This window comes from Cnephaeus nilssonii (assembly GCF_951640355.1).
Source record: "Cnephaeus nilssonii genome assembly, chromosome: 1".
In the NCBI taxonomy this organism is placed as follows: Eukaryota; Metazoa; Chordata; class Mammalia; order Chiroptera; family Vespertilionidae; genus Cnephaeus; species Cnephaeus nilssonii.
This window is the reverse complement of record NC_137072.1, coordinates 36783502-36927680: the sequence shown is the minus strand read 5'-3', so window position 1 is coordinate 36927680 and position 144179 is coordinate 36783502. Positions and strand designations below refer to the sequence as shown.

The window sequence follows — 144179 nt, the reverse complement described above, 5'->3', positions numbered from 1 at the left end:
GATTATGTTGTTGCTGACATATTTGAAGGGCCAACAAAGTGCCAGAGAAAATAGTGTCTAACCTAAATTATAAATCATCTATGTAAGTTTGCTTTTCTGGCAAAAAGATGCATCTAATATGATATTAAATAAATAATGAGAAGTACTTATCTTTGCGGTCACACTGGATCTTATGTGTTAAGACTGAGCCAATGCCATTCTGAATGTCCACAGGTGCACTTGCATTGCAGACACTGTTAAAATTAACCTAACCTAGAACTTACCTGTAGACACATTTAATTATGCATTACCTTTCATCTTGCTATTTTTTAAGCCTTGTAGCTGCAAATCCGACATGGCCACAATCCAGTAGTTTGTGCTTCTGTGTCCTGACGGCATGAGTAATGTAAAAACTCACTGGAGATTTATAATTTCATTCAGACAGGTTTGGTTAATATTCCGTACAGGCCATACCCATTTATTAATATGTCATAAGGTCTCCTTAAGAAATAATATTTCTCATCAATTTAATGTGACAAAACCTGCAGTTCCATAGTTTCATATTATCCCTAACCTGATTATATCACACATGTCTAATGAACAAAGACTAATAATACAATTAGCTGCTGTCCTGTTGCATTTGAGAAACTGCCCATATTACCTTACCCTTAAAAGCTTCCCTCAGAATCATAGTGACAGCCCTCTGTGTTAGAATGGGACATTACTTTTGAATCATATTTTTAAAAATTAAAAGTTCCCTTAATTTACAGGTGAGTTTTACTTTTAACTGCATCCAACTATGTAAACATTGCTTCCCTCCACGCAGCTCTGGTGTAAAGACTGGGGCTGTGGAACGCCCCCTGTAAAGCAGTTGCCTCTCAGATTACAATACACTGATTAACAGGGACAAGGCTGTGCCTGGGAATGTCTCCTTTCACCACAAAGTTTCTACTCTTTGTTCTTCCAGTCAAATTTTTCTATCTTTTCCAAGACTACAGTCCACCTACAGGGCTTGTGATTATGACTGCACTTTGGGAAGCGAAAGGTATGAAACAGCAGCTTCAGTCCTATGATCAGCACGATTAAGAAGTTTTTTACGGTACATTTAAAGAGACATTTTACTAAATGCCAATGTATTCAGAATAAAACTTACAATTTTGCTGAACAAAAGTATTATTTTTAATGAATAGAATGATTTTGGTTTAAATAGTGAGATCCTTTATTTTTTTTTAACTTTTGAATATTGAGTTCCTTCAATTTTAGTTAATTGGATATGAGAACTAGAGAAGAAAATATTTGACATTCAGAAAGCTAAGAGCTTTTAGCCTTTTTAAAATTTTACTAAAAAAAAAAACAAGAAGGAAAAACATTGGAATATAGGTCAAAAGTACTGTTTCATTGCACTATGACCCCACTTGTCATAATTATATAGGATGTCCTAAGTATTGTGAGATGAAACACTCTGCCATGTCATTGCTTACACACTTAAAACGTGTGAGTGGAACATGTAGCCCAGTGCTTGGCAGAGTAACTGGTTGGTATATTTATTTCCTGGTCCACCTCCAATGTTTTTAAGTTATTTTTTTAATGTAGACTCCAAAGCCAAAAGAATGATTTCAATACTGTCAATGTTTGGACTTTTCCACACAGGTGGACTAGGGCTGGCTCTAGCCTGGAAACACCCCAAACCTCAATGGAAAAGGGGTGAGCCAGGCCCTGCTGAGGCTAAGGGTGCTGAGGTGCTATTTCCGCTGCTCAATGGCAAGGAGTGTCCCCAACCCTGTCCAGGGGAGAAACCTGTGTCTCAATGAAAAACAGCGAGCGCAGAGAAACCAAGCAGGAGAAATAAGGAGATGCACTTTCCTTCCTCCCAGATACTTTATTCATCCAGTTTCTGGTTTACTGTTGCTGCCCAAACCTTTTATTCATATGAGACGCATTGCACCACAAGAAAAATGTATCCTATATTTTGGGAAAAGGGATAAATATAAAATATCAATAAATAATTTTGCTTCTTAGCTAAAAATGAGGCACTTACATTTTATACAAAGTGCCTTATCTACAATATGTGAATTATTGCAAATAGGAATGTAGCATAGCTTATATTTATGATGAAGAAAATTATGCGTTGGAATTATATTAACGAGAGAAATATTTTATTTTTCAAAGGAAGTTTTTTAAACACTATTTTTTAATCCTCTTTAAAGTGACATTATTATTATTCCTTGTTGCCGTTATATGGCTGCAAACATGGAATGTCTTGTCAGAAACCCGCTTCTGTTTGTCCCTAAGTTCCTGTGCATGTGACACCGCTCCTGAGGCTCAGTGAGCAAGTGGAGAGCGCAAAGGGCAGGATACAAGCAGGGCAAGGACTTTAACAGGGAGCCCAATAAATTATCTTCTCTTGATCCCAACAAATGGTCATCATTGATGCCACATTCCTAGCATTCCAGTGCAACTGACAAAGCTGCAACCCTTAAGCTGCTGCTGTCTGTTCTTAAATGCAGGGCTGTTTTCCAGACAGCCGCTTTCTTAACCTTCAAGACCATTCCACATCGGTCTGAGAGCAAAATACTTATATTGTGGCCACGGCTGTTGTCTTGACATGTGGGAATGTTCCACCCAAAGAGACAAAAATGTGTTCAAGATAAGAGATTTGTTTACAAGGACTTAAAAACCATGTGGTAATTTAGGAAAGTCTTTTTGACCTTCTGTGTTCTTCCACTTCGCAATTCCCTTAGAAGTTGTGTAGTTGACTGGGCTCAGGGTGTTGCATGTCTGAAGGCCAACTCCTTGGACTGTGGATCTCAGGATCTCTTTAGTTGGGCAAAATCTTCTAATCCACATCACGAACAGGAAGGGTAATGCGTGACTGCTGAATCCCCACTACTGTCACCTGCAAAAGCAGTGTCACCAGAACACTCCACACCAGTCTGCTAATGTCTTCACTCACATTAAATAGAGACTTGGGTCTCAGTTTGATTGCTTGACAGTCATTCTTCCAAGTTGCCTCAGCCAGCCTGTAACACGTCCCCAGAGCATCTGTCTTCCCTTTCCTGACAGCATGTCATGTCAACACACTATCAGGAACCATCACCAATCAGGCACAGAAATAATAATAATAATAATTATAATTATAATGTTGCATTTTACCCTTCTTTCTGCATCATCCAGGTAGAAGCATATGGTAGTTTCAAGGAGACTTTACTCTATAGGAAGAAAGTATATTATTAAGCAGCAGCTAAAAATAAAAAATTGTGTCCATCTTCACATGAAGCATGTGGTCTAAGATAGAATTTTCAACTTCAGTAAAGACAATTACCTGTTTAAAAATGACAATTGTGAGTCCCTTCGTGAGGCAGAAAAGAGTGATGAGAGATGACATCATCAAAGTTCTTAGAGATAAAATAAATGACTGGAAGATTATTAAAGATTTTATAGCATCAATGACCTAATAAAAAAGCCTATTGGTGAGCTTTGCCAGTTTTGCCTGTTTTCATTCTCAGAGAAAGTGGTTAGATTGATTCTCAATAGTTAAATATTTCCATTTGACTAGAAAACTTAGGTGCACACCAAATCTATTGAGTATTTCTTAGGTTCTGAAAGTATATCTACACATAGAGATATGTTCATTAGAGCCTCAAAAAATAAAACCAGAAAATACACATAGTTATATCATAATGATTTCAAATTTAAAAATAAAATTAAATCAATGTTTTGATATTAAAATAATAAGCAATTATTCTAACCTTATTCTGGTTACAATTGCATTATATAGGAAAGCATACTTTAGTTAAAAAAAGAATTTTCCTGTGTTGTGATATGTTAGCAGTCAATTCTAGCAAAATATGTCATATTAAATTTATATTTAAATATATTTACATATTTTGTACATATAAAATTATTATAACAAGTAAAATACAATTTAGAGAAAAATTCTAATACAGATTAAGAAAAAAACTAATTTTAAATAAAGCATTTTAAAGAAAGCATTTAATACACTACAAAGCATTTTTATCTGTCCATTAAGGTTTTTACTGAGAAACAATTATTGTTCAAAGTACAGAAAAGCAACACATGCCTCTCCAATTTTAGTATTCCAGGATATTTCCTGTTTGCTTATTCCAATTTTTTAAAACAAATCAACTTATTTTGAAGAGATGTAAATCTTAATTTCTTGGCAATTATTACTTCCTAGAGGCCCAGTGCGCAAAATTCATGCGTGGGAGTGGGGGTGTCCCTCAGCCTGGCCTGCACCCTCTCCAATCCAGGACTGCCTGCTCCTAACCGCTCGCCTGCCTGCCTGCCTGATTGCCCCTAACTGCTTCTGCCTGACAACCTGATCATCCCCTAACCACTCCCTTGCCAACCTGATCACCCACTAACTGCTCCCCTGCTGGCCTGATTGCCCCCAACTGCCCTCCCCTGCTGGCCTGATCTCACCCCCAACCGCCCTCCCTTGCCACCCTGATGGCTCCCAACTTCCCTCCCCTTCTAGCCTGGTCGCCCCCAACTGCCCTCCCCTGCTGGCCTGTTTGTCTCCCAACTGCCCTCCCCTGCTGGCCTGATCACCCACAACTGCCCTCCCCTGCGGGCCATCTTGTGGTGGCCATCTTGTGACAATGTCACCAGAGGGCATTGCGCGATGCCACCTAGGCTTTTATTGTATAGAATAAAGTTTTTGTAAAAATAACAATACATGGAATTTCTTTAAAGAATATTTTATTTAAATTTTTCATTTCTTGATTTAGAGAGAGGAGAGAGAGAGAGAGAGAGAGAGAGAGAGAGAGAGAGAGAGAGACATCATATTGCTGTTTCACTGATTTATGCATTCATGGGTTGCTTTAAGCATGAGCCCTGACTGAGGATCAAACCCACAACCTTGGCATGTTGGGACAATATTCCACCAACTGAGCTACCCAGCCAGGGCAGTACATGGAATTTCTTAATATTTATGCCTAATACATAGCAACATATAAATACATTATTTACTTTACTTTGTGACAAACTTCTGAGGTGTTGATGAAATTAATATGATTGTATCAGGCCACAGATACTAAATGCCTACTAGATGTCAAGAAACTTATGTGTATCATCCACACCTCAAGTCTAGTTATAAGTGGTAGGTCCCACTTATAACAAGAAGACATGAAAGCTGAGAAAAAGTAAAGACAGTTCCCAGATGACAGGACTAGTAATTGGTGTGCTTTTCCAAAAAGAGAGGTCAAGCAGTGACTGGAGAACATGATGCATGAAATGAGAATAAAGAAGAGGCCACTTCAGATAGAAAAAATGGGAATCTGGAATTTTCATTAAGTAGAACAGGAGATTAGACCTGTTCTATAGCTTTTTACATTTAAATAAATGTACCAACAGAGACATGCACCTTTTAGCATCCTATATAATAAAGAGGTAATATGCAAATTGACCATCACTCCAACACACAAGATGGCTGCCCCATGTGGTCAAAGATGGCCACCCCCATGTGGATACAACATGGCCGCCACAAGATGGCCGGCAGGGTAGGGCAATTGGGAGGGACCAGGCCTGCAAGGGAGGGCAGTTGGGGGCAACCAGGCCTGCCAGGGAGGGCAGTTGGGGGTGACCAGGCTGGCAAGAGAGGTCAGTTAGGGGTGACCGGGCCAGCAGGGAAGGGCCCTGCAGGAGGATAGTTAGGGGTGACCAGGCCTGCAGGAGAGGGCAGTTAGGAGTGACCAGGCTGGCAGAGGAGAGCAATTAGGGCAATCGGGCCAGCAGGTGAATGCAGTTAGGGGCAACCAGGCTGGCAAGGAAGGGAACTTAGGGGTGACCGGGCTAGCAGGGGAGGGCAGTTGGGGGCAACCAGACCTGCAGGGGAGGGCAATGGAGGTGATTGGGCCATCAGGGGAGCAGTTAGGCGTTGATCAGGCTGGGAGGGGAGTGGTTAGGGGGTGATCAGAAAGGCAGGCAGGTGAGCGGTTGGGAGCCAGCAGTCCTGGGTTGTGAGAGGGATGTCCCAGATTGGAGAGGGTGCAGGCTGGGCTGAGGGACTCCCCCATGAACGAATTTCGTACACTGGAACTCTAGTAGTAATATAAAGTGAAAATTTTGAATAATCATAGGTAGAACAGGCTACCTGAAATGTGTTTGGAATTATTTTTAAAATAAATATGTGTCAACTAAGCTGGCAAACTACTAAATACTGCACAGCCTCAGTTTCAACTATAATATAAGAATAACACTGAGCTTTCAGGTTTGATAACATAATTTATAAAGCTCATGTATAAAATTGTAATAGATCCTATATTGGCATTTACTGTGTTCTTTGCCAGTATCTAATGATAAATAAATTCTATTAGCCTTATCCTCATGGAGGTAAACTTTTAGTGAACTAAATGTTATAATGTATTTAAGGAAGAATTGATCTAAAACAAACAACCAAATAAATATGTAATTGGAAATGTGATTAGTGAAATAAAGAAAAATTACAAGAAGTCATGGTAGAGAAACATACCATTATGCTTCTTTGACTACATGACATCTGAAATGAGATATGAGGAATAAAATAATTAAAATGAAAAGACGAAAGGATGAAATAAAGCCAGGCAAACATGAGTGTTTCCCAAACATAAGCCCCAGGATGGAACACACCACATGATGGTTGATGTGACTCAAGTGCAGCAGGAGGGGGAGGAAGAATGTGGGGAGAGATGACCCAAAGAGAGAGAGGGTGGTTAGTTCATGAGGCTTTGAGGTTATGGCCAAGGCTGTAATCATTAGGTATACTGAGAAAGCATTGAAGAAAAATGGAGTGGAGAAAACTGGTCAGAATTCAATTTCTAAAAAATAACTCTCATTACACTAATAGGAATGATTGTCAAGTTACTCGAAGTAGTTATGTAGAGACCACGTAGAGAAGTCCAGTGGGATATGATGGTAGCTTGGACAATAGCTGGGGTAGGAAGATGAACAGAAGTGAAATGATCTGAGGGATGGTTAAGAGATTAAAGACCAGGTTGCATATAAGGATAAAAAGAGGATAATATTGAGGGTGACTCCAAGTTGTCAGACCTGGGCAACAAGACGAAAGGTCTGTTATTGATAGAGACAGGGGATACAGGGACATTCAAAAGTGATTGCATTTTAAGACCTCTGTGTGGAAGGAGAGCATGCACTCAAGCTTGGATAATTGGATTTGACAAGTTTTGGATGTGAAATGAAGATGATACAAGGCAGTAGGTTAAAAAACATGGAATTTAGAGTTCATACATGAGGTGGGATATACTTTTGAAGTTATTAGTGGGTCATAGTTATTAGTGGATAATAATGACATGGCTGAAGGTAAATTGCATATTGAGAAAAAATATAAAAAGAGAAGATGGTCAAGGGTTGAGTCTTGAACACTAGCTTTTCAGGACTAGAGGATGTCATGGTGTCATGAAGTCAAATGAAACAGGAGCTCAAGAAGGAGGGGGAGTGGTGAAGAGTCAAATACATCAATGATACCTAGAGGAGAAGCAAATGAGGACTTAAAATAATTGTTTTAATTTAACAACATAGAAGTTGTTTTACATTGTGATGGTATTAAAAATAATATTTTACATGGAATTTCATTTAAGGGCACTCTAAAACTGGAACACTTGAAGATTCAGAATCTAAAAATAATGATTACTTTCCATAATCATATGCTTATTATACACATCTACAGAGCCATAATGGAAAAGAAAAGTCATTATCTAGGGAATTAATTTAGAAACCATCTACTAATAGGGAAGAGGTAAAGTTTCAGAAAGGATTAGTATGCACCTTAACCTCAAAACACATACAGCAATAGGCTTTTGAATGGGATTAGAAATGTGTCACATTTAATATAGGTTGGACACACAAATCACATTGCCTTGTTATCACTCATTAAATTTCTAGACATTAATAACTTAAAAGATGTATGATGAAATATCTTCTTGTTACAAATTTGAGCAAATCATTAGATAAAATGTTAGTCATAAGAGCTGTTTATAAAACTGTGCTCCATGGAACTTCTGTCTTAGAACCACTCCAAGTGCTGGTGGAAAAGGTAGATTTCTGGGCTCTCCATCTGACCCAATAGAAATCAGTTCTCAAGTGAGATGAATTCTATCCTCATCATCTGTGGAGGGTTTGTTTGGCAGTGACCTTCACATGAAGGGTGTGGGCAAAGACCAGGATATGCGGTGTAGGCGGGGCCCTTCCCCCTTCCCCCACATTGTGGAAGTGAAAAGGGCTCACTCTGGAGTACAGACACCCACACCAGGAGCACTTCTTCACCCCAGTATGTTGTTTTCTTTGGTTACTGACTTTAATTTTTAGAATGAGGGTGCTACCACTTGTTCTGGCTTCTGCATCCTTCTCCAGCTTCCGTTCTCTGCAAAACTCCTGCTCTGGTTCATCCGTTAACATACTCCCATTCTCTTATGATGTGCTAGATATTTGTCAAAATCTCCAATAAACTGACACCTCTCTGGGCATTCTCATAATTTAATGATCACATCAAATACACTTGTTAAGGGAGAGGAGGTACCAGTGGGAAAGCTTTTGCTCTACTGTTTATAAATTTTCTTCAAAATGTTTGAATGTATCCATCGTATGCAACAAAAAATTAGCATGGGTGTCTAATTTTTTAGAAATATCAAAAGTGCTGTGTTAGTCAGGATCCTCTAGACTCTAGAGTCTAGAGAAATAGAACCAATAGGACATATATAGAAAAATAGAAAAAGATTTGTTATGAGGGGTTGGCTTATGTGATCATGGAGGCTGAGAGGTCTTTTGATCTACCAGTCTACAAGCTGGAGACTCAGGGAACTGGTGGTGTAGTTCTGGTCCAAAACCCCCATGGCTTGAGAGCCAAGGTGCTGGTGGTATAAGTCCTTCTCCAAGGGCAAAAGAAGACCTTCTTTCCAGTTCCAGTAGTCAGGCAGAAAGAGCAATTTTACCTTTCTTCAGTTTTTTTTTGTTCTGTTCACGCGCCCAAGGGATTGGATGAGGGCTCCCACACAGGGGAGAATGATTGTCTTTACTCAGTCTACCAATTCAAATGTTAATCTCATCTGGAAACAGACACACCCAGAAATACTATTTAGCTAAATATCTGGGCACCCCCAGCTCAGACAAGGTAACACATAAAATTAACCATCACATTCTTACAATCTAGATGTCCAAGTATGCAAAGAAAAGATCAAATAAAGCCCAGGTAGAAGAATAATTCTGGGAAAAGGCAACAGGTGGCTTTAGAATCTCATTGAAGGAGAAAAAGCAATCTTATATTCCTGAATTGAATTGTTTTAAATGCTCAGAGCTCCTGAAAACACTACACCAAGCATGTCAAACTCGCCGCCCGCAGGCCGCATGCGGCCCACAATGAATATATTTGCAGCTCAGCCAATATAACGGTATATGAGAAACGTTTTAATAAAAATTTCATAACTTAATTTTTACAATATCCTGTTATACATAATTATTAATAATGAACTACAATGTTTGCTAATGACTCATTACTGTAATCACGTTGCATTCATTTCCCTTACACGCCTTACATGCATGAGCACCTTTCTCTCCACTAATACTAGCAGCAGCAAACATGTTAGCAGCAGATTGCCACGTCATTAGTCTTGGACTGACTAGTTTGGTGTGTGCAACAGGAAATATTTCGCTTTCGGAGAACAAGAAAAATAGGTTTATTTGCATTATGCTTATTAATTTGTGCAGTTATTCAGTGTCTGGTAAATTAATGTTCAAGAAAAAATATTAATTTTTATTAAAATGTTCTGTTATTTTATGTAAATGATTACTCATTTATTTTAGCCCTTTGTATTCAGCATGTCTCTATCGAAATAAACCAATTTTCAAGTTTCTATGAAAACTGAAGCTTTTTGTTTTTTGCGGCCTACATAAACTTAAACCTTATTTATTTGGCCCATGTTGGCCTTTGAGTTTGACATGCTTGCACTACACCTTGTCTGGTTTTTAACTATTGCAGATAATGCCATTCAGACATTACGCAGTTAATACCAGAATGTCTGATTTAATGAAACACTTTTGGGGTACAAATTCGAATCATAAATGACACAGAAATGAAATAAAGAATAAGAGAAGTTAAACTGGATACAGTTAGAGGCATTTCCATTAACCACACCTACAGTATACTTGTTCATAAATTATTTTTTACAAGAGATCAAAGTTAATATCAAACACTTGCCATATATCATTGCAATCATTATATTTGCATAAAAGCCTGATTCAATTGAGTGTTAGGTAAAGTTATTTTGCAATGTGAGTTCAGGAAAATTCAATGATTCTTTTTTCAATTTCATTTCAATACCTCAACTTAAAGAACTCACTTTTGTGTTTTGCTGGATCAGACAGAATTCAACTTGAAAATTACAGGTAAAATGCTGGTGTTCAGAGCGAGCAGACAAGAAAAGTGGTACCCTAGAGTGCCTAGTTTCTACTTGTATTACTCTCTGAGGATATCACACATTCCATGCTCAGTTAATTTGTCTGACATTCTTAACCTTAGATTCCTGTGGAGCCAATAGATGCACAGCTGATCCAGCTTCAAAGACTCTCAAACTGTATGTAATTTTATGTAGAATTTTCTGGGTTTTACATTTATCACTAGAGTCTGCAAGGAGTCTTACCCCAGACAGGTTTAAGATCTATTATGGTAAAAATTAGGAGGGAAATGAGTGAAAATATTTAAAAGGGTAGAAAGGGTTTTTTTTCTTTTAATCAGCTGTCATTCTCAGGTACCCACAGCACACAGCCAGGGCCACCACAGAACATGAGAGGTAAAGTCAGAACCGACCATCATGGAGCTGCTCAGCAGAGAGCCCTAGTTGAAAAAGTATTTTGGACTATAACCCTCAGTAAGAAACACCTGTAATACTGCAGTGTGGTACCACTCAAGTACAACTGAAACTGTAATTTCACTAATTAAAATCCAACTTTACTCTGCAAATACACATTATTTGCTACTTTGCCTTATTTAATTATTTTCACCAGAGAAGTTGATTATATCATTTGGGTGTTGTCTTACAATTTGGATTTGGGCTGACAGTTAGATAAACCTTATCTCAGAGCATCTCAGAGTCTGATAATTCTTCTTTGGAACCAGCCTGAGCAATTGTGTTAGCCTTAAAAATGCAAGTCAAACCCTGGAAGAAGTAGGTTGGCACTGGGTGGCATGGAACACCCTACCTAACAGATTACTGTGCCCAATCCAATCAAAACAAAGGCCAGAAGGACAGAAAATGTTAGGCCAGAAGGACAGAAAATGTTAGGGCTGCATCTCCCAATAAGCAGCATAGTTTGATCCTGGTTCATGCTTGTAGCCTGTGGGTTCTGTTAGTGTCTTACTTTATGGGATTCCCTGGTTTTCTTCCATCTGTACAGCATCTCACTGCCTAGGCCCGTGGTCGCCAAACTGCGGCTCGCGAGCCACATGCGGTTCTTTGGCCCCTTGAGTGAGGCTCTTCCACAAAATACCATGGCCTGGGCGAGTCTATTTTGAAGAAGCGGCGTTAGAAGAAGTTTAAGTTTAAAAAATTTGGCTCTCAAAAGAAATTTCAATCATTGTACTGTTGATATTTGGCTCTGTTGACTAATGAGTTTGCTGACCACTGGCCTAGGCGACAAATATGTTCTATTGTGGAGTAAATGCATATGTAGCTAGCCACTGGGGATGGTGATGGAATGTCTGGTCTGTCAAGACAGCTTAGTTTCCTGTGAACAGGTATCTATATATTTAAAGAGCCAGGGTCCATCACATCCACAATGACTGAAGGCTTAACCTAAATGCCCAGGTTGCCTGGCAGCAAGCTCTGGTGGGTGGGGACTTGCAGCAGCAGGGATGGAGTCGGGGGAGGTGGGGCTGGCACTCACACTCACTCACAACCACACACACGCACAGACACACCCAGTGCCCACCAGCTCACAGTCTTTTCTCCCTTTCTTTCCCTCCCTCCCAGCTCACTCTCAGAGCCTCTCTCAGAATGAGGCCCCAGGGCAGGGAGAGGGTGGAACTGTCCCCACTGGCCCTCTGCCCTCCCAGCCAGGAAAGAGGAAGAGGGAGAGAGGGAGGCAGGGAAGCCTGGAGGACTGCTGAGAAAGACAAAGAGAGACAGAGACTGGGAGAGACTGGGATGGAGAGATGGAAACAAAATAGCAATATTAAAATATTTCCTCTAATTAATTCCCTTTTAATGTGCACAAATTTTGTGCACCGGGCCACTAGTATATTTATGTTTCTCTAGGACAGTGGTTCTCAACCTTTCTAATGCCACAACCCTTTAATACAGTTCCTCATGTTGTGGTGACCCCAACCATAAAATTACTTTTGTTGCTACTTCATAACTGTAATTTTGCTACTGTTATGAATCGTAATGTAAATATCTGTGTTTTCCGATGGTCTTAGGCAACTCTGCTAGTGGTTCTTTACCTGTGGGTCACGACCCACAGGTTGAGAACCGCTGCTGTAGAGCCTAAGACCATCGGAACTGTATTAAAGTGTCACAGCATTAGAAAGTTTGAGAACCACTGCTCTAGGAGATCATCAAGTTGACGAATAGGTTATTGATTGATGGCTTAAGGAGTGAGTGCCATATTTGACTAAATCAAAATAGTCATGGATTATAAGACACATATTAATTTCACATGTTCTGATGTTAAAATACACTGAGTGTGCAGATTATTATGATCTCTGAACGCATAATAATCTGGCCACTCAGTGTATATCCTATATAATAAAAGGCTAATGTGCAAATTGTCCACTTGACCAGAAGTTCAACCAGCAGGCAGGCCGGCCAACTGCCCATGTCCCTCCCCTGGCCAGGCTGGCCGGACCCCACCCATGCATGAATTCATGGACCGGGCATCTAATATATATATATATATATATATATATATATATATATATATATATATATATATACACACACACACACACACACACACACACACACACACACACACATATACTGAGTGGCCAGATTATTATGTGTTCAGAGATCATAATAATCTGGCCACTCAGTGTATGTGTATATTTGAACTGATGTTGAGAAATCGAAACACAAGAAACTCATTCAGCAAAAGGACAAACTAGCTTGCTGATCTCAAAACATGAATGAGAAGAAGTACCTTATTTCTGAGGTTGAGTCACCCCGCTCCCCTGCAGTGGTTCAACCTATGGTACTATACCTAGGAGCCCACCACCTTATCACTTTTTTGCCGATTTTCACCAGCACCTCCCCAACTCTGGGCGGAGCATGGCTCGTGCCAACTACAGACAGGAAACTCAAACACAGGCTTCCAGTTTTCTGAAACACAGTGTCTGCTGCATATACCAGATGTGTGAGCATGCTTTTCCAAATTTCTCTACAAAGGTGTTGTCTTAGAATTATTTTTGATTAAAAAAAAAAAAGTGTTCTTTATCTATTCAGAAAACACATACTAAGCACCTACTGAATATAAGGTACTGTGGGGGACATGGAGACAAAGAGGTGACTGGAGTTCAAGGACTCCCTTCAGTCCCAAAGGCCTAAAAATGGCCCTTCTTTCACCCTCACAAGAGAACTCAGAAATGTGAACAAAAGCGTGTTTCTAACTCTTCAAAGTGTAAAGCAAATCTACTGACAGGAAGATCTCAATACACTCTGAGAACAGGGAATATGTCATTTTCCTCTCACGTATCAGGGACTCACACTCCTTGTGACTAGCTGTTCCCCATGCCCATCACCTGAAGGGTTGGTTTAGCCACATATTGCCTGATAACTCCTGGGATGTCTGATTCAGTAGGTTTAGGGTGGGGCCAGATAATCTGCATTTCTGACAAGTTATCTTGCTTAAATTGCTTGTCCAGAGAATCCTACCTTGAGAACCATGATCCTCAGGCATTTTAATCATTTGCAGAATTAATATTGGCTCTCCACAATCTCTAGGCTCCAAATACTGGGTCTGTGGCCTCATCCATACCTGTAATTCTGGTTCTGTACAGAAGAATGCATTCTGATGAACAGCTAGAAGTAGCCTTCACGGGCCTGGCACTAGTAGGTTACAGGATGCCAAAAGCCAGGGGTGATATTGTGATTTATAAGAAAAACTATATATTTGTTCTTCATCCCCTTTTCTGGCACAGAGCTCTTAAAACCCTGGGAACTCACTAAATGAAAAGAGCTATAAAGGTATCTTTGTTTTGTGGATGAGAAGACTTTAGAAAGCACCTAAAGATCGGGGTTGGTTGCCAGGAGAACCAACCATGTGATTAGAGAATTGGAACTTTCAGTCTCATCCGCTTATCTCTGGAGAGGGCAGAGGGCCTGAGGTAGAATCAATAGCCAATCGTCAATGATTTAATCAATTGTGCCCATGTAATGAAACCTCCATAAAACCCCAAAAGGATGGGGTTCAGACAGCCTCCAGGTGGGTGAACATGCGGAGATTTTAACAGAGTGGACCTAGTGTGGGGGAGGGCTGGGATGGAAGCTACACACCCCTTTCCCATGCCTCACTTTGTGCATCTTTCCATCCAACTGTTCCTGAGTTATATTCTTTTATAATAAACTGGTGACCCAGTAAATAAATTGTTTCTCTGAGGTCTGTGAAGGCTCTAGAAAATTAACCCCAGGAGAGGGTTGTTGAAACCTCTAATCTATAGTCCACCACAGAGTTGCACATTGGAATGGGGTGATAGAAACGCTTTACTAGGGGGACTCATTCCTCTAAAGCAGAGGCTTGCAAACTGCAGCCTGTGGGCCAAGTCTACCCACATTGTTTCTGTAAGTAATTAAGTAGTTTTATTGGAATGCAGCCACTCTCATTCACTTACATGTTGTCTATATTGCTTTCACATTACAGGAACAGAGTCCAGTGGTTGTAGCTGAGACAGGTTGACCCAGAAAACTGAAAATATTTACTACTAGAGGCTCAGTGCACAAAATTCATGCATGGGTGGGGTCCCTAGACCTGGCTGGTGATCAGGGCTGATCAGGTTCCCCGCCTCCCTGCCTCCCCCCTTCCTCCTTCCCTCATCGCCCATGTCTGCCACCACCCATTCCTGGTTTTCCATCCCAGCCCAGGGGGAGGAGCCATGGGAGGTTGGCCGGCTGCCCCCACCCCCAATCGGGGTGGGGATGCTGATCAAGGGCTGAGCCAGCCAGAGGGGAGGGGATGCTGGAGGTTGGGGGTGCTGATCGGGGCCCCGATCGGGCTGGTTGGCTGCTGCAGTGTGTGTCACAGCGACCGGTCGTTCTGGTCATTCTGGTTGTTTGGTCATCCCAATTGCTTGGCTTTTATATATATAGACTAGAGGCCCAGTGCATAAAATTCATGCATGTGGGGGGGGGGGCGGGGGGGGACGGTGTCCCTCAGCTCACCCTGCACCCTTTCCAATCTGGGACCCCTTGGGGGATGTCCAACTGCTGGTTTAGGCAGGGATTGGGCCTAAACCGGCAGTTGGACATCCTTCTCACAATCTGGGACTGCTGGCTCCTAACTGCTCTCCTGCCTGCCTGCCTGATTGTCCTTAACTGCTTCTGCCTGCCAGCCTGATTGCCCCCTAACCGCTCCCCTGCTGGCCTGATTAACTCCTAACTGCTCCCCTGCTGGCCTGATTGACTCCTAACTGCTCCCCTGCTGGCCCGATCACCTGCAACTGCCCTGCCCTGCCAGCCCAATCACGCCTAATTGCCCTCCCATGCTGGCCTGTTCTCCCCCAACTGCCCTCCCCACCAGCCCAATGGCCCCCTACTGCTCTCCTCTGCCAGCCATCTTGTGGTGTCCATCTTGTGACGGCCATCTTGTAGTGGCCATCTTGTGATGACATGAGGGTGTCCATCTTGTGGCTGCCACTTAGGCTTTTATTATATAGAATAGATGGGCGCTTTAAGGAAAATGTGTGTGCCTGCTCTGTGCAGCTGGATTCCTGAAACAGGTTGTGTTCTCTGTCAACATCAGTTAAACCCTTTGTCCATATTCATTGGTGCATTTCTGATTATCACCATCATCATGTTGATTGATGACTTTCCAGTGAGAGGAGTTCTCCCTCAGGAGCTGTGTCTGGCATTGCTTAGAATACGCAGGTTATTGTTATTGTTGATTGGAGTTAGAGATTGAAATATGGCTATTTTGAAAAATTGATTGAAGTTACTTTTAAAAATTAGGCCAGAAAAAACTTAGATACTAAATTTTTAAGTTGAATTACCACTTTCCTTGCTCAAAGACTATTAACCATCCCCACTCATTATCAGAGTACACAAAGACATTCCTAGTACTCACATACAACAGACTTCAGCCTTATTATAAGCCCTGAAGGTTTTACTGTTTAATACTATAGATTAGACAAAGCTGATGACAGGTATCTATACAGAAGGCTTCTGATGGGTCTTTGGGCAGAACTCACAATAAAGTCAATATATATTTCTATCCTCATGGCCAGTTCCTAGTATGAACTAGGTTATTCCAGCATTCCAGGAATCTAAGCTTTCCTTTGAGTACACTTGGGCTCATCCACCTCACCACAGTGGTGACTTTGGAAATGTTGCCACACTGCACTCTGCCCTCTTCCCTTTACCTCCCTCAGAGACAGTCCTGCCCAAAGACTCACCCTATGGATATGGAATCTAGTCTGTGGCTAGGCTGCGGGAGGGGAGGGCAAGAGAATCTGAGTGAGGAATACCAGCTCCAGACCCAATGCAGGGTGCTTTTTATGGTTTTGTTTCTGCTGACTTTATCTTCCTGGTACTTACTACAGGTAAATATATCATGAGGATCACATAATTATGAACCCTTTATTCCTCTAGTTCTTACATTGTGAGGTGTGTGTTCTTTTCTATTCAGTCTTATGAAGATATCTACTCAGGAGTCTCAACATTTGTCCAGAAATGAAGAGTGGGGAGCAATTGCCCTCAGTCTTGAGTGCAGGCATCTGGGCCACGATGCTGCTGCTGTTCCCAGCTCCCTATTCCTGAGGAAGCAGATGGAAAGAGAGGTGTCTAAGAGCAAGTAACTGGTGGCAGGCAGTGCTAACGTCCTGCCAGTTCTCTGTCCGTCCTTCCCGGTGTTTTCCTTTCCACAGTGTGCTGATTGTGCATTGCCTCTGCCATCGTGGATGTCACATAGTTTTTATTTTATTTTATTTTTTTTATTTTATTGATTTTTTTACAGAGAGGAAGGGAGAGGGATAGAGAGTTAGAAACATCGATGAGAGAGAAACATCAATCAGCTGCCTCCTGCACACCCCCTACAGGGGATGTGCCCGCAACCAACGTACATGCCCTTGACCAGAATCGAACCTGGGACCCTTCAGTCCGCAGGCCGACGCGCTATCCACTGAGCCAAACCAGTCAGGGCGTCACATAGTTTTTTATATTACTCCAGGATAACATCGTCTAACTTTTAAATGGTAGTCCAAATGCGATAGGAATTAAATGAGAATTACGAATACACATTTTCTTAGATCTAGGGAAATAGGACATCGTTATTATAACGATGTGCTATAGGCAAGACGGGTGTCACAGAGTTCCATGGAGAACATAATGAGTTGTGTCTGTATTTTTATCCATTCTGCAAAAATTAATTTCATATTGTTACAATACATAAATGTACCTCAAAGTACATATCATCCATTAGTCGTTTATGTTCTTTGCCTCTTATAAAATAGCAGACATGCATTTTCCTTTTATCCTAATGCAAGCTGGCTAGAGAATGAGTTCTCAGATAGAAACGGCTGCTCTGCAGGTTAACAGAAAAATGCCACTATCACAGGTGTAAATTAGTTTGCACACATTTGTATTAGTTAGAGGGGGCTTTTGTGGGCAGCTTTATATCATAAATGCCAAATTAACTACTGTAGATATGTTACTGATCATTATTCTTATTTTATACTAATAGATGTTCATAAAAATCACTCGACCCAGTGATTTAAAAATAGATACACTTAAAATCTCAGAAACCTGAATAAGACAGAGGAAGATTGGGTGGCAAAATACTATTTAATGCTTGGAGTTGTTTATAGAATAGTAAAATCAAGTTACAGTTTTGTTTTTAAAATTAAAGTAATTAATTACTTTATCTTGGTGCTTATACTTATCTGAGTCCTATATGTTCTAATAGAGAAAAAGGTATTGTCAGAGTCTGAGCTTAAGAATCTTGAATGAATCTTCCCATATCTATGTCCTATATTTTCATAGAAAGTATAGGCTTAACCAGTGGTATTTTCAAATGCTTTCACACGAATGTTCAATTGTGCATTACATGATGCTTAATGGATATTTAATGAATGTGCATTGGTAATGAAAACAACTCCAAGCATTAAATAGCCTTTTTGCCACCTAATCTTCCTCTGTCTTATGGAGATTTCTGAGGTTTTAAGTGTATATATTTCTTCTGCATGGTCTTTAATTCAAAATGTGTTATGTGAAATTTATTCCAAATGTATTCAGATAATGATTATTGAGTACTGTGAAGGTCCATTGTAAATTGCTTTCTGTGCTATACATTCAGTTTTTCACCAAGTTAGATCATACCTCTCTATCTAGTGATATAGGATAGAATTCTCTCTTTAGATAACGTAACTATCACCTTAAGAATCCACGGGTTATGATTACAAACAAAATGCCACTCTTTGAAAATTTCTGGAATTTGACATTATATAGTTGAATTTAGACTTTTAACTAAGTTGTCAGAATCATCTATCACAGTGATTGGCAAACTCATTAGTCAACAGAGCCAAATATCAACAGTACAACGATTGAAATTTCTTTTGAGAGCCAAAAACCGACTTCTGCGCATGGGCCACGAAGTTTTAATGGCACTGTACATGCAAGCCCGCACGTGGTATTTTGTGGAAGAGCCACGCTCAAGAGGCCAAAGAGCCGCATGTGGCTCACGAGCCGCAGTTTGCCGACCACTGATCTATCACAATTCCCACCACTAAACAATTCATGTTTGTGTATTGATTAGTATTGTAGCTGCTACAGTGTAAAGGCTAAATAAATGCTTTAAAAATAATAGGTTAATAAAAATAAGAAAGCTTCTTTGATTAAATGGTTTTAAACTGCAGAACCTTGCATCTTGGAATCCTTAATTTGCAACTGTCATTATCTACAAAGTTTATCATATTGTCCTGCTTTATTGATTTTTTTTCCTTAAAAATTACCACTTCATTCTTTGGCCTTCACATTAAATGTGTTGAATTAATTTTATGCCTATGCTTACAAACTTTGGGCCTCTGGTTTCTTTCATATCCAGCCCATAGATAATCTATGCCTGTCATGTCAATTAACTTCCAGGTGTCTCGACTGCAAGAGCCAAATATTTCTACTGAATGTGGTTTTGAGGTTTGGGTTATATCCTTGGTGTTGAGTCCCATAGGTTATGTACTGGTTTCCTAGAACAACATATGTTTTGAGCCATCAGCCAAAAAAGGGAAGGAAATTCAAACATAAAAAACATATGAATATAATCCTTGAAGATATATCCATATACATGTTTGGATAATAAGTGCCAGATTTTTATTGTTGCTTTAGGAAACAACATAAAGATTTCCCATCACTCCTAACTAACACATTCAGCAAAACTAAAATAGTTCCTCAGTATATGGGATCCTTGCTTAGATTATCCAAATCAGTATATAGGATCCTTGCTTAGATTATCCAAATCTTTTTGCTGCTAGATGAAGAGGCTGATTGTAGACTCCTCCACCTTGACAACTTTAAAAATCATTAATATCTTTATATTTTAATAGTCTGAATTTCTAATTTTGTCACCAAAATGCAACAGCAAAAGAGAAATGAATGCATGATAATATGAAGAGACTGAGGATAAGATCCTGTGAAACAGACAGACCAATGCCATGCTGACCCACACTGAAGTGACAATTACATAACACATGCCTTAGAAAAAGTGGGAAAGTTATTATGAAATAATTATAGCTCCTGTTACATTTATATAGTTAGTAATCTGTCAAAGTATACTGCAGATGGTGTTATTATTGCCTAAACTTCACGAATATAAACATATTTCTATATTTTTAAAGGGTAATTTGCTGTGTTATTACAATGCTAAAAATTAACTGGCATTAAAATGAAACTAAACTGCTGCATAAAATTTAGGGCTCTCTACATAGAACACACACACACATACACACACACACACATGTGCACAAATCATGCTTTTTGGAGTGAGAGTTGGGAGGTTAAAACATGCTCTCAAAATCCTGAGGTCAAACATTAATTCTGGCATCAGAACATACTCTTACAACTGTGTACTGCATATTGAAACAGACTGCATGTCAGGGATGTGGAAGAAGGAACACAAATCTTGATATTTGCAAGATCAGTTTATGGCAGCCAAAACCTTTGAGTGGAAAGACCAAAAAGCCTTTATTATTTCTTCTTTGCCTGCAGAAACCCACAGACGGGAGGAAGAGCAGTGGCAGTCGTCCCTGTTGCTGTGAAGGGAGGTGTCTTGTTCTCGTTAGGGCATAAAAAAATGTGTCCACCCTTTTTTTTCTCCTTCCCTGCTTCATCAACATCATTAAACGCATGCTCTCTGTTTTAGTCATTTTGAGTCAGTCACAAACTCAACTGTCTTTTGTACTCTGGCAAAGATAATGTATCTGCGTTTCCTTAGTGATATTCCAAACACTTTTTTTTCTGTCCTCCCATACAGAACACATAGTTTGGGTGGAATTCCTATTGTGTGGGAGGCCAGCTCAGCCCCATTCACACACTCACACTCCCAGATGTGGCCTCAGGGGTTTATCCCTATCTTGGTTTCAACAGCCACACATTTGTTGTGTAAGGCTGCCCTCCAACATCCTTGACCACAACCACAGTGGGCCTTTGTGCATTTATGTTTTTGTTTGCTTGGTGTGCTTCAGCCTGCTTTTTTTTTTTTTTTTTTAATCTTCCTTTGAGTAAGTTAAAGCTGTGAAAAAAAAAAAAAAGTTTGCCTCCAGGAAAAGGAAGCCAAAGTGCCCACTGATTACTTTAATTGCATAACTGAGGGCCAGTGGAATCAGGGGAGGCAGGTGAAAGAAAGAGAAAGGAGTGGAAATAAATTGTGACCAGAATGCTCAGATATGTCCCACTATTAAAAAAAATCAAGAACTCAGACTAGGAAGTTGGGCTACAGAATGAGGATTGTTGCCACTGTTGCTATCATTAAATATTGCCCCCACAGATTGATTTTTTATAATCTATCAGTGAAACAGAGTACTGAACTCCCTGAAAAGGTAGACTTTCAAATGTGTACCAGAGATGAGACACATTATTTATATTTCTTTCTGACTGAGAAGGGTCACTGTGTGATAATTTCAGAGGGACACCTGTGACATTCGCTTTTGTCAACAGGACCTTGAATATGAACAAAACACACAGAGTCACTTCCCACCAGGATGTGACATTCTGGACCAACCCTGAATGTGGGCACATCTGTAAGATGACTATTTCAGGCAAGAATTTCTCCCTCTATTTCATGATCTAATCAATTCAGATGTTTAGGAGAGGGTTTAGTGTGTTGGGGTGAGGATGAAGGGTGGGAGGGACATGAGGAGCAGATGCTGAACTAAGAAGCCATCACTATTCTAGGCTGATTTAACCAAATGCCTGGGGAAAACTACAGTTCTCAAATAGGCTAGTGCTGAAAAATGAATGATATAAATGTTACTCATTCTACAACTGAAAGAAAGACATCACTCACAGGAAGTGATTGCAATTCTTTATCTCCCAGACCCAGCCACTAAGGAAACACTGACTAAGTGGGTGAAAGAACGCAGTCCCTTTAGAGTTGAGGCTTGTCAGTCAGGACAACAATTACATTTACAAAGTGGACAGTCCTTAGGGCCTAGAAAACATGTCCATATGCATGAGCTTCCTTAATGCATATTTGAGGTAAATATTATTCATCCTTATTTTTCAAATAAGAAATTGAAAGCTGCAGTGTGGCAGGAACAAAGATTCAAATCCAGGTCTTAGTCATGTTATTGTTCTTCTCTTAAACCAGAGCTATTCTGGTTAAACACACAGGTCTTTAAAATTGCAAGAATCATGCAAGTGCAAACTAGTCACTGTTACATGATGTGCAATGCAGTATAGGCTGGTATGTACATGCTAATGATATGCACTCTGCCCTTGTATTTCTCACATTTTAATCAGAAAAAAAAAATGCCAAATTGTGTGTGACTTTTGCCAAAAAGCTTCCCCGGGCTAAAAAAGGAATAATTAACTCAGAAGATCTATGTGTCTCTCAGAAATAAAATGCTTGCAGGAAGACCTAATGTGGATGAATGTCCCATACTTTCATAAGCTGCTTTGTTCTTTTTAAAATAATCTCAGGAATCGTGTATTTCCTGAAGATGGGTAGTCTTTGTTTATGGAAAACCAACAGTTCTACATGAGTTGTCTTATATTCTTGGTGAGGCAATGAGAAAAGAAGAGAAACAAAGCTTGTTTAGAACTCCAGTGATAACATAACTGATTGAATGTTAGGTTAGCTGAAAGAATCCAAACTTTCCCATACGATCCCAAGAATGAAAACACATCCTGATTAGTAATTCTCACCAAGTTCGGAAGGTTAGAGGTGATTCAGTCTCCATGAATGTGCTCTGGTCTTATTTTAAGAAGGGCCTCTGAGTCATGTGGAGTTGTGTCAAAATATGTGTTATGTTATGTTATTTTAAAAAGGCAGCTTGGAGGGAGGAAATTGAACCATCTTTTTTCAAAAAACTCTGCCCTTTAATGGAAGAAAAGGGCAAGTCATTTCCCACACATCTCACTTACTCTGTGCAGTGGAGCCTATGATGTATTTTTACCACAGATATGTGATATATTCTCAGTGTGGTTTGGTATAACCTCACTTAGCGTATTTTAAGTTTGCAACTTGAGCTGTTCTTACTTATATTTATTGTTAGATGTGGTTAAATGCACTACTTATAATTGACTAAAATTTACAATTGGTCTATTATTATCTTCAGTATTTAACCATCTGGAGTGGTGGATATATATATATAATTTTATTAATATAAAATGCATAATTTTAAGTAAACCTCAGTTTTATCAACTGAGAAATAATCTTGCTTATCTTCCTGAGTTATAACAAAATATTTGAAAGTCCTTAGAAAAGTAACAAAAGAGTATCGCTTGGTAGGTCAGACAGCACCTAGGTCATGATGAGCTGTTGGTCTGGATGGTAGATATATGACTCAGAATCAGGTAGACGGTCTCCACTATAGCCCAGAGAGGTGACCAGCTTGCCCCAGGAGATGAGCAGCCTCACGTGATGAAACCATTCTTGCACTCCAATCTTTCTACACCTTTGAATGCCTTTCTCTGCAGTACACTGAGAAAGTCCTGACATTTTCACTTCATTTAGCTTGGTCATCTTTAGGTCCATGATTCAGCCAACCAGTCAAGCAAACTGTCAGAGCCATTCCTAGCCCCTCAACTAAAACATTGAATCAGTCTATCAATTTTAGTGGATTCAGCATGATCTACTTTTCTGTTCTTCCCATCTTAATCCCACACTTTTAAAATTTATTGCCATTCTTCTTCCCCAGGTTGCTGTTGATATCAATTGGCTGATCATGCAACTCTGCTGTGTATCACATCCCATCACAGATTTGGGACTTATAGGCCTAGAAGAAGAAGTGATGGTAATAGATATTAACTAGGATTAGCAGGCAAGTTCCTGGGATGGGGTGGTATTAGAGGTTTATCATGAGAAGGAGGACAGATGTCTTCACAAAGGAGGCCACCAGAATTAAGGGCTCATGACCCCTGCTTTTACTGGAATTTGCTCACATAAAGCCATTCTAAACTTCCAAATCCCATTTCTTTCCAATAAATGTCCTAATTTTAATAAAAGTGACCATGTGGATTTAGGGATTCAATTTTGGCTGAAATGTATCCACCTATAAAATAAAAAATTTGGGTTTCAGTTTTAGAAATCTTGATTCTCTGGCTATAGGAGATAGAATTTCTTTCATGGCCAATATAGACACTTTTACGTTCCTACAGAGACTTTAATATGGGAATTTAAAGTCATGAGCTCATCACTTTCTTTTCCTAAATTAGTATAGTTAGAAGTAGCCAGCCAATCCAATTATACTCCCTGTTTTCACCAAAATTTTAAAATCAATAAATATTTGGTCACCCAGAACTTGTCCTCATTTAATTGCATGTATGTAAAGGAGATCATTGAAGTTACTCTTTTGCTACTACATGCAAGATACTTTTTACCACTGGAAATAGGGTCATCAGTGCCTTTAAATCTATTCCGATCAGAAATCCAATTCCAGAAAACCCAGAACAACTCAGGATTCATCCTAAATATTCTGTCCCTCAGAAGCCACTCTAGATGCCAAATTCTGCATCAGTCAGGTTTAAATCAGCTCTGTAGGTTTGTGTGTGAGTATTTGACCTTATGCAATAGTGGGGATTTCGAATCCACAGAGTGGGAAGGAATGGAGAAAATAAGCTGAAACCCATAAAGACAGGCTGAAACCATGTCATCCTTGTCACCTCTGGCCTAGGGTATAGTTATATAGGGGATCTGCAGAAGAGGGGATCCTATCTGTATTATTGATTAAATGTCTGCAGACCTTCTCCTAAGGTATTCTCATTTCTTCAGTAAAACTGCTGAATGGCTATTTTTAAGTCATCTAGAAGCATTCTTAAAAACCAGCATATGGTTTTTAAATTTCAGCTGCTCTTCAACAAAGGCTTTTAGAATCTTTTTTTCCCCATCATATCATCACCAACTTCAACAACGTAATATTTGTAAAATGATATATGCATAACACGTAGCATGTGTGGGCTATGGTCTGGCTTCACATGTAAGAATCTCTTCTGACCTTCTACAATGAATACAGTCTCACTGTTAGATGCATAGTTGATGTATTACTGTCTTCCTCCTGTTCTGGTTTCACAGCCAATCACTTCAGTGATGAGTAGTAACATAAGACGGTGTGGTCAATCAGAAGACTGCCATAGTTTGAATAGGGGTGTCAGCACTTTCCTGGCCTATGGTTGGGAGAGGATTAAAATAATGAAAGTGAGGATGAAGAAAATGAAGCTGGGGCTTTTCAGGTCATAGCCTGAGACATGGGAGTAGAAGAGACCTGAGAAGGAAAAGCCCAGCCAAGACCGTTAGATGTAGTCTGGGCTTTCCTGTGCTGGTCTTGTTTTGAGGTTGAACACTTGTCCTGTGAACAGTCTAGGACCAACTGAGTTGTGATAACAATGAAGAACTGCTTACTAACGATTTTCACATCAATACAGCAGGATCGGATCACTTCCCACTGCCATCATTTTGATTAAGGGAGCGGATTTTAAAATCTCCTCTAAGAAGACATGACTTGTGCACAGCTTTATGGAGCAAACTTTTAGTCGACAGAAACTTAGCAAGCAATTGAGACACAAAGCAGGATACCTTCTCCTGGGGCAGATTATACCAGGCCTTAGTATGTTTGTTTAGAAAAAGGCAAAAGCATAAAGTCTCAAACTAATGGCTTAGAAAATAAAGTTTTGGTGTGAGGAAGGGTTGGGATCAAGCATTTAAACTTTCTGGTGTCCAGCTTCTTCGCAGTATGTGATTGAAATTTCTCCCCCTACATCCATCAGCTTCTCTCACTAGGATCCCCCGAGTTAACATTTAAATGTTCTGAGGTCTCCCCGATTTTAGTGAGGTCCCAAGGTTACCTGCATCACATTCAGATACACAGAGAATGTAAGTTCATATATTGATTTAAAGCTGATCCAAACCTCCCCTAATAACTAATATGCAAAGTTAGAATGAGTCTACATTTAAAGTTACTTCAGGGAACATGGTCCTATCAGCAAGGCTCTCCCAGGTTTCCTTTGGGATCCTGGGTAGGAGGAAGAAAACCTGGATCTGTGTACTCAGCTCCTCACACTGGTCCCTGCCTGCCTACATCTCCATGGAAACCTTCCTGTTCTCATGGTTCTGAGTAAATCAGTAGCATTGGATTCCGGTTCTCTACCTGGTGAATTTGGTCTATTCTCATGACTTGGTGGTTTGCCTGGACAGTTAGTCCCACTGTGGTCCTCATGCCACTCTGTGCATCCTGAAGTTTAGATTATTCTCCCACTGGGTCTTCAGCACTCTCCATAGTCTTTGGTCTTTTTCCCAAAGCACCTCCAGGCAAGCTGTGGCTGTGCACTCAGCTTCCTTCTTCTCAGCCACTCCTTTGAGCAAAAGAGAACTTCTGTAGTGCTACCATGTCACAGAGGATGCCAGGATATCCCGGGGAAGGTCACTCAGGCTCATTCACATACACTCTATTCCTAGGAACCTTACAAGTGGTGAGTGGAAATCCTGTGAGTCATTCTTCTCTAATGACAGCTAATTGAATGTCCCTTTCCCTTCAGTTTCCCTTCAACATGCTCTCCCTTTTAGGGAGGGTTGGAGGACACATGTGTGCCTCCACCTCCTTATCTTTCACTTATCCAAAATAGTTGACTCCAGTTCCTCTTTTCTGCCAAAGTCTTGCTTCATCTTCTACCTTCTTCCTTTCTCAGGTGCATCTGCTTTTAGCCTTTCCTGGAATTGTAATGATTAAACAGTTTCCAGAGAAGGAATTTATTAAAATGTATGGAAAATATTAGTGTAATATTTTCAAAGTATATGTCTATAATGTCATTTGAAAAACAGCAACAAACAACAGAATTCCTCCTAATCTACTGACTGATGTCTCTCCAGTCTCAGGTAAGTTTCCCATAAATGCTGACTTTATGTCTTGATTCCATTGCCCTACCATCTTATCAATTCTTAAGTCATTTCAGCCTGACAGCTGCCCCAATTACTCCACTGATTTAAGCTGTCTAAGGTCACCAGGATCCCTATGCAAGCAAGTCCAACAACTTTCATGCTTCTTACTTGACTACTAAAGGGTGTATACATTACTGGTCACTCCTCACTTTGTGGAACTCTTGCTTCCTTGATTTCAAGTAAACAGCTTATTCTAATTTTCTTCTGACTAGCCTATTCAATCTCCTTTTCATCTCATCTCTGGACATTGATCACTTGGGTTGTTGTTATGTAAGATTAGGACTTTGTTCTCATCCTAGTCTCTTTTCCTAGTCACTCACATGATTTCAGTTGTCAAGGTAACATCAATGACTCTAATCAACAAAAATAGCCCAAACAGCTCTTATGAGACAAGGAAACACACATCCTCCTGCACAACTATGATCTCTTCATGATATTTCATTTTGGGTCACTTCCAATCTCTGCTATCTATCATCATGGACCAACCTGCCATCTTCTCTTGCCCCAAATACCCTAAGAGCTGTTAACTGTTGTTTTTACATCATTCTAATGGTAATTTAATAACTTCCCCATGCTGTAGGCAGTTTTCCTCAAGATGACCCTCATTCTAAAATCCCTCTTTTTCCTTTTTCTTGTTTTCCTTTCCTCTTAAAAACCAAGGCATGATTTTGGCATAAAAGTTTCTGATTTTTGTCTTGTATGGCTGTGTCCTCTAATATCTCCTTCTTTCTGTGTTTTACCTATATGGGTTTAGCTGTTGTTTCTTCTTCAATGAACCAGTTTTCATCCTATCAAAGACTTTTGTGCATTGAATCCTTCTGTCTCATACTACTCTCAACTCACATCCCCCAAATCCCTTTGATCTGGTTACCTGCTAATCATCCTTCAGGTCTGAGCTCAAATATAAGTTCCTTCAAGGAAGATGCTAGCCACCCTTTTGTCCAGCTCAGTAATTTGTCTTCCCTGAGCTTTTTCATGGCAGTAATCATGGCTCATTCAAATTGTTATTCCATTAGTCCTATGGTTCTCGGACATTAGCATGCCTTTAATCCCCTGGAGAGCTGGGTTAAACACGGATTTTTGGGTCCCGAGATAGGAATGTAACTGAACTCACACAGCATTTGTATTTTTGTTACTGGAAAATAACAAATAGCATCATGTTCTCAAAGTTTACTCATGTAATGGCATATAGCAGATTTTTTTTCCCTTTTGGAAATTGAATAATATTGTATTATATGTATATGTGCCACATTTTGTTTATCAATTCATCTGTCAGTGGACACTTGGATTGCGTCCACATTTGGGCTATTGTGGCTAATGCTGCTGTGAATGAGAATACAAATATCTCTTTATGTCCTTGTTTTTCAATTCCTTTGAGTATATACCCACAAATAGAATTTGTGGAGCCTATGATAGTTCTATTTTTAACTTTCTGATGAAACACCATCCTTTCTACAGTGGTGTGACATTTCTCTTTCTCACCAATGCACAAAGGTTCCAATTTCTCCACATCCTCATTAACATTTATTGTTATTATTATTATTTGATAGTAGCCATCCTAATAGTAGTGAGTTGGTATCTCTTTGTGGGTTTCTTTTTTTCTTTTTCTTTTTTTTTTTTTTGTATGTCCCTAATAATTAATGATGTTAAGCATCTTTTCATATGCTTGTTGGCCATTTGTATATCTTCTTTGGAGAAATGTCTATTCAAGTCCTTTGTCCATTCTTTTTAAATCAGGTTATTTGTTTCTTGTTGTTGATATTGATAATCCTCTGTGATATTTTAAAAGTTCTAAAACAAAAACAAATAATTTAATGGACATTATCTCTGCTCAGCAATAAATTACTTTTGTATGTTGTAGATACCATTACTTATGTGTGTCATCTGAAAGTATTGAGAAAATAATGTCATATTTTTATCTTTATCATTTCATGTTAGTATAAAAAGTTAAACAGCTGATCTTCTATGGCCTATGGTGAAAGTGGAGATGGAGGGAATGGTGGAGTAATCTTTAGCTTTATTCCAGATGCAAAAATCCCAGATAATTATTTTAGGCTCCTTCAGAAGTAGCATTCTGTTTAAAAATATTTGTCAAACTTTCAACTATGTAGAGGTGCAAAAGAAAGGGCTTATTATGGATTGGTGGAAGCATACATATATGGGCTCAGTAGAGGAAATTCTACTGTCTTGTCACATGGACTCCTCATTCTTTCTGGTCATACCTGTCCAGTTAACTATGACTCCAAGACTCCCCTGGGCCTGCGCTAACATTCTTCTCAGTAGAATATGAGCATCAATGATATGTTTAATTTGCACCTAACAGGACCACTCTTTCCTTTTGGCTGGAAAGTTGTAAGAATTGGAGCACTTTGGGAAGATATGTATTGAGAATAGCAAACTCTGGAGATGACCCCTGGAAACAGCCTGCCTAACCACCCTGTACTGGAGAGAGAAAGAGCCTCTGACCAGTAGGAACCATCATTGCCTGTGGAGATCACTTTGTCACTGAAGATTGCCCTCCACCCTACTACTACACCCCTTTTTGCTTTTCAGTTTACATTTGCTTATATCATTTCTTTGAAGATCTCAACATGACTTACTTGTAGAACTGGGTACAGCTCCCTGGGAGGGACACACCAAAACATAATGGAGACATTTCCTGTCCTTGAAGAATTTATATGTTATATTTTTGTTGAGAAAGCTAAAATCATGTGCACAGGAAATGCATGAGTCATAAAGTACATAACTAATTGCCTATTTGAATAGCACTTACAGTTAGGGTTCTAGAATTATAACTGGAAACCTAATCAGAACCCTCTAGAATGTCGAAGCAGATTCAAAAAGGGGTCAATAGAAGCTGAAGTGGCCTTGTACAGTTTCCAGAAAGAGAGGCCTTGAGTCAAACCTGAGGGGTCATTAACTGTGTACAGAGGTGGGGGTCCCAACCCACATCTGGGTCAGTGAGGAAGTGACCTTTCACCATCATCACGTGAAATGTCTCTCCTATTTATCCCAAGGAGAGAGTGATTTTCCAGACAACACACCAGTGTGCCAGTCTCTGAGCTCCAAACTCAGAGGGTTTTATATGAGACTTTATTATAGCAACACTCTCATGATGGCCCCTCTGAGTTTTGCCTATGTCTCTGCTTAGATACTTCTCCTTACATTTGTCTTGCCAACTTCTCCTTGTGCCTCAGCTTGGATGCTGCTGTCACTGGAGCCTGGATGCCCACCTAGGACAGTGCCCTCACACGGGAGCACCTACCTTCCCACCGTGGCACTTGCAGCATGAGATTCCAATCCCCACTTAACTGCAGGACTCTTCCATGGACCTACATGATCTTTTGTTCAAAGAATAATTCCCATGCTTAGGATAATGTCTGGAAGAAAAGTGGACTCAACAATGGTATTTTAAGTAAAAAAAAAAAATATGTATATATCAGTGCTTTTGGACAAGATCAAAACTGTGACTGAACTACATGGAAATCTTGCCTGTGGGATAGGGCATTGAGCATCTTCTCAGAACAGTAGACATTTTTCAAATTTCAAGTTGTTCTATTAGTAATATGTGGTCACATGAAAGTTTGTTAAATTCTTCTGTCCTTTTTTGGGAGCTTAAAATAATAAATGAGTTCACAGCGGTGGGATAGTTTCAAGCACTAGAAGGCCAAGATTAAACGGCTTCTTATTTCCCCTCTGAGAAGGAGTCATTTATCTCTAGTGGAACTATTGGAGTCCTAGATAAAAATAAAAATGTGCATTTTTAAAATAGGGCTCACTTTTTTAACTACTCTTCCAAAATGATTCATGCAGTTTGGCCTTTTTATTTGAACTATTCTGGTGCCATTTTCCCTAGGCAGATGTAAAGTATGTGAGAGCCGGCCCCGCAGTTGCTGGATTTAGGAACTTGGAGAGATATTTCAGGCTTGCTAACACTCAGCCTCATCTCCTCTGTATTGAACAGGTGAATAGTCAGCCCTCATTTACTATGCAGATGCAGGGTGAATTCACAGAGTTAAGAATCCAATTTACCATTTCATGGCGTTTGGCATGGTAGCAACTTATTAAACAGTGAAAAGGGAGGGAAGGAAATACATTCCTGTACAAGATAATTCCCTATCATTAGGGCGATCTCCAACACCTGTTCTAAAATGGGTAATTTTACCTGATACACAGGGTACATAGGCCATGTCTGGAGCCATGTTTGATGTCACATATGGGGGTGCCACTGCATCTAGTGGGTAGGGTTCGAGGATGCTGCTAATCATCCTACAGTGCCCAGGACAGCTCCCCTCAATAAAGCATCATCAGACCCAGAGATATCAACAGAAAGGGGGCTGAGAAGCCCTGTTCTGTTTCTTGTATCCTGGCTAAGCAGGAGAAGCATCTTGGTCACCTGCCTTCCGCTTGGTTCAGGTCCATATCCTTGCAGTAAAGACCGTCCCCAACAAGGGCTCCATCCGCATGGGGAAGAAGGGCTCCATTCACTCTCTACCTGGGACCCCCCGACTCAGTGGAAAGTTCTCTATGACCTATTCGTGTCACTTCTTAGGTCTGATGATTCCCAGCATGGCAAGCCACCTGGGTACCTTGGAGAGACACACATGTGAAGAGATAAAATACACTGAAGAAGCTGAGCCTCCACATGTGTCCTTTTGGCTGCCAGTCACGTCTCTGTGTTTTATCTCACCCAGCTCCGGAATGAGAACAGTGACGACAGAGGAGAAATATCTGTCTGCAATCGGATCTGGGTCTGTGATTCTAGAGAGGCTCACTCCACTTGTACAGTTGGAGGTGCTGCTGGAGACTTAAATGCTCCTCTGTCAGTGGCTGTAGGAACCCGAGGAAAAGAATCCAGTGGTGTGCATCTTCAGGCCTGCTGACTGTGTCTGCCTCGGCGTGCCTTTCCCATGGCAGGACACACACAAACTCTAATCAGGGAGATCTTCTGTTGGCAGGGAGGCCTTAGCTTGGTCCTGCAACAAGGGATGTTCTGGTCAGAAATCATTTCGTCTCCAGCCTCTCCGTATGCTTGGCAGGACAGCATGGTTAAGTCACGCTGACTTTCTTTTCTTTTGTTTTAGGAACTTTTTTTCTCCAACTGAACTTGCAGTCACTGTTTAAAGGCACAGGACTTGAATGTTTAAGTTGTGGTTGTAAGTTTTAATAGTATGACTGATGGCATAACAAAGTACCACAAGACAACTGTGTCCACAGCCCCATCCTTTTGCTGTGACAGCAGCAGCGTGAGAGCTTAGGATCCATACAAGTGAAAACATAAATCAGGTTGGAAATTTATAAGCACATCTTAGACATATATGGAATGATAACATCTATTTTCTTTTTTAATTAATAGGCTTTATTTTAGGTTTACAGAAAAATTTAGTGGAAAATACCAATTATTACCATATCGTCTTTCCTGGCCTCAGTTTCCAACATTGTTAACAATGGATGAACCAATGGATGAACCAATATTATTGATGATATATTGTTATGAACGAAGTAGTTTACATTAGGATTCACTTTTTGTGTTGTGTGGTTCTATAGGTTTTCACAAATGTATCCACCATTTTCATATCACACAGAGTAATGTCACTGCCCTAAAAATCCCCTGTGCTCACCTGCTCACCCCTCCTACCCTCGCCCCACCCCCAGGGCAACCACTGATCTTGTTCCATAGTTTTGTCTTACATTTTCTTTTCAATTACAACTAAATCTTGATCATTCCCTTTGGTGACCATTCTTGCTCCCCATCCCCTCCTCTCTTCTACTGCTCTTAGTCATGCTCTCTCCACTCTTCCTGAGCTTATAAAAACTAATAGCTAGTCTCCTTGCTTCCATTATGTAGTCTTTAGGTTTCTTTATCTATAAGATTGAGAAAACAGAGACTAGCTGGATCTATGGATTCAGAAGCTGAGTGGGGAGGTGGATAAAGACTCCAAAGATGGAGTGGGAGAGCAGAGTATGCCCCGACCTTGGCTAACGATATGACTGTGGAGAGCATTGACTATGTATTCTCCCTGAGGACATGGGGACCAGGGGACTGGGGAAGTCACACTCCTTTGGTTGACCTGCGTGAAAGGTGTATAGGAGAGTCCACTTTGTGACAATTCAGCAAGCAGTTCAAATAATTTGTTCCTTTTCCTATAGGTACTTTTCACTTTAATTAAAAGTTTAATTAAACAGACACATGCTCCCCAAAAGCACATAATTTCCTTACCTTTTGATAGTTTCTTAAATATCTTATAACTAACTAAATTATTTAAACTATACAATTAAAATGGGACTGATATTGCTTGGAATATGTACCAATGATATCCAGCCATATAAGTTTTACTTATATTTTGGTTGCAAATTATGCTGATTCACATGTTGGGAGTTCTGTGATTTTCTTCTCCTGCTTCCTTTTCTTAATATTTCCTTTTCCCCCCTCTGGATAGGAAGCCTATCCTAAGCCTTCCATATAGAATCAACCATTCCATTGTTTATGATCTTAGGATAAAAGCACATCTCCTATCTGATAGCATTTTAGTAAACTTATTTCACTCCCATTTCTAGATAGCAAGCTCTTCTTGATAGTAGAGATTGTGGTTAATCATCTTTTTGTACCTATTCCCCAACAAATACAGTAAATGCATAATAATTCTTTGTGAAATTAATTTATAAATAAGTGAATGAAAGTGTATGTAACATGAAACCAGGCAATAAGGTTTGCAATTATGTTTCAATGGTTGTCATATTTTATATTAAAAACAATTACTTTAAGTGTATAATCTAATATCACTTAAATATCTGACAGAAGTAAAAATAGTTTTATGTTGCCAGTTAACTTTCTTTGCTAAATTAAAGATAAAACAACAGATTTCAAATGTTTGGCTTGTGATATATATTTCTGTCACTCAATACCCATTTTTCCTTCCTATGTGTTATTGATGATGCGAATAGTATAAATTGAAAAGCACAACTTCCACTTTTGATTTGGGAAACGCAGATATGCATCTTGGCTTTACTTCTTACAGGCTATGTGACTTTGGACAAGCACTTTCATTTGAGCCTTAGTTTATTGGTCAATAAAATAAAGAGTATAATTCAACCATAATGGGAGTGCTGAAAATTAAATGAGGTCGCATCTATACACTGACTCAGGAAATTCTCAATAAATGCTAAGTTCTTTCTCATTTTCTTCTATCTCCTTAATAAACGTTCTTGAGTTTACGAATATTCAATTATAAAACCTATTATTACTATTTCTTTTTTCCCTCTTATTTTCAAAGAAAATACACAACCTCAACTTTCAACTTATTTATGCCACTAATTTACTAGATCGATGGTGGAGGCTGGGGTAAGGTAAACAGAAGTACTTTTCAACCTTTCTTCTTTCATTTTTCCAATTTCTGTTTTACATTCCTGGAGGCAAACTTTCATTTGATGTATGGTATGCATTAAATACGAGATACTCTGGAAGAACTCTGGTGCTTTACTGCCATACAAGGTAAAATACAGCCCCAGACATGCATGTACGTAAGAAGAAGCAGCAAAAGTGACTCTGTTAGTTGGTCAACTTGAGAAACTCCAACAACATAGTGATGGCAGATGCTGTGTTTGCCCATCCAGACCCCTCAGTCCTCGACCTCAGCTCTCTGTATTTCCTCATCGCTCTGTGCTCTGCATCCTAGGCCTTCTTCAGAGGATTGCCTTGGAAGAGCCGGGAGTCCACACCCTCCCCCTGCTTCCTCCTGAGTGTTGCACCTCAGCACTGATGTCCCACATCATAGAAGCCCCTCCTCTGCTCCAGCAGGAACACACTCACTTCGTTGTATGTCCCACCCCCAACTATCCTGTGGATCACCCTAAGTTGGGGCCTCACCTGAACTTAATTTTTATTGGGTTCCCTCATGCCCTTACCAGTTGGTTTCCCCTGGAACAATTTCTGTCAGAAATACTTGCACCAAATCCTTGTCTCAAGGTCGCCTTCTGTGACAACTCAATCTAAGATGGAAGCATACAAAGGAAGTAAAGGAAAGAAGCAAGTGCAAGCGCAGAAAATCAGTGCAAGTACAAAGAAGAGGCAATACAGGATTCACCAAAATGAGGCCAATGAAAGTCTAGAATTCTTCATGAGACTCTTAGGTATCAGGTGTAGAGCTGATTATAGGGATGGTGTCAAGAGAGCCCAAAGTAAAAATCCTTAGACTCACAAGTGGGTTTGGCACATTTTGAGCCCCTGGAATGAAAATCTCAGAGAGAAGGGGAACCTGAATGAGAAGAATTAAATGACACAAATGAGGTGCACTGCCAAAGATGTCAGGAGGTGAGGGCTGGCTAGCTTTATTTTTCACAATAGACTTTTCTGAGTTAAGAGGATGCTTTAATATATGAATATTTATGCTCCTTTGTTTTTAGCACACCTTGCATATAAAAGCTACAAAAGAAGAGCTGAATACATAAGAGCTTAACAAGAATGGCCACAGTACCTCTTTTCATAGTAGAATAACATTTCCCTGTTGTCCTGGGAACACATGTCTTTGTAGGAACTGAGAAGGGGAGAAAAATCATTATTGTCCTTTTTCACAAGCATTGGCATCTACCCTCTAATTTCAAACCAAGGTTCAGTTCTGACATATATAAATAGAACCATTTACTACTAGGTGTGTGCCTAGAAAGAATAAAATCTCCCTTTTATGGTGTATAAAGGGAAGTTTAACTTCTCCATTGAGGGGAAGATGGATTTGAGCACACCCTTCTGTGTGGGATTGGACGTCAGCAAGCCGATTGCTGTGGTGGAGGCATGTAAGGAAAACCCCAAGAGCAGCGACCAAGTGAGATTGTCTGCAAATACTGAGGGGCTTTGAAACATTTAGAATCATAGCACTGAAAATGAAAGTGCATTTATATACTAAGATGCCTATTTCATTTATTAGAAAAGGTTAAATAAACATTTTCAGTAGTGCAGATTGCTAACAAAAATGTCTCTTGGGAAAAAGGAAAAGTCATTTCTTTTCCTTTTATTTCATTTTGCCACAGGAGGTTCATTTCTGAGACAATCTCTGGGCTGAGTGTAGGTAAGTCAATAGTGGGCATATCTCTTTACCGTGTGATGGATGCTAGCTGCCAACGCAGAAATATTTTTAGTTTTAGGTCAGTTGCTTCTGGAGTCAAAAGCCCTAATTATTCATTTATCCGCAGTCTTCTGGGTATGAAGAAGGATCAAAAGGTCTGAGAGATGACTTCAGTCCTAGAGGCCATGGTCCTTGACAATGAGAGATACCATAGTATTTATTGCTGCTGCTGTGGGACACCCTGGAACAGAAAGCCATAGCCATCTCTTGTTATTGTTGTCAGTCTCCAATTCCCTGAAGCTCCTCTCTCAAGCAATAGTTTCATTATTTTATTTTTATATATATTTTATTGATTGTATACATTTTATTGGTTTTATATATTTTATTGATTTTTACAGAGAGGAAGGGAAAGAGATAGAGAGTTAGAAACACAATGAGAGAGAAACATTGATCAGCTGCCTCCTGCATGTCCCCAACTGGGGATTGAGCCGCAATCAAGGTGCATGCCTTGGACCGGAATCGAACCTGGGACCCTTCAGTCCATGGACTGATGCTCTATCCATTGAGCCAAACCAGTTAGGGCTAGTTTTATTATTTTAAAAACTCAACATACCAATTTTCTTCTCCAGGGTATTCTGGAAACAAGTGAGGTGCATGTTTGCCTTTTTAGCTGCCCCACGGAGTAAAGCTTGACACTCTCCCTCCCTGTTCACTCTCATCCCCTACTCCTGGCTTTTATGGCAGGGCGCTGCCTTGCAATATATTGCACTGGCCCGCCGAGAACAAATGTGCAGCAGTAAACACTATGGTTTCATCTACACTTCCACTGTGAAAACAAATGATAGAAACTGTAGTTCACATAACAGATCCAGAGGTCAAAATCTATTGGTGCAGGCATTCCACACGACTATTACAATACACTTTTCATAGAGGTTTTATTTATGGGAACATACCATGAGTCATAGCAATTCATAACACAGTGTTCCATGGAAAATTCCATCCTCAACTCAGTCTAAATATTGGATATACAGCACTCACTTTTGATTAATGGGAGTCATAAACATACCCCAACAGGTATAATACAGTAGCTTACAGGTTTAACCTAAGTTGACAGATTTTTTTTTTCTTCATAAAACAAGAAAACTGAGATAGAATGAAATCTTTGCAATTCTTGGCAGGACAGTTAACTGGCCTCAGCCACTGCAGGGACTGTCATTCCAACTGATCAGAATTTGGTCCCCTCCTGCCTCATTTATTCCTTACCTGAATGGCAGCTTCTTAGTCGAGTCTATAAATACCTTTCTAATTTGAATTAAGATAATATGCTATCTGTGCTTGTTAGATATGACACAACACAGCTCGTACTCACTTTAAATCTCACCGAGTCAGAGAGCATTTTTGCATTCCAGATGGAGCTAAAAATATTCATCCATCAAAATAGTAATCATCATTAAAATTAGATTGCTGATTTTGCTGATTAATTTTTCAGTAACAAGTATGCTTTCTGAAAAGTTTCAATTAAACATTTTTTGACAAAACTAGATTTTTAAAATGTAAAGTAAGTAAGAAGAAATAGATAACTAAGGAAATAAAAATAGAAAATTTAAATGTACTACAATTTTAAAGACGTTTAAAAATGTTTTTTTTTTTTTCCTGGCAATACAAGGAGTGCAGAGGATGGAAATGTTGTTATAACTGGAGTGTGTAACTGAGGTCCTTGCCTCTTCATTCTGGGCTGTGATCCTCATACCTTGGAAAGGTGGTTTATTTTTGTTTGTATGAAAGTATCATCTACCAAGTGTAATAAGTATTCAAGTGATCAGAGCCTCTCCTGTGAGATTTAATGTCTCTTTGCATGTGTTCTATTTTCATATGCAACAGGCGTGCTTCAAGTTCAGAAGAAGGTTGTAGATCAGTAGGGACATGGCAGTGCCACATTAAATGCTTGGATGAAACAAAACACTGGTGCTTATAAGACAACCATTGGCACAGTTTTTGTTGTTGTTTTCAGTATCTTAATTTTAGTTGGCGTTAAAGATAAATGTGCTAATAAATAGTTCTGATTGACCCTATTGAAAACTGTGGGAGGGGGGATAATGTATCTTCATTTCAATCCTTTAAAAACCCATTTCTGTAATCTTTTTAAACATGTATCTTTATTGTTGAAAGTATTGCACATGTTCCCCCTTTTCCCCCATTGATCCCGTACCCACCCCAGACCTTCACCATACTATTGTCTGTGTCCATGAGTTATGTATATATGCATATACATTCTTTGGTTAATGTATTCCCCCTACCCCTTTCCTCTGAGATTGGTCAGTCTGTTTCATGCACCCATGTTTCTTCATCTACTTTGTTGATCAGATTATTTTGTTCATTAGATTCCACATATGAGTGAGATCATGTGATGCTTGTCTTTCTCTGACTGGCTTATGTTGCTTAACATAAATGTAATCTTAAGAAAATAGGTTAATACAAATGCCTCTGGTGTTAAAATGCATAAATACATTTTAAACTAAAATAAAGATACAGTGATTATAGGACAGAAACTATTGAGAAAAAATTAGAAGACCAAAGGTTAGGAAAAAGTTATAATATCCAATCATGTCTAAAATAATGTTTGTAGATCATTTGGTACTGATTGAGGCAATTAAATATTCCTTAGCTGTGAGTTTTAGATGTTTCATATGAGTTGTAATGGACATATATCACAAAGCAACAGTGAAATTCAGTATGTCGCTGATGACCATTGTATGGTAACTGTCATGGAAATGCCTCTGACCTTCCTCAGATAATGGGTAGTAGCAGATCTAGAGAAAAACATAGATTCCTGTCAAAATAATCTGGTATATGGCAGGCAGGAAACAGCAGCAGTAAGCCAAGGGGATCCATATTTTCAAAACACACATATAAGCACACTTCTTGTCTGTTTAAAAGACACAGATAATGAGTAATTACATATTTCTTTATTTCCAAATATTAAGCTATAATGGAATCCAGCCAGTTTTAAGAATCCAATTTAGCCTAATCTTTTACAAAGTTTTAGTGAGTTATTTTCTAAAATTTGTAGAGAATGTCATTTGAAGCATATGCGTCTTATTATATAAACTCTTGGGCATATTTATTGGAAGAGATGCTAAACCAAAACATCATGGAAGGTTCATTTATGTATTCTGTGACAGCATGTCTAAGATATTCAGTATTTGAGGAAAGAAGATCATCTTATTTGTTTCCTACAATTTAAAACGTAACTCTAGTTTGACATAAGGTAGAATTCCATGAGTAATTATCAGAAAAAAATATGTGTGTGTGCATATGTATATAGAGATAGATAGATGACGAATAGACAGATGATGGGTGATGGATGAATAAATGATAAATAGATAGTAGATATAATAAATAGATAGACATTAAAAGTGCTTCAATTGTCATATATTTTCAAGTCTTGGTTTTTAATTAAATCCAGAAGCTTATAAAAGTGAAGGGTTTGAAATATTTTAAAACATGCATGTGTGTATGTGTGTGTGTGTGTGTGTGTGTGTGTGTGTGTGTAGTATTTCTCAGCTTTCACTTTTGCCCCTTGCAAACCATCTTCCCTTTAGTTTCCAAAATCAATTTTAAAATAAAATATAAATGTTTCCAGCCCTCCAAAGGTATCCCATCACACTTAGACCCAAATCTAAACCCTTGTTCATGGCCCACATCTCCCACTTCTTATCATAGGACTCTTCCCAACTAACTTAGCTCCTGCCTGGCATGCACTCACCCTCTCTCCTCCTCAGGACACCCACACACCTTCCTTTCTTCTGCCTAGGATGACTTTTGCTTAGTCTTTGCAGTCCAGCTTTACTCAGGAGAGTGTGCTGGGCCCTGAGCCTACCCTGGAAGCTCAGTGACTACCGAGGGCTGGTGAGTGTAAGCCCAGCTTCCTTCCCTCCCATGAAACATCCCCCCTGTGGGGGCAATGTAATCTCCAGAGCACCCTCAAGAAACAAGCTGGAGTTGGGACTGTCTTGAGATCTACTCAGCCAGGTGCCTTACTATTTCCTCTTCAGATGCAGTTCCTCACTCCCAAATTGGCTTCCCAGAAAGGAACTCCTTAATGCATAATTTGCACTTGAATCCTCATCTCAAGTGGCACCTCTGGGAACTGAGCTAAGGAAACAGGGCAGCTCAAATGCCACCCCCTGCTCCTTACTACAAAGCCTGCCATTCAGGGACTCTGTCTTACAAGTCCAGGGTCACAGGAAGTCCATGGGGGAGGCTCCTCAGAGCTACAGTTTGATATCCCTTGGCTTTATTTCTTGATGACATTCTTATCTAAAACCATGCCTCCTTTACCTGAATATTGTTCTTCCTCATGTTATATTTTCAACACTGTGCTTTCCTGTCCTAAGAATATCCTATGTGAGGGCATGCTGTCAGTCACTGCTGGGTGACAGAGTAGAAGGATGGTCTAGAAGAGGAAGAGTGGTGCACCTCCCTCCACCTAAGTTCTCATGTCTTCATTAGGACCAGCTGGGTCACTGTGTCTCTCTGACCCTCAGCTTCTCTCCCTGGAACCGAGATGGTGGGCTGTGGTCCTGACTCCTGAGATCAGCACAGGGGGCTGTGCAGAATTTCTAGGGTCATGAAAAACTGTGGTGTCCACTGACTACATGTTAGGCACACCTATATGCCTTTCTGGGGTGCTCAGCTATAAACCATTGTGAGAAAGTCCTACATGATTAACCCTGTGGTCTCTGACAGTCTCACAGAGCAGATCTGACTCCCCAGATGAAAGCATATGTGTAAGCACCACACATATAGTCCCTGAGAGACTCAAGTCTCTGCCAGGGGAAGTAATATGTGAACAGGCTGGCTCTCCTGGTGATCAGACACCAGGATGTCTGTTTCCTAAATTTCCTGGGAGAAGATGGGGAGGGAGTGACAGAGAGCAGAAGGAAATTGAACAATTGCCTCATGACTTTTCACCACTTGGCGAAGGTTTGTGAGAGAACATATGTGTAGAAGAATGGAAGTGACATTTAATTTTTAAAATTCTATTCTTAGGACAGGAAAGCACAGTGTTGAAAATATAACATGAGGAAGAACAATATTCAGGTAAAGGAGGCATGGTTTTAGATAACACATTGAACTAGATGACATTAATTCAACATATATTGAGTACTTTCTGTTTACTAGCATTGGCCTAGCATGGAGATAAAAACGTGAACAAAATAGACACATTTCTACTCTAATTCAGTTCACATTCTGGTTGGCTGAGAAAGACAAAGGGAGGTCTACCATATACCGCAGGGACTGGGGAAAGATAGAAACAGGCCTGTGTGGGAGGCTGTGGTGGTGGCAAGGACAGTCTCCTGAGTAGAAGTCTGAATAAAGCAAGGGAGCCAGCCCTGTAAACTTCGTGGAGACTATTTCAGGCAGAGCAGCAGCAGGTGCAAAGGCTCTGAGACTCCGTGGAGCTGGAGGAAGTGCAAGGCACCATAGTTCTGCTACCAGAGCCACAGCAACTAAACACCAGGTCAAGTGCACAGGTACTTTCCCTTAGCACCCAACAAAGTGAGAATATAAATTTACACTCACAGGTGATTGCTCTTGAGGTGAAACTGAAAGATCTCTGTTTCTGTCATGCCCCAGTAGCAGAAGAGTACACGGCAATCAAATTATACAATTTTCATTATTCCCATAGGAGCTTTGTATTAAGTTTTACCTGGGGGATATAACTTTGCCTCAGGGGAATATCAGAATGTTGGGTTCTAGCAACTGACATAGTGTAGAATTTAGGGATGACACTTTATAATAAAGCCTAATATACAAGTGAAGAAAGTCTCATTCTCACCAGATGGATCAATTAGGAAATAATCATTCATATTAAACAACTACACCACATAACAAAAAGATACTACGCACAAGTACAGCATATAATGATATTCTCTGGCACAATTAAAATATGATTTGTTTCCCTATAGAGGACACCAGGATTTTTGGATCTACTTTCTCTGCCATCTATAATCCAAATGTTTTTGCTTTTAATTTGTAATCATTGTGCAATACAATGGCATTTAGTCAAATTCTTTTCTCAGTTTTATTAAACTGAAGGCAATCTGGTTGGTTGGTTGGTAGGTTGCAAAATATTTATGTAATAATTAGATTGCATGAGTGTGCATGTGTGTAAGTGCAAATGAGTGAATGTCTGAGTGTATGAATCCGTGAGTGTGTGTAAGTGTGAGTGTGTGCATAGTGTTCAATCCCAATGCCCCTGCCTGGTGCATCTGTATTCCAGGCCTAAGTCTTGCAAGGTCAGAGTCACTTGCTTTCAGGAGCGTCGGGCACAGTATCCTGCAGATGTGGCCACTTAGTAATTGTACAGCGATTAGGTTGATGACATATCTGGGTGTGGAGTAGACAAAGCTTACTGATTAGTTTCTGGAATTGTCCAGTTTTTTAAAATGTGGCTTTGCTTTTTGGGGGGGATTAGTGGGTTCTTTGGTACATTTAAACAATACTGCATTAAAATGAACGTCCTAGTTTTCCTGGGGTACTCATGTGTGTTTTAGGAGCATTCTTCAGCAACACCTTTGACTGCATCCTGGGAGAGACCATCGCAGGGGATGGAGAGAGAGAGACACTGCGATGTGCTCTCCATGGAGCAGGGGCTCTGGTTGTGCTCCTGGGGATTGCATGCTGGTTTTAGAGTCTTTCTGATATTTCTCAATTCTGTGCTTCAAAAAAATACACAGGTACACAGGTTAGCACTTGGCATAGCTCCTCTGACTAGAATCTCTCTTATTAAATCTTGTTTTAGTGGATGTGATTAATATTTTTTAAAGGAAATGGAGAAGTCTTTTGTCAGCATCTTAGCAGAGCTGCATATGAATCGGAAGTCTGCCTCTCTCTAGGTTCCTTTATGCACTAAGTGCTTGAAACCCTTCCAAGGACCCTGCCACTTCTTCCAAACCCTGCGCACGATGGCGGCTCCAGTGCTGCCAGTGAATTATAGTCTGTTCTCTGTGCTGTGCAAGTGAAAAGTGGTATCTGTTCCATTTAGCTGCTTCAAGGACTTTTAAAAAAATGAGAGTGAGAGATCCTGCCCTAACGAGTAAGGAATAATAAAAAATTGTTTAGTACTGTGAGGGGTGAATGCCAGGTCTTTGCTAAGAAGCGGTACCCACAGGAAGGAAATGGATGTGGGCACTCAGGGTGAGACTCTACTTTTGGAGAAAGTTGCTGCATCATTCAGCTGGGACTTCAGACAATTGTCTGATTGGAAAATCATATATAATAAAGAGGTAATATGAAAATTAACCCTCATACCCTCACAAGATGGCTGCCTACGACCAGGCCAGCAGGGGGGTTAGTGAGGGATGACCAAACCACTGAACAAGCAGGTTGCATGGGGCGACCAGGCCAGCAGGGGTTTAGTGAGGGACGACCAAATGACTGAACAGCAGGCTGCATAGGGCAACCAGGCTTCCATGGGGGGGAGGTACTTGGGGGGGACCAGGACAACAGGGGGGGAAGTTGGGGGAGCCCAGGCTGGCAGGGGGGGGCAGTTAGGGGCGACCAGGCAGGCAGGCAGGCAGGTGAGCAATTAGGAGCCAGTGGTCCAGGATTGTGACAGGGATCGAGCCTAAACCAGCAGTCGGACATCCTCCAAGGGGTCCCAGATTGGAGAGAGTGCAGCTGGGCTGAGGGGACCACCCCCCATGCACAAATTTTGTGCACCAGGCCTCTAGTAATAATAATAAAAATAAAGAAGCTAAATACAATAAAATAAAGGAAGACACTGAAAAAATACATTAGAGACAGTTTGCATGGTCAAACGTCCCAATGTTTTATAGAAGAGCTGCCTCTGGAAGATTGTCATCCTAAGAGACTGAGGAATGTGGTTTAGCTTTCCTGAAACAGAAGAGCTGTGTGTGAGAGACATAAGGGGTCATGAGTGAAGTTTAAGGATGGAGACTCCAGTGTATTAAGTAGTGGGAAGATCTGGCATTGCTTATTGTGCTTGGAATTTCAGAGCAACCCCAGGGGCAGGGAAGCCCACTCTACTCCAGGAGCACAAGCTGAGATGCATGGAGGGTAATGAGGTCCTCAAGACTCAGTTTTAGATAGTAAATTTAGTTTTCAAGTGATGCTAAGGTCATGGCCATCACAATAGTATCCACCTACCTAACCTGATAAAATCTGCCCCTCCATCCTGCCCCATCTCAACACTGCCTATTTCTACTTCCATACTTCTGCTATAAGCTCTGAATGGCCCACTGGCTTTAAATAACAGCTGACACTAGGAAGGGAACAGGAAAAGCAGAGTGGCTTGGGATCAAGGGCCACCTGGAGAAGGGGATTCTAGGGGGAAGGAGACTGGCTGTGGCAGTTCAAGCGTGTGTTCCAAGGCGGTGATGTAAAAGAGGACATTGAGGAGACGCATACCCAACATGTCTTCTATGACAGCATGGAGCAGAAAATTCTATTTCGTTGTTGGAATAAGATTCTAATTCATGCTTCAAAAAAAAAGGATATAGAACATCTTATAAACAATCAGTTATTTCACTCTTTCAAATAATCCATATCATTTTATAGCAGGAAAACTATACACGGATGTTGCAGACATATGTTGATCATATGTCTTCAGCATTAAGTTCTTTCCCAGTGAAGAAAATGATGAATCTCAGCCAGTATGGCTCAGTGGTTGTGCATGGACCTACGAACCAGGAGGTCATGGCTAGATTCCCAATCAGGGCACATGTCTGAGTTGTGGGCTCGATCCTCAGTAGGGGGTGGGGTGCAGAAGGAAGCCGATCATTGATGTTTCTATTCCTCTCTCCCTCGCCCTTCCTCTCTCTGAAATGAATAAAAACATATTTTAAAAAAATGAAGAAAATCACTCAGATATCAGGCTGAAGATGTCCTGAGATTTAGATCTGGGATCGTCAGATTTCAGATTCCTCATGTAACTATATCAGAAACATCACACCCTTCTCAACTTGAGTGTCCATGAGTCTTCAGCTTGTCTCTCAGAGTGTCACCCACAGCAAGATGGTATTCCTATGAGATCAATGGCTCAAGGATGTAATAAGAACACAGTTTGTTGTTGTTGTTTTTTTAAAATCAATTACTTTAAGCCTTCTTTTTCAGGCAGTGAAATATATAAAAATCACAAATAAGGATTTGACTTTATAATCATGATTGCTAATGATCCCTGATTATAATGAGCATGTCATTTTCTTAGGAATGAAATTATCTATTGCTTTTTTTTAAACAAATTGATTTGTGATGGTTCTGAGATTATTCCAGATAAATAACTGTGATGTATTTCTTCTCACTGAGGCACTGAGAGAATTTTATGGTGGGCTATCCTAGCTTCAGGAAAAGTACTTACTCTTTGCCTGTTTATATTTTGTAAAACTGTTACTGGTAGAAATGTCTAAAATAGGAATAGGTGGGAGGAGTATATGAACTATGAAATGTGTTTGTTTTTTCAATGTATTTTTGCTGAATTAGTGTGCATTTAGCCCTAGAAATACAGGACCTGGGACTATTTATTGGGACCTGCCCTTTCCCTGCCCAACGACTATCACAGAAAGAGGATGCAAGAAGCCACAGGAAGTGATCCTTGGAGCTGTAAAGAAAAATAATCTACTATGTGTGAACTTGTGCTCTTTTGGGCCCTAAGAATATTTGGGAAAGGATGAGTGTCTTAGTCATTCAAGCTGCTGTAACAGAACACCGCAGACTGGATAGCTTGTAAACAATTCTGGAAGCTGGAAGTCCAAGATCAAAGTGCTGGCATGGCTGGGTGATGACCCCCTTTCAAGTCACAGACTTCTTATTGTGTCCCCACAAGGTGGGAGGGGTGAGGGAGCTCTCTGGAGTCTCCTTTATAAGAGCGGCACTAATCCTATCATGGGGGCTCCACCCTAATGGCCTCTTCATTTGCCAAAGTCCTGCCTCCTAACACCATGACATTGGAATTAGGTTTCAACATATGAATTTGGAGGTGCATAAACAATCAGGCCGTAGCAATGAGAACTGGAAAGGCAGAACAAAGGCAAGAACCTCCATGAGGGAAATTATCAGTTAGCAAGAACTCATATAAGTACTGGTAGAAATGATGTCAATTTGGTACCAAGTGGCTTTGGGAGTTTTAAGAAGAATGTTAATTTGATTTTCCAGTTTTGCTGAAGTCAGGGTTTCCCTTCAATTTAAACAATGTTCATTGAGTGCATTCTATGCCAGTAGGTGAAAGAGGTAGTCAGCCTTCGTCCAAGCACTCTGAAGTTGTAGCTGCCCAGGGCTGCGTGAATGGTACCAAAGGTGATGATAATGAGGTAACTTCACACGTTCCATGGGGCTGCTGACTTTCAGTATTCAGTAAGAAAGAAACGGGAAAGAACATAATGAACTCCCTGCTCTCTCAAGTCTTCAGTTTGACATGCATGTTTCATAACTTCTTAGGAAATTAAAATTCTCCAGTAAGATGTAAGCCCATTGTCAGACCTCAGAATACCCTTTCCTCCCCCTTTGAGATAACTGATACCCTGGATTTGTCACCCATTTGTGTTTTAAGCTACTTTAGCATATGTGTATTCATAAGTTTTATATTGAGCTGGTTTGCCTATTTTAAAATGTATATGTTATCATGCTGCACATTCCATTCCATAAGTGGCTATTATCACAAAGTTTTGGATAATTTTTTTCATTCTATTACATGAGCAATCTTTTTAATTGTTGTATCCTATTTGGCTGTATGAATATTCCACAAATCCCTTCTTTCTGTACTCCTACTATGTTCATTTGGATCAGTTCTAATAACAGGAATTGCAATAAAAGATCTCTTTTTGTGTGTGCCAGACCTTTTTAAGAGGATGTATGTAGGACTTGCTCATTTGTTTGCACTCTCTTTCCAGTCCACATGTGCCCTGAGCCACACTCCACCAGGAGCGCAGCAAGCCGCAGTGTGCAGCTCCTGCAGTCATGGTCTGAGCTGCAGCCACCAGCACCCCTGTGATGTGCAAGCCAGTGAGACATGGGATTCTTCCTGCAGCTCCTGGTCAAAGCTGTCAAAAGTGGAGATAGAGTGAACAGTTTTGTACAGGTGAGATTTCAAAATTGATATCATTTTCCAGAAAGCAATTAAATCTGTGCTCCATTAATTTTTTTTTAAATCAGTGTATGAGATTGGAAGGTGATATTTTCATGTGTTCAGTTGGATTTCAAGGAAGAATGAAATGCTTCCAAAGGGAGACATAAAGGTGTCTACAACAGCATGGCGATGAGAGTGGCTGTACATGGGGGTCCTCCTGTGCCCCCGCCCCTGCTCAGCTCTGGCAGGACTCTGGCTCTGGGCTGGGGCTTCACTCCACAACCACCTGGAAAGGCTGTCTTATTGTTTACAGTGCTGGTGGCCCCTCTGCATAAGTCCCCACCTTCTCTTCTGGTTTTAATCCCCAATTACCTTTATTCTACTTTCCAGGTTTTCTCCTATCATCTTCCAATCCTTTAGCTTTTTCTTTTAAAATTTTGTTCTCATATTTTGTGTAACCAAGCTCTTTCTTGTTTATCTGATTGTTCCTTTCATCTTTTCCTGCATTCTGCCCTTATTTCAAGAAGGCAACATTTCATCATAATTTTATTGCTATTTATAGTTTTTTTCTTAACAAGATTTCTTCTCTTTCCTTTAAATCTCTGTAGTCCAACATTGCCTATGTTACAGTTTGTCTTTTTGTTCTTTTTCAAGTAAGTGTAAAGCTTTCCTCAGATATCTGCAATTACTCAGTAAAACTGCATGTCCTCTTCAATTGTCTTGGATGCTGCCAAATTGCTCTCCAAGTGACCACACCAATCTAGTGTCTGGAACAGAGATGGAGCATTCCTGTGACCACACTTTCACCACCCAGGGCACACAATGGGCAGAACCAAGGTGCAAAATGGCACCACCACTCCATTGTCCTGACCTTCTTAGGTCTCAGGGTAAGAGCCTCAGACATTGACTGCCCTGGATAACAGCCCCCCTTGAACAGCCTGTATTTTATGTGGTTCTTTTATTTTATTTTATTTTTTCCATCACCATTTATTCCCTCTATGCCCTCTTCTACCACCACCCCTCCCAACCTCCCCCAATCACCACACTATTGTCCATGTCCATGAGTTCTCTTTCTTTTTCTTTTTTGTTTAATCCCTCTGTTAGAGAGTGGGAATTTTTGAGCATGCTTATGCCCCAGATAGAGTTGTCAGTGCTGACACCAGTCCAGGCCTTGAGATACGGTCTCATGGCCCCTTCCCAGCACATAGGCCTTCTTTCATAGATCACTGTCAGCTTTCTGAAGAACACAATGACCCTGTAAATAACATGGTCGTCAATGGCATGATCCTGACGTTGCTTGGTAAAACTGTTTTGTCTTGGGTTGCTTGTTCTGCAAAATCAGGATGTGGTAAATGGGCTTAAAAGCAGTCCTACACAAAAGGTCACTGTTGCTCTCTGGACTCCCTTTGTGGAGAAAGACAGAGCAGTTGCCGGCCGGCTAATAAAGGCTCCCTAAATTTTAATTTGGTGTGGACTCCAGTGCTTGTTCACTCACTTTTGCTCCACAACACCCTCCACCATCACCACCACCACTACCACCAGAACTGTCTGCCTGCTCTCTATCTATGAGTCTGTCTCTATTTTGCTTGGTAGTTTATTTTATTTTGTTATTTAAATTCCACATATGAGTGAAAACATATGGTACTTGTCTTTCGCTGACTGGCTTATTACACTTAGCATAATGTTTTCCAGGTCCACCCATGCTGTTGCAAAAGGTAAGATTTCTTTCTTTTTTACAGCTGAGTAGTATTCTATTGTGAAAATGTATCACAGCTTTTTTATTCATTCATCTAGTGATGAGCACTTGGACTGTTTCCAAATCTTGGCTATTTGTAAATAACACTGCAATGAACTGAACATAGGGGTACATATATTCTTTTGAATTAGTGTTTCAGGTTTATTTGGTTAAATTGCCCAGAAATAAATCCACTCCTCCATAGTCAATTAATATTAGACAAAGGAGGCAAAAACATATAATGAACTAAAGATAGTCCATTCAATAAGTGGTGTTGGGAAAATGGGACAGACACAAGCAAAAAAAAAAAAAATGAAACTAGACCACCTTCTTATGTGGTTCTGACTGATGTTCATTAGCATTGAGAGTCTCATCAACTACTTAATTTTAGATTACTGACATGTGTTTGGTATTTCTTGGAAAATATATATTCTCTTTTCTTTGATTTTCTTCACTGAATTAATTCTTTAGAGTTGTTTTATATATATTTATTTTATTTAGAAACTAGTAACAGGACACTGGATTAACATATTTCCTTTTGCTTTTGTTTTCAAAATTCATTATTTTAAATATTTTAAAGAGAAATGCATTGGTGTTTTTCAGCAAAACATTCTGTATTCTTCTCTTATTTATACTATGGCTACATCCTTTCATCCAATAACATAACTGGGACAGCACTGTGCTATAACAGACTTATTGCAACCTAAAAATGCTGGTGGCCTTTTGTCCTCATAAAATGTGAGATGTATCTTAAAAAACAGTCTCATAGGAACACAAAAATATGTTTATTGGCATTTATAAAATGCAGTTACATGAAAGAATAATTTTGCAGGACTAGTATACTCATTTGAAAAACTAGAACTAATAAAAACGATGAATTCAAATTTCTTGAGAAAAATAGTCAATGGTTAATTTTGAAAGCTGATGGAGGAATTTGTATTTTGAAATACAAAGTAAAAAAAAACTATCTACATTCAGAAAATAAAATAAAAAGTGATTGATTTTTAATATACTTTTTCATTTGCACCAAATCAGAAACAAACCATATTTACATATTTATCATTATTCTTTTTCTCTGAGTCATATATATATATATATATATATATATATATATATATATATATATATATATCAAAAACATTCCATCAAAGCTTAACACTTAATTACTTTAATGGAGTATTATTTTCATCATACAAAAGTTCAATTGAAAGTATTCTTTATTTTGTCCTGGCTTGTGGCTCTGTTGGTTGGAGCATCCCTCGTCCCATACACCAAAGGGTTGCAGTTTTGATTCCCAGTCAGGGCACATACCTAGGCTGCAAGTTCAATCCCCTTTCAGGGTGCACACAGGAGGCACCAATCCATGTCCATGTATCTATAGCATCTCTCTCTCATTTTCCCCTCTCTCTAAAATTAATAAAAACATATCCTCAAATGAGGATTTTAAAAAAGTGATTTTAATTTTTATTATCTAAATTATCTATCTCTGTATATTTATCAATGTACATGCATTTTTTTTGTTTACGCTATCTATATTAGTACCTATTAACCTAAAGTCTAACTTGAATAAAGGAAGAAATTACATGTGGCAATTATTGTAAAACACTATAGGAGAAAACTAATTTTGTCAGTTTTGCCTTTTGTTTGGAGCTTGTTAAAAATATATTTTGTTGATTTACATAAAAGTCCAACATTTGCATATTTAACAGTAATCTTTGTTGCTATGAAACTGGAAATTAAGTTTCTTGAAGAATATTTACTTCTGAAGACATTTCTGTTTTCCATGGAATATGCATACTGGAAATAGAGAAATTCTAGTGAGAAAGTACTCCAGGAGTAAACTGATTATGGAAAAAAGAATTCCCTTGACCATGCTACAGTAATACCTGCACTTGTTTGTCTAGACAGAGACTTTCTCCAGTGTCTGGTGGTTACTTTTAAGTGTCAACTTAGAAAGATCACAGGGTGTTCAGATACTTAGTTGAACATGGTTTCTGGGTGTGTCTGTGATGGTGTTTCCAGATGGGATTTAAATTGATGGATTGAGTAAAGCAGATCACACTCACCAAAGTGGGTGGTGATCATGCAATCTCTCAAGGTCTGAATAGAACAAAAAATGGAGACAAGTTGGAATCACTGTTTCTGCCTGACTGAGTTGGGACTTACATCATTAGATCTCCTGGGTCCCCAACCTGCAGATGGCAGATTATGGGACTTCTCAGGCTTCATAACTATGTGAGCCAATTTCTCACAATAAATCATATAAATATGCATCTCCTATCCAGAATATCCTATTGGTTCTGTTTGTCTAGAGAATGCTAATACTCTAAAATTAAAGTCTAAGGACATTTGAAGATTCATGGATGGACTCTATTCGTGAAAGGAAGAAGTCTTGAATTGTATGTCAAAAAAATATGAGAAAGCATCCATATTTTAAAAGTATTTAATTCACCTAAAACTAATAGCCATCATCTAACATATCTAAATATGCTGTTAGAAAGGGCTTAAATATACAAACAGTATGCCAAAGATATATTTGATATCAATTATTCAGGATTATTTTCTTTGAATATGTCATATTTTAACAAATGAGGACACTCAATAAATATTACTTGATTTAGATAGAAAATCAACTAGATGTTCTTATTTAATTGCTATAAGAAATAGGTTTATTATGAAAGGGAACACTTAAAATAAATACATGTCTTTATAGTTTATGAGCATGCTTTTAATCAGCTCTCTTTTCATTAGTGAGAACAAGTAAAACATTATAAGAGAAATCAAGAGTATTGGAAAGACTAGAAAAGATAAATGCAAGACAGTAAAATTGTAATAAACTGTCCCTTAATGAGACAATTCTGAAAACACTTTCAAAATCCTCCTCATAATAATAATTAGGAACTTTCAGTCTGTAGTGTCTTTCTATCAAGGCCTATAAAGCATTTCGACATAATGTGATAATATTCATGACAGAGGAATTGCCATAGTCATAAATGCCCACAGCACTTAAACACTAATGAGGAACTTTGGCAGTCCAGGACTTGTAAAAGCATTTCCTCTAAGTACTTTGCAATGGCAAGAGCATTATCAACAATAGCTGGGAATCAGGGAGAGTGACAGAAAGGTGAATGGGTCCATTCAAATAGGGGAAGAGTTTTTTATTGGTGATCAGCAATTGTGCTGGCTATGATAAGGAAGTTTCTATTATAACAGCACATTCTGTGACACATATTGGATGCTCTGAAGTTGACATGGTTTTTCATGGCTCCTTGCATACCCTTGTTATAGTCAGAAACTCAACTACTTTTCTTACCCCATTTGCTTTGTGGCTGCCTCAGTTAGTTCCAGACTTCAACTTTCTGCTTGGATTACTCCAATAACCAGCTAACTGGTCTGCCCATATGTTCATCCTCCAAATTCAAACTAGACATATCTAAAACACAGCTGGATCTTCCACTACTTAAAGTCACCAGTGACTCCCATGTGGATTCAGGGTGAAGCACATTGCCCTCTTTGACTCTGCTTCTGTCAAGTTTTCTAGATGGTGGTATAAAAAACCATAGCTCTGCAGTCAGTCAGGAATGAACCCATTGCATGAGTTCAGGATCTTGAGAACCCCCTTACCATCTTTAAGCCTCAACTTTTTCATCTATATAATGGAAATAAAAATGAATATTACTTTGTTGATTCCCAATCAGGGCACATACCTAGGCTGCAAGTTCGATCCCCTTTCAGGGTGTATGCAGGAGGCAACCAATCCATGTCCATGTATCTATAGCATCTCTCTCTCATTTTCCCCTCTCTCTAAAATTAATAAAAACATATCCTCAGCCCTAACCGGTTTGGCTCAGTGGATAGAGTGTTGGCCTGCAGACTCAAGGGTCCCAGGTTCAATTCCGGTCCAGGGCATGTACCTTGGTTATAAGCACATCCCCAGTAAGGGGTGTGCAGGAGGCAGCTGATTGATGTTTCTCTCTCATCAATGTTTCTAACTCTCTCTCTTCCTCTCTGTAAAAAATCAATAAAATATATTTTTAAAAAAACACATATCCTCAGATGAGGATTTAAAAAATGATTTTCATTTTTATTATCTAAATGATCTATTGCTGTATATGTATCGATGTATAGGCATTTTTTGTTTATGTTATCTATATTAGTACCTATTAACCTAAAGTCTAACTTGAACAACTTGGAAAGTTTGATTTAGCTTGCCCTCCCAGAAAAGTTCCATGTGTGTAAAGCAATCCATGTGGGTAGGACTGGAGGCCACCCATCCACCAGGTCATACAGTTGAACTTCAAGACTTGGACCTGGCCCTGGTCATACCATGGGAGAGGCCAGGGTTCCCTCAGCCAATGTACACAGAGGAAAGGGTGTGACCATGTTCTTTTTTGACCCACTGCTGGGATTGTGGTCCCTGAACATTGGAGGGGAAAGGCTGATTCTTCCTCATCATTCATCCAAGGACCACTGCTCCAGGATAAGATATCTGACCTGGTAGGAGAAGTGCAGCCTCACCCAACTCCATGAATTTTCTCCAATAAATGCTGCTCAGGAGGTCTGGTATGTGTGTGTGTGTGTGTGTGTGTGTGCGTGTGTGTGTGTGTGTGTGTGCTGTCAAAAGTTACTCTTGTTTGCTTAAAACATTGGTACACAGTAACTGTTCAACAAATAGTATCACAAATTAAAACATAACAACATTTTATCTCCTGACCCATCATAACTTGTACTTTGTATTTTAGTTCTGCTTTCCTATATGAAACACTTATCTTTGCACCTGAGCTCCCAACTAGATGCTCTTCATGAATAAGTACCTTCCACCTCCCTGTTTCTTTGCTCACTTCTAGCTCTAACACTCATCCCATTCACTTATACCCATGGATATTGTAGGGGAGGAAGTTAATCTTTTTTCCTCTACCCTCCTAGGTTTCCCATCTGGGACCTGTAAATTAGGCAGACAAAGGACAGATTAACAACAGAAAAACAAACTGAAGTTTATTAATACATGCAGTGCTTGTACACACGGGAGAACTTAGTGATGAGTAACTCAAATGAGTAGTTAGAACATGGCTTATAGAGCATCTTAACAAAACAACACTACATTTTTTCCCCACAAAGCAGAGCAGAACCTTTATTCATTTAAAAAAATTTAAATTCAATTTATTGGATGACATCCTATCTAATAAAAGGGTAATATGCAAATTGACTGTCACTCTAACACACAAGATGGCCGCCCCCATGTGGTCAAAGATGGCTGCCTCCATGTGGACATAAGATGGCCGCCACAAGATGGCCAGCAGGGGAGGGCAGTTGTGGGAGATCAGGCCTGCAGGGGATGGCAGTTAGGGGTGACCAGGCCAGCAGAGGAGGGCAGTTGGGGGTGACCAGGCTTCCAGGGGAGGACAGTTGTGGTTGACCAGGCCTGCAAGGAAGGGCAGTTGGGGGGGACCAGGCCTGCAGGGGATGGCAGTTGGGGTGACCGGGCCAGCAGAGGAAGGCAGTTGGGGGTGACCAGGCTTCCAGGGGAGGACAGTTGCGGTTGACCAGGCCTGCAAGGAAGGGCAGTTGGGGGGGACCAGGCCTGCAGGGGAGGGCAATTGGGAGGTACCAGGCCTGCAGGAGAGGGCAGTTGGAGGCAACTGGGCTGGCAGGGGAGCAGTTAGGTGTTGATCAGGCTGGCAGGGGAGTGGTTAGGGGCAATTAGGCAGGCAGGCAGGCGAGTGGTTGGGAGCCAGCAGTCCCGGATTGTGAGAGGGATGTCCGGCTGCTGTGGGATCAGGCCTAAACTAGCAGTTGGACATCCCCAAGGGGCCCCAGATTGGAGAGGGTGCAGGCTGGGCTGAGCCCCCTCTCCCCCCTGTCCAGTGCATGAATTTTGTTCACGGGGCCTCTAGTCATAAAATATTTGTCTTTCTCTGACTGTCTTATTTGACTTAGCATAATAATTTCTAGGTCCCTTCATCCTGTTGAAAAAGGTAAGATTTCCTTCTTTTTAGGGCCAAGTAATATTCTATTGTGTAAATGTACCACAGCTTTTAATCCACTCATCTACTGATGGGCACTTGGGCTGCTTCCAAATCTTGGCTATTGTAAATAATGCTGCATTTGAACATAGGGGTGCATATTCTTTCAAATTAGCATTTTGGATTTCTTCAGATACATTTCCAGAAGTGGGATCACTGGGTCAAACAGCAGTTCCTTTTTTAAATTTTAAAGGAAACTCCATACTGTTTTCCACAGTGGCTGCACCAGTTGGCATTCTCACTAATAGTGCACAGGGGTTCCTTTTTCTCCATATCCTCACCGACACTAGTTGTTTGTTGATTTATTGATGATAGCCATTCTGACAGGTGTGAGGTGATATCTCATTGTGTTTTATTTTTTTCTTTATTGATTAAGGTATTACATGTGTGCCCTTATCCCATTATGCTAAGGCAGTGGTCGGCATACTCATTAGTCAACAGAGCCAAATATCAACAGTACATAGATTAAAATTTCTTTTGAGAACCAAATTTTTTAAACTTGAACTTCTTCAAAATAGACTCGCCCAGGCCATGGTATTTTGTGGAAGTGCCACACTCAAGGGGCCAAAGAACCGCATGTGGCTCACAAGCCGCAGTTTGCCGACTACGGTGCTAAGGGAAATAAGCCAGTCAAAGAAAGATAAATATCACATGATCTCACTCATTTTTGGAATATAATGAACAACATAAACTGATGAACAAAAACAGATCCAGAGACAGAGAAACATCAACTAGACTTCCCTACCTTCAGAGGGAAGGTAGGGGAGGGTGGGGGTAAGCGGGAGAGATCAACCAAAGGACTTGTATGCATACATGCATATAAGCCTAACCAATGGACAGACACCAAGGGGGTAAGGGCATGAACAGTACATTTTTTAAAAAGTGACAAAACAAAAGAAAAGGACTTTGTGTTTTTAGGGGCAGCAAATTATGGGAAGGTAAATATATGTGCACAAATGAAAGATAAAGGCTAGTTAGTGAGCTTTGTTTTGTAGATTTCTCTAGTGCTGTCTCTGGGCTGGTTGGAGTCTAGAATTGTCTCTGGTGATTGATTAACTTCTATCCTTCCTGGAAGAGAGGGAAGGGGGCACCTTTACAAATGTATGTCCTGATCTTAGGAAAACTATTTGGGCAGAGAGCTTTTCTTCTGCTGTCTGCTTCTTCTCAATTGTCTTCAGCTCAAAATAATCCTTACCAAAGTAGTATATTGGGTTTGGGGAGTATTTTCAGCCACCCATCAATGTCTTTGATGCTTTCTTCTATTTCACTGAGCTCCTTGAAATCAGCCCACCTGGATCCTCTCAATGGCTGCCACACTCATAAATCCATGAGAAACCAGAGAAAGAACACGGACTGACACAATTACCATTCTTTTGGCTGTAGTTCTATTTCCCTTCCTGGGTTCCCTCCTATTCTGTCTTCTTTGAAGATTCTCTCTTCTATCTTCCCTTTAATTGCAGTTTTCCCTGCGGCTTTATCCCCCTCTCTGTCCAGTGATCCCTTTCACTGTGCTGTCTTTAACTCTACCCAGAGCCTACACCTCTGTCTTGAGCTACAGAGCAGAGAATTCATCCCCAAAGTCGTTCTATGTCTGTCATGGTCCATGCTCATGCCTGCTTCTGCCCTGCTCTTCTCCTACCTTGACAAAGGAAGCACGGGATCCTGGGTCAGCTATGCGAGGCAGCCTCACGTCCTCCCCATTCCTCAGCCCCTCCTTTCCAATAATATTGAAACTGCTCTCAGCTCTGACTCTGTATTTCTGAAGCTTTTCCTTTCTTTCTGCTGGGTCACTGCTGGAGTCCAGCTTTTCACCAAATAATATCTGAGTTTCCCCAACAGTGCAGGTTGGCTCTCACTGCTCATGCATTTTGCCCTCTTTAGATATATTGTATTTTCTGCATGCATCGTGTTCTTCTTACAATGCAGACTTTATATTTACATTCCACTAACTTAACACCATCCCAACTCAATGTCACAACATCTTCCTCACTTTCCCAGCTTGAAAATGAAACTCGGCTCCGAGAACGAATGTCCCCTTTCCTCCATAGCTCCCACTCCTTAAGAAATGTTACTGACAGGTTGCCTTGGCTGCTCAAGTTGCAGAAGGTGCCACTCCTTGCAGTAATCACTATTTTTGTGGCTTCCTGAGCCTCCAACAGGTATGGGCATTCTCCACCCATAGGTCCCACTGAGGGGAGGCCAGCCAAGCAGCCCAAGGAGCAACACTGCTCTCTTTGGCCCCTCTCTGTTTCAGAAGGGTAGCAGAACAGGCCTCCCTAAAATATGCTGCTTTGTTGCATTGACTACTTTTAGCTGAAGGCACTTGAAGGGCAGCAGATGCAGGGAGAGGCTTTATCTGAGCTCCCCTCATCTACCTAAACTTGGATCCTTCAAAAGGACCTCAGGTGACATAGGTCCCCTCTAGGGAGTTTCACCTATCAGTATACTTATCAGAGGAGAGGGAGAGGAACTAGAAATTGGTGGTGGAGGTGGGGATTGTCCAGGGTAGGGGAGCTGGAGGGGTTCGGGGAGGGACAAATTCAAAGACACAATCAGTAAGGCTTTCAAGAAGGCCATGAGGCATCTTCAGCCATAAGCATGGGGACCTTCGGATCCTAACCCCCTCAGCGGGCCCTGGACAGAGCATACCTACTCTTGCAATAATAAAAAGTGATGTTTCATATATCACAAAGAGTCTCTTCTATGCCTTTTAGTTTTCAAGGGTATATTTGGGTTTTTATTACTTTCTAAGGGAAGTGAGTAATTATTAAGTAGTATATTAACATTATTAAATTCATTAAAACTCAGGGAAGCATCCAATATTTCAAGTTATATGTAGAATTTAGTATAAAGAGTAAGACTTCTTTAAATTGCTATCCAAGGGGGTTTAATTACTAAGAACTTAAAAAAATCACACACTCAAAGATTATCACCAGAGTTTCCAATAAAAACACAAGTGATTGGAATACAGTTCCACGGTGGTACTTCCGAGAATTTTGAAGCTGCAGATGAAACGTTCCTGATAGATTATATGATGCTGTTAACTTCAGTTAAACTTAAATTCAGTATATTAAAGTATACTTTGGCCTTGGACTAGAATGATTTTTTTTACTATATTTGATTTAAGAATTGTTTAAACTGCACGCAAGATCATTAACAACAACAACAAAAATATATAGGGCCATTAGGAAAGGGGATGTGGAGGTAAAACCCTTTATTTAAAAAATAGGCAAATTTTCTTCCTATGTGAAATTGATGTTTTCACATTCTCATATTTGGTCTGAGGGCCTCAGTGAGTGTAGGGGGTGTACATGACTTTTAACTATTAATTACAGTCAGGATTTTTTTTTTAATGATAATGAAAGCCTTATGGATGTGAAACTTTACAAAAATGTGAGAATCTCACTCCCTTCCCTCCCCCTTCCTCTCAGCCCTCTTGGAATATGTTCAAAACACTTATGAGTACAGAATGTACTCCGTCAATTTTTCCTAATGACCACTTATATAAACCTTGGTAATGTTGAGAACAGAGAATTCCTGCAGCAGTATAAATAGCCTGCAAGAGCTCTGCCCTTGACCCACAGCACCGAGGGAATAGTGGTTCTAATCACGGTGTTCTGCCAGTGGCCTTAACCAGCAGACTCAGCCACAGCCATTCGTGTTTCCTTTGGCCAGTCAACAGTGATCCAGTGAGTCACAGCCGGTGTGCCGCTGACCGTGGGGTATTCCAGGGCTCACTGTCTTGTGTAGGAGAAAAACTGGTGTTCACCAAAACCTGCATTACTCAGTGTGAGACTGTCCACAAGAAAAGCAACATTCACCACCAAATGAAGATACAGAAACTAGGACGTCTTTCTATAAATGCATTTATACCAGCACCAGTAGGGTCTCATCGGCTGCGTGTTTCTCACCTCCCTGGTACTAGGTAAACCCATGGTAATGGCCCCAGGGGCAAAAGTATATGCTTGACTCCTCAAATTACAGCCTCAGAATAAACATACATTTCCTGAAAATCCAGATAATACTTGCTGCTCTACCATTCTCTCCTCCTGATCAGGAATAGGCTCAATGAGAAATACCATCAGCCTTTTGATATTCATACTACATCATCTGCACGTTCTTCTCCCCAAAGCCACTTCTAAAAAGTGCATGAACTTTTTAGCAAACATTTGACATCTAAACAATGCCCACTGTTTTGCTGGGAGCAACTGAACCCAGAATAATTACCCTTCCATAATATGATTAAAAATAAGTGAGGATGACCAGTTCCTCTAATTCTGCCAGAGGCCTGTCGCTCTTTCCTATGACTCTTGTTCCTGGTTCCATCATGCACAGTAAGGAACCATGCGAATGCCTCGCAGTTCAAATAGATGTGAATAGAAACTCAGTTCTATGTTGAATCATTGCCGCTCATTAATTGTGACATCTTTACTTTGAATACCTGTTAATAAGCATGACTGTCTCACAGGGGTTGTGTTTATAACTACAAAGGAAAGCAGGGCTTTGACACCTGGTGTTCACACAGTGACTGTGTGGTTCCTTTTTGTAATCATGGCCTGAGGGAAGGGCTGTGTGACCCAGGTGTCACCTCTGATTTCGCCCACTGTAATGCTGTGACATTTCAGATCCATATAATAATTTCCTGCTTCAGTTTAATTCCAGGAGAGGGCAAGTTTCTCTGCAAATGATTATCACCTTTTTACTTGTTAGAAAGAAAACCTGTGGATGGGACATATTCCATTTTTTCTCCCTCAGCTACCAAAAATCTTCAAATGAAATTGAAGTTGCAATTGTGGTGTTTAATATTCTCTCACCACAGGTCAGAATCAAATCCTTCAACTGCCTTTGGATGATTCTAAGTCTAAACACTGACAACCAGCAAAGGGCAATGAGCAGAAAATGCAATGTCTAAGAGGAAGTCAGGACTTTAAAAGCAGATAAAGGAGGAAATAGGATTCTGGGGAAGGTAGAAATAGTTCTTCCTCTAGACCCCCTTCACATTAGCTTGAGAGCAGTTTGTGGGGCCCACATTAGCTTTCTATCCCTGGGATTCATTTCAGGCAACCTACAGTAGCAAACCTACTTTCCCCAACTTTGCACTCAGTAAGGTTTTGCCACTCAGCACTAGGAAACGCTTAGGACCCCAAGGACATGTCCCTTTGAAATCATGTCCTCTAACCTGAGTTCTTTTCAGGTACTTTTCACAACTCTCAAGAAAATGATTGCTGGGGTGTGTGTGTAAGGCGAGGGGGGGGGGTAGGAGAGCAATGGTTAGTTTCCAATCCTCACTCCTTACTGTGTGCCTTTGTTCCCTCTTTTTGAAAAATATATTTTTTATTGGTTTTAGAGAGGAAGGGAAATGAAGAGAGAGATAGAAACATCAATGATGAGAGAGAATCATGGATCGGCTGTCTCCTGCACTCCCTCCACTGAGGATTGAGCCCATAAACCCAGGCATGTGCCCTGACTGGGAATCTAACCAACCGAGACCTCCTAATTCATAGGTCAATGCTCAACCACTGAGTCACACCAGCTGGGCTGCCTCTGTCCCCTCTTTATCTCATGTGTGGTCACATCACTGCCCTTAAACATCTGTTTCAAACTTAGGCTGTGCCTGTATAGTGAAAACTCTCAATCTCTCTCTCTCTCTCTCTCTCTCTCTCTCTCTCTCTCTCTCTCTCTCTCTGACAAGGGAAGGGAACCTATGAGATATGAGGACTATGATCTTTTTTTCCTCCACAACAAAAAGGACTAAAATGCTTACTCCTTTCCCACATGTACGAGAGACTATTTCTGGCTCTACACAAATATACTCCAATTATGGTGCAGCCACTTACAGTATAGTTAGACTACGTTCATATCTGATAAAGTGTGATTATCACCTTTTAAAATGCTTTCTTCCCTTTTTTCACTTTTTTTTCCTAAGCTTATTGAGAAAATGTTCTTTCTTATCAGAGTCTGAACAAGGCTTCTATGATCCTACTGCTAGATTTTATCACACATACCGTGAGAAATGTGTTTCAGAAGTCCTTCTTTGACTACACACTCCTCACCACCACACGTTAGTGGTGACATCTAAGATCTCTAGAGCATTTGGCATGTACACTTTGCATGAATATAATAAGAAAGAATTCATATTTCACCCCAAAGGTATAGATATTGAATAAATATTTTAAAACACCCTTATAAAGCAAGTAGGAATGTGGTCTCTTCCTGTCTTAGACGTGTCAATCAAGGTGCCCTCATAGTTCTTCAAATATTGAAGTCCAAAGGGGAGCATATTTGCCACATGGAACTGTTTGTATGTGGCTTGGAAATTAAGGATGAGCACCTGGTCCATGGTTAATAAGCTCTAGGCTGGCCTGTCACCTATAACTTCTAGAGTACGAAGATGCACCAAATTCTTTCACTTAGAAATTTGACTAGAGACTTTGGAGGAAAGAAGATAGTAGTTAGCAGTGGAAGCTGAACTACTAACAAAAATGGCATAATTAACTTTAAAAATATATATATATTTTTATTGATTTTTTTTACAGAGAGGAAGGGAGAGGGATAGAGAGTTAGAAACATCGATGAGAGAGAAACATCGATCAGCTGCCTTCTGCACAACTCCTACTGGGGATGTGCCCACAACCAAGGTACATGCCCTTGACCAGGATCAAACCTGGGACCCTTCAGTCCACAGGCCAATGCTCTATCCACCGAGCCAAACCGGTTAGGGCCATAATTAACTTTTGAGTACAACTAATTGTTCTTGTCTTAAGATATTAATTTCCTTCACGATCATTTTTTTTTTCTGAAAGGAATTACAAAACTAAAATGTTGACACCATTTTTTAAATGTGCCTTCTTTTTCAAAGTGTTTGGGATGGTTATCTTTGCAAAAATTGACAAGAAAAATATAGAGAGCCTAAGGGAAAGAAGGTCTGCTTTCACTGGAGATACAGCTAAAGAACAGCTGGTTAACAGACAATTTTCCTCTGACATTTAATGTCTCCCTTGAACAAAGAGTTTCCAAGCTGCTCCACAGCTTGCCTCTGAACAAGTTCAATGATTAATCTATCTGAGAAAGGTGCTCCATGCCTCAGTATGTCCTCCAACAAAGAGAAATTGATTCTTCAAAATCATTGTTTTCACATGTCAAGTGGTAGCACAAATGATACATTTATAATTCTCTGTGCATAAACCCCTAGATTATGGCAGGTTATTGAAATATATAAGGCTATTTATCATGTTCTTACCCAAACAAAGAACTATTCTTATCAATTCTAGAGTAAAAATATAAAAACAAACAAGGTGACTTTTGTTTGCCCACTTGCTACATAAAGCATGGCTATGTCTTTTAACACTGCTTATGCTTTGGATAGTGTAAGCTCACAGAACTTTTATCATGTCCACCTTCATGACTGACCAGTGGTTGCCTTTGATCTGCTGTGGTTTGCCAGCTATGCTCTAGTCTTAACACTCTGAGTTTCAGTGAATATTTGCATCCAATAACACATTTAATGATATCTGACTTGACTGCATTGTGATGAGTGGTTGACTTGTGCTATATAGGCTGTGTGTTTGTGTCCCTCTCCATATTCATATGTTGAAGCTTAACCCTATATCTGATATTAGGAGGGGAGGCCTTAGTGCCCTTATAAAAGAGAACCAGAGAGCTTCCACACCCTTCCCACCATGTAAAGTCACTGCTAGAAGATGATCATCTGTGAACCAGGAGGTGGGCTCTCACCAGACACTGACTCTGCCAGTGCCTTGATCTCAGACTTCCAGCTTCCAGACTGTGAGAAATATATCCTGTTATTTACATGCCATCAATTCTATGGTATCGTGTTATAGCAGCCTGAAGTGACTAAGACAAATTGTGTCCCCCCAAAGATATGTTGAAATCATCACCCACAGCACCTGTAAATGTGACCTTATTTGGAGATAGGCTCTTTGCGATTTGATGAAGTTAAGATGAAGTCATAGTGGAGTATAATGATATCCTTATAAGAAGTAGGGAAGAGGCATGGATGTACACAGAGAGGGCAATGTGAAGACAGAGGCAGAGATTGGAGTGATGCATCTACAAGCCAAGGATCACCAAGGATTGCCAGCAATTACCAGAAGCCAAAAGAGAGGTCAGGATCAGATTCTTTCTCTGAACCTCTTAGAGGGGACCAAATATATTGAGTATTGGTTTCAGACTTGGCCTCCAGAACTATGAGAGAATAAATGTCTACTCTTTTAAGGCACCCATTTTTTGGTATTTTGTCACAGCAGCCTTAGTAAACTCATACATATGGGAATGAATGGATTTTTTTATATGAAGTTAATACATGAAACAATCAGAATTTTAAAGAGGAAAAACACTTCTTAAAATAAAATAAAGATTATTGAGTATCAATCATTTATAATATTATAGGTGTGCACATCCATTCTACTAATGAGTTTATAGTTTATACTAGAGGCAGGGGTGTCCCTTAGTCCAGCCTGCACCCTCTCCAATCTGGGACCCCTTGGGGATTGGGCCTAAACCGGCAGTCAGACATCCCTCTTACAATCTGGGACTGCTGGCTCCCAACCGCTCGCCTGCCTGCCAACCTGATCACCCCTTAACCACTCCCTGCCAGCCTGATCAATGCCTAACTGCTCCCCTGCAAACCTGATTGCCCCCAACTACCCTCCCCTGCTGGCCCGGTCACCCCCAACTGCCCTCCCCTGCTGGCCTGGTCACCCCTAATTGCCCTCCCCTGCTGGCCTGGTTGCCCCCAACTGCCCTCCCTGGATGGCCCAATCACCCACAACTACCCTCCCCTGCTGGCCATCTTGTGGCGGCCATCTTTGACCACATGGGAGTGGCCATCTTGTGTGAGGATGTGTGGGTCAGTTTGCATATTACCTCTTTATTATATAGGACTAGAATCCCAGTGCATGATTTAATCATGCACGTGTAAGCTGTCTGTCCGCTGATCGGCAGCTCTAAAGTCCCTGGGCCCCTAGGGCGAGGCGGGGCGGGGGCATGGTCCTCCTGCGGCTGGAGCCCAGGCCGGGGTCTTGCCTTTGCCTCCCGCCCAGGAAGGCTGGGGCCGCCGCCACGTGCTCCTGCGGCCCAACTGCCGCCAGACTCCTCCCCCGGGAGCCGCGCGGCCCGCCCACCGCCCGCCGCCTCCAAACCTCCAAAACGCAGGCTCGGCTCGCTGCCCCAGAGGCCTGTCTGTGCCGCAGCACAGCCATGGCGCAAATGCTGAGCTCGCGTTGCAATGTTTGGCAACGCGAGCTCAGCGTCCTGCCGGCCCAATCACCACCCCAGCCACCCCGAGTCCCGCCCCCTGTGTCACCCGCTGGCCCAATCATGGGCGTAGCGGAGTGATGGTAATTTAAATATTACCTTTTTATTATGTAAGATTATTATGTAAGATGGAGAACCAGAAGTGATTCTATATACAACCCAAATCAGGTAAAGTAGAACAGAATAAAACAGAAAACAGGCAAAAACATAGACTCTCAAGGTAGGTTAAAAGATGCAATTGGTGCCTGTATATTTCTCTTTGTTCTTTGCTTTTGCTTTGTTGCATTACTTCACTTTCATAGACGCACAGAATGAGAAGTCCAATTGTGAATCATTTACACAATGAAATCTAAATCAAATGCTAAAAAACTGTTTCATTGTAATGAAAAATTATTGCATCTATGACTCCCAACAAAAAGCTTTATTTGTATTTTTTAAATCCAGAAAGCAATTCTTATTTTTGTATCTATATATGTCTATCTATCATCTATCTATCTATCATCTATCTATCTAATCTTTTTTAAAAATATATTTTTATTGATTTCAGAGAGGAAGGGAGAGGATGAGAGAGAATCATTGATTGGTTGCCTCCTGCGTGCCCCCTACTGGGGATCTAGCCCACAACCTGGGCATGTGCCCTTCACTGGAATTGAACCTGGGACCCTTTAGTCCGCAGGCCAACGCTCTATCTACTGAGTCAAAACAGCTAGGGCTCTATCTAATCTTTATTGTATTTTAAGAATTGTTTTTTCTCTTTAAAATTCTGCTTGCTTCATACATTAACTTCATATAAATAAAATCCATTCATATATATATATATACACACACACATATGCAGAGGGCTATTAAAATGTTTAACAACTGGAGACACAGGTCCTGGTCTATCAGAACAAACATAGTCAAAGACAGCTGAAACATCATTTGTGGCTGGGGACACTGAATGGATGTCAAGGGCATTCATATATGTTAACTTATATGTATATATGTGGATGTGTATATAATAGACATATTTCACATTCAACTCTAAATTAAATATGTTTACAGAATTAATGGAATGCTGAGGTTATACCTTATTTTCTCAAAACATCAAAAAGTGTGTTTAATATCTTTGCCATCCTGAAAGTGCCTTGAAGAAAAGGGCCTGAGTTTTGATGACTGTTACATTCTCCAGATTGAAAGCAGTTCTTACCACTGTGATGGATTAATAAGTATTTTTTTCTGAAAAGAGTAAAATTATTGTAAGTTATCATTATTAATAAAATCTTCATAAAATTATTATGTCTCCAGCTTGCTAAACACTTCAATCTTGGCATCATTTCAAAGGCAGTTACAGTATTTGATTTTTTCAATATAAGATTTGTTTGGTTAAAAATCAAGTCTACACAGTCTACAAATTTTGGGAAGTGATTTTTTTCTCACTGACCAATCTTATTTTTTTTAATATGGAAATATCAGTGTCTATTGTCAGTCTCAATGTTCTGCCAAGACCTGCTGTGTTTCATTGGCTATTCAGGAGGCCCAAAAGTAGGCACCTACTTTGCCATTTCTGGTGCCTCTGAGCTTGAGTCATGTCTGTGAGATTCTAGGTTTCCATCATACCTGAACAGGTAAAAATATCAGTCCTTTGAACAAAGCATATTATGATTAAATGTTAATAACTGAAGTTGACTGTCAAATGCTGTTGTGACCACTAGGGAAATATTCTGTGTGTTCTATATAAAAAACTGTATCAAGCACTTGAAACATAAATATGTATTTCTTATTGTTACATGTAAAGCTGCACTTATAGCAATGTTTGGGAAAACTATTAATTGTGTATATACATGTACAATTTTAAGAACATTTAAATAGTTGAGTAGGAAAGTAGATTAAAATAATATAAATATTAAGGGACAGTCCTTTGGAATAGTCCTCTAGTAAGACCATTATAACAGATTATCACAGAGTAACAATGTTTAAGATAAAATTACAATACAAAGTAAGCTAACACATATTTGGTTAAATTATGATTTTAAACTCTTTGGAAGTATTTGTTGTATTGGAATTTAAGAATTGCAAATTTGACTTATCTAGGTATGGGTCTCTCAAAAAACAAAAAAACAAAAAACAAAAGAAACAAAAAACCTCCTTTAGAAAATTTTAAACATTACATCAGGATGAATTTGAAACATATCAACTGTGTCACATCAAATTTTACCAAGGAGAGCAAAATTCCAAAATTGTATATACCACCCATGATAAAACCAGCATGGGAAAGATGTAACAAGAGTATAACAAAAGAATTATAAAAACTATAAAGAAAATAAGAAACTTATAGAGAAAAGATAATATTTTATTTTTCCAATTAGTCTTCTAAAGACAGTGTTTGTCTATATATATAAAAGCCTAAGCAACCATTGCAACCAAAATAACAGAACAGATGACCAAACAGGCTGCATGGGGCGACCTAGTTGGCAGTGGGGGCAGTGAGGGGTGACCAAACGATTGAGCAGCAGGCTGTGTGGGGTAACCAGGCCGACCGGGGGGGGGGGGGGTGCGGGCAGTGAGGGCCAACCAAATGACCGAGCAGCAGGCTGCATGGGGCGACCAGGCTGGCAGGGAGGGCAGTTGGGGGTGACCAGGCTGGCAGGGGGGCAGTGAGGGGTGACCAGGCTGGTGTGGGGACAGTTTTGGGCAACCAAGCCAGCAGGGGGGCAGTAGGGGGTGACTAGGCCAGCAGGGGGGACAGTTAGGGGCAATCAGGCAGGCAGGCAGGTGAGCAGTTAGGAGCCAGTGGTCCCAGATTGTGAGAGGGATCCTGGATTGGAGAGGGTGCAGGCTGGGCTGGGGAGACCCCACCCCCATGCACAAATTTCATGCACCAGGCCTCTAATAATAATTATAAGAAGAATATTCCCTGTAGTTTATGAAATAAAGTAAATTATTGCTTTGGACACTGAATCTTTTTCAGTAAAGATAAAGCACATTTTATAACTGTACAAACAGTAAATTCTTACTGCTCAGTTCCTTCTTGGAAGAAAATGCTTCTGAAAATCTTCTCCCTGAATTATACTTAGCTTTATCCCAAAGGCTCATAATATCAATAAATGTTCCAGTTGGAACTGAGCCTCTATGTAGTGTTGCAAATGTGAAAAGTGTGTCAGCAGGAGCAGAGCTGCAGCTGATGGGGCTAGAGATTTATTGTTCTTGAATAAAAAGTCTAACCTTGAAAATTTGGTACAAAATTATAAAATTGCAATGATAATTATTTGTGGAGGATTGCTTTCTTAACAATATTGAATCTTCCAATCTATAAACACAACATATCTCTCCTTTTATTTAAGTCTTCTTTAACTTGTTTTAGTAATCTTTTGTTCTAGGGTATAGGACTTTCACATATGTTATTAGAACTCTAAGTACTTCATATTTTTGCTTCTACTGCAATAGTATTGGTTTTTAATTTCAATATTTGTATGTTCATTCCTAGTATACAGAAATAAATTTTTTTAGTTCCTTTTTGTGGTACAATATACATAACATAAATTTTACCATCTCCACAATTTCTAAATATACATTTCAGCAGTAACAAGTACATTCATACATTTGTGAAACCACCACCATCATCCACAGCTCTTATGGTTTTATAAAACTGAACCTCTTTACTGATTAAACAATATACCCCATTCCTCCCTCCCACATCTCCTGGAAACCTCCAGTCTATTTTATGTCTCTACTAGAGGCCCAGTGCACAAAATTTGTGCATGGAGGGGGGGTGTCCCTCAGCCCAGCCTGCACCCTCTCCAATCTGGGATCCCTCTCACAATCCAGGGCTGCTGGCTCCCAACCGCTCGCCTGCCTTCCTGCCTGATTGCCCCTAACTTCTTCTGTCTGTCAGCCTGATTACCCCCTAACCACTCCCCTGCCAGCCTGGTCACCCCTATCTGCCCTCCCCTGCCTACCTGGTTGCCCTAACTGTCCTCCTTTGCCAGCCTTATCACCCACAACTGCCCTCCCCTGCTGGCCACCTTGTGGTGGCCATCTTGTGTCCACATGGGGTCGGCCATCGTGTGTTGGAGTGATGGTCAATTTGCATATTACCACTTTATTATATAGGATAGTTTTGACTACTCTTAGTACTTTATATAAGTGGATTTAAACAGAATTTGTCATTTTGTGGCTGGCTTATTTCACTGAGCATAATTTCCTTGAGGTTCATTCGTGTTGTAGCATGTCAGAATTTCCTTTCCTTTTAAGTCTAAATAATTTCCATTGTATGTATGGACCACAGTCATTTATCCATTCATCTGTGATGGACACTTGGGTTGCTTCCATGTTTTAGTTCTTGTGAATAATGCTGCTATAAACATGGGAATACAAATATCTATTCCAAACCATGCTTCCTAGTGATTTGGGTAGATGTCCCAAAGTAGAATTGCTTGGGCATATGGTAATTCTATTTTTGCTTTTGGGGGAACTGCCATACTGTTTTCACAGAGGCTGTACCATTTTACATTCCCAATAATAGTGCACAAGGATTCGAATTTCCTCATCCACATCAACTCTTGTAATTTTCTTTCTTTTTTAAAAAAATAGTAGCCATTCTAATGGGCCTTCAGTGGTGTCCATTTTTAAAATACATTTCCTGCCTGGCTGGTGTTGCTCAATGGTTGAGCATTGACCTATGAAGGAAGAGATCATGGTTCTATTCCCAGTCAGGGCATATGCCTGGGTTGCAGGCCAGATCCTCGGTGGGGAGGGAGGGCATGCAGAAAGTATCCAATCAATGATTCGTTCTCACCATTGATGTTTCTATCTCTCTCTCCCTCTCCTTCTCTCTCTCTGAAATCAATTTAAAAAATTCATTTCCCTGCTGATTAGTGATGTTGAGCCTCTTTTCATGTTCTTATTGGCCATTTGTATATCTTCTTTGGAGAAATGTCTATGAACGTTTTTTGCCTATTTTTGAATTTGGTTGTTTGGTTCTTGGTTGTTGAGTTTTAGTTCTCTATACATTCTTGATATTAATCCATTATCAGATTTCAGGTTTTCAACTATTTATGCCATTTCATTGGTTGCCTTTTCAGTCTGTTGATAGTGTGCCTTGACAGACAAAAGGTTTTAATTTTCATAAAGACCAGTTTATCTCCCTTTTCTTTCATGTGTGTGTCTTTGGAGTCATTCCTAAGAAATTATTGGCAAATCTAATGTAATGAAGTTTTGCCCTATGCTTTTCTCTAAGAGTTTTGTAGTTTTAGCTCTTAAGTATAATTGATTTAAATAAAATAATGTTATGCCCTATAATTTTATTAAACTAATTATTAGTTCCTCTAAATATTTTGTTGTAGATTTCTTAGGATTTTCTATATAGATGATCATTTTCTATCCTATATAATAAAGAGTTAATATGCAAATTGACCACCATGCCCTCACAACATGGCTGCCTATGACCAGGTCGGCAGGGGGGTTAGTGAGGGACGACCAAATGACTGAACAGCAGGCTGCGTGGGGTGACCAGGCTGGCAGGCGGGCTATGAAGGGCGACCAGGCTGGCAGAGGGGGGAAGTTGGGGGCGACCAGGCCAGCAGAGTGAGGCAGTAGGGTTGATCAGGCCAACCCGGGGGGGGGGTAGGAGCAACCAGGCTGGCAGGGAGGGGGCAGTTGGTGGTGACCTGGCCAGCAGTGGGGGGCAGTTAGGGGCAAACAGACTGGCAGGGGGGCAGTTAGAGGTGATCAGGCAGGCAGGTAGGTGATTGATTAGAAGCCAGCAGTCCAGGATTGTGAGAGGGATGTCTGACTACCAGTTTAGGCCCAATCCCCAGGATTGGGCCTAAATTGGCAGTTGGACATCCAAGGGGTCCCATATTGGAGAAGGTGCAGGCTGGGCTGAGGGAGGCCACCCCCCTGTACAAATTTCATGCACCGGGCCTCTAGGGTGTTTAAGAAGACAGTTTTACCTCTTTGCTTGCAATTTGGTTGCTTTTTTCTTTTTATTCCTCAACCTACTTCTATGACCACTGGCAGAATGTTAACTAGAAGGGTGGGGGAGCAAAATCCTATCCTTGTTCTTATTATTAGAAATTCACTATTAAGTATGGTATTAACTCTAGACAGTTAACGGATTCCATTATTAGTATAGTTTCCTGATAATTTTCTCTGGAAAAAATATTGAATTTTGCACCTATTGAGATCCTATCTATAGTTTTTCTTTTCAATCTGTTAATATGGTGACTTACATGGATTGATGTATTCAAATGTTGAATCAAATTGAATTCCTGTGATAAACCCCACTTGATCATGACATATTATCCCTTTTGTACTGTTTTTGGATTCAATTTGGTAAAATTCCATTGGGAATTCTTGTACCTATATTGATAAGGGATACTGGTCAGTAGTTTTCTTTCCATAGTTTTGTTACAGAGTAATACTGGATTCATAGCTTCAATCTCCAGGTGATCAGTTTGGTTCTTTTCTTATATTTCTTGTGTCTCAAGTTAGCATTCTCAATCTTTACTCTGGCTTCTTGAGCATATGGAATACAATTGCAATTATGTATTATTTTAATGTCCTTGTCTGCTTATTCTATCATCATTGTCATTTCTGCATCTATTTCTACTGATAGATTTTTCTCTTTAACCTGGGTCATATTTTCCTCCTTCTATGAATGCCAACTATTTGTATTGGATGACAGGCATTGTAAATTTTACCTTATTGGGTCCTAGGTATTATTATTCCTATAATATACTTGACCCTTGATCTGGAATGCAAGTAAGCTACATGGAAAAAAATTGAATCCTCTAGAGGTCTTAAGCAGCCTTTGGTCTAGTCTAGTTTTGCTCCACTATTGAGGAAATACCTTTTGAAAATGCAATCTGATGGCCATGAATATGAAGATTCCCAAGCTTGTTGGCAGAACATACACTATTCCTTGTTTTATTTTCACTACAAGGATTGTTTCCTTTCTTCCTTCTGTATGGTTTTCTTATATATATGAGCTCATGAGTACTCATCTGGAGATTCCAGGGGAGATCTCTGCACACCTCCAGGCTCTCTCCATGAACTGCTCTCTCTACTTCATTATTCATAGACTGACATTGTCCTTCCTAAAATCTCAAGTCTGTCTCCTCAAACCAGGGAAATTTCTGCACTGTGCTTGGTCCTCTTCAGCCTGAACACTTGCCCATGAAAAAACTTGGGGCCACCACAGGACTCACCTTATTTATCTCTCTCTTTCTTTTATTTCCTGACTAGAGGCCTGGTGCATGAAAATTCATGCACTGGCACGGGGGGGGTGTCCCTCAGCCCAGCCTGCCCCCTCTCACAGTCTGGGAGCCCTCAGAGGCAGAAGGTGACCAGGCAATCAGGGGAAGGTGATGCCCCATCATACCTCTGCTGCTGCCACTGCCGGCAGCGCAAGCCTCAGCTGGCCCTGGCTACCTGAGATTCAGGTGATCCTAGGTGGCTGGGCAGCCAACATATGAGGCTTGCCTGCACCTTGGGTGTCGGCTGGGCAGCCACTATCTGAGGCTTGCCTGCGCCTCGGGCCAGCCCTAGGTGGCCTGGCAGTTGCCATCCAATGCTTGCCTATGCCTTGGGCCGGCCCTGGGTGGCTGGGGGGCTGAGGGGACTGGGGGACTTTGGAGGCAGGTGCCACCCCAGCAGGGCTGAGGTGACTGGGTGCCGCCATCTTGTGGCTGTGGGCACTGCCATCTTTGAGGGTGTGGCAGTCAATTAGCATACTCCCTCTTTATTAGATAGGATGTTCACTGTTCATATATTTGCTTCACTATTTTAGTTGTCTCATGAAGAAGAGTACATCTGTTTACTATTACTCCCTCTTTGCCAAAAGTAAACTCATTCATCTAATTTAAATTTAGGTTTATTCTAGGACTCTTAATTTTCTACATCTACCTAAGGCCATCGTTTTGATGATATTGCCTCCATCTATGCATTTTTAAAACAAATATTTGTTCTTGCCAGCTTGGTATCTTGAATTCCCTAAGGTATAAGTCCATGTGGTTTGGAAATAGATTGTATTCGTAGATAAGGACAATCCCCAACAATTTGCTTCCTTTGAAATTGATCTTAGAGAAGCCACACTTGCTCAACACTGTCATTAAATGCTTTTTCCTAAGGTCAATAGAGCCATTACAACACTATCATTAGCATAATTTGTCCTATTAATCATGGTCTGTGTTTTAAAAAAGCATATCAGCCATCCAGCACCGCTACTCTTCAGTGGTTGCGTTAACACAATTGTGCAGTTTCGGTTCTTTTCCTCCAGCTCTCCTTTTAAACTTCAAATTAAGAACCACTCATTAAAACGAGGGGTAACTGCATACATTAAGTATTTCTTTTTACTTGTTTTGGTTTACCTATTGTATCAATTTGGATGAGAATGCAGTGTCCTAGGTTTGAATGTGTTGTGGGCTTATGGCAAAACACTTATATTTTTATTACAACTTGCCAGTTTTCATATGTAAAAACCCTTTGAGAATTACTTAGATTTTGTATGAGCTTTTGGACTTATATTGCAAAGAGATGATTTTAGAAGAAGATGATTTTAGAAAAATGTCTTCTTGTTGTATGCCTTCCTCTTGCTAGCAAGTCTGAACTTATTTTTGGAATGAATTAGCAGCATGCTGCCTTTAAACCTGAGTGTTTGCTCCGTTAATCATCCTTTCCAAGTGTAGCAGCATTCTGGCAAAAACCATTGTTGAGGATGAAATATCATAAGTCATCTACTTTGAAGGTTTCACAGCTTTAATAAATGTGATGTGTCAGCTACTTCATTTCTAAAGATTTTTTTTTTTTTGGCTTCCTATAATTTTCTCAGAAGAAATAAAGTTATAAAGGAGCCTACTTTCATGCAAATGAGTTGAACGTTTTGGCTCAGGTTGCCCTGCTAAGTTTTATGTGTAATAAATAATAAATGAAGATACTAGAATGGAGATTCGTTAAAGAGCACTTCCCTCCTGGAAGGATCTTTCTGAGGGAAGATCTGGGCCGACTTCATGTGATGGCTAGGAATCTGAAACACACAATAGCAGCAAATGTGACTGGTTTAGAGAATTACTTAGATAATGAATGTGCCCAATGCTATTTTCTTTTTTAGTAATAGCTATATTTAATTCATTTTTAAATGGAATGTGTTAACACCTAATATAAAACACACTGTATGATGCTTTTGGACACAACACAAGACCACAGAATTATCTCTCTCTTTTTTATTCAGATACTAGCCTTTAGTTCAATAGAATCAGTTGGCTAAACAGCTCATTATGTTTAGTTAATAGTTGTAAGTGTAAGCACTTTAAGGACATACAGGATATCATTTCTCCAAAGACCAGCTTTAGTCTAGATATTCTCTAAAATAAAACTGTGTATTTTCTACTTCTTAAGTGAGAAACACAATTTTGTTAAAATGGCACCAATTCCCTCAAAGGTATTTGATTATCTTACTGAATTGATACAACTCTTGCAGCAGTGATTTTTTTTTTTTTCCTCTTTAGAGGGGCAGTTATTTGAGTTAAATAGATGGCTTAGTTTTCAATCATTCCATGCTCGGAAGCCATCAGATGCTACTTTCAAAAGAAGCTACATAAGACTTTCAGCATATTTAAGATATATTATTTTTCTGAGGATTTCCCTGACTTGATGGGGGAGGGGAGGGAAGGTTCCCAGATGGCAGGTAGTTTCAAAACTTTTCAACAGGATTTGAGAACTTGAGGAATGGAGCTGTGGAGTTTTTCTATTTTCCATGATTTCTTGTTTGAGAGTTTACTGAGCTGTGCCTTTATTCTTTTTTTTTTTAATGATTCCCTTTTGAGTACCCTATAGTAAAGACTAAAACAAATATCCTTTGTAATATTTATAGAGTTTATATTTATTCCCTGGGGTTGCCATAACAAGTTACCACAAATCGGGTGGTTTAAAACAACAGAAATGTATTATCTCACTTCTGAAAGCTGGAACTCTGAAATCAAGATGTTGGTTGGGTCATTCTTCCTCTGGGACTCTGAGTAGAGGTCCTCCAGCTTAGTGGTGGTCTTGAAGATCTAGGTATTGAGAGGACAGTACATGAGTCTTCATCAAAACCAGGTAAGAAGAGATTTCTGGACAGATGTCCAGAATGGAGTCAAAAGATTCTTTTTTTAAAAAATAAATTTTATTGATTTTTACAGAGAGGAAGGGAGAGAGGGAGTTAGAAACATCCATGAGAGAGAAATATTGATCAGCTGCCTCATGCACACCTCCCACTGGGGATGTGCCCACAACCAAGGGGCATGCCCCTGACCGGAATCGAACCTGGGACCTTTCAGTCTGCAGCTCGATGCTCTATCTACTGAGCCAAACCAGCCAGGGCGAGTCAAATGATTCTTAACTTTCCTATTTACCCTGAACAAGCCTCCATGTTTTCTGAGTGTACACTTGAGTCTGCTAGTATTTTTAGTGTAGATGAAGAGTGAAGCAAAATGCAAATAATTTATGTTCTGAAAATGGGACTATAAATAATACATTGAGTACGTGAAGCACAATTCTACATAATGTACTTCTCTTATCTACTTGGTATTCAGGGCACTGATAACAATAGGAGTGGTGATGGTATAAAAAACAGCATTAAAAGAAGGAATGGCACCAGAAGGCCTGTGAGGCCTTCATAGTGCTACTGCCCCACTTCCTGATGGTTGCTTTCTGAGCTGTGGCCTCAGGCTTTGTGTGACAGAGTTTTCTCCAATTCCACAACTACTCCATTCCTTTTGAGGAGGGAGGCATTCAACACAGACCAAGTTCTATAAGTAGCACTAACATTTGTACAATTTTAACCAATGGGAAGATATTTCTATTTCTTATTCTTCACTTTCTTCCTGAAAACTCTCAGGGTACCTCCCTTGCTTATTGCAATATTTAACAGTAATTTTTTGTGCCATTGAATAAAATGCAAAAGCTATGCGAAGCAAAATTAAGATGAAGACCTTGTTCAACATTGTGAGTGACGGCCCATTACCAGGTGCCCAGTGAGTTCCTCAATCTGAATTTAATTTTCCACACAAAATTGGATGAAATTAATTTTTGTACTACAGAGAGTTACTGTGAGGCATACTTATTCCAGACATAGAGTGATCATTAACTTAGCTGTTAACCTCTTTCTCTTTCTCATCAAAGAACATGGATCACTGGAAGCACATTGCAAAGGGCAACTGAACACATGCATAAGAGTCCCTACCATGTTCGGTGTGTCTGACCTGAAAAGATAGGATCTTCTGGTTGGCTTTCTCATAGGTAAACCCCGGGCTTTGTGAAACTCTATGCTGATAACCCAGCTGAGGCGGCCTATCAAACTGAGAGCTAGTGAATGCATGTCATTTCAAGATGCTACATTTCTGGTAATTTTTTATGTAGCAACTAGAGGCCCGGTAGGATTGGGTCTAAACGAGCAGTTGGACATCCCTCTCACAATCCAGGACTGCTGGCTGCCAACTGCTCGCCTGCCTGCCTGCCTTCCTGATTGTCCCTAACCGCTTCTGCCTGCCAGCCTGATCACCCCCTAACTACTCCCTTGCCAGCCTGATTGATGCCTAACTGCTCCCCTGCCAGCCAGTTTGCCCCTAACTGCCCTCCCCCACAGGCCTGGTCCCCCCCAACTGCTCTCCCCTGCAGGCCTGGGTCCCCCCAAACTGCCCTTCTCTGCAGGCCCGGTTGCCCCCAACTTCCCTCCTCTGCCAGCCTGGTCACCCCTACTTGCCCTCCTCTGCAGGCTTGATTGCCCCCAACTTCTCTCCCTTGCAGGCCTGGTCCTTCCCAACTGCCCTCCCCTGCTGGCCATCTTGTGGAGGCCATCTTGTGTCCACATGGTAGCAGGATCTTTGACCACATGGGGGCAGACATATTGTGTGTTGGAGTGATGGTCAATCTGCATATTACTCTTTTATTAGATAGGATAGAGGACTGGTGCACGGGTGGGGGCCAGCTGGTTTGCCCTGAAGGGTATCCTGGATCAGGGTGGGGTTACCTTGGGGTGTGGGGTGCCCTGGGCGAGGGGCCTGTGGTGGTTTGCAGGCTGGCCATGCCCCCCGGCGACCCAAGTGGAGGCCCTGATATCTGGGATTTATTTATCTTCTATAATTGAAACTTTGTAGCCTTGAGTGGTGGCCTAGGCCAGCCAAGGTGTACGGAAAGCTTGGCTTCCTCCATTCCTGGGGGCAACTCAAGCCTCCTGCTCTCTCTAGCTTTGTGGCTGCCACCATTTTTGTTGGGATTTATTTATCTTCTATAATTGAAACTTTGTAGCCTTGAGCAGAGTCCAGGGCCCGCCAGGGCAGGCGAAAAGCTTGGCTTCCTCCATTGCCGGGGGAAACCAAAGCCTCCTGCTCACTCTGTGACTGCAGCCATCTTGGTTGGGTTAATTTGCATACTTGCTCCTGATTGGCTGGTGGGTGTGGCTTGTGAGAGCAGTGGAGTGATGGTTAATTTGCATATTGCTCTTTTATTAGATAGGAGGATAGGAAGCTAATGCCACCAGAAGTTTTCAATCCTACCATAATGGAGTTTAAATTCAACAACTAAAACCTTAATTTTAGAGGTAATTTTAAAAAGTTGCCACATTACAGCTCAATACACTGATATTTTAATTTATTTAAGGATAAATAGCAAGTAGCAAGAACATAACGCTTATATGTAGGGTTTCTTTAATACCCAAAGTTTCAGTCCAATAAAAGGTGTGTACTCAGCCACAAGAAAATATGAAATATTGCCATTTACACAACATGGTTAGACCTTGAGAACATTATGCTAAACAAAATAAGTCAGAAAAAGCTAAGAACCACATGATTTCACTCATATGTGGGGTATAAAATGGAAACTCTTAGACACAGACAACAGTATGGTGGTTACCAGAAGGAAGGGGTTGGAGGTGTAGTAAAGGGTAAAGGGGACCAAATATACAGTGACAGAAGACGATTTTGTTGTAGAAGACCAAAGAAACCCAAGTGAAGCTTAGAGAAATGGAGTTACACAGCTTTATTATGCTGGTGGTCTCAGAGGAGTTGCCTCCAAAGTCTGAGTAAACCAATATGGTGGAAGCTCTTCTTTTATCCCCTTTGGTTTCTTTGTCCCCCAAATATGGAAGGGGCTTCTGGACATTTTGTGGGCTTTGCAAAAAGCCCCATGTGTTGGGATGGGGGCCTTGAAGCCATATCTAAGGGCCTGGCCTGGCGCCAGTGCTGATAACCCCCTCCAGGGGTTGTGTATTGTTCATGGTTTATGGCCTATATAAAATGTGAACATTTCGGTAACAGGTCTTGCAAGACCAGATTGCGGAGAAAGGGGCAATGACTTAATTATAGGTTATCAAGAATGTACATTAGGTTACTGGCACAGATTCAAACATCAGGGTTACATTGGAATCAGCCTTTTAGACTTCTCATTCTCCCCTCTTGTCCCACAAGCTTTTCTTAGCTTTGTGGTACAATGACTATGGGATGTTACGATGAACAGGGACTGTGACCACTCTTAACTGCTTCCTGCTGTAAAGGGATAATGACCAAGGGGTTAGCATCCCATTTCTTCCTCTTGGAGGGGTTTGTAGGGAATTCTTCTGGTTTGTAGGACCATCTGAAGTTTAAAGGCATCTAGGCGAGATGAGATAAAGTGAGTTAAGACATTTAGAAGACATGGTCCTAATGTTACGGCTGTTAACAGTGGTCCTGCCAATGGGAAAAGCCATTTCCAGACCCTCCTCCCCTAAGCAGCCTAGGACTTGGATAGCTCCTATCTTCTTTTTTTGCTCGTTCAATTATATCCTTAGCCTTATCCCTGACAATTCCTGTCTGGTTAGTGTAAAAGCAGCACTCTTCTCCTAAGAAGAGGCAGATTCCAACTTTCTCTGCCATTAGTAAGTCTAATCCCCTTCTATTCTGTAGTACTACTGTGGCTAAGGAATCAACTTGATCCTGTAAGGCAATTAGGGTCTCAGCTACTCTCTCTATGTCTTCTGAAAATTCTTCGGTCAAAACTTGATAAGGGGAGACAGAGTGAGCTATTCCCCCTGTTCCAGCTACTATGCTACCTGCAATTCTGAGCGCTATTAGAAGGGGGATTACTTGCAGAGACCTTTTATATTTAGTTAATGCTTTAAGGGGGGTCTCAATGGATTGGTTGTTGACTATAATAGACATATCTGGGGTTAAGTAGGCAGGAGTGCACACTCCCGTCCAGTTTGCAGGCAGGCATAGGTAAGCAGTGGTCCCACACACGTAGAATGTTCCTGCAGGGGGGCACCAGGGGTAGGTGTTGTTTTCAGCCTTGAGGATAGAGTTGCATAATTCATCTGGGAGGTGACCTGTTGGGTGGTGGCCCTTGGTACTGTTGAAGCAAATAGGGGCAACATTAGTTAGCTGCATATTGGCCGTGTCAGGTCCTATTATTTCTTCCATTAAGTTCCCTGGTTTAGTTATGTTTACTAGAGTAGTCATTACTAGGAGTGGTCCCAGGGGGAGACAAAGCCAGCAATCTCTAGCCAAATAAGGGTTGGTAATATTGAGGAGGTGGTGGGTTGAATTGAGGAGCTGATAAAGCCGGGGGTCTAGATCATATTGCTTCTGCGGCTGTCTTCAGCTTAGGTAACCTGGGTGCTTTATGTTCAAACAGCTGCCTGATAGTCTTTTTAATATCTGCCTCCTGGGCTTGGTCCTGGCCCGCCCCGCCCCCCACCCGCCTGCCACATCAGAGTAGCCAATATAGGTGTGGCGAGTCCAGCAAGTTACTGAGTCTGGTTTTTCTTGACATATGTGCCCTGCCCATTTTTGTCTGGGCTTAATTCTTCCCATTCAATACAATCCCCCTCCCACCCCATGTGCATTCGGTAGCAGAGTCATAACATGCCGCAAAGGCTGGTAAGTATAGCTAACAAAAATGTGGCTTGATTGGGTTTTCTTATAGACTACCTGGTCTAGCATATTTGGATAGCGAGTCTCTAAGCAAGGACACGTGGTAGTGGCCCCTAAGGGAGGCAAGTATGTGCTAGCTGATATTATTAGTGGGAGCATGTTATTCCCTCTATTCATGTTCAGTGGGGGTCCACAGCAGGGAACCGCTAGGACAAAGAGTAGTATTATTACTATTTCTTCGAGGCAGATGTAGCCGAGGATGGCATGACAAGGTGTAGTCCAACAATTCATGATGAGGCCTTTGTTTCCTTGCTGAGGCACAGCCGGAGGGGATTCTCAATATCTGGGGTCACCTTCCACCCGAACTGATCACTGCTTGGCTGATGAGCTGCCTTCACATGTGAGTGGTGGATCCAGGTGCTCAATCCTGCAACCTTGAGAGCTGTGGGTGTGGTTAATATGACTGGATAGGGTCCCTTCCAGGTAGGCTTGAGGGGTTCCTTTTTCCAAACCTTTACCCAAACCTGGTCTCCAGGTTTATAAGAATGTAAGGCTGTTCCTAGAGAGATGGGTAACTGATCAGTTACCCATCTGTGGACCTCAAAGACAGTTTTTTCAAGTCCTTGTAGTTGCTTCTGGATTTCTAAGTTCCCTATTTCCCCCAAATCTCCCTTTGGCCAAATTAAGGGAAGGGGTCTGCCATATATAATTTCAAAGGGAGAGAAACCTACCCTGGCCCTCGGGGTACAGCATACCCACAGGAGAACAAGAGGCAAGATATCTGCCCAGGGTAAGGTTGTCTCTTGGCATAGCTTAGCCATAGCCTGCTTTAGAGTCCAGTTCATGTGCTCTACTTTCCCTGAACTCTGAGGCCTATAAGCTGTATGTAGGTTCCATTTAATTCCTAAAGCCTTGGCTACCTGTTGTACTATTTCTGCTACAAAGGCTGGGCTATTATCGGACCCTATGCTCAGAGGCATTCCATACCACGGAATTATGTCCTTCAGCAATGCCTTAGTGACTTCTCTTGCCTTTTCCGTGTGAGTGGGATATGCCTCGACCCAGCCTGAAAAGATGCAAACAAAAAATAGTAGGTATTTATTTCCTCTGTTAGGCCTTATTTCTGTAAAATCTACTTCTAAGTCCTCAAAGGGAACTTGCCCATAGTGCTGAACTCCTATCAGTCCTACAGGACCCTGTTTGGCATTGTTCTGAGCACAGAGGAGGCAACACTGAGAGACTGAGGCACACAAGGAGGGAAGACGGGCGATTAGGAGTATCTGCCTAACAAAGCTTCTAGGGAAGTCTTCCCTAAATGAGTAAGTTCATGCTGCTGGAGTACTACCTTATGGGCTAACTGTTCTGGGCCATAGACCCTATGATCTGGGAGTATCCACCAGACTTCTTTCGTTCTCTTGCCCCCTTCTTGCTGGGCCCATTTCTCTTCCTGAGGAGTGTATTTTGAAGGTTCAGGTAATTCGGGGGCCAACATGATCTGTGACGGTTCCACTTGTTCTTTAGCAGCCAGCTTGGCCACGGTGTCAGCACGTCAGTTTCCTTCTGACATTGAGTCTTTCCCCTTCTGGTGACCTTTACAATGAATGACGGCTATTTCCTTGGGCTCCCAGACTGCTTCTAGTAACTTTAAGATCTCATTCTGATTTTTTATTCATTTTCCTCCGGCTGTCAGGAGCCCCCTTTCTTTGTATATAGCCCCATGGATATGCAGGGTAGTGAAGGCATAGAGCGAATCAGTGTAGATGTTGGTGTGCTTATCCTTACTGAGTTCTAGGGCTCTGACTAGGGCCCAAAGTTCTGCCCTCTGCACTGATCATCCTTCAGGCAGGGCCTGTGCCTCGATTGTCTCAAAGTTTGATACCACTGCATATCTGACTCCTCTTTTTTCTTCATCTAAGAAGCTACTGCCGTCCGTGAACAATACTAAGACTGAATTCTGTAGGGGTCTGTCTGTTAGATCTGGTTGGCTGGAATAAACATCCTCTAGGACTTCTAGGCAATAATGCTCAGGGGCTCCCTCAGCAACGGGTAAAAAGGTGGCAGGATTAAGAGTTCTCACTGCTTCTAATCATACCCATGGATTTTCACATAGGAGCCCCTGATACTGGGTCATCTGAGCATGAGTCAGCCAGTGCTGCCCCCTAGCCTCCGTTAGAGTAACAACAGAATGAGGTACTTTTACATTTAAGTTTTGTCCCAGGGTAAGCTTATCCACTTCTTTGATTAACAATGCCATGGTTGCAAGGGCTCTGAGACACAGGGGCCACCCGGAGGCAACCGAGTGAATCTGCTTGAAGAGATAGGCTACTAGTCTTTTCCAGGGTTCAAACTCTTGGATTAGAACTCTTAGGGCTACCCCGCTGTTCTTGTGAACAAAGAGGTTAAAGTTCCGTGTCACATCTGGTAGCCCTAGTCCTGGGGCCTCAGTGAGCTTTGCCTTTATGATGATGAAGGCTTTCTTCTGCTCAGGACCCCAGTCGATGGATGCATTCTTTTCCTCTTTTAAAGCTTCATAGAGAGCCTTAGCCAGGTCTGAAAACCCTGGGATCCAAATTCGACAGAACCCTGCTGCTCCCAGGAATTCCTGAATCTGCCGCTGGGTGCTAAGGACTGGGATGGCACATACTGCCTGCTTAATTTCAGTCTCTAGCCTTTGTTTCCCTTGGGTGATTTGGAAGCCTAGATACTTGACTTCTTTCTGACAGATTTGTGCCTTTTTCTTGGACACCTGGTAACCTGTTTTAGTTAAGAGTCTCAGAAGGGATCGTGATCCTTCTAAGCACTGAGCTTGTGTGGAGCTAGCTAGTAGAAGGTCGTCTACATATTGGAGTAGAACACACCCCACGTCCTGTCCTGGGAACTTAGATCAGATGCTAGTGCTCCACTAAAAAGAGTAGGGGAGTTCTTGAATCCTTGTGGAGTCTGGTCCAGGTGAACTGCTCCTTGACCCCTGTAGTTGGGTTTTCCCACTCAAAGGCAAATAGGGGCTGACTGGAGGGTGCCAGCTGAAGGCAGAAAAAGGCATCTTTCAGATCTAGACATGTAAACCATTCCGCCTCTGATGGAATGAGTCCCGGAAGAGTGTAGGGGTTCGGTAGCACCAAATGAAGGATTATAACAGCCTCATTAACAGCCTGCAGGTCCTGCACGGGGTGGTAATCATTAGTCCCAGGCTTTTTAACAGGTAAGAGAGGAGTGTTCCATGGTGACTGGCATCGTTTAAGAAGTCCCCACTGGAGCAGCCAGTCTAAGTGAATCTGGATTCCTAGGTGTGCTTCCCTTGGAATTGGATATTGGCAGATTTTAACAAGCTGTACCCCAGGCTTTAAGTTGATTAGCACCAGGGCACGGTCCTTAACCAGGCCTGGAGGATTCCCTTCTGCCCAGACCAGCGGGAATTATTCCTCTAATTCAGGTTCTAATGGTGAGGCCTTTGATTGGAGGGTATAAAGTCTCCATTCTTCCTCCTTTGGCACTGCTAAGGACAGGATCATTGGGGAGGTCTCTTCACTTAGGCGAAGCTGTGCTGAGCCATCTGGAGCAAAAGTGATTTCTGTCCCCATTTTGGATAAATGGTCTCTACCCATTAGAGGCACTGGACAGTCTGGCAAGTACAGGAATTCATGAATTACTTGGTGGCTGCCAAGTTGGCATCAGCAAAGGTGGCAGAGTGGTCTACAGGACGAATCCCCAGTAGCTCCAATAATGGTGACTTCCCTTCCCAAGAGAGGCGCTACTTTCTGTGTGACTATTGAGTGTTCAGCTCCTGTATCAACCATAAAGTCCACAGTCTGGCCCCCAATTTTCATTCTGACCGTGGGCTTGTGGGGGCCCAGCTGAAAAGAGCTCGGTCTGTCCTAGTCGGAATCAGCCATTGGTAGCCCAATGAGATCTGCTTCAGGTGGCTCTGGTTGATAGCAACTGGGTGGAAAAGGGGGCCCTGTTTTCTTACTTTGCCATTTGGGACATTCATTTTCCAGTGTCCTGTTTCCTTACAATAGGCACACTGGTCTAGTCTCAGCCTTGCTCTTCCTTTTCCCCCTGATCTGTATTCTTGCTTCCCTTTCTGATCTGTCTGGGAGCCTGAACCTCTAAAAGCTGCTACTATTATATTGGCCCTTCTTTGTATTCTCTTTTCTTCCTCCTTCCTTGCCACCCTGTCTAGGTTGATGAAAACCTTGTTTGTGATTTCTAGCAAATCCTTCAAGCTTCTGTAATTTTCTCCTTATATCAGGCTGAGCTTGGCCTACAAAGGCCACATTTACCATAGTTTGATTTTCTGGGGCCTCAGGGTTAAAGGGGGTGTAGACCCAGTATGCCTCACATAGTCTCTCATAGAAAGCCACTATATTTTCATCAAGCTTCTGGAAGACCTCGGAGATTTTAGCCATATTGGTGGGCTTCGTGGCTCCGACCTTGAGTCCCTAGACTAGAGGAAGGCTAGCCTATATCTTTCCAGCCTGTCCCTCCTGTCGTCTGAGTTCAGGGCCCAATTGGGTTCTTCTTTTGGGAGGGCCTCCCTGGCCCATCTGTCTGTGTCTAAAATTCAGGCTGGGTCCTGGGTCTGGAGCCATTTCTGAGCTTCCATTACTATTCTCATGTGCTCCTCGGTGTTGAAGAGCAGGATAAGGAGCTGCTTACAGTCTCCCTAGGTGAGCTTGTGTGTTTGAAAGATCATTTCTAAGAGGTCTATCATGGCCTGAGGTTTCTCAGAATAAGCTGAGGTGTGATGTGTCCAATTCAGGATGTCACTTGTGGTAAAGGGCTGATAATAATAGACCGGCCCTCCCTTCTGCAAGGTCCCATCTTCACCAAGTACTTGGGCACCCCGAATCTCCCTGAGAGGCATCTGATGTGCTGGTTGTGGGTTGGGCCCTTGGTCGGCTGAACGCAAGCACTGCCCAACTGGCTCTGGAGATCCTGGTTGAGGATAGATGGAAGGGGGCAGTGGTTCTAGACTTTCTGGACCCTCCAGACCAGGGGGGGAGCACTAGGTGCCACCTGTGGCACATATAGAGGTGGTAAAACTGGCGGAGCTTCTGCAGGAGGTCCTTGCAGAACAGGGGGTTGGGTTCCCTTCTTCTCTGTTGCCTGCTCCCATCTTCCTACTACTAAAACCTTATACTATCCCTTCATATTGACACAGAACCAGACCCAAGGCGGCAAGGTTTGAGCAATTTCTAACCAGCTGTTTATGTAGGAAAATTGATCTGGGTGTACAGGGTCTCCCGTGACTACATTCCAGACTGCCCTGACCAGTCCTTCATCTAAAGAACCTTCCAAGGGCCAGCCAACCCTGAAGCCTGGCCATTCTAATTCACAGAATTTCCTCAGTGTTTCTGGATCCACTTTAATACTATAATCCCCATTGAAACCCTTTTTAAAATTTTTCAACATGCAATTGAGGACAGTGGGTTTACTTTGTCCCGACCCCATGATGATCGGTGGTGAGAGACAGACAAGGGAGGGGGTGACCTGTTTTCACAGATCCACTCAGATGCCCGCCTGGCCGCATCCCTCATGGGAGCTTTGATTCATCTTAGCTAAGGTGCACCCATATAAACCCCAGGCCTGGTCACCTCCAAGAGGAGGTGAGTCACTGTTATGTCTTATGACGAATCATGGAACCACAGGTGAGGGCCCCCTCGGACTCCATAACTGAGGTCATGGAGCCACACAATGCATAGGAGAGTGCAAGCCCTCTCCTTCCTCACTCACACAATTTCACCAGATAGTCACTCAGAGATTAAACAGTCTACCTGAATCCTGACTAATTTACCTGACGGTGTCATATGACTTCCTGGGAGGTGATCAAGTTCCCCTTCCACTCTCTTGGAGTGGGCCTAACTGTGTGGGGCCCCTACATTACCATTTCTGTCAATAGGTCCAGAGGTGTCCATCCACTTTCTTCAGATGCTGGCCAGGTCCTAGGCTGAAGTCTGGGAGCACCCAGAGTCCCCAGTTCAATTCTGCTAAAATCAGCAGGGCATGCCTCCCGGAGGCCTATCCCACATCCTCGGGCCCCAAACCCGATCCACTCACTGGAGGCCAAAATATACCAGCGTGGTTGTGCTTGCCAGTTCAGGGAACCAGATTTTGTAGAAGACTGAAGAAACCCAAGTGATGCTTAGAGAAATGGAGTTACACAGCTTTATTACACTGGCAATCTCAGAGGAGTTGCCTCCAAATTCTGAGTAAACCAATATGGTGGAAGCTCTTCTTTTATCCCCTTTGGTTTCTTTGTCTCCCAAATACGGAAAGGGCATGTGGATCTTATGTGGGCTTTGTAAAAAGCCCCTGTGTTGGCATGGGGGCCTTGAGGCCATATCTAAGGGTCTGGCCTGGCACCAGTGCTTATAACCCCCTCTGGGGGTTGTGTATTGTTTATGGTTTATGGCCTCTGTAAAATGTGAACATTTAGGTAACAGGTCTTGCAAGACCAGATTGTGGAGAAAGGGGCAGTGACTTAATTATAGGTTATCAAGAATGTACATTAGGTTACTGGAACAGATTCAGATTGCTAGCCCCCCCAATCATCAGGGTTACATTGGAATTAGCCTTTTAGCCTTCTCAATTTGACTTTGGGTGGTGGGCACACAAAGCCATAATCAGATTATGAATCATAGAAATGTGCACTTGAAACCTATACAATCTTATTAATTAATGTCATCCCAATAAATTTTACTTAAAAAGAAAAAAGTAATAAACTACTTGTTGATTTAAAAGAGTGTGTTAAGTAGGGCAATTTAAACTACCTATTATACTGATTTTTCAAGGACTTGAAAACATGGAAGACTGAGCACAAGACCCATGTTTCTCTTCTTTATGGAGTGAGATCTTTCCATGCTGTCTCCTGATAGTAAGATTGTGGGATATCAATAAAATAATAAATGTTGAGAATCTGGATTTCTATTAGTGTCCTTAAATCCTCTTGCTGTGAAGTCTGCATTCTGATTCACTAAATCTTCATGTTGTATATTTTGCATTCTAATTCTCAATAATGTGATTTTTCTTTACAATAAAAATAATTATTTTCCCAAACTATTGAGTAAAATTGATGATCTTGAACAAGTGTGTTTTTATTCTGTGGTTCATCATATTCTGGCCTTAGCTTTTTCTACCAGCTAGGAGCATGCTGATCCAGTTGTGAAAACATAGAAAAACTATTTCCTAGGTACTGTCCTAACTGTTCTGGGGGTTCAGTTTTGAGCAAGAGTAAGTAGAGAGGTCCTGTCCTAAGGAGTTCACTGTGTGGCAGGGGTTCTTAGCTCACTTCACAGAAGAGGCTGCCCCAGGAAATGTTACCAGATTTTCTGAATTTCAGAGTTGAAATAAAAACCAAAAAAATTGGGTGACCATGAAGCTCTTAAACTCATTTTTCTTCTGATCTCTAAGGACCTTCAGAATTATTCTCAGAGGATCATCATCAGAAAAAATTAATTAAGGTTTAAGGCCAGAGGTGAGAAATCCTACAAAGATGTATATTCTCATTCTCAATGCTAAGCAAAAGAATGGATTATTTTCACAGGAGCTTTACTATCAAATACTTTGCTATCAAATACTTTGTGACACAATCCCCCCCTCCTGGTTTTCTCTTCTTAAACATTCAAAGTAAAACATGAAATGCACTCACCCCCCAGTTTCACTAGAATAAAATCAGTTCCTAAAGTGGCTCATAATAGAATCACTTTCATGACAGAAACTTGGTGTTAAAATATCTGAGTTCAAATCCTGGCTCTGCTGTGAGCAATAGTGTGTAGATTTTCTAATTTACAAAACACTGGTGGAGATTTCTATTGCACATACATTAAGTAAAATGAAAGAGGCAAAAGTCACTTCTCATAGTACCTGGTACAAAGCAGGTCCAGGTAACTGTCTAAATAATCTCTTTTTATTATGAATGATATTGATTTAACCCATTGAATACATGTCAATAGAATTATCTTTATTTAAAATAAAATTATGTCAAACTATGTATGTCATGTTCTTGAGATTTAAACCTTATTTCATCTTCATTTTGTACACATGCTTTGTTATAAAAAATAGAAATATCTTCTCAAGAAGGACACACATGGTCACTGGAATTAAGATTGATTGTAGTCCCAGCTCCATAATTAGTCTGGGAAGTTACTGACTTAGGTGGGCTACCTAACCTCTACATATAAGTTTTTCTCATCTGCAAACTCCTAGGGTTTGTGTGAACATTAAATTTTATAAGACAATGGCTTTAAAGTCTTAAATCCAGTGTCTGATGCCCTCCAAATAATAAACGTTAAATATTTTAAATATTGTAATCATGAGAGCACTATGCATGTCATCTAAACAATGAATGTCTAAGAGGGAAAAGCATTGAAATAATAAGCAGTCCTATTGCAAGACTATTTTTAATTACAGCATTTTATAAATAGCTGCTACAATTATTCTGAACCTGACAGTGATCTGAAGCTGGAGTCGTGCTGTGAAGTGTTTTGCTAATCAGGACAGCTCTCTCTCCAGCCAGAGAGCACACTAGGCTAACAACAAGCCAGGATTAAGACCCCACAGTACAAGCCTCACATCTTGCAATAATTTGTGCTGTTGTTTGCAGGAGTTAAGTACAAGGATAGGATGCACTTCTCACTGGCTAGAAAATAAATGGAGGTTTTTGCTGAAAAGATACAGGGTTTTCAGACCATTCTCTGGGATAATCTGTTCTCTGTGACCAGTAACTGTTGCTTCTGTTTTTTCTATTTTTCTACCAAAAAACAAACCATCAGAACTGTTTCTAGATATGTATAGAGCAGCCCCATAAGTTTAGTACCTTAAAGGAACTAGTTATTATATTGGCTAGAAAGAATATTACAGTAGCATTTCTATTTTTTAGTGGTCCACAATAATAATTTTCTAAGTTAAAATTATTTTTAACATTGTTTTAATTTACTCCCACCTTCATCCTTTACGTATGGAATGTATTTCCTTGAATTGTCTCTAATCCATCATCCACAATACCACCCAAGTAAGCATCATGAAAGAGTGGTTGAATCATATCACCATTTCTTCATAAGTGTTCCACATCAAGTGCCAAAATAAGACTGTCTAGGTTTCCTCAATTTAAGTCTTCCCTTGACTGACACCACCTATGCGTAATCACCCATATGTATATTCTTCAGTGCTAACCACCATTCTATACCCCTTTGACTTTGTTAGTATTATTTCTAAAATCTCATTTTAAATGCCTTATTTTTTATGAGCCCTTTCCCCCAACCAAGTCATTCAAATTTTATTCTTTATTACCACTTTGGTTTAAGATCACACAATATTTTGCATTCAATAAGTGGATCCAGAATGATTTGACAAGAGTAGCTTCTGACTCTGAATTCACTCAATGCTCAATATAAGTCATTGACTAAATAGGACAGATATTTTAACCCACAAGGACAAGTGCAGAAAGAAGGGGCAAGTAAGGGAGCACATGTAAAGCAAATAAAAGGCACTAAATAAGATACTTTTGATTTCAACTATATCCTGCCCATTACTGAAAGGAGGTAAAATGGACTAATAGTGACAACTTTCAAGTACTTTAAATTTGTAAATTTTGTCATTTATCAATAAATTTTTATTCTTGAAAGAGGCCCGTTGCAAGAAGAGATTCATGTAATAGGCCTTTCTTCCCTTGACTTCCAGCCCCGGTTTTTCTCCAGTACCCAGAACCCAGGTCTGCAGTCTTCGTCTTTGCTGCGGCCAGAGAGCCGCTCCTGTAGATGCCTTCGCCCCCCACCCTCCCTCTCATAGCAGGCATCCTGCCCCGCCCCGCCAATCCACGCCTGGAGCAGCTGCGCAGCCACCATCTTTGACTTCTAATTTGCATATTCCCTCCTGATTGGCTGGTGGGCGTAGTGGAGGTACGGTCAATTTACATGTTTGCCTATTATTAGGTAAGTTGCCCCTTAACAACTCTTTGAGATACCTGGAAGAGATACATCCTATATAATAAAGAGGTAATATGCAAATTAACCCTCAGGCTCTCACAAGATGGCTGCCTACGACCAGGTTGTCACGGGGGTTAGTGAGGGACGACCAAATGACTGAACAAGCAGGCCGTCAGGAGGGTTGGTGAGGGATGACCAAATGACTAAACAAGCAGGTTGCATGGGGCGACCAGGCCAGCAGGGGAGTTAGTGAGGAATGACCAAATGACTAAACAAGCAGGTTGCATGGGGCGACCAGGCCAGCAGGGGAGTTAGTGAGGAATGACCAAATGACTAAACAAGCAGGTTGCATGGGGCGACCAGGCCAGCAGGAGGGTTAGTGAGGAATGACCAAATGACTGAACAGCAGGCTGAGTGGGGTGACCAGGCCGGCAGGGGGGCCATGAGGGGTGACCAGGCCAGCAGGGGAGGGCAGTTGGGGGTGACCAGGCTGGCAGGGGGCAGTTGGGAGCAATTAGGCTGGCAGGGGAGGCAGTTAGGAGCAACTAGGCCAGTGGGGGGGGGCAGTTGGGGGCAACCAGGCTGCCAGGGGGGGGCAGTTAGGGGCAACAAGGCTGACAGAGGGGGGGCAGTTGGGGTGACCAGGCAGGCAGGCAGGTGAGCGATTAGAAGCCAGCGGTCCAGGATTGTGAGAGGGATATCCCGGATTGGAGAGGGTGCAGGCTGGGCTGAGGGGACTCCCCTCCCCATGCACAAATTTCGTGAACCGGTCCTTTAGTATAAACATATTTTGTATTAATTAATTAATTAACTAATTAATTAATTAATTCAAAAGCAGACATTGAGCATCTGCCACAGTCTTTTTATAACTTTCCATTAAAATTCAAAATAAAGACAGTGGCACCAGCCCTAGCCAGTTTGGCTCAGTGGATAGAGCATTGGCCTGCTGACTGAAGGGTCCCAGGTTAGATTCTGGTCCACACATGCCCAGGTTGCTGGCTCAATCCCCGGTAGAGGGCGTGCAGGAGGCAGCTAATCAATTATTCTTTCTTATCATTGATGTTTCTATCTCTCTCTCCCTCTCCCTTCCTCTCTGGAATTAATGATAATAAAAAAAAGTAAAAAGAAAAAAAAAAAAAGACAGGTGCACCAAACTGTATTGGTAGTCATTGTATTCTTCACTGCCATGCACTCACAGAAAGAAAAAAAGCCAGTTGCATTTAAAAATGTCCCTGTTGAAGCAGTACAAAATATTAATTTTATTAAATCTTCATTCTCAAATATATGTTTTTTCATTATTTTGGATTAAAAATGGAAAGTACATATAAAGCACTTCTGCTGTAGCAGGATACAATGGATGTCTTGAAGAAAAGAAACTGTCTGACTGAGTTGCAAGCTCAACTAGCCACTATCCCCATGTGATGACAGTTTTACTTGGAGAACGACTTAAAGACAAAAATATGGCTATTGAGTCTTTGGTATTTGATAGACATTTTCTTAAAAGTGAATAAAATGAGCCTGTTACTTCAATGAAGACAACTGACAGTATTTGTGGCCAATGACAAAATTAGAGCACCCATGTGAAAATGAAAATACTGGAAAATGTTTATATGGTACCGTGAATTTGAGACTTCCCCAATATCGGAAGATTTTTCTGATGAAATCTGTGTTCATATTAACAAATCAGTCTTTTTCAAATTATATAATGAAACATTTCATCATTTGGAAGATCTTATAAGTCAGTGAGCCAATATTTTTTAAAATGTATTTTTATTATTGAGCATATTACATATCCCTCATTTTTCCCACTTTGCCCCCCTCCACACGACTCCTGCTCCACCCCAGGCCTTCACCACGCTATTGTCTGTATTCATGGGCTATGCATGTGCATATAAGTTCTTTGGTTAATCTCTTCCCACCTCCCCTCTCTCCTTCCCTCTGAGATCTGTCAGTCTGTTCCATGTCTCCATGTCTATAGACCTATTTTGTTAGTCAGTTTATTTTGTTCATTAGATTCCACATATAAATGAGATCATGTGATATTTGTATTTCTATGACTGGCTTATTTCACTCAGCATAGTAATCTCCAGGTCCATCATGCTGTATCAAAAGGTAAGAGTTCATTCTTTTTTTACAGCTGCATAGTATTCCATTGTGTAAATGTACCACAGCTTTTTTAATCCACTCATTTACTGATGCCATCCTGTATAATAAAAGAGAGATATGCTAATTAGCCCAAATATTCTAATTAGTCACGACGAGTCAGGCGCGGCCCGGGAGCAGCCAGGGAGCAGCCCGGCAGAAGTGGCCACTGGTGGGGACACTGCCCAGCCTGGAGACTGCCCGGCCGGGGGTCAGGAGCAGGCAAGCTGGGCCGCCTGGCCCGGGAGGGGCCCTGGCAGCAGTGGCCACTGGCGGAGGTACCAGCAGGCACGCTGTACCCGGCCCGGAGGCCTCCAGGCTGAAAGAGTCACTGGAGACTTGGGTTAAATTCAATAGTTAAAATCACTATGCTCTGTGAGAGCTGACATCCTCAAACACTCAGGACCCTCAATTGTACAGATTAGTAGGAAACAATTGCATAATGCTTTGACCTAATTGTACACACTTTAGTATCATTTACAAATTATTCTACATCCTTCAAGTAAATTCAGCGGCTGACTAAGGAGAGCCAGCGCTGGGAAGCGTGCTGCCCCTGCTCTGTGATCTTGAGTTTGTGGTTTCTAAGGAAACAGCCAGAAGGGATGATAAACCCTCCGCAAATGGCTCAGCCGGCGCCTATCTAAGCCGTGGCAAGTGGAGGCTTGGTTTAAATCAAACCTTTCCAGCAGTGAATGATTCTAACCCTCCCTGGATCAGGCAGGTTCCTATGGAGTGCAATCTCCATGCAATACAACGGGGGCCCCAGTTTCATCCCTGGCACATTAGCTCTGGGTAGCAGGGAAGGAAGGGAAAAGGCATCACGCAGGGCAGCTCTGGGGAGCAAGCAGAAGGAAACCATGTCTGGCAGACACTCCCCTGCCACCCCTTTCAACCTGTAAGAAGAATCAAATAAACCAATACAAACACCCCTCCCCCACCCCAGAGAGATCTGGGACTGAGGGGCGTCCCACCCAGGCATTGCGTACCTGCTTCCCACTCACTTTATCCAAATGGACAGGTTAGGGGGTTAAGGGGAGGAGGAGAAGCCTCACAGGAAGGGGATTCCCTGGAACCACACCCCTGCCCTCCCTCCACACCTGCCCTCTCAGAGCACGGAGCCTGAACCTGCCCCCAGCATATTTATATATCCCAGACCCTCTGGTACTTCCAGGCACTGGGCATTTCCGCATCTTCCCTACCTCCCAGCAACTGACCTTCACTGTCTCCTACCCCAGAAACATTCTGTCCTCCCCAACTTTTGGTCTTTGTATCCTAAATGCATGGTGGTTTAGTTGCTTCTCCAAGGATTTTATTTGATAAGAACCCAGTGAAATCGCTTAGCAACTGAGCTGCTCAGACTTCATCAGGGACAACAAAGGACACATCTTACTTGGCTTTGATAGTAGAACATTTTTATTCTTTTATTTTTTAAACTAGAGGCTCAGTGCATGAAATTCATGCCTGGGGGGTGTCCTTCAGCCCAGCCTGCAACCTCTCCAATCTGGGACCCCTCAAGGGCAGTCGGACATCCCTCTCACAATCCAGAACTGCTGGCTCCCAACCACTGGCCTGCCTGCCTGATTGCCCCTAACCATTTCTGCCTGCCTGCCTGATCACCCCCAACCCACTCCCCTGCCAGCCTGATGAACCCCTAACTGCACCCCTGCAGGCCTGATTGCCCCTAAATGCCCTCCCCTGCCAGCCTGGTCATCCCTAACTGCCCTCCCCTGCAGGCCTGATAGCCCCCAACTTCCCTCCCCTGCAGGCCTATTCCCCCCAACTGCCATTCCCTGCAGGCCTGGTCCCCCCCAACTGTCCTCCCCTGAAGGCCTGGTTGCCCCCAGCTGCCATCCCCTGCAGGCCTATTCCCCCCAACTGCCCTCCCCTGCAGTCCTGGTCACCCCTAACTGCCCTTCCCTGCAGGTCTAATTGCCCCCAACTGCCCTCCCATGCAGGCCTGGTCCCTCTCAACTGCCATCCCCTGCTGACATGGTCACCTCTAACTGCCCTCCCCTGCCAGCCTGGTCACCCCCAACTGTCCTCTCCTGCAGGCCTGGTTGCCCCCAACTGCCCTCCTCTGCCAGCCCGGTCACCCCTAACTGCCCTCCCCTGCTGGCCATCTTGTGGCAGCCATCTCGTGTCCACATGGGGGTGGCCATCTTTCACCATATGGGGGCAACCATCTTGTGTGTTGGAGTGATGGTCAATTTTCATATTACCTCTTTATCATATAGGATAGATTTTTATTGATTTCAGAGAGGAAGGGAGAGGGAGAGAGATAGAAACATCAATGATGAGAGAGAATCATTGATCGGCTGCCTCCTGCACGTTCCCTACTGGGGACCGAACCCACAACCCAGGCATGTTTCCCTTGACCAGAATCGAACCTGGGACCCTTCAGTTCTCAGGCTGAAGTTCTAGCCACTGAGCCAAACCAGCTAGGGCAAGCAATCCTATTCTTAAAGACTTGATTTTTGTCATAAACAAGTGGATCTGAATCATATCAAACCAATATACATTTTTTAATGAAATGTCTCTTCATTTCTACTAATGCAATTCTACCTTAAAGCTTATGTTGTATAATCTATTCTAATAAAAGGGTAATATGCTAATTAGACCAGACATCTTCCAGACATCCATCCAGATGTCCTTCCGCACAAAGCCACAGTGGTGGGAGTTGAGGCAGTGGTGGTTAGGGGTGACCAGGCCAGCATGGGAGGGCAGTTAGGGGCAATCAGGCTGGCAGGCAGGTGAGCAGTTAGGAGCCAGTGATCCTGGATTGTGAGAGGGATATCCGGTAGTCAAACATACCTCGAGGGGTCCTGGATTGGAGAGGGTGCAGGCCGGGCTGAGGGATCCCTCCCATGCATGAATTTCATGCACCAGACCTCTAGTTATTTTATAAATGGCAAATCAAGGGCCAGTGGATTTTCAGGTAGAAGAATATGAGTAATTCATGGATATGGTTTCAGTTTCCATATCAAAAAAAGGATTTGAAAGACCACTTGTTGAATTTAGTATAGTATCAAAGAATATCCATAAGTATATGAATTAGTTATTAAAACACTTCTTGTATTCAAATCACATGTCACTGTGAGCTGAATTTTCTTCATATACTTCAACAAAAAGAACACAGTCAACAGGTAAAATGCTGAAACAAATATAAAAATCCAGTTCTTCACCCAACCAGTGTGGTTCAGAGGTTGAGCATCAACCAAGTAACCAAGAAGTTCCCTGATTTGATTCCCTGCCAGGACACATGCTCAGGTTGTGGGCTCAATCCCCAGTATGGGGCATACAATAAGCAGTCAATCAATGATTCTCTCTTATCATTGACTAGAGGCCCAGTGCGTGATTGAAATCACGTGAGGAGGCACCCTGCGAGGGGCTGGGACCCCCACCTGACTTGCACAGCACCAGCTGCGCAGCGTCCCCTGGCCCCCCTGCCTGTGTCTGCTCCGGGGCTGCAGGACCCGGGACCTGCGCCTGACTTACAGAATCCCCCGGCCCCCATGCCTGTGTCTGCTCGAGGGCCGCCCAAGCTGTCGCATCGACTTGGGCAGGCCCCCCTGCCTCTGTCTCCGTCTCTGCTGCAGACCTCACCTGCGGGCGCAACCTCCTCCTGTCTGGTCGTGACCCATTATGGAGTCCCAGCCTAATTTGCATATTACCTCTTATATATATATATATATATATATATATATATATATATATATATATGTTTCTGTCTTTCACTCTCCCTTCTTCTCTTAAATCAATAAAAATATATTAAAAAAACATTTAAAATTTCAGCTCTTCTATTACTTATGAGATTTGCAAACATATACAACAGTACCACTCTCCTTACTAAATTTTTTATAATTTGAAAAGTAGTTACTTTTATTTAAATGTTAATCATGTTAACTTGCAATGGGTTTATTATTGCAATTTTAAAATGCATTCTTAAATATTTTTTAAGTTTTCAGTTTTAATTTCTAATACAGTACAGATTGATAGATATATTGCATACTATCTCAACATCTCTGGGGTCCTCTGTATATTTAAAGAGTATAAAGGAGTTTTAAGTGTACACATTTTTAAAACTGATGGAGTGTCAAGTGACATGTGATTTGTATAAAAAGTGCTTTTAAATCTCTGGACTACCCAATCAGATTGCTATCATAAAGACTAAACTTTCATTCTGAAAAATTCCTTGCCTTTGGTTAAATATTATTCTCTCCATGTGACTCTTTATGAGAAAATCTACTGTATATGAAATTTTTTTTATGTTGAATTGGGTGCTATGATAGAAATAGCTTAAACCTTGGAGAAAAATAGACTTGGTATCAAAGGTTTTCTCTGGTGCCTACCTGGTGGTAACTTAAAAAAAAGTATTTAAACGTCTTCATGGCTGGTTCATGTGGAAAGTGGGGAGACTATTACATTATTGCAGATCTGTTTTGCTGCTAAATAAGATCTATAATAATAAAAGTATAATATGATAATTAGACCGGATGACCCTCCAGACAAAGTCAGGGCTGCAAGGGCCGAGGCGGCTGCTGTGGTGGGCAGGGGCCAAGGCAAAGGCAGCTGCCACAGTGGCGGGGGCCGAGCCCCTTGCATGAATTTCATGTATTGGGTCTCTAGTAATATTTATAAAATGCCTGCCACAAAGGGAGTCCTACTTTCCCACTACAAGATTAATTGGATCCCTGGATCATTTTACTGAGAAGAATCAGGATCCCAGCTCCTAGGCAATCCCAGACAGAATCCCAATGACATAGGGATAGTTTCCTTTCATGAAATGCACCTCAGATCCCCTTCTTTCTTTTTATTTATCATTTAGTCTTCTTCAAGTCAATATATTACTATGTAATGTCTTTCTTTCATTAAGAATTCCAAATTTTACCACAATACATATGTCAAATATCCTTTAAGCATTCTCCTTTTTAATAATTTAATTGGTTAGAATACATAGAATATGAAATATTGACAATTCTCTCCTTCAGTGATGTTTTGCCAAAAATTTCATTGTTTGTTGAAGTCCTGAAGTAATAATTGGCCTTGGTCATAGTATACAAAAACACCTACTAAAGCCAATATTAATTCTTTTTTAGATAGATTATTGAAAGGGCAATCAAACATATGTGATCTCATTTTTAATCCTTTTGTTACCTTCTGAAAGGATAACAAGATATTCACTTCATCTTCATCATATGATAAAGTCAGAATTTACCCAATTTAGAGGCTAATAAAATTAATTAACTGCAAAAACATTTTACTAAGTAATACATGTAAAACTAAGAGTATTATGCTAAGCAAAATAAGCCAGACAGAGAAAAACCAATATCACATGATCTCACTTATATGTGGAATATAATGAACAAAAGAAACTGACAAACAAAATAGATCCAGAGACATGGAAGCATGGAACAGACTGACAGATCTCAGAGGAAAGTAGAAACATCTAAGGGGATGGGTGGGAAGAGATTAACCATAGAACTTATATGAATATATGCACAGCCCATGGACACAGATAATAGTGTGGTGAAGGCCTGGGGTGGGGGTGGGGGTAGGGAGAAGGAGGTCAATACGGGGAGGTTGGAGGGGGACATCTGTAATATTTTCAACAAGATACATTAAAAAAACAACAAAACATAACTGATAGATATAAAGTTAATATCCATTACCTAAGAATAAGTGATATTTTATTTTTTTAATATATTTTTTATTGATTTCAGAGAGGAAAGAAGAGGGAGAGAGAGAGAGAAACATCAATGGTGAGAGAGAGTCATTGGTCAGCTGCCCCCTGCACACCCCACACTGGGGATAGAGTCCACCACCCTGGTATGTGCCTTGACCGGGAATTGAACCTTGAGCTTTTGGTTCCTAAGCCAATGCTCAATCACTGAGACACGCTGGCTAGGCAACAAGTGATACTTTAAGTTGTACAATTAAAACATGGTTATATAAAAACATCTAAAAATACAGTTTTTCAAATATGACTGTCTTTATTAGATTGTTGTTGTTTATAGCTAATGTACTGATTGGTAAATAATAAAAGCTTAGCTAGTCACCATATCAGAACAAAACATAATCTGTCCTATGCAGTATAAGATGTGTAAATTCTGTTCACCATCTGTTCATCCTATCAACATGTGCTATACTGGGCTATAGAAATATGAATAAACTAGAGGCCTGATGCACGAAGATTCGTGCAAGAATGGGCCTTCCTTCCCCTGGCTGCTGGCACTGCCTTTGCTCCGGCCCGGAGCCACCCTTCCACCTTCCTACGTTGCCCAGAGGCCCAGAGCGTCCTGCCCCACCCCCGGCCTCGTGACGCCTGCATATGCAAATTAACCTTCCATTTTAGTTAATTTGCATACTCACTCCTGATTGGCTGGTGGGTTTCATGAAGGTACGGTCAATTTGCATCTTACTCTTTTATTAGTGTAGACATATTATATAAATCTTCCTGACCTCAGATAAGTTACTTACTTCTTTGAACCTACCATCTTCTTTATAAAAATAAAGAAGGTAATTTTATTCTCAAAAATATTTATTTGCATAATGTCTAATCACTGGGGTATACACCTGAAACTAATATAATAATGTGTCTCAACTGTAATTGAAAAATAAAAAAATTACTCAACAAAGGTAGTTGTGTGTGTGTGTACTGATTAAGACTAAAATATATGAACATTGTGCCTGATGCATTACAAGGTCAATAAATATTACTTTCCCTTAAGGCCATTGGTTCCAACAAATTAAAAGAAAGTTTATCTGTATGCATGCATTGACCATGATTATGATGAAGTTTAAACAGTGTTTTTTGTTTGTTCATATCTATTGATAAGATGACTAGAGCCACTGTAATTTTGGGGCTAAAACAGCATGTGCTTGGTTTGTGTGTGTGTGTGTGTGTGTGTGTGTGTGTGTGTAGGAGGTGCATGAACCCAAATCTACATGAACACAGTCAACTAATTCCCTATGCTTTTTAATGAAACAACCAGGCAATTGTTTCTGTTCTTTCATGCTGCTGTTCAGTAATGTGTTTACTCATTTATTCCCAAGATTGTAGCTATGCACTGCAGTGTCAATGGGAAATTGCTGTTCTCCTGTGTTTATACTGGAAGGCAAGTATAGTAGATAGAGCCAAAACCCCAATGGGGGGTACAGATGTTTTGAGATTGAAAGTGGATTTTCAGAGCTTCCCAGTACTGAACAGTCTTTGCTAAACATCTTAGTGTATGTAATGATTGAAATTTTTCAATGGGAATAATTTTCCAGTTGAAAGAATAAAATCAAAAAAGATTATGAGAAACAATGAAAGTCCCTTTTCCACCTGAAGATTTTGTTAGCCATTGTACCATCTTGGTGTTCTCAGCAATGGATTAGCTGGGGGAAATTTAATCTCTGTGGGCCACTTAATACCTCATTGAAGGCTTGTCATTATTTCTCATGTTCATTGAAAATAACAAATATTTCCACTTGCAGTTATCACACTTAAAATCTATTCCTCTGTTTCCTGTGGTCCCTGCTAAAAGACATGTCTCAGAGAACTATATTTCTCAATCTAAGGAAAATTTTCTAAGAAACTGATTACATTTTAAAAAAATGTTTTAAACAGCAGAGGAGGATTGGAGGTAGGGCGGCACCCACAAGGCAACTGGTGAAGGCCAGTGGGGCAGGGAGCTGGGCGTGCCTACCACACAGACTCTGGTCTCCCAGGATTCAGATATTCAAATAGTGTAGCCAGCCTGTGGCAAGTTGGCAAGGATGGAGGTCAAAGGAAGGGAAAAGAGATATTTGTTATAATATTTGTTTGTGCATCATTTGTGGAAATGGAACAAACAAAAACCAGTTACTGGATGTCATACAGTGGGATCCTGAGCATCATGAACTATGGGGATGTTTTGTTAAATCATGCTCATTGGAGGAAGTGGTCTACCCATCACCCTCTCTTGGGGAACTGTGGGCCTGGCCCTGCAAACAAAAGACGCTTCAGAGTCTCCCTGGAAGAATGAGTTTTTGCGTGTCCCCATGACATCACCCTCAGCAAGCCTGAAGGACAGGAATGGCCCGCGGGTGGCCTGGCCAAGAGATGTGTTTGATTTCCAGCAGGGGCCTCAAACTGGGCACTTTTTTCAAGGCTTAAAAAGAATAACATGGAAATAATAAGCAGGGGGTAGAATGACACTTTTAGGGAACATTACGCTTTTTAAAAATAAATAACCATAAGAATGCTGTCCTTTTGTTTTTCTTGGCTGCTGATATTAATGTAGGAAATAAATAGAAATACAGAGTGACACCATCTTGCTGTGAATATAGAAATTCTGAATAGGATTTAGGTGGGAAAAACTGTGTATTCCCAGAGAGATGAGTTTCTCATCTTTCATGTATGTGCCCTTTTAGATAGAATCTGGGAACCATTAACAGAGTGTTGGAACAGATTGCTATTGTATAATTGTGATTTCATGTTCAAGTCATAAAAAACAACAGCATATAATTGAGTAGTAAGTGGAGTTGATCACTTGGAGGCAAATTATTAGATATCTACATCTTGAACTTAAGTAATGATAATGAGGTTCCCTTTTGTTTACTGTCAATAAATTCTCCCCCTCTAAATCAGTTATTATTTACAAGACTCCACATTTATGTTCAAAGAGGGGAAAAACTAAATGCCAAACTATTAGCAGAAAAACCATGGTTAAGGGTATTTTATTCTGACATAGAATAAATAACCTGATAAAAATTAAAATGGGAGAGAGGGGGAAATGAGTTTTACTACCTGTATATCTTAGGAAATTCTTCAAAGGAAAGAAAATGATGTAAAATTTTTGTTTTCTTGCTTCCTGTATTCTCAATTTCTTTTTTATAAGAAACACTGTAAGTAAAAAGCTTAGAATATCAGATGTGTGTATGTGTGTATGTGTGTGTGTGTGTGTGTGTGTGTGTGTGTGTGTGTAATTTGTTCACAAAAGGATTTTTCCTTCTCTATTATCAACAAAATTCAGTAATTGCTCTGGACTTTATATACCCTCAGAACATTATAAGTATGAACATGAGCAAGTTAAAAATATCCTTGAACCCAATCCAATTAAATTATAGCAATCCCCTCCCTGCTTTTATTTTACTATTTAATTGTTAGCACAGTCAATTTTATTTGTTTAACATAAAATTTGGCTGGAACAGAATGATATTTTTAGGAGTTAGGAGTTGTCAGAAACCCCTTGAGAATTAATTTTGTTCTTTATTGGAATAATAATGGATTTATATTATTAAAAAGAAGAAAATAACCGGCTAAACTAGGAGATGCACATTCCAGTCCCACGTTTAATTCTAAATTGGTTCCAGATAGAAAAATGTAGCTTTTCTCTGGAGACCTTTCTGGGTGGAGACTAAGAGAGAGACTTCATGTTATAAACATGTACTTGGCAAATGTCATGAAAGTGTAGCTTCACCCCACAATTTGCTAACATTTATGCTTAGAATAGTAAATCACTCCTTCCAACAAGTTGAGTTTGGCAGAAATTCTATTAAAAAGTTGGGTCAGAGAGCCTTGCTTAAGAACACAAACAGAAAGAGATATATGGAGTTTCCCAATGAAAGAATACAAATTTCCATGCCAGCCACCAACGATATCCATGAACACTCCTTGTCAGCATTTCAGGAAAATAAACACACAGGCTCCACTAAACGTAGAAAGTGGGGCATATGTCCTTTCTTCTACCAAGAACCACTGACCAATGTAAGAAATCAACTGAGTTCCAAATACTAGTAATGCAATAAGCAATATCTTTGATTAATTTTGTAGAGAGGGTAAACACACACACAGAGAGACACAAAACCCAACAGGTTATTGAAGGGTCAACTCACTATGTGATGAGAGCAGGGAATAAAGCTCTGAAGTACATTTTTAAAGATTTTAAAACTGAGGGGGGTGGAGAGAGAGAGAGAAAGAGAGGTGAGAGACATCCATCAGTTTCCTCCTGCATACACCCCAACTAGGGACCTAACCAGAAACCAGGTATCGAACCCTTGACCTTCTAGTGCATGTGGATGAAGCTCCAACCAACTGAGCCATACCAGCCAGGGCTGAATTACATTTTTAGGACCATGTCATGACTAATCAAGAAAGGTCAATGTACAGAGCAGAGAGGGAGGCCTCTGAAAAGAAAAATACCCAGAAGGCTAAAGACTGGCCTAAGGAAAGCCCTGCAAAGGGAAAGAAGCGGGTCAGCATTCTCTGACACAGGCATTGGCACTCCCATCACTCAAGCTGCCCTGTTCTCTCTTCCAGAACATCTGAATCATCCCACCCAAACAGGAGCCTGAGAACAAAGTAGAGAAGTGAGTTTGCCCTCATCCTACATATATTAAACAGAACAAAAACCAAACAAATCACATCTCAACATGCACTGAAGTCCTTAAAATAAGAAGTGCAATGGGATTCTCCTGATGGGCCTGAACTCCCCCAGGGTTAGCACAAGGCTGTGCACTTCTGAGTGTTACAGCTCTAAGGCAGTGGTCGGCAAACTCATTAGTCAACAGAACCAAATATCAACAGTACAACGATTGAAATTTCTTTTGAGAGCCAATTTTTTAAAACTTAAACTTCTTATAATGCCACTTCTTCAAAATAGACTCGCCCAGGCCATGGTATTTTGTGGAAGAGCCACACTCAAGGGGCCAAAGAGCCGCATGTGTCTCATGAGCCGCAGTTTGCTGACCACGGCCCTAAGGAATACACTGTAGCTCTCAAACAATCCAACTTGTTCATTATTTTTTCTTTTACTTTTTTGGTATGTTAAGATCACTTACTTTTTATCGTTTATTTTTCAGTCTCAAATCACGGAGAATATTAAAATATTAACATTATTAATATATAAAATATTAACATTATTTTTCCAATGATGGTTTTCCATAGTTTGATAAATCTTTTTTATCATCATTTAATGGTTTTCTGGTCATTTTAAAATGGATTTATCTGCAAGTTCCCATCTCATATGTGGTTGTCATCAAACTCTGTTACCACCCTCCTTGCATTCCCCCTAAGAGGAGACATCACGGTGTCAGCAGGATCAATTTCTCCTAAGGACTCTTTCCTTGGCTTTCAGAAAGCTGTCTTCTCCCAGTGTCCTCACATGGTAGTCCCTCCATATGCTTATGTGCCTTGATCTCCTCTTCTTATAAGAAAACTACTCAGATGGGGTTAGGACCCACCCCGATGAGCCCATTTTAACTTGATTATCTCTATGAAGACTTTTAGGGGAGGAAAAGCTTTCCTTCTACACCCCTAAGTTCCATAGCTCGGTCTATGAAATAAACTGACAACATGCAGATTAGCAAGAGAAAAGGAATACAAACTAGAATGTCCTAGTATGCAGTAGCATAAGTGAGGTACTGAACAGTGCTGCCGCTGAGAAACAAAAACATATCTGACCATGAGCTTCTTTCTCTTTGAAGTAAGTTTTTACTTTAAAAATATATTTTATGTATCTTATTAACACCACGTTTACATTTTGCTAATAAGAAACTCAGTTTAAATAACACTGTCATGAACTTTATTCTGCCTATATAAGAAGACAAGATAGTTTATATTTGGAAAGACAGAAAAGCCAATGTTTGCTGAATACATTTGCAGTTTCCAAGAATGATTATCATCTAAACCTTAATGATGTTCTTTGACCTGAGATAAATATATAAAATACCTGTGTGAGCACACAGTTTTGCATTTTATATCTTCCAATTTTTCAACTGAAACTAGTGTTCAAAACATTGGGTAATATTAAATGAAAAATCTGTTCTTCAAAGGTCAGATGCTTCCCAGGAGACAGGGCAGAGAATAGATCAGTAATACAAATGATTGCCAAAACCGGTTTGGCTCAGTGGATAGAGCGTCAGCCTGCTGACTGAAGGGTCCCGGGTTTGATTCCGGTCAAGGGCATGTACCTTGGTTGCGGGCATATCCCCAGTGCGGGGTGTGCAGGAGGCAGCTGATCGATGTTTCTCTCTCATCGATGTTTCTAACTCTCTATCCCTCTCCCTTCCTCTCTGTAAAAAATCAATAAAATATATATTTTTAAAAAATGATGGCCTTCTCTATAACATGTATTTTTATAACATGTATTTTTATGGTGACCAATTCTATTGTAGGGAGAGTTATTAAAACTTTTCAAATAATCTTCTATATGGATTCCTTCTTTTAAAGAGTTATCCATAGGTTAACACTGAAAAATTTACAAACACTTCAAAAAATGTTAATTATAACTATAATACTAAAAATGACTATATGTAAACTAGATTATTAAAAATATTCATAATAAGTATAAAAATAACATAGCATATTGAAAATTATCCACATGCACTGGTAATAATTATGGAATTTAAAATCGTGGCAGGCTTTGGCTAAATACTGGGTCAAAATACGTATATAAACATGGTATCTCTTCATCCAATTGTTTTACTTTCATATTGTAACAGGGAGTATTTGTTTCCATGGCATGATGAGTGCTTGGTGTCTCATGTTCTTGGATGTATTGGAAGATAGGCTATATGTTCACAATAGCCCATAACTTACCCATTGATTTGACTTGACCAAACCCAAGTTAGGCTTCTCTCATTCCCACAGGGCCCTGAACTTTGGCTAGATTGCAAGCTTGAGCAAGCACTAAGGGGCAGAAAATCCCCCTTCTCTTTCATCCTGAGAATCCAGAACTGGCTAACCAAAGAGAGAAGGTTTTCCCATGGAACCTCTCTAGTCACACTATCTGCTGGCCCCACCATGGGCCCCACACACAAAGTGCTGCAGCACTGCTTATTCCTCTCGAAAACAGAACACCTACCCCTGCTTGATTCTGAGATGCTGGCAGAGATTGAGGTTGATGTGTTCTCCCTATTCCAATAGTCTTTTCTAATAAAGTCTCTCCTCACTTAAGTCTAGAGTTATTTTTATCTGGCAATGTCACACACACACACACACACACACACACACACACACACATCCTTATGTCAAGTATACATTTATTTAACACATGTTTATTAAGTGATTTGTATGTGTCCCGTGCAGTGATAGATGAAGGATGATAGAGCGTTGTCACCAAATAATTTATAAAATGTACTCTGACATTTGTTTAAATAGTAATGCACATAGTATATGAATATATTAGAAAATAAGTAGACAGAGCATTGAATAAGGCAGTCACTGGTATATCCAGAGTACCTAAAATGGCTTTCCATAACAGTCTGAATTTGTGGTCAGCCTGCAGGAAATGGTCCAATTTGGCTAGATGGGTGAAGAAATGGAACAGTGATTGAGCCCAAAACAATGTGTAAAAGCAAACAAACAAAGGTAGAGCTTTTTCTGGAAGGAATAAGGAATGTAGTGTCCATATTTAATAATAGATTGGTACCTTCCCTCCTTTCTTATAGTTAGCATCTTACATAATAAAGAAGTAATATGCAAATTGACAATCACACCCTCACAAGATGGCTGCCTATGACCAGGCCAGCAGGGGGGTTAGTGAGGGACGACCAAACGACTGAACAAACAGGCTGCATAGAGTGACCAGGCCTGCAGGGGGGCTAGTGAGGGACGACCAAACAACTGAACAAGCAGGATGTGTGGGGCAACCAGGCCAGCAGGGGGGTTAGTGAGGGATGACCAAATGACTGAACAAGTAGGTTGTATGGGGTGACCAAGCCGGCAGGGGGGTTAGTGAGGGACGACCAAATGAATGAACAGTAGGCTGTGTGGGGTGATCAGGCCAACAAGGGGGCCCTGATGGTGACCAGTTCAGCAGAAGAGGCAATTGGGGGCAATCAGGCCAGCAGGGGGGGAAATTGGGGGTGACCAGGCTGGCAGTGGGGGGGCAGTAAGAAGTGACCAGGCTAGCAGGGGGGGCAGTAAGGGGCGATCAGGTCAGCACAAGGGTCAGTTAGGGGCAACCAGGCAGGCAGGCAGGTGAACAATTAGGAGCCAGCAATCCAGGATTGTGAGAGGGATGTTCGACTGCTGGTTTAGGCCTGATCCCCCGAGGGGTCCTGGATTGGAGAGGTTGCAGGCTGGGCTGAGAGGAGCCCCCCCATGCACAAATTTCGTGCGCCAGGCCTCTAGTCTTACCTAATAATAGACAAACATATAAATTGACCATACCTCCGCTATGCCACCAGCCAATCAGGAATTATATGCAAATTAACCCAACAAAGATGGAGGTTAATTTGCATACACAGGCGCCGAGTGACGGGGTAGGATGCTTGTGTTGTCGCCATGGCAACGACACAGGCATTCTGCCCCACCCCCGGTCTCTCAGGGCCTCTGGGCAGCATGGGAAGGCGGGGCCGGAGCAGAAAGAGGCGGCTCCAGGACCTGAGCTGAAAGGGGCTGGGCCAGAGTGGAAAGGCGGTGCCGGCAGCCAGGTAAAAGAAAGCCCATTCTAGCACGAATTTTCGTGCATCGGGCTTCTAGTCCTATATAATAAAAGCCTAACATGCTAAGTGTCCAGTCATCTGGTCAGCCGTTCAATCAATCAAAGTGTAATATGCTAATGATATGGTAAGGCCACTCAACCAGTTGCTATGACATGCACTGATCACCAGAAGGCAGACAGTTGACCGATCGCTATGATGTGCACTGACCACCCGGAGGCATCCAATCAACTGGCCGACCAGTCGCTATGATGTGCACTGATCACCAGGGGGCAGATGCTCTGACCAGCAGGTTAGCTTGCTGTTGAGGTCCAGCCGATCGGGACTGAGCGAGACAGGCTGGACATGCCCTGGAGCCCTCTCGCGGTCACTCCCAAGCTGGCAAACCTCCCACGTCCTTCCCCGGCCCCAATCATGTACCTGTGGGGTCCCTTGGCCTGGCCTGTGCCCTCTCGCAATCCAGGACCCCTAGGGGGATGTTGGAGAGCCAGTTTTGGCCTGACAGTGGAATGATGGTGGAATGACCAGTCGCTATGACGCTCAATGCAGGAGCTGCCCCCTGGTGGTTAGTGTGCTCCCACAGGGAGAATGCCACTCAGCCAGAAGCTGTGCTCATGGCTGGTGAGCACAGCAGTGGTGGCAGGAGCCTCTCCTGCCTCCATGGCAGTGATAAGGCTGTCCGATTGACAGCTTAGGCCCGCTCCCTGCAGGAAGCGGGCCTAAGCCATCAGCTGGACATCCCCCTAGGGCTCCTGGACTGTCAGAGGGAGCAGGCTGAACTGAGGGACACCCCACCCCCAAGTGTACTAATTCATGCACCAGGACTCTAGTTTATTATATATTTGGAACTTCATGAGAATTCAAGACCAAATAAAAATCTACTTATAATTTGACCCAAAACATTTTCTTTTCTCATGCTATTTTACTGAGCTGACTAACATTATTAACCTAAATTGGTAATTATTTTTTATTTGTGCCCCTGAATTTGCTAAGCATGTCATGATATCCCAATAAATCAATAGGTTTTTATAGGAAAAGTGAGAGGGGAAATATGAAATCAGGAAGAACATGAGACTAAGGAGTCAACCTTTTCCTTGTGAGGATGTTGAACCATACGCCACATTGTCATAATGAGACAATACCTGCAGACGTACTCACCGGCAACAGAAGATTGAGCCAACATGCCATTAACACTGACTCATTTCCTTGAGACATCCTGGCTTATATTCTTGAAGGTGGAATCAGTGATGAAAGGTTGTGATTTAGGCAGGGGCCCTAAATGGAAATGACTGTGAAGTAGTCAGGAAACATGAGAAGGACACAGACCCTCCCAGACCAGTGAGGATGTTCCTAAGAGGGGATGAAGGATGGTGTTATTCCAGCTGCTTCTACTCTCAAATTGGTGTTGACTAAGTTTCTCTTTCTTGAAATCAAAAGGCCTTGTGCACTCTTTGATAACTTACCCATAGTTGTTATACCTGTGTAATACCAGAAATGTGAGGTGTTCTTTGCTCTTTGTTAAAGTCAACCCTCTAAGCCATTTAAAGATCCAAGAAAATGTAAGGAGAAGAGAACACTTCTGTCTTAAGGAATAGAATCAGAAATAATTCAGGTAAACAGTAAAGGAGGAAAATTTTGGATAGCTACACATTTTAGCTTTTGGTTTTTGCTATTTATTCTGTTGTATCTATTGACATCAGTTGTCCAAACAATTCTGCTTGTCTAGTTTTTTATAAATTTGAATCACAGGAATCAATCAAAGTCAGTTCTCTGTGCCAGTCAATAGGGCAATAAAGAATGACTCGTACAAGATGGAATTTGAGAACTACTCAGTAACAAGGAGCTAGAGTTAAAGCTATTTGGATGGCTTCATTGGGAAACAGGGATCAGATGATCGCAAGACACATGAAAATGGGTATTATTCTGTGCCTTAAGAAAGAATTCCATTGTAGACTATTGTAGGAGCCCAGTAAGTTTTGGTTTCTGATGTTGTAATGATATTTGATCAAATGTCATTTTTCTAGCTGAGTTTTGCCTCTGAGCAATCTCCATAGGAATGACTTGAAGATCATCAGGATTTATCTGGGCTCATATATTCTTTTGAATATTATTGGGTGTGGCTCTCTTATTGGAACTTTAGAAACAAAGATTAGTTCTCTCTCTATGTTCTCTTTTTGTTGTTGCCTTCAGGGTTTGTTTGTTCTTTCTTTTGTCTTGTTTTTTGCACCACATCATGAGCTAGAGTAAATTCCTTCTTTTATTTTTCCTCAAGATGGGAGTGTTTGTTTATTGCTCTATTGAAAATGCTTATGATTCCAAATGGAAAGTTTAAGCACAGTGATTCTAGCATCACTTGGAGAGCTTTATAAAAATTGCCACACCCTAGACTAATTAAATCAGAACAGTAGGAGCTAGTATGCTTTAAAAGCTGCCCAGGCAATTAATGCAGTTCAGCAGGGTGAGAACCACTGTTGAGTGTCCAGGGGTGTGATCTGCAGATGGGTCACCAGCCAGGGAAACAAAAGGACCCTGCTCTCTAATTCACTTCCTCTGCTTACTTCAAAGCAGTTGTGACTACACTATCTGATCAAAGTGATTGCAAACTCCTGGGGCTGTGATTGTCAGAGGGCTCACAGCTCTGTGGACCAGCAAGGCTTTGAAGTACAGGGTGAATTCCTATGACATGGGAGAAGTGGTCTAATGGGGAATTAAGGCCATGATTCCCAACAGCACTGCTTTCCATCTACTTACACAATGAGTCTGAGGTGGGCAGAAGACAATTACACCCCTTAGATGTTGATTTTGGTTTTATTAAATGTTACTCTTTATGAAAAATGAATACTAGTGTTTCCAGAAAAGTTACGAATGACTGTTTTTCACTCAGCTATTTATTAATGACATTAAAAGTTTATATCAGCCCAGCCGGTGTTGCTCAGTGGTTAAGCATCAACCTATGAACAAGGAGGTCATGGTAATATCCCAGGTCAGGGTACATGCCCAGGTTGCAGGCTCGGTCCCCAGTGTGGGGTGTACAGGAGGTGGCCAATCAATGACTGTCTCACCATTGATGCTTCTAATGTTTCTATCTCTCCTTCCCTCTCCCTCCCTTTCTGAAATCAATAGAGATATATATTTTTTAAAAGTTTATCTGAGATAGTGTGAAAAATTTCAGTGTTTGCTAACAGAAAATAGGGAAAGATTATTTCATTGTCTATTAAAATTCTACCACAATCATTTGGCCTGCCATAGACATCTGGTCTCTGCAGAACAAAGTTTAATTCAAATATCCATTTACAACAGAGAGAAAAAAATGAAGATTCTACTTTCTGATCTCTGATTATGTCAAAATATAGCCATGTATGTCCAACAGAGAGAAAGGGCTTCTTAAGCTTTAGATCACATGTGACAATTGACCTCAGGTGCCCTATTCCATGCTTTATGACGCTTTTTAGAAACATGGGATTCCATAGTTTGGAATTAATGTATTTGTATGCAAAAATGTGGTTGATTCTAAATATTGACACATCAGAACTACTAGGGGGATTGACAATATTGCACACCTAGAAAAAGGTAAATATTTTTTTAAAACCATAGAACAACAAAACATGCAAATTAAATCTGATGATTGGGCTACCACTTGTATTTCTATATATATGGAGTTTGATAACCTGGTTATTGCTCAGCAATAATGAACTATCTTCACAATAACATCCCCAAAGTTAGAATGGGTTATAAGAGTTTGGGAATATTTTACTGACTTATCTGGATTCAAAATAAAATAATGAGACAGTTTAAAAAGTAAGAAATTAGTACAGAACAAATTTCATCTGAGTCAGTTTTGATCATTAAAACATAATCTATGAATACCCATTATAAGTAACTTGTATTTTATTAAAATTAATCTCACTGTTAAAAAATTAAAATAACATTTTCACCTACTAATAGACTGATTTAGTTGCGTCTGAACATAGGATGCCTTTTTCTGTGTCCCAAAGATATTTATTAAAAAACACACAGGTGGTAAGAGAAAGTCCATCCCTGCAGAAGAAGAGAATATAAAGAAGTGACTTCATGTGGAGAAGAAAATAGAAAGCTATCTACATCATTCATACCTACTACCATTAGCTAACCTAAGAAAGGTGTATCAACTTTAAAATTGTTTTCCTCTTACCATAGTAAGTTGAAAGAGCTAACAGTAGCCTCCGTGTGATAAAAGCTCTTGTCCTGAGCAGAGGCTGTAACAATTATTTTCACACTTCTCTAGCTATTAGAACCATGACTAAGTTGGGTTGTAATTTCATCAACTTTCAAGAACTTGAGAATGTAACTGAGATTTTGGATGGATCCCTATGTTTAACTGAATATCTGCAGTAATTATATATTGGAGCAGACAAGTGCCTGGAACTGAAAAAGTTACATTTGACAGGTAGGCCTTACTGACCTGAATTTCCCAGGCACTGGATCTCAGGTCCTAGGTCTATGCTGGAAGACTGGGCATGGGGTCTCTTGGCTATTTGAGACAATGCTCCATGAGATCATGGTGTACAGTAGCCATATGGCATAGAACAGGTGGACCATCTTCAGGCATATATCTGCATTGTCTGGAATGGTGTTCTGTGCAGATTCTGAATAGTAGATCTGGTGGAGCCAATGATGAGCGTTTCAGTAGGATCACAGGTAATGCTAAGACCTGACCTTAGGGTGCTCTCAAGGATCCCCAAGTGGGCTATGTGACTTCTCTAAACCTGGATTCCTAACTGGCAAGTAAGAGTGGCAATACTCACCATGCAGGTATGCTTTTGAGAATGAATGGAATATCTATGTGCTATCATAACCACAGAGAATGAGAAACAGGGGACACTTGATATATGCTAAAACTCTTCCTTTGCTTTGAAAAAAATTGATTTGCTATGAAGAGAGGATGGCTGAAAAAATACCATATCATGATTTTTTATTCCTCTCATTGAGAATTTACTCACATATTTGTTTATTTTTTCCCATAATAATACACAGGAAATACATGTCATCTTCCAAGTGCTAGCCAAATTCTATTTAAGTTTGTTAACATATTTGATCATTTACAGACAAAGGTCATCATTGGGTTTCATTGGTCTGGGTCAAAGTGAACACCCGATCACCAACATAGCTCTGTTTCCTGAATGCCATGGCATTTTGCCCAATATCCCTTATGCTATTCTATGCCATTTCACATGCCTAGTGAGAAAAAAACTTTTTTTTCCATTTTGGATGGTTTTCTCACAATAAACACTCCCTCTAAAACTGAAGACAAATTTTATTTTCATGTGGAAATATAGTCCAGCTCAAGAATGAATCAATTCCACATTTTTTCCATGGAATAAAAAGCACAATGTCTTTAAGCTTTTGTGAGTTTTCACAGATGTTATTATTCTTCTGCCTGGACATGAACTTTCAAAATCATATTTTGCAGATATATGTATATACAGGTTGAAGCTAAAAATCAGTGAAAATATTAAAGTTACTAAGATTTTCAGCTAGCTAAATTTCTATTTTAAGTAATTGTGCCCACCCATTGAGCAAATATTTGGAATGTGTCTATGTTGAGTGGATTTACCCAACTTGTGATGGAACTTTTAGGACAGAATGAACACAGTGTTTCTGTTCCTGTGCCCCTGAGGGTGGGGACAAGGCAGGGCTTTTTTTAAACAGTCACAGATTGTACCACTAAGCTTTGTGTCCCTTCCTAATGACGCGTACTCCTAACTTCAGCTTAGGAATAGCTGATAAGTTCAACTCTTAAGTGCAAACTTTTAAAAATATATGTTTTCACCGCTAAAAGTTCTTCCCTATAACAATATATGGCAGTAAGTAGCCATTTTCTATCTGTTATACAAAAGAAAACAAATGATCTTGATCTCTTAAAAAAACAAAAACAAAACAGGAATGTGGTTCTGAATGATGTAGTACTGGCTTACATCATCTTTGCTCAATCTGTACATTTATGTTTTAATACAACTTGGTCCCAAAGCATTTTTATAACTTTTCTATCATTGATTGGTACATGTGGCCCAAGATAGATATGAAAAAGAAATCAATGAAGAGAAGCTAAGACTGGGGCATGATGATGCCAGCTATGGAAGACTGGGAAGCAATAAGATTTGGAACCAGAACTGGGGTTACAACTGCCCAGTCTGCCCAGGACTAAGGGGTATGCTGAACAATGGACTCACAGAGCAAACACCAGGGCCAGATCATGCTAACTGCCAGACACACTTAAGTTCAAATAGACTCCATTTCTACAAGCTTGAGGCCTTTTTACAAACAACTCCTCAGAGCCTTAGTTGTCTCATGGGTAAAAAGGGTAATGATAACTACTTCTTATGGTTTTAAAGATTGATGTATGCAAAGAAAATGCTCTGGAATATTGTGATGAAAATAGCAAAATTTCCCTGAGCCCTTCTGATGTATCAGTCATCATACAATACATTTATCACTCCCCACAACAACCCAACCATGTAAGGAGTCAAATCATTATCACTCCCCCTCCACATGGAATGAACTTGCAGCCTCGAGGGTTGGGACTCAGCCAGGTCACACTGCTGGTGACTGGCTGAGCAACATCTTGAGCCTAAACACTCTCCATGCTCTCTCTCATCACTGTGTCACCTGGATCAATAAATTATAAGGGCTTGTTCTCATCATGATCCTCAAATAAAAATTAAAAAGATGGGTCTTGCCCTTTTCACCTCCACACCTGTCCTCACACATAGCAGCGACTGTAAAGCATTAAACTCGGGAAGGCGTGCTGCCAATGTGGCCCCACAATCAGAGAACAGCTGCCTTGGGGGTGCTGTTGAAAGGCAAACAGATGCTGTCAGAGTTTTCCACAACCGTGGCTTGAGTTTGGGTTGATGGATCCCAGAGGAGATCGCAACCATCTACCCTTTGACATCCCATGTCCACTGACAGGTTTATCTAGCTCCATTTTTAAGTGGGCTGCTGCTCCCACATTTTTAAATGCCTTCCTCTGTGCAGAATGTAGGCTGCTCTGTGATGATTTATGTATGAATCTCAAGAAACTGGACTTCCATTCCTTTAAGTATTCAAAAATAATAGCAGGCAATGCAATGCTCCCATCCATATCACTGTAGAACAGTGCGGCTTTAGATACATTGTCAGAGCCTTGGCTTTCTTTTCAGTGAACTGATCTTCTGGACTCTTGCTCATGTCAGTCTCATCTTCAATTAATTTTATGGTCTGAACACTTACCACTGAAGACAGACTATGGCCATTGTCTGTCCAACTGTGCAGAACAAGCTATTAAGTAGAATTCTGTTGTTTTAAGAAGTCAAAGGCTTATGATTCTCTTGGCATTTTTCATACAGCCAGTGTTGCCAAGACCCTGGGCACTGCTGCAGATAAGCTTCTGAAATAGTCCATGCCAAGCTCTACTTGCCTTTCCCATCAGGGCCAATTTTCAATCCACTCTCTTACATTGATGTAGTTGTTTTTGTTTTCCCACCTGACACAAGTAGGAAGCTCCCAGAGCCCAGAAGTAAGACAGCAAATTACTTACATTGCTTATTGCAGTTTAGGTACTGAATGAATATTTGTAAAATATTCATGTTTTCTATGAGCCACTTCAATTAAATTTAGTGAGATTATTTCCTTCACTTCAAAAAAAGTTGGCTAAACATTCATCTGATTCTTTAATAAGGAAAAAAAAAATCACCACCCATTTCTTTCTCCTGATTCTATCATTGCAAGTCTTTCATCAGCTCTCCAGGACCCATTATAACCTGGGTCATTACTATAGTACATTCATTTTTTTAAATGTGATTCACCCATTAGAGATAGGTTTGAATTTCAAATATCTGCCAGTTGCCTACCATTGATTTTGCAGTTTCTCTCAGGTTTATACAAACTAATTAGATTGCTTTTGCATTTTAAAGGAATATATTGTGGTTGGAACTCAAAGTCAATGTCAAATATAATGTTGATTTATCTTAGACTAGAGGGCCAGTGCACAAAATTCATGCACAGGGTTGGAGGGAAGTGTCCCTCAGCCCAGCCTGCACCCTCTCCAATCTGGGACCCCTCAGGGAATGTCTGACTGCCCATTTAGGCCTGATCCCACTGGCAGTTGGACATCCCTCTCACAATCCAGGACTGCTGGCTCCCAACTGCTCGCCTGCCTGCCAGCCTGATCGATGCCTAACGGCTCCCCTGCCAGCCTAATTGCCCCTAACTGCCCTCCCTTGCCAGCCTGGTCACCCCCAACTGCCCTCTTCTGCAGGCCTGGTACCCCCCAACCGCCCTCCCCTGCTGGCCTGATCACCCCCAACTGCCCTCCCTTGCAAACCTGGTCCCTCCCAACTGCCTTCCCCTGCTGGCCACCTTGTGGTGGCCATCTTGTGTCCACATGGGGGCAGCCATCTTTGATCACATGGGAGCAGCAATCTTGTATGCGGGAGTGATGGTCAATTTGCATATTACTCTTGTATTAGATAGGATTTGTATTTTAGGGAAAAGTCACTTGTGTTTTATTGCTGCCCCAACTCCAATATAATAAAAAGCAAAGGTAAAATAAGCAAGCCAGCAAAAAAACCTAACATTATTTTTCAAAGGCCCTTAAAATATGTTAACTATATGACATTTATTTTACTATTTCATACTGAGAAAGCAAAAATGTTGAAGTGAGTAAAAAAGAAACCTGAGGAACCAGTATAGTGTATTAAATTATGTCATATCCATGAAAGTTCATGCACTTTATTTTTAAGCAATTTTGTCATGTACTAATAATTGATTATTAATTATTACCATAAGCACAATTTCCTCCCCAACAATTTTGTTACTCAAATTTCCAACATAACAAAATGTTGAAAGAATTGCACAGTGAACAGTCGTGCCAATCACCTAGATTTTACAATTAACATTTATTTGTTTTCTTCCATATCTATTCATCTTATTCACTCCTCTGTCCAAAAACAAGTCCATTATAAGCACCATTTAAACAAAATGAATGATCTAATTTTCCACCCATAGGAGATTGGAAGTAACAGATTAGAATGGATTTGGATAAAGAAAGAATATCATTTTTTTGCATGTACGTGTGCAATTTTCCCAACACTATTTATTGAAGAGACTGTCTTTACTCCATTGTATGTGCTTGCCTCCTTTATCAAATATTAATGCTTTGGGGCAATTTCTGGGGTCTTTATTCTGTTCCATTGATTTATATGCCTGTTCTTGCGCCAGTACCAGGCTGTTTTGATTATAGTGGCTTTATAGTATAACTTGATATCTGATATTGTGATCCCTCCAACTTTGTTATTCTTTCTCAAAATTGCTGCTGTTATTCAGGGTCTTTTTTTTTTTAATTCCATATACATTTTTGGAGTGTTTGTTCTAGATCTGTGAAATATGCCTTTGGTATTTTAATAGGGATTTCATTGAATCTGTAGATGGCTTTGGGTAGTATGGATATTTTAATGATGTTGATTCTACCAATCCATGAACAGGGTATATTCTTCCACTTATTTATATATTCCTCTATCTCTTTTTTTTCAACGCCCTATAGTTTTCTGAGTACAGTTTTTTACCTCGTTGATAAGTTTATTCCTAAGTATCTTAATTTTATTGTTACACTGGTAAATGGGATTGTATTTTTAGTTTCTCTTTATGAGTTCATTATTGGCATATAGAAACGCCATAGAGTTCTGGGTGTTAATTTTGTATCAAGGTACATTGCCAAACCCATTTACTAAATCTAGTAGATTTTTGGTGGAGTCCTTAGGTTTTTCTATGTACAATATCATGTCAACTGCAAATCATGACAGTTTTACTTCCTCCTTTCCAATTTTGATGCCTTTTATTTTTTCTTCTTGTCTGATCACTGTGGCTAAGATTTCCAATACTCTGTTGAGTAAGAGTGGTAAAAGTGAACATCCCTGTCTTGTGTTTTTTTTTTTCTTAGGGGAAATGGTTTTAGTTTTTGCCTATTGAGTATGATTATGGCTATATGTTTGCCATATATGGCCTTTATTATGTTGAGGTTTGCTCCCTCTATTCCTACTTTACTGAGAGATTTTTTTTTATCAAAAGAGTGTTGAATTTTGTTGAAAGCTTTTTCTGTGTCAATTGATATGATCATGTGATTTTGTCTTTCAATTTGTTTATGTGGTATATCACACTTATTGATTTGCAAATATTATACTAGCCTTGCACCCCTGGAATAAATCCCACTTTATCATGGTCACAGTCTCTTCAATAAACAGTGTTGGGAAAATTGAACAGGTACATGGAAATAATGAAATTAGATCACCAACTTACACCATACACAAGAATAAACTCAAAATGGAAAAAAAGACTTAAATGTAAGTCATGAAACCATACAAATCCCCAAAAAAAGCCATAGGTAGAAAAATCTCAGACATTACTCGCAGCAATATGTTTGCCAATAAATTTCCTTGGGCAAGAAAAACTAAGGAGAAAATAAACAAATGGGACTACATGAAAATTGAAAACAAAACAGAATTTCTGCACAGCAAAAGGAACCATCAACAAAATGAAAAGGGAGCTCTACATGGGAGAACATATTTGGCAATGATATATCTGATAAGGGGTTAATTTTCAAAGTATGTAAGGAAATGATACAACTAACAAAAGGAAGACAAACAATCCAATTAAAAAGGGGCAAAGGACCTAAATATAGAAGTGGACATACTGAAGGCCAAGAGACATATGAAAATATGTTCAACATCACTAGTCATCAGAGAAATGCAAATTAAAACCACAATGAGATATCTCCTCATGCCTACAAAATTGGCAGTAATCAACAAATGATAAGTGCTGGTGAAGATGTGGAGAAAAGCGAACACTAGTTCATTCCTGGTGGGAATGCAGATTGGTGCAGCCACTGTGGAAAACAGTATGGAGTTTCCTCAAAAAATTAAAAATGGACCTATTTGACCCAGTGATCCCACTTTTAGAAATATACCCTAAGAAACTTGAAATATCAATTAGAAAGAATGTATTCACCCCCATGTTCATAGCAGTGCAATTTACAATAGCTAAGATCTGGAAACCACCCAAGTGCTCATTAGTAGATGAGTGGATTAAAAAAACCCACAAAACTGGTACATTTATACCATTGAATACTATGCAGCTGTGAAAAAGGATCTCTTACTCTTTGAGACAGCATGGAGAGACCTGGAGAGTATTATGCTAAGCAAAATAAGGCAGTCAGAGAATGATAAGTACCATATGATATTATTCATATGTGGAATCTAATGGATAAAATAGACTGATGAAGAAAATAGATCCAGAGACATAGAAGCATGGAACAGACTGATGAATCTTAGAGGGAAGTCAGGAGTGGAGGGAGGAAGAGATTAACTGGGGGATTTATATGCATATACTGGTGGCCTGGTGCACAAATTCATGCACATTGAAAGGGAATTAATTAGAGGAAATATATTAATATTACACTGTCGTCTCTGAGTCTTAATGCAATATCTGTTTCACAGCCTTTTTTCACCATGTGGAAAAAAGAATAGGATATGTCATTGCATCTAATGTAGGAAACAGGATACTGATTTGTTTCATTTTAGTGGCATTCAGATTATTGGGATCTGGTTTACAATGAATGAGCAAGCCCTTTTCAAAAGGAGGTTCTCCATCCTCATTTCTGAATATGACAGCAACCTTGGTTACATGTGGAGAATTATATCTATTACTATTATGATCATATCTAATCACCATTGTTACTTCCATGGGAGAAATACCTTTTGCTGCTGCTTCAGATTGGGCTTCCTTTTCTACCTCATGTAACATCTTGTATGATTTTGTTAATTCGTTTATTTTTCATGCATGAGGTTGTTGATGTTAATCATGAGTCTTTCTGAGCAACCTTGGTTTTCTGGCATTGCTAATCTTTTACTCATCACTTTGACCATATCTAAAATATATAGTTGAGCAAACTTCTGAGAAACACCATCCAAAGGATGTAAAGCTCCAGTACGGCGATACTAAACTTGTTCGTGTATTCTAAAACATGGCTCATATCCTGATGGTAATGCAATATTTGCACCCATTGAAGCAAAAGCAAAAGAACTATCGAACGAATATTTTCCATAAAATTTTTACTGGAAAATTTGTCATAAATGAGAAGCTTCATTTATCATTGTTTTTTAAAAATATGCCAGGTATTCTGGAAAATGTATATCATTTGGACAAACTTTACCTTTGCTACAACATTGAGTAAATTTTCCTTCAGATGATTTTTCATCAGAGAAATTTAGTGATAGGCAAAATTTACATTAACAGTCATTCTACCACAACTATGTTCAATAATTGCATCCTCATTTACTTCATTTTTTATGTGAAGGCAGTTCCTACCAGTATTAGTAGTACTTGTTGATGGCTGTTCTTTAGACATATTCTGGCAACAACGCTGGTTTCTTTCAGTTTTGGAGGTACATTGTGCCAATAGTTGGTCTTCAGATACCAGGTGTACTGGTTAATAACGTGGAATTTTTTCAACAGATAGAGTTACACATATGTTGATATATATATGTGTTGTGGGGTCGAACCCTGGAGTCAAAAATAAGACCACCGGAGGCTGCTAATTGATTAAAAAAAGCAGGCAAGGATTTATTGAAACTGGCCAGGACGGCCGCGAGAGCACCACACGCAGGTGGAGTCCACCCTCAAGACCGCGCAGTCCCAGGTGTAGGCAGTCCTTTTAAAGGTCCAAACCACAAAAATTTTCCATTGTTCTAAATTCTAAATTCTAAAGGCTGGGAACAGCCCGCAGGGCTGCTCCCAGCCACATCCTGCTAGACATTATTGGAATGTGGCCCTATTTTGCAAAAGCACGTTTTTACAGAAGCAGAACCAAGCGGAGTCAGTAATCTCTAAAGGTTATCTACAGTTTCTACTCCTGGAGCTACTGAGTCAGTGGGAATCAATCTCCTGTAGTCCTGGTCCACAGGCACAGGAAAATTACCTTTGTGAGTCTCCAGGTCTCATTCTGGAAGCTGAGGTAACTCCCCTATTGTTTAAGCAAGTGAGTGCAGAAGCCAGAATAGCAGGGTTAAAATTCAAACAGCAGTTTTTACCTAAGTATGGTTGCTACCATACTTCATATGCAATTTGATATGTATATTATTTTGTTTTATTGACAACAAGCTTCAAAACTTCATTGTCAAATTTTCTGAAGGTGTTACATCATAGATATTTTTACACTTAAAAATGTCAAATTTTGTGCCAAAAAAGAGCATTTGTGGGAAGTTTTAATTCATTACTTTATTTTGAAGAAAAGTGCTACTGGAAGTTTTTGTATACTTCACGAAGCTTATGGTGAACATGATCCTTCTCAAGATACTTGTGAACACTGGTTTAAACATTTTAAAAGTGATGATTTTGATGTGAAAGACAAAGAATGTCCAGGTCAACCGAAAAAGTTTGAAGACCAACAATTACAAGCATTATTGAATGAAGATGAGTGTCAAACTCAAAAAGCAACTAGCAGAAAGATTAAATGTTGCTCAGCAAACAATTTACAATCATTTACAAACAATGGGAAAGATTTTAAAGGTAGGAAAATGGGTGCCACATCAACTGAATGAAAGACAAATGGAAAAACAAAAAGTCATCAGTAAAATGTTGCTTCAGTGGCAAGAAAGAAAGTATTTTTTGCATTGAATTGTGACTGGCGATGAAAAGTGGATTTATTTTGAGAATCTCAAATGCACAAAATCATGGGTTGATCCAGGTCAACCATCAACATAGACTGCAAGGCCAAATCGATTCAGAAAGAAGACAATGCTTTGCATTTGGTGAGATCAGGAAGGTGTGGTGTATTATGAGCTTCTAAAACTAGGTGAAACTGTTAATACTGATCACTACCAACAATAAATAATCAATTTGAACCATGCTTTAATCATAAAATGACCAGAATGGGCCAGAAGACACGGCAAAGTAATTTTGCTTCATGATAACACACCATAACACACTTCAAAACCAGTTAAAGACACGTTAAAAGATCTTGCCTGGGAAGTATTAATCCACCTGCCATATTTATCTGACCTTGCTCCTTCAGATTACCACTTGTTTCGATTGATGGCACACGCACTTTCTGAGCAGCACTTCAAAACATATGAAGAAGTGAAAAATTGGGGCTCTGAATGGTTTTCCTCAAAACAAGAAAAGTTCTATTGGGACAATATCCACAAATTACCTGAAAGATGATGGAAATGTGTAGCTAGCGATGGACATTACTTTGAATGAAGAACTTTTGATGTTTCTCCTGAAATTATCATGTGTTTTTTTTATTACAAAATCTGCCATTATTAACAGGTTCACCTAGTACATTGTGTTGACACCAGCTTCTTTCAGCTTCAGAGGTATGTTGTGCCAATAGTTTGTCTTCAGACATTTTCTGTTGATGACCCTGCTTTCTTTCAGATTCAAAGGTACGTTGTGACAATAGTTGGTCTTCAATCATATTCTGTCAGTGAGACAGGCCAGTAGAGGGATGGGCAGAATCCAGCTCCCTCCTTTCTCCTGTCAGGGTCAGGAGTTGGGGGGGGGGTGGTGATTGGGAGAATGGCTGGTGGGGAAAGGGACCTATATGGGCTTTCCTTCCCCCGGCTGTTGCCAGCTGGCCCCATGCCTGAGGCTGCCACTGCTTGCCATCTGTGCAGCGCCACCCCCACTCCACCACCGGTTGCCTCCCTCTGCGGGCACAAGGTGTGGAATGCCAATTCTTGGCTGGCCTGGGCCTCCCTCTGTGGGGAGATAGCTGACTGGCCCACCCACCTGCCATGGTGTCCCTGGCTGGTGGCCTGGGCCTCCCTCTGTGGGATTGATGCCCTGCAGATGGAGGCCCTGCCCACCCCACCAGGGCTCTGCAATTGATGGCAGCCAGCACAGATGGAGGCCCTGTCCTCCCTGCCCAGACTCTGTGATCCATGCTTCACAGAGGGAGGCCTGGCCCACCCTGCTGGGGCTCTGCAATCAATTGCAGAGGAGAGGGAGGCTCTTTACACCCAGCCTGGGCTCTGCCATTGATCCCTGTCCCAAGGGAGGCCCTGCCGGGGCTCTGTGATCAATAACAGAGGAAAAGGAGGCCCTTCCCACTTGGCCTGGGCTCTGCCACTCATCGCCACACACAGGGAGGCCCTGCCCACCTGGCCTGGGCTCCGCCATTGATCACAGCCCACACGGAGACCTATCCCACCCTGCCGAGTCTCTGTGATCCATGCTGTGCAGTGGGAGGCCCTGCCCACCCAGCCGGGGCTCTGTGATGGGCCCTCGCAGCTGTGGTAGCTTGCTTTGGCCCTTGCAGCTACAGCTTCTTCCTTAAGGTTGTCTGGAAGGATGTCCGGAATGATGTCCAGAAGGTCGTTCAGCTGTCAGGTCTAATTAGCATATTATGCTTTTATTATTATAGATGTATAGTCCATGGGAAATAGTGCCATGAAGGAATGGTGGATGTGTAGTGGAGGTGGTCAATGGGAAATAAAGGGGGACATCTGTAATACTTTCAACAATAAAGGTAAATTTAAAAAACAAATAAAAAATATAAAGAATATCAACAGGGATCCTGAGTGATCCTGGTTAGTGGACAACCTTAAGCTTGATGTGGAGGACATCATTGCAGTATTAGGTACAAATGAGAAAGAAGAGCTCAATAATCTTGATAGTTGGAGGCTACTGTGTAAAAGATTGAACTAGAAAAGCCATGCCATATAAGCTGCTAATCCCATCCTGTGCACAGGACAGGCATGGCTAACAAAAGTTTACAATCTTGATGAAGCCTAGAACTGGCCACCATATCCTTCTCTACACAGCGCTCTAAGCAGGCACCACTAGTGGATCAAAATTGGCAGTCAAGTTGAGACTTATTTCCCATCCATGGCAGAGTGAACACCCTCTTTACACTCCTCAAAACTCCCAGGGCAGCTTTATTACAGTAGCACATGATCGACATAGGTGACAATAAACCTGATTATTAGTACACATGAAATCATGAGTATAAAGTACCTGGTGCACTCAATACCACCATTCTTCTAATTTTTATACTTCTTTTGCTTAAAAAAAAAGAAAAAGAAATAAAATTGAAATTTTGCATTATAACGCTAATCATATTGAGAAACTTTTGCTGTGGGGTAAGACCTGGGTGGGATAAGGATGTTGTCAGGGGGAGGTGTTGATCTTATGGAAGAGAAGAGAACATTCCAAGCTAAGATACAGTTCACAGAAGACTTCTGATATCTGGGAAGAGACATGGGTTGGGTGCACTGAATGATTCATGGGTGTGTGGAAGGTGTTGAAGACAAACAGGTAGAGGCCAAGTTTCCTGAAATATTTGGTGGTGGTGGTAGGGTGAGAGTAATAATCAGAAGGAAGGATAGTGATACATAGATACACAGTCATTTTCTGAGAAATAGACTTTGCTGGCATAAACATGACTTGACTTTTATCATTTGGTATACAATTTGAAAGGCCCTAGAAATACAACAAACCTTACTGAGCCTGATTTTGAATTATTATGCTTTATTTGTCTATTGATTTTACACTGGTAATTGTAAGGCAGAAGTTATGGGATAATCTGAGCAATAAATTTTGTGATTGAGAGAGAAGACAGAGGGAATTTATATATATATATATTTTTTTTTTTTTTTTAAAGGCTACTAGGAAAATAAAAGTTGACATTTTGTTGTTAATCCTCACTCAATGATTTTTTTCATGGATTTTTAGAGAGAGTGGAAGGGAGAGAGAGAGGAGGCAGGAGAGAGAGATAGAGATAGAGATAGAGATAGAGATAGAGATAGAGATAGAGATAGAGATAGAGATAGAGATAGTGATATAGAGAGAGAGAAAGAGAGAGAGAGAGAGAGAGAGAGAGAGAGAGAGAGAGAGAAATGTGAGAGAGACACACCCATTATCCATTTGTTTTTTCCCAAATGTCTCTAGCCAGAGGAACCAAGGATCCAACATACAGCCCAGGTACGCAGGTACATGCCCTTGACTGTGAATCAAACCCTCAAAGCTTCAGTGCAAGGGTCGGGTCGACACTTAGCAACACCAGCCGGGGCTAAAAATTAACTTTTAAAAAAATTCTAGCATACTAGTGGGAAATGTCATTCATCTGGAAGATTCCTGGAAGTGAGCTAGCGCATTCTTCACCCAAATCACAGATGAGGCATTGCTTGGTATATACACAGAGCAATATATTTTGTGACAGGTTAAGTTCTTCAGTAAAGTGAAAATACTGCTATGAATTCATCTGAATCTTAGTGAACTAAATTGATTTGCCTTTTAGGCCTGCTGGCAGTATGCATTCATGGTGGTAACTAGAGAAGAGAAGACAGCGGGTGTCTAAATTCTGTGTATATTACTTGCCTCCTTGTATTGTTTGTTTAGCTGGGTACTGAAAAGAATGGTTTTTCCCTTTCTTATTCTAAGACCCCTGAGGTCAATAAGGAATATCGCATTTCTTGTAATATGCTGTAAGAAGAAGGCTGCCTTCTGAGGTTCAGAAGCTCCTTTTGTCCCCAACTGTGACCACAAATACTTGAGTTGTGTTTCCATTCTGTTTATGGTACAGCTAAAGCTGTCACATCTTAAAGCGAACCCCAGTGAGCAGTGGTGTCAAGACAGCGGTGCACAGTGCATTTTCATTTTCAGGGTGGTCTGTGGGCCAGCACAAAGGAGAGTGATTACAATGTGTCTGACTCGGGTTGATAAAATGATGGTGTGGCAAGCATGTGAAGCAACACATAGTTCTAGATATGGGGTAGTGGACAGGCTCAAGTCAAAGGAGCCAGGTCCCGATGAGTCTAGTGGAAATAAAAATTCAAAGAGTAGAAAAACCATTTCCACCATTTTTAAACCATTTTGACACTTAAAATTTTACCTTGATCTGAAACAAATGCAGGCTATTTCCCTAAACAAACACTCTCAGAATTCCACCTCTTTACCTCCCATCCTGGCATAAATGACTCCATTATAGACAATGTTTTAGAAGAAATCCTTTTCAGTGGGATGCTTCAGAAACAAAGGATAATTGCATGTTCCCAGAATTACATTTTGGCTTCAAGGATGTTTGAGAAGGGCTGACATGCTCTAAGATACATGTTTCATACCCTATGCACTACTCTCACTTGGGATGTGTGTTTAGTAGATGTGTGTTTATGTGTATGATTTTGTGCATGTGCATATAAGCTTGTGATGTATACCGGCTTTTATAGACCCAATATCTGGTAGCTGTTGCAAAGATTTAGTTGTTGAGAGAAGTGTGAAGGCTTTCTCTGAGCAATTTTTCTCAAGTCATGCATTCTAACTCATATTCATTAAGAGCTTTTTTTCTTGAATTGTAGTCTCCTGGTGTGCTCTGGGAAGTGCCAGCTTATCTGGGATTGTGGGACATGAGGGATTCCCAGCTGTTTCCCAAGAACATCTTTTTCTCTGTGAGTGGGCTGTGGCCTTTGACACTGTGTCACACAGCTGTCCCTCTCCCAAGTAGGCCATTCCTTCCTACCACTTCTCTGCATATCACATACAGAGAAAGAGAACAGCACATAGTTTAGTTTCTAATTTTAAATTCTGGATTTGTGTATATAATCAATCAATATTATACAATACTAGAGGCACGGTGCATGGATACATGCACTGGTGGGGTCCCTTGGTCTGGCCTGCGGGGATCGGGCTGAAACCAGCTCTCCGACATCACCTGAGGGGTCCTGGACTACGAGAGGGCGCAGGCCAAACCAAGGGACCCCAGCAGTGCATGATTGGGGCCAGGGAGGGACTGCAGGAGGGCTCCAGGGCGTGTCCAGCCCATCTTGCTCAGTCCCCATTGGCCAGACCCCAGTAGCAAGCTAACCAAATGGTCGGAGCATCTGCCTCCTGGTGGTCAGTGTGCATCATAGCGACCAGTTGAATGGTCGAATGAACAGTGAGACACTTAGCATATTGGGCTTTTATTATATAGGATTTTATTTATGAGTCTGAAGTACAGATGTCCCATATACAATGGAACACCCTGTTCTAGCAAAGCTCTGTAAGAAGATGTGTTTGTTCCTTAGTGAGCTGGATAGAGGAGTGATTATGGCATCAAAACATCCTCACCTTTTCTTGAAAGTCTTTTCTATCTACTGGTGTGCTAATTACTACAGGGTAATGGCTATTTCTGACTTATTCACTTTTGTATCCTCTGCAGAGCTGATGTAGAATACATCCTCAACCAATGTGTTTTAATGAATGTCTGGATGAACATCTAATAGGTCCTATCCTTCTGAAGAAAGTAGAGAGCGGAGTCAAGGAAGGTTCTCTGAGCAGCTGAAGAAGCTTTGTGTACCCCTGTGAGAGATGGTGTTGCTAGGAGCCACAGAGTGCTGTAGTGGAGGGGCCTTTTTCACATGCACTGGTGAATTGCCTAGAGAGATCTCAACAAAGGTCCTGAATCTCCAAAATTGCAGTAATTTGTTGGGCTATCTCCTCTCATTCTAAATAAATATTCACTTTTGTACCAATTTATTGTATTCACAATTTTGTTCTCCTCTTTTCCTTATTTTATTTTTTTAAATACATTTTATTGTTTTTTTACAGAGAGGAAGGGAGAGGGACAGAGAGTCAGAAATATTGACAAGAGAGAAACATCAATCAGCTGCCTCCTGCACACCCCCTACTGGGGATGTGCCTGCAACCAAGGTACATGCCCTTGACCAGAATCGAACCCGGGACCCTTCAACCTACAGGCCGATGCTCCATCCACTGAGCCAAACCAGTTAGGGCTTTTCCTTTTATATTAAATTTATTGGGGTGACATCTATCTACACTAATAAAAGAGAAAGATGCTAATTGACCATACCTCCACTATGCCCACAGCCAATCAGGAATGATATGCAAATTAACCCAACAAATATGGCAGGTAAATTTGCATATGCAGTTGGGGCAGGCAGCGCCAGACGCCATCCACAGGGTCCAGGCCGCGATCGGGGACTGGGCAGGCAGGGTGGCCAGTGTCTCCAGGATCAGTGTCTGCCCCCGGGCCGCCTGCGGACATAGGTGGAGCAGGCCCCGGGATTGAACATTTTAACGAAAATGGAATGTCTGTGCCCTGCCCCACCGCGCCCAGTACCTGGTGAGGAGAGGGCAGTGGGCAGTTAGGAGGCACCTCTCGGAAGGGACTGGGAGCAACCTGCAGGTGCGCTACCAGGAAGAGGTGCTGAACCATGAGGACACCGAGGGCTGGCTGATGGAGGCACGCAAAGGTGCAGACAAGGCAGGTCTCACGGTGCTGAGCTCGAAAAGCGCATCGACAGTCTGATGGACAAAATCACCTTTCTGAAGAAGGGGCACGAAGAGGAGATCGCCGAGCTGCAGGCGCAGATCCAGTAAACTCAGATCTCCATGGAGATGGACGTGTTCTCCAAGTCCGACCTCTCTGCCATGCTCAAGGACATCCGTGCCCAGTACAAGAAGCTGGCTGCCAGAACATGCAGAATGCGAAGAATGGTATAAGAGCCGCTTCACCGTGCTGACCGAGAGCACTGCAAAATACACCTAAGCCGTGCGCGCCGCCAAGGAGGTATCTGAGAGCCGCCGCCTGCTCAAGGCCAAGACCCTGGAGATCGAAGCAAGCCGGAGCATGAACGAAGTGCTGGGAAAGAAGCTGCAAGAGCTGGAGGATAAGCAGAATGCTGACGTTAGTGCTATGCAGGACACAATCAACAAATTAGAAAATGAGTTGAGAACTACAAAGAGTGAAATGGCACGATATTTAAAAGAATACCAGGACCTCCTCAATGTGAAGTTGGCTTTGAACATTGACATTGCAGCTTACAGGAAACTCTTGGAAGGTGAGGAGACCCGGCTCAGTTTCACCAGTGTGGGAAGCATAGCCAGCAGCTACTCCCAGAGTTCCCAGGTCTTTGGTCGATCTGCCTAAGGTGGTTTACAGACTAGCTCTTATTTAATGTCTGCTCACTCCTTCCCTTCTTAATACACCAGCCACATCCAGGAGGAGCAGATCGAGGTGGAGGAGACCATTGAGGCTGCAAAAGCTGAGGAAGCTAAGGATGAACACCCCTCTGAAGGAGAAGCTGAAGAGGAGGAGAAGGAGAAGGAAGTGGCTGAGGAAGAGGAAAGAGAGGAAGAGGAAGAAGGTGCCAAGGAAGAATCTGAGGATGCAAAGGAGGAAGAAGGAGGTGAAGGTGAAGGAGAAGATTCCCAAGAGGCTGATGATGAGAAGAAAGATAGGGTGCTGGGGAGGAGCAAGCAACCAAGAAGAAAGATCGAGTGCCCCTTCAGGAATAATCCTCCTGAAACCAGGTCAACCCCGTCACCAACCAAGCAGTTGAGTTCCTGATACTATATGAATTAAGAAGTCAATATATATAACATTCTGAGGTGACTCAGGTTGGACATTAAATGTTGTGCTATGACTTTTCTCCTTATGCAGAGTATCTGTTTGCTTGCAGAGTGACTTCCTGGCTTGCTGCCAGTCTGTGCATGGTCCATGCTTATAAATTCAGGATCTATGACAATTTGAATAATTCAGATGTTTACAATAAAAAAACATGAATACACATATTAAACTTCATGGAAAAAATAGTCCTTTGAATATTTGGTGGTTAGAAATTAAAGATCTCAAATCATGTGCAATAAACAGTAAATAAAGTTACACTGAAAGACAAAAAAAAAAATACATTAGGAGTCAGGAAACGTTCAAAGAACTGGGGAACCATTCCCAAATCAGGAAGGGAAGTCACAGAGTATATATTATTGCTACAAATACAGTATTTCCTACTACTTACAACATATATAATGTATTAGATGCCTTCCTATCGCATGAAGTACGTATTCTCATAGAGTAATACTGGTAGATATGTTATAGTTATGGCAGTATGTCATAATCTATATTAATAAAAGAGTAATATGCTAATTAGACCATGAGACCTTCCAGACGTCCTTCCGGACAAAGCATGGTGGTGGGGCTGAGGCAGAGGTGGTTAGGGGTGATCAGGCCAGGATGGGAGAGCAGTTGGGGGTGAGCAGGCCAGCAGAGGGGACCAGTTGGGAGTAAGCAGGCCTGCAGGGGGGTGCAGTTGGGGGCAAGCAGGCCAGCATGCACAGTGGTTAGGGGCGATCAAGCAGGCAGGCAGGTGAACGGTTAGGAGCCAGAGTCCCAGATTGCGAGGGGGTTGTCCTACTGATGGTTTAGGCCCGATCCCACAGGGGTCCCAGATTGAAGGGGATGCAGGCCGGGCTGAGGGACACCTCCCCCCCATGCATGAATTTTGTGCACTGGGCCACTAGTATATATATAAAACCCCAAGTGACCGGTCAACCGTTCAACTGGTCAACCATTTGACTAGTCACTATGATGCACACTGACCACCAGGGGGCAGACACTCAATGCAGGAGCTTCCCCCTTGTGGTCAGTGCACTCCCACAGTGGGAGCATTGCTCAGCTGACCTACAGGCGCTAGACTCCAGGCAATACTATTGTTTGTGTCTAATAGTTTTTGCTTGTTTTTATTATTTGTTCATATACTACCTTCAGTTTTATATCCCATATTTGAGTGAAATCATAGGATTCTTAAGTTTTTCTGACTGACCTATTTTTCTTAGCATGATATTCTCAAGATCCATCTATGCTGTCACAAATGGCATTTCATCATTCTTTATGGATGAGTAGTATTCCATTGTGTGTATGTACCACATCTTCTTTATTCAATCATCTAACCAAGGAAATTTCAGTTGTTTACATGTCTTGGCCACCATGCAGAATGTTGCACTGAACATAGTGATATAAATGTTTTCAAATTTTTCTGGTTGATACTCAGAAGAGGGTTTGCTGGGTCATATGATAACTCTATTTGTAATTTTTTTGAGGAAACTCCTTACTGTTTTTCATAGTGGCTGTACCAGTTTACATTCCCATCAGCAGTGAATGAGGGTTTCTTTCCCTCTACAAGCTCTCCAACACTTATTACTTCTCTTATTGATAATAGCCATTCTAACAGGTATGAGGTAGTATGTCATTGTAGTTTTGATTTGCATTTTCTGACTAGCTGGTGAAGTTAAGCTTCTTTTCATATATCTGCTGGCCATTTGTATGTCTCCTTGGGAGAAGTTTCTATTCAGGTCCTCTGCCCATTTGTTAATTGGATTGTTTGTTTGGTGTTGGGTTGTATGAGTTCTTTGTATATTTTGGATATTACCTCCCTTTGAACTGTTTGCTCTTCTTTTTAAAGAGGATTCTAGGAATTCTGTAAATTTTAGGCTCCAAACACTTGGTTCAGCCCCAAATAAGAGGTAAGTAATATTTTTTAGAGAACTCTTTTTTTCTCCTTTTGCTATCTCTTTTCTCTGTCCCCTTACCTACCTTCTACTTTTTTGACTTCATGCCTTCCTCCTTCCTCCTTTCTGATTTCTGCCTGTCTCATGATGTTGCCTGGGAGCCCTGTAACTTAGGTTTCCAACACAATATGCAGACATCTAAGTAGGAATGTTTTTTATTAGCACGTGACTCAATGTGATGAATATTTATCACATTGAGCTTTCAGCTCTATGAAACTACTGGTATTCACATTTTAGGGAGCCTCTCCCTTGGTGTCTGTGGCCTCAGGGCCCCAGGGCCAACTCTGATCAGAAGCCTAAGAAGTGGCTTCTTCCTCCTTCCCCCCAGTGACTAGGATATGAGCATATGGCCTATGAATGCCAATCTCATACCTGAAACCAAGATTCTTTGTTTGTTTGTTTGTTTTAATTTTGAGGAAGTGGCACAAGGACCTGGTGCCAGTTGAAGATGATCCCTGAGGATGACTGCAATGTGAGGGTCCAGTAGTGTGGGGAGGAGGTACCCAGGGCCAATGTCTGGTCCTAACATACTGGCTCTTGGGTGGCCTGGTTTCCTCTGTTTCTTTACTCATTTTCCAAATTTTATATAATTTCTATAAACTACCAATTATCCTTCTAACAAATTCCTTTTTCTGCTTAAGTTAATAGGATTCCTTTTCTTTTGTTTGTATGCAAGAATCTTCTCTAAACACTTTTGTGATATCCTAAAGAACTTCAATCCCAATCTCGCTTGCTTTTTAGAAGAAGACCAAAATGCTGAGAGAGACTGAGGGAATTCCCATTCTGCATAATGTATCGTAAGACTGATGGTCTAATGACTTAAAATCAAGATTTCTCTGTCATTCAGACAAACCTATGAATGAATCATTTCTGGAGTAAGTGAATTAATTTATAAAATGGAATCATATTTATTGTGAATATTGGATGGAAAACTTTGCTTTTCTTATTATTGACAGCTATTTTCAGTCAACTGTACAAACACTCAAGGACACTTAACAAAACTGCTAAGCGCTACTAACACAGAGTAACAAAATGTAAATGTTGTCTCCTAAATCTTCCTTTTACATAGATCTTTACTCTTCCCATCACCTGACTGTCCTCCACTTCCCAGGATTTGGGAGAAGGAAACAGAGGAAGAGAAGATTATGTGTCTTCTCCATATTGGAAGGCAGATGGATTATCACACACACACACACACACACACACACACACACACACACCCCACCAAAGCAACCAGCAAGGAATGTGTGCAAGATGGTTTAAGGAGTGTATTGACTAAGGGGAAACCAGCATCCTTGAACTCAGAATGGGGAAAGAACAGAAGTTGGTAACAGAGATAGTTGACAAGTGGTCAGCATGGCCACATAGAATCAGAAGGAAAAAACAACAAAAGTCAGAGTGGCATGCCATAAATTCAAAGAGAAGAGTATGTTCTAAGAAAAGTGTGGTCAAGAGCATCATCCCTCATATAGGAGGGTTGAACAAGAAGATGGGTATGGAATCTGCTATGGACTGCATGCTGTCCCCGCCCCCCAAATCCATATGTTCTACCAAACCTTCAAGGTGCTGAGGTCATGAGTGTAGAGCCCTCATGATGGGATTAGTGCCCTTGTAAGACTCCAGAGCTCGCTCACTCCTGACTCCATGTGAGGACACAAAGAGAAGACACCTTCTATGAACCAGGAAGCAGCTTCTCACCGACATCGAATCCGCCAGGCCTTGATCTCAGACTCCTAGCCTCTAGAAATGTGAGAAATAAAAGTCTGTTGTTTAAAAGCCACCCAGCCTGTAATATGCTGCTATAGCAGCCCAAACAGACTGTGACAGAAACCAAGATAGTGTTGAGGACCTTATCAAGAAACTGATCTATGATACAGAAAAAAGTAGATTGGAACTAGGTAATCAGGCGATGGGAATGTGAAGGATAAAAATGTATATGCTTACTCCTTCTAAGGAATCTGCCATTGAAGGGATGGTGGGAGATGATTTATTTAACGAAACAACATACATGGCTGTAGATTCTTCTTCCACATAATGCCATACAACCCTGAGGACAGCCAAGAGTCAACTTATTATATTAATGTTTTAATGTGGAAGACAAGGTGGCAGTTCCTCAAAAAACTAAAAATAGAATTATCATATAACTCAGCAATTCTAGGTGTATCCACAAAAGAATTGAATATAGATGTTCACTAAAACTTGCACATGAATATTTATGGAAGCATTATTCATAGTAGCCAAAAGGTAGAAATAGTCCAGTTGTCCATTTATGAATGAGGAGGTAAACAAAATGTAGCATATTTATACAATGGAATATCATTCAGCCATAAAAAAGAATAAAGTTCTGATACCTGCTACAACATGGATGGCCTTTGAAAGCATTATGCTAAGAGAAAGAAGCCAGACACAAAATAACTACATATTTTATTTATATGAAATATCCAGAATAGGCAAATCCACAGAGACAGAAAGATAATTAATGATTGCCAGGGGCTGTGGGAAGGGGAAAGAGGGAGTGACTGTTTAATAGATACAGGGGTTTCTTTTGAGTGATGACAATGTTCTGAACTAGATAAAGGTGATGGTTGCACAACAATATGAATATACTAAATGCCATCAGTGCCTTACACTTTAAGAAGGTTAAAATGGTAAATTTTATGTTATGTGAATTTTAATGCAATAAAAAAACAATCCATTGCTTTAAAAAATTACGTAGACCATTAAATCTTAAGATTACCTAGTGATGGACATTTTTTTTTTAACCTAAAAGTTTCAAAACTACGGATTCTTAAACAGTCTCTAGATAACCTTCTAACCCTTTGTTGGCCTGAGAGATATTAGTATGCTGTATTTCTAAATCATACACATGACTTTCAAATTGATTTTTTGAATCATGATGTAGCTGTTAAGCTCTCAGTTGGAAATAAGGGAATATTGAATATTTTAAATAAAAAAAACAACAACAATATTACAAAGACTTGTTCTGTGAGAACCAGAGGCAAAAGCCATTAAGAGGTTAACTGGCCCATGTAACTCTCAATATTGTATTTCCAAATTAAGGGTACATGATTCACTATTCAAGCTAATAATCACAATAAGCATTTACTTGTGTGTTTTTTTAAATTTATAATTCCTAGCCCACCTATTTTGAAGAATGATCTGAAGTACCTTTAATACCCTTATGAGTACATTCATCTTGTATGATCTTTTATGTTGTGTAAATTCAGGAGTGTTAGATTCTCCTCCCTTAAAATACATGCTTATGTGTGAAATCCCACTATTCAAGAATGTTTGTAATTTCTCCTATCTCCCAGGAATCTCTAATAAGGTGTAACTATTGCTGGAGATGGCAGCACCTTATACCCTATAAGCACCATCTTCATAACTCCATGAGGGTCAGGGCTAGGTGGACTCTGCTTACTGGAGGATCTGTATCAGAAGTGGGGGTGGGTAAGGGGCCCCAGTGCCCTCCCCATCCCACTGACTCAACAGTGATCTAGGGAGGATTGCATATCCCGCTCTCACGCACCCCCTACCCCAGGAAAGCCTGTTACTTAACCTTCAGTGCTAAATTCTGGAAAGGGACAGCTTTGAGAATGTTGGGCTTCCTGTTTAAAGTCCAGCTACACTGCTTATCTCTGACTTTACCTCTGCTCTCACCTGGGAGAAAGTAAATCTTGAGTGACCCAGATACCTGAAGCACCTTCCTTGGCACAGAGTCATGTACTTTCGGGAACTGGTGTGGGAGGAAGAGTTGAAACTGCTGCAAAGGCTTGCATTTCAACAAAGCATTTCAGTGACCCCAGCTCAGTGCCAGGGAACAGGGACGATATAACATAGCATGGCACTGACGAAGGTTCCCCACATGACTCACCCAGAAGCATGGCCCTGCGCAGAGCCCCACGGTATCTGTGGAAAACATTCTCCTAGGCCCTGGGAGAGGATGACTCATGTCAGGGGGTATTTTTAGGAATCCGTTAACTGGCATTTAGCTCAGAGAGGCAGGATCCAATTCAAGAGGAGCCCTGAGCCGTTACACACAAGCTGTTTCGAATGTTGTAATTGTGCCATGGTTTCTTGGTCTGCGGATTGAGTCAACTTCTAGTTAAGCAGAAGGGGAAACAGAAAAAGACTGTTGCCACAACAGGGCATTTGATAAGATGCTAAAGAAATCAATGCCAGTAACAGCATTATATTTATCTTTGCAGGATCACACCTGCTGTTCCAAGCGCATCTTGCAATACTTGGTTAAATTTTGCAAAGTCACTCCTGGTCATTTTAAGGTTTACTTTAAAAAATCAGCACTGGTCTTAGAGGCAGAGTCTAATAAGTTAAAAAGCCTTTTTTACACAAAATTGACTCCAGAAGGTGCTCATGAATTTGCACTTTGCATTTCAGACCACTGGAAAGGAGCAACACGGAACAACAGGTGCTGCCTGGGGAAGCTGCTAAAGCAGATTAGACCCCCTTTTCCTAGAAGGCTGGGATTCTCCCAAAAGTGTGTGTGTGTACATATGTGCACCTGTAAGTGTGTGGAAGTTTGAGTGTGCTTTGCGAGTGTTTGTGTGATTGTGTGTGAATTTGTTTATATGCATGTATGCTTTGTTAGTGTATATGTGTCTATATTCGTGTTAGGCGTGTGTATATCTGTGTGTATCTCTATATGTATTTGTGTGTAGGTATTTCTGTTTGCATATGTATGTGTGCGTGTATGTATGCATATTTATATGTGTGTTTGTGTGTGTATTGGGTGTAAGTGCGTATGGCACATGATTTTGTGTGATCAGTTGTATATGTGTGTGTTTGAATGTATATTTGCATATAGCTGTGTGTGTATTAGTTTCTAAACACCCATTGCAGGAAAGCACACATTGGACTGCCCAGCAGCCTGGGGGTGAGTGAGCGAGTGGTGTGCAGAGTTTTCAAAGCTGAGAAATTGCATCTTTGTTCTAGTGACAGAAAAGGAAATTCTCAATCAGTTCTCAGAGAATAATGGCTCAGGACATGTGGGTTTAGGATTGTGACAGAATTTCTCACCTTCTAGTAATGATCAAAGGCCAGACAAAACAAACAATATCTGAGTATAAGAGAAAAAAAAACACTTAAAAAAGTTTTGGCAAACCTGATGACCATCTGTCTTTCACTGTTGTGCGCTCCTACATTTCCCCCTGCCTGGTATTCAGGTGACTTTTCTGCACTGGTTTGCCTGAAAGCTCCACCCATTCCTCCCCAGGCCTGTGAAGTCTGCTTGACTAATCCTCTACCTGGCCTGGCAGGGTTTCACCCACAGTCATGAACTTAAAAGGCAATTCTCCAAATGGAACTGTGATCGCCCAGAGCCCTCCCAGTGGCATTTCACAACCTTTCCCCTGCTCCCACCATCAGTATTATTAAAACAGATGGTGCCTTTCCACTCCAGCAGGGAGCTGCAACAACCAATTTTAGAGAGTAAATTGGAAAGTTGATGTTTCCTTTTAAATAAGCCAAGGATAGCTGATCCCGAGCAGCCAAGAGAGAAAACTGGATCTCAAATTTAACCCTGAATTGCAACCACCACAGCACAGCCCTTGGCCAAAAAAGAAAGAAACTCTGACCACGGTCCCTCCATGTATCAATGCGATGCAGAGCGGAAATAGCGCATGGTCTCGGTGACGGTATTTTTAGCCCGGACAAAAATTAGGAAGCATTAGATAATTCAGGCAAATCTTGTTTTGATGTAATTTCCAGCCATATTTCCAGACTCAAAATATTTAGCAGCTGAACTCTGGGGCAATAATTGTGTTCAAAATAGTCACTCTGTAAGAACAACTAAATATTATAAAATGAAGTGCCTAAACATCATTGTGTCAAATTATAGCCAAATGCTTCCTGATACATACACATAGAATGGGGAAAAAAAAAGATAGTTATAAATATTTACCCTTTGTTTTTCATAGGTGTAATGTCCAACCTGATTCAAGATTGCTCATTTTAATAAGTTCAATAGAGGGCTTATGATTTTAAAAAATCAAATATTAGATTATGAATTGTGATAGCAGAAACATTAAGCTATAAATGTAATAAATTAAAAAACTGCTTTTTTCTTGTTACTAGCTAAGTTGCATAGTCCTCAAAGACTTATTTTGCCTTTCTGGACTTAATTTTTACCTGACAATTTTTTGGAATGTGAATTCTGATTTTTGAGTTATTAACATTCACAATTCTCGACCACTCAAGTTTACAATCAACTGTGAGAGGGGTGATGTCACAGAATGCTTCCTATACTGGCAGAGCCAGTATCTCCAGGTGCCAGAGCCGTTATCTACTTACTCATTTTGTCTTTTTCCTGCAAAAATGGCAGGACTGCATTCTCAGGCTTCTTTATGACAAATTTACGGTCAACTAAATGTGATCAAAAGTGATGCACACCCCTCTCATGCCCTTTATTTTGAAAATAAAACCATTTCATGCACAATCCTCAATACTCATTTCCCCTTAACCTCCTTGATACACACAAGCATAGCAGCCTTGAAAGTTTTGAAGTGGGTGGAGCCATAAAATGTAAGGACCTGGCTCTCTGAATCACTGCCTGGAGGACAGCCACCCACCAACTAGTAACACCCATTCCTGCACAATCCCTGAGAAAGAAACAGACCTCTATCATTTGGAGCCACTTCACGTATTGCATGCATGCTTGTTATAGCAACTAGCATTACCTTATCTATTGCACTCTTTTTTTTTTTTTAAAGAATTGTGTGGATCAGGCTTGTCACATTCAAAAATGATTTCAAACCAAGCATAGATAGCTACATTGATACTCAGACAGTGATGTCCAACTTGTTGGCAATTTTAGGTTTGTTGGAGTTAATGATTGAACCTGAAAGGTTTGACTTTTCTTACTATTTCTTCCTTTTCCTTTCTCTATTTTAACCTTGTAAATGTTGTGGGGCTGTCATGCAGACACCATATAAATGATCTCTGAGCCCACGTTTGTATGTCAATTTGTGCTACTAAATTTAACTCATTACCTTAGTTCATTATTCAGAAAGCTGTCTTCTGACCTATGTCTGAGAGACAGCCTAGGAGATTTGATTTATAACCCTATTTCAATGCCTGTGCATAGTCAGAAAAGAAAGAAAATGAAGAAAAGAATGGAAGGTTCTTTCTTTGTCAGGAGACTAAGGCTGAGAGTAGCTTAACTGATGCCATACCCAACACCGAGTTCTCCTGTGTATGGGTGATGCACGTGTTAATAAACATCTGCTCCTTTTTCTCTTCTTAATCTCTCCTTTGTCTGTCTAATATACAGGTCCCAGCCAAAGAACCTAAGATGACTAGAGGAAAAAGAAAATTTTCCTCTTTTGCAATATATTTGAGGAGGTGCATTATCTTTTTTTTTTAATTCATGTGGTTATGGATTTTTTCACTCAGCAAGTGTTCATTATGTGCACATTCTGTGCCAGGCACTGTACAGACCCTGGAATCAGGGAGCTGAAGACAGATGGGGGCTCTGCCTTCATGGAACATTGATTGAGACCCAGAGATAAAAATCTCTTATCAGAAGTGCATCCAAGGTGACCTCAGTATTTCCAGTAGCCGTCTGGAGAGGAGTTGGACATGTTTGGTGCAGATTGTGGTAGACACTGGGAGAGGTATCAGTTGAGGCCAATAGGCTGGGAACAGACTTCACAGCACAAACCCTGCTCCCTGCCAAGCAAGGATGGGATTTAATCGAGAATCACTTTTCTTTCTAACAGCCCTATTTCCATTATGTTCCTGGTCCCTGCATCAACCTCCTTTCCTCTCACAAAAAAAAAAAATGTTCTCAGTCCCCACTGCTTTTTCCCTTCCTCTTCCAATCTTTTCTCCTGCTGGCTATCTGGAGGGAGGAATTGTTTGAAGAGAATGATAAGATTATTTTATTTTTTAAAAAATGATGCAATTCCACTAAGATAGCAGGATGTCCCTGGTTGTTGCTGAGCTTCCTCTCTCAGACCACGATACCCCGCAGTGGTGCGCCAGTCTTCTAGGTGGCCTCCCTGCCACCACGAGCCAAGAACTTTAATTTCAAGGCTCACTTGTACCTGCTGCAGTGCTCCTCACTGTCACCCTCTAACACCGCCAGCGAGAAAGAAAAACACATCCAGATGAGTCCACAGCTGAGACTTCTAGGTGGAGGTAGGCAGAACCTGGGAAAGTCATGGATCTCTAAATGAGACACAGCCGATTGAGAAGGATAAAAGATGTGCTTCCACGGTCTTATCTCTGAGCATTTCACCAGCATTGAATCTAATTTGTTAAACAGCCCATCAATCATTACGATATTTTTGGACTTACATCATGCCCTCCTAGGAAAATATTTAATATATGGACAAAGTTAGGAGTAGCTGTTGGAAACGAAAATAGCTGGTAATGATTGTAGATATTAATAGTAAGCGCTCTGCTTTCAACATCTACTTCTATAAACAATCCCACTTCCTTTGCTGCTATACCAAAAGCAACCTTTTCATAATTCCCTTCCTAGTGCTTTTTTCAATATTAATTTTCACTTTAAAATCTCATTTAATTTATCATCTATCTACTGACTGTTATTCACCAAATCTAGTCATAGAGATTTAAGAAAAATAGGGAGGGGTTTGCCAATATTCTGACATATCTTTTGCTACCCACTTATAAAGCAAACTCCAACACAGGGCACCAACTCTCCCTTTCATCTTCTTCACTCTTCTTTTCCTCCTCCCCCTCCTTATTCCTCTTCTTTTTTAGAAATTCATCTTCGCTCTTGAATAGTCACAGTTACACACAATTCATTCAAACCTGGAGTTTTTACTAGCACCGCCTGAGAAAACACTTTGGGACCTGGACAACATAACATTCCATTGCAGAGTCATTTCCTCCCAAAAGTTCCACTGGAAAGGATGGAAAATAACATAAACACCATAATGATAAAGGCATGATTCACATATTCTACAAACAACATGAATCCATACTGTGTGTGTGGGTGTGTGTATATATGTATGTGTATGTGTACTTTCCCATCAAAACATTTTCTGCCAAAGTATTCTGTTCAATGGGACTTCCAACATTTATTTGGGAGGAACACGATGGAAACAGAGGAAATCTGGATTACTTTACATGCCAAGCTGTCTAGGACAATGAAATACACTTCAGACTGGAAAGTAAGTAAATTTCAAATATAAAATTGTTCACTAATAGAACTAAAAGTATATTTTCTGTGATCAGAATAGACTTAAAATTGAAAGTGTAGCCCCAGTTCACATTGATAAATGTGGCAATCCAAAAATATAGTCTGCCTAAGGTCTGAGTCAGCTTTTCAGGGAAAATTAAACATTTGCTGGTCAGTAAAACTGACACCAACTAGTGTTTCTTTGGCCAGAAATACAGTTGAGAATGAGCAGCTGTAGTATGAATAATTAGTCACATGTGTCTATTCCCTGTCTCATCTGTGTCTGGTGCTGTGTAAGGTGATGTAGGAGTGAGCAAGGCAGATAAGAGCTCTACCCTCAGTGAGCTGGTTACTTAGAGGGCATGGAAGCAATAATTAGTAGTGCTACACAAGAGATATAAGAGGGAGTCTGGAATTCTGATTAAGTGTGTGGAGCCAGAGCTCAGATGGGTCTCCTTCAAATTCTGGTCCCACCATCAAGAGGATATAAGTCTCTACATCTGTGTTTCCTCACATATAAAACAGGAGTGTTCCCAGTATCTCCTTGATAGTGTTGAGCAAATCGTATATAATAAAGAGGGAATATGCTAAGTGACCATCACAGTCACACCCTCACAAAGATGGCAGCACCCACAGCCACAAGATGTCAGCGCCCAGTCCCCTCAACCCCACTGGGGAGGCAGGCATGCAATACCTGCCTCTGGAGTCCCCCAGTTCCCTCAGCCCCCCAGCCGCCCAAGGCTGGACTGAGGTGCAGGCAAGCCTCAGATGTTGGCTGCCCAGCCATCCAGGGCCGGCCCAAGGGATGACCAAACTACTGAACAAGCAGGCTGCATGGGGCGACCAGGATGTCAGTAGGGTTAGTGAGGGACGACCAAATGACTGAACAAGCAGGCTGCATGGGGTGACCAAGTCGGCAGGGGCGGGGAGTGCAGTTGGGGGCAACCAGGTCAGTAGAGAGAGCAGTTGGGGGCAATTAGGCTGGCAGGGGGGACAGTGAGGAGTGACTAGCCTGGCAGGGAGCAGTTGGGGGCAACAAGGCCGGCAGGGGGCGCAGTTAGGGGCAACCAGGCCAGTAAAGGAGGGTAGTGGGGGGCGACCAGGCTGGCAGGGGGGCCGTTAGGGGTGACCAGGACAGCAGGTGCGGGTCAGTTAGGAGTGACCAGGCTGACAGGGATGGGACAGTTAGGGACGACCTGGCCGGCAGTGGGGGGCAGTTAGGGGTGACCAGGCCAGCAGGGGGGGCAGTTAGGGGCAACCAGGCAGGTGAGCGATTAAGAGCCAGTGGTCCAGGATTGTGAGAGGGATGTCCAACTGCTGGTCTAGACATCCTCCGAGGGGTCCAGGATTGAAGAGGGTGCAGGCTGGGCTGAGGGGACTCCTCCCCCCTCGTGCATGAATTTCATGCACCGGGCCTCTAGTGTGTTAATACTTGTAAACTGCTTACACAGTATGCCTGGCACACAGTAGCATTCATACATGTTAGCAATCTTGAAAAAAATTTACAAGATTTTTTCCTGTGTGGTAACTTTTACATTGAAGTTCCCACTCTATGAATTATATACCATCCAGGCAAATTATAGTTTTAAATTCTGAACAGTGTGCGCTCTTCTCTATCTAAGGAAGTAATGGGCAGATAATGGCATAGCTTCTTGTTTGCTATTCCATTCTTAGTCCGGCTGTTGCATGATAGGAGATGGAAGCCAACCCAAAATAAAGCAGTTTCACATCTCTGCTTTCCAAGGAAGGAATGAACTGATTGAATAGAGAAATACAACTCATATTTTGGGTTATACTTGACCCCTTATATCATGGTCTGCTTCTGGAGAATCCAAACTAAGACAATGAACAATTTTTTTTCTCCTTTTGTTAATACTTTGCATATTCAATTTTAAGGGAAGATGAATTCAAGGAACTATATTATTATAGTTAAATGAGTCAGCAATTATACTTAATACTAGAGGCCCAGTGCATGAAAATCATGCACGAGTAGGGTCCCTAGGCCTGGCCCGCAATCAGAACTGATCAGGGCCTTCCAGCTGTCGGGCCAGGGCCTTCCTTCATTCCATGCCGCCCCCTGGTGGTCAGCGTACATCATAGCGAGCAATAGCACTGGTTTCCCGGTTGAAATCTTGCGGGGACACTTCACATGTTAACGTTTTATATATAGAGAGATTTATTGGTAGCTTATTAGATATTAGACACAATTCTTAGGAACCATAGATTCTTGTGAAGGGGTTTACAGAGAAGTAAAATTAAGTGTGTGTGCTCTGGCTTCCAACGGCCCAAGTTCACCTCTCAATTCATTGATCTGGGGAAGGTCTCTCAACAATGAGAAAGATACCACTATTATTCCCATTTTGTAAACCAGGCAAATGAGATGACGTGAGGTCAATGCTATGCTTCCCATAACTGCTACAGAAAATCTCAAATTTAGGTTCTCAATGCATATATCATCTGAGCTTGCAGCATCAACTCTATTAGCATAGGTAATGAAAAATTAAGTCAATTCATTAATTTGACTTGTTTTTCACACTAGAATAAGCAGCCATGGTTATTTTTCCTGACTTTGTGTGTGTGTGTGCATGTGTCCATGTGTATGAGTATGCATGTGTGTGTGTGTGCTGCCATCTTCACCAGTACAAGAGGGCCAACTAGAGTGTCTAAAAAAGTCTAGTTCACAAACTTTACCAAGCTAGTGATGAAGTAAAACAAGTACATGGTATTCATTTTGACATAACTCTTCAAGTATAGTTTAACTATATATTTGAGGACATGCAGTATTCTCATTGGGTTAGATTCTCAATTCTAGTGAACTTTATGGGGATAGGAGGACAGGTTAAAAACGCATAAAAAGGAAATTAGGCCCTAACCGGTTTGGCTCAGTGGATAGAGCATCGGCCTGTGGACTGAAAGGCCTCAGGTTCAATTCCAGTCAAGGGCATGTACCTTGGTTGCAGGCACATCCCCAGTAGGAGGTGTGCAGGAGGCAGCTGATCGATGTTTCTCTCTCATCGATGTTTCTAACTCTCTATCCCTCTCCCTTCCTCTCTGTAAAAAAATCAATAAAATATATATTTTTAAAAAAGAAATTAGATGGGACAGAAACCCTCTAACTTGGAACCAGAGGAACCCTGCTATTACAGTGAAAAAATAAACCATGACTGAAAATGTATGCACAAAGGGAGTACAAGTAAATCACATACATCTGTAATAAACCAGGAGGAGAAAGGTCAGCTTCTCATTGTGTAGGTAAATAAACATGTGTGGGCATTGCATTATTTTAATTTATTTTCAGTATTGGCTAAAGTGATGATGCATTTTATTTCAGGCTTTGTCTGGAAACAGAAATTAGTTCAATTCTATTTGTCCAGAATTGGCTGATTCTCCTCTACATATTGTTTCTTTTGGTTCAAAATTATTTGAGGCAAATGCTCCCTATCTTCAGCAACTCCTCATTCTCCCAACAATACCCCCTCATTGATTCTAATCTCGCTTCTCATTGCTCTTATCTTGTTGGTTTCAAATTCATATTTACATGGCCTGCATTTATCTATAACTCTGACTCTTTAGATGTTAGCATTATCTTACAGCATTTCTTATTTCTCAGGGTGCTGGGTTTGGTATCCACCCTATTCATTGGCCCATCTTGGTGAATCTCTTTTATGGGTCTAATGATTAGGAGTTGGGAAGAAAGGATTCTGATATATTTTAATGATAAGTGGTTCACTGGAGTTAACAAAAGTTGGGAAAAGTTTCAATATTTTTTTCAGGCTTATCAAATTAGTTTCACAGGACCAAATAACTTATTTATTTACTATATTTTGTGATTAGAGACAAATGTAATTAGAACTTGTAGAACTTGTAGACTTCTGGATTCATGGGAGGCCTGCAATGGCAGGCTGTGGATGGTAAGCAGGCATCAAGACTGCTGAGGGATTGGGATATCGATAAAGTAGGAAACACACAAAGAGTGACAACAGAGGCTCAGAAGGGAGAAGTATGAAATAGAACTTCCGGCTCAGTCTATGCTCTGGGCTGTCCTCTGTATTTCTTTCCTACATACCAAGATGGTCAAAAATCCTGTGACCCCAGAGCCTAGCAGACTAATGTTACTGGCTCTCTTGACCCTAGAAGAGCACACTGGAGAGAATGAAGTGATAAGCCAGCATACACAAGTGGCTGTGAAGCAAAGCTGCATGGGCCCTTTTCCAGGCAGCACATGGAGGTTAGCAGGGCCCTGTGGCTCCAGAATCCTGTGGTTTTTCTCACTTGCTACTTAGTTCTTCTTTCCATCAACATAGTCTGATTTAAGGCTGAAGCCGGTGTGTAAGCTAGGCTTTCACCAGCTCTGAGACATGTTTTCCAGTGTGGTTTTGACACTTAGATTTGAGGGAGAAATTATGAGACTGGTTTGGCCAAAGGCAAGAAATAATATCTCAGGGTGATGAGAGAAAATATTTACTTAGAAAGTTATCTATTTCTTAAGGAGTAAGACTTCATCACTTAACAAAATAAATGTGTTTTAATATTTAAAAAAACTATTTCATGTATTCTCAGGCATGGGAACCAACATATATATATATATATATATATATATATATATATATATATATATATATATATATTTCTATGTTGTTATAAAGTTATTGTAAAAATACAGTTTCCTTAAATATGGGAAATGGGTAATTTTCTCAATTTAGACTTTGTAGTATTTGATGGTTGTATTCCATGACTTTCATATGCCTCATATATAATAACTAAAATATGTGACATATTAATACTATTCTAGCTTATACTAATAAAGATTTGGGGCATGCTAATATTACACAAATAACCTAAATATAAAATGACCCTTTGTATCTATAGAGTAAATAACTATTTCACTAGTTCTTATTGCTTCTGAAGTACATAGACCAGTGATAGCGAACCTATGACACGCGTGTCAGCACTGACACGGGTAGCCATTTCTGATGACACACGGCCACTGAGGCGGCCGCATGCCGAGGATGAAACATTTGCTGCTCCTGAGGATGAAACATTTGCGACTAGAGTCTTGGAGTTAGTTTTTTCCTCAAAGTGACACACTACCCGAGTTATGCTCAGTTTTTTGGTGAAGTTTGACACACCAAGCTCAAAAGGTTGCCCATCACTGACATAGACAATTGCAAGACTGAGGCACCCAAAACATTCTGTTATTGTTAGAACAATAAACAGATTTTGTTAACCATTATCTAACATAAGTGACATAGGAATGGAATAACATAAAACATTTTGGAATTTCATTAGTGAGTAGGGGCATGGTAGAGATGAGTAACTCATTAACATTATCAAATATTCTAGTAGTTTTAATAACTGTAGTTTCTTCTAATTGGGTTAAAATGCATATGTAGATTTCTATGTATATACACTCAAAGCTCTCTTCTAGATGTCTCCCATCTTCAACAATTCGCTTCTCAACAACCCGATCATGCTGATACCTGTATGGTCATTTGCGTGTCTCTCAGGAGACAAACAAAGGAGAGAATGTGCGAGAATGAGCCAGTTTACCACTAAACCTCACATTGTAAACATCTCAGGAAATGATGCTGTGAATATATTTGTGTTTTTTTGCTTTTGTGATACTTATTATTAGTAGTACATAGACACCTGGTTTAATTTTCTTCCTTAAACCATATCTCTTTTATGTATCCATTTGATTGTGATATGTTTGAAATATATGAAATATTTCATAATTAATAATTATAATAAGGGATTTTAAAATATATTTTAAATATGTTTTGAAATGTGGGCTAATTAGAAGAAGTGTTTCATACTATAATACAGTGTGGAATTAAAAGTAATATTGAATAGTATAATATTGAGAGGTATCTCAATTACACATATCTTTTTGTATCTCAAAAGATGATGCTATTAAAAACCACAGCCCACCTCTCCTAACTCTTTCTGGTCAACTAGGAGATCAAGTCTAGATCTTATTTGATAAATTCCAGTAACTTAGAACTGAGTAGGCAGAATGCTTCTTATGGAGGTCACTTGTTATAACACTGACATCACACAAAATCAGGCCATAGAAAGTACATAATAGGTCCCTGTTCTGATCACAACAATCTGAATGGGAACTGGGCAGAGTCAGTTACTAGGTGGCCTTCAGACATCTGGTGTGGGCTGCTGCTTTTACAACAAGGATCTGTAACACAAGTAGATAGGAAAGCAATACAAAATTTAAGGAATTCTACATTGTCCACTCCATAGGAGGGATCTGAGATTCATGAAGCTCCATATCTGTTGCTAAATCATCCTTCTAATATTCTTTGAGGATAAGGACTTAGTCATTTCTAAACTGCAAAGATG

General features: G+C 41.0%; 1 pseudogene across 1 annotated transcript; it reads left to right on the top strand.

The window, feature by feature from the left end:
- The first annotated feature begins 35501 nt into the window (after positions 1-35501).
- On the top strand, positions 35502-126610 carry LOC307102716 (neurofilament light polypeptide-like; annotated as a pseudogene). The gene is made up of 2 exons: positions 35502-35597; positions 125430-126610. The product of its transcript is annotated as a neurofilament light polypeptide-like (transcript).
- Positions 126611-144179: the final 17569 nt, after the last annotated feature.